General features: G+C 43.8%; 1 protein-coding gene across 3 annotated transcripts; it reads left to right on the top strand.

Moving 5' to 3' along the window:
- Window positions 1–606: 606 nt before the first annotated feature.
- On the top strand, window positions 607–59316 carry FAS (Fas cell surface death receptor). 3 transcript variants are annotated; one of them, XM_070752318.1, is made up of 10 exons: window positions 607–697; window positions 8766–8901; window positions 19855–19992; window positions 23853–23964; window positions 34355–34431; window positions 45040–45111; window positions 51697–51761; window positions 54528–54552; window positions 56485–56785; window positions 57015–59316. In XM_070752318.1, the coding sequence occupies exons 1-9, from the start codon at window positions 662–664 to the stop codon at window positions 56778–56780; spliced, it is 957 nt and encodes a 318-aa protein (XP_070608419.1). In that variant the 5' UTR covers window positions 607–661; the 3' UTR covers window positions 56781–56785; window positions 57015–59316. The 3 variants fall into 3 exon arrangements, 2 of the variants coding, with proteins under 2 accessions (XP_070608419.1, XP_070608420.1); XM_070752319.1 differs by lacking the exon at window positions 45040–45111; XR_011559165.1 differs by lacking the exons at window positions 23853–23964; window positions 45040–45111.
- The last annotated feature ends 84863 nt before the right edge of the window (window positions 59317–144179 follow it).

Genomic DNA, 144179 nt, shown 5'->3' on the forward strand with positions numbered 1-144179 from the left:
CTCACAGAAGGATAGCTCACCAGCAACTGAACTGCGCAGAACTCAAAGAATCACCAAGCCACCAATGAAATTACAGGACGATGTGTCATGGCTCAATGACTGACAGATATCGGCCACCTATGAGGGGAGGAGTGTTATGTCCTACTTGAGCTAACTGAAAGCTAAACGCTGAATGGTTTCGATGCGGCAAGTCAAAATACACTTGCCGCCAAAAACAAACAGCTGTCAAAAAGTTCCTGTGTTTTAAAAGGTATAAATAGGCGCAGCTTTCGCCGCAGCCTCAGTTGAAGCTTGCCTTCAGAGCTAAAGCACTACTGTTTATTCTACTCCAATAAAAGAGTTGCCATGGTCTCCAGACTCTGATTTAACAGTAACTTTGGACAGTCACTAAATAAACTATTGTAAGTGTGAGGACTAACTCTAATTATGTGTCTGGAAACCGCTCTCTTTGCTAGGCATACAGGTGAATTCCTCTGTTTGCATTGATACTACCGTTGGGCAGTAATCTGTTTCAGAATGGAATTTCCCTCCCATAGAAGCATTGAAAAAAAAAGAAGGGTGTGGCTTTGTTCGGTGGTTACATCAATAAAAACAGATTTCTTTCTGGTTAAGCAAGTTCCTTGTTTTGCTTTTACTTTAGCTTAAGAGCTAGCCTGAAAACATGTCCCAGTTGCTACTTTCCTCAATCATCTGCCACGTAAGTATTTAGCCATACATAGAATTTTCTACCCTAAAGATTTCACATAAGGGGTACTTTTTTGGTAGCAGAAATTCAGTTGTTGGTTTTGACTGTCTGTGGAGGTTCTCAGAGACAGATGTCTCGAAGGTGCTTTGCTTCCTTCTTTTTCAAAAGGCAATCGGACTGATTTTTTTCCCCTTGAAGGAGAAGAAGAAAATGTTTCATTTCTCATCCAAGAAGTTTCCTCAGTTCTGATCGTGGGAAGGATGGAAGGACAGGTACTGAAGATTGAGACTGGATGGTGGAGTGCTGGAAGAATAGGTTCTGACTAAATGGAGGACAGGGTTTAAAAAATCCTTCCATTCTAGTCACAACCCTCAGTATTTATACATAGGTCCCCTTTGCCGTTACAACCAATGAAGTTTCTCGAAGCAAACATTTACTTTTTCTTCTTCAAGGAACAAACAACATCAACAACAACAAAACTCAGTCCAGTTGCTTTTGAAAGGGGGGGGAAGCTTATTTGATATTTTCATCTATTGTCATGTAGCTAAAATTATTCTATCTGTTGCATTTACAAAAATTTATTGAAATTTACAAACTATCAGATATAGGCATTATTTCCTCAATGGCCAGCAAACTAAAATCATTTGACAATTTTTTATTGACTAGGAAGTTAAAAACTTCAGAATATTTCAGCTGCAATAATTTAAGAATTTAAGAAGTCATTCTACGTTCATTCTTACAAAAAATTACTCTGTGTTTGGAAAAAAAAATATCTTTCAGAAGCATGACAATACTGTAGGTTCCTGTTTAGAGCAGCTGCACACCCTGTCTCCATAGGATATTTTGAAGGTCTGTCTAATTACCTACCATGCTAATTTACTTTTTTTTTTAAAGTCTTTGGATAGGAAAGGTATTTTAAATAATGATCTGTTCTGATGATATGTCATTAAATTCAAGTTGCCAAGAAAGTACCTCTGCATCTTTTTCGGTTCAGTGATTCAGATTTTTCATCTTATTTTAGCTGTTTCTGCACAACCAATTCTAATTTCAAATGTGAAACTTTTGACCGATCTTTCATGTGAAAAAGTCCCTGCAGTTAAACAAAGTAGCACACCAAGGAAGCTCTTTTGTATGAACTAGTTTCTTTAATGGAAAATTTTATTTGAAGGAACAGAATTGCATTCCTATCTACCCAATTCCTCTCTGCTTTGAAGTAACGTAGCCCTATTCTAACAAATTACTTGGCATTCTGTGGGAGGGAAAATTCTTATACCTGAACAGGTCTCAGCTTAACTCTCCCTTACATGAGAAAATAAAAGAGGTCATGTTTAAGTGAACGAAAGAAAGGGGAATTTTGTGTTAGCCCTGTTGACTGAGGAATGCAGGGTTCAAAATGGTGTCCATTATGGTGCTAGGAATACAAAAAAGTAAGTGAGCTTCCAACACGCTGCTATGGCCATTGTCTCCATACTTTAATCCAATCCTCAGACATCCCAGAGGGATGAATTTCTACAGAATATGTTGTGTACACCCACCTATCTCCAATAGTGCTGGAATAAAATACCAGAAAGAATAAAAGAAAGATCAGAAAGAAGAATATATGGGAGAATTAAAGTATGTATTTCTAGATCATGTGGCAAGATACACAGGGTTTATGAATAAATATTATCTGATAATATCACACTACTAACCAGAGCATACAAAACTTCCACCAAACAGCCTCAGCTCATGTGTCTGCAACCTATACCGCATTTTGGACATAAATATATTTCCACTCTCCACTCGCAACAGAATACCCTACGCAACTAGACTTACAATTCTAGGTTTAGAAAGCTTAGAACTATGCCACCTTCGACATGACCTAAGCATAGCTCATAAAATCATCTGCTACAACATCCTTCCTGCCAATGACTACTTCAGCTTCAACCACAACAATGCACAAGCACATAACAGATAGAAACTCGAAGTAAACCGTTCCAAACTCGACTGTAGGAAATACTACTTTAACAGCGTTATATCTATGTTTACTACCAATATGTACTTGACAAAATAAAATAAAATAAATAAAATAAACCTATACTCGTTTGAACTGCCTACACTCCTGATTTCCTGACTTTGACACTTTCTGAGCACAACATGTATGGCAAACTGATGGCCAAGCCATCAATTGGCACTGATAAATGCTGAATGCCTCCCTTCCCCAATGCTTTATCACACAAGGCTCAGGTTCAGGAAAAAGAGATGGGCTCTCAAGATTAGATCAGAAATCAAGAGTTTCTCTGCCAATACACAAATTAGCATAGCTTTTATATATTTGTATGTACTTTAAAGGGGACACGGTGGCTCAGTGGCTAAGATGCTGAGCTTGTCGATCAGAAAGGTTTGCAGTTCAGCAGTTTGAATCCCTAGCACCACATAATGGAGTGAGCTCCTATTACTTGCCCCAACTTCTGCCAGCCTAGCAGTTCAAAAGCATGTAGAATTGCAAGGAGAAAAATGGGAGCCACTAACAGTGTTTTCTCATGTTGCTTTTGATCTTTCCCCCAACTAACTTCAGATTGTGTCCCCTTGTTCTTGTGTTCACTTTCCTATTAAAAACACTTCCCTCCTGGACCTTATTTAACCCTTTAACATATTTAAATGTTTCGATCATGTCCCCCCTTTCCCTTCTGTCCTCCAGACTATACATATTGAGTTCATTAAGTCTTTCTTGATACATTTTATGCTTAAGACCTTCCACCATTTTTGTAGCCCGTCTTTGGACCCGTTCAATTTTGTCAATATGCACTAACGGCATTTAGTCATCCCAGCCACATAACCATGGAATCGTCATCTGACAGCTCTGGTTATTCAGCTTAGATGAGCACCGCCCCATAAAGTCAGGAACGACTAGCACATCTGTGCGAGAGAAACCTTTATTTTTTAAAACTGGAAAGTGAAGTTAAGGAAAGTTAAGGAAAGGAAAATTACCTTTTGCCTGGAAAATGGTATTGAAGCTGAAGTAGACCCAGAGACAGGGTTTGAGCAATCGGTACTTTTATTCAGCTCAGAGAATAAGTGACAGCTCAGCAAGGTAAAGTGACGATTCAGCGAGTACCGACTGGCTCTGCAGGGAGAAGCCGCTTCTTTTATACTTTTGCGGTTCCCGCCAAAGCGAGAGCCGGCCGCGTCTGAGCCAATCAGGAGCGACTTCCTGCTTGGGCTCAGACAGCGCTGGAAAAGAGGAACAAACTATTTACAGCGTTACAAGGTAGCCATTTCAGGATACAACACCCCTCCCCTCATAGTTGGACCCATCCATCAAGAAAGCCACGTGACGAAGTCGTCCAATCGGTGAGGCCTTCGAGACTCTCGCGCTGACCTGCGCAGTCCATTTTCTCCTTCGCCACTGACTGTGGAGGATGGCTCGCCGCTGTTCTCCCGGTGCGGCGGACTAGGCCTGGCGGGCCCAACGAAGGCCTCGGAGGACGAGGATGGCTCGGCGTCGCTGGATGGTTCCCCCTGGCCCGATAAGTCTCTCTGCGTGTTTCTTAGTTCGGGCAATGTATAAAAGTCTGTTGAGGGGGGAGAGTCCGAGTCAGCGGGTTGTTGTAATTGGTTCTCAGTTCGTTTCCGAATGTGGTCTATGTGTCGTTTCCACAAACGACCATCCTCCAGTTTAACAATATAAGTCTTGGGTGCCTTTTGCTTAACAATAATTCCCTTCATCCAGTTTACATTTCCATCAAAGCATTTTACATATACATTTTGACCCAAATACATTTCTCTTTCTGGTTTTATGCCCATTTGGTTATTATTCAAACAGAACCTTGGGTTTAACCTGTCTAGTGGTGACCTCAACTTTCTCCCCATCAATAACTCTGCAGGGCTTACATGTGTGTGCGAGTTAGGGGTAATGTGCTGGGTTAATAAGAATTGGTCCAAGTTCTGTTGCACATCTCCAGGGCCTGACCTGTGCAATGCCTCTTTAGCCACCCTTACGTAACGTTCTGCCAACCCGTTAGCCCAGGGCGAGTAAGGCGAGATGAGGGCATGTCTGACCCCCAGGCCATCTAGGAATAATTCGAATTGCCTGGCTGTTAGTTGTGGTCCATTGTCAGACACCAATAGATCAGGGCAACCATGGGATGCAAACAGTCTGCTCAATACCTTGATAGTGGCACTTGTGGTTATGTTGTTCATTGCTATTATTTCCAACCATTTGGAGAAAGCATCAACCACTATTAGGAAATACTGAGACCCCACTGGGCCAGCAAAATCAATGTGGATCCTAGACCAAGGGCCAGCAGGCTGTTCCCACTCAGCCGGAGTTGTTTTGGGGGGATTGGGCCTAGACTCTTGGCACGGGTCACACTTTGAAACCCAACTTTCAATATCAGCATCAAGCCCTGGCCACCATAAATGCCCCCTTGCTAGGCTCTTCATCCTGACAATCCCAGGATGGCCCACGTGTAACATTCTGAGTACCTTTTCCCTTAGGCGTTTGGGGATGATCACTCTATCCCCCCACAGCAAACAACCTTTTACATATGACAATTCAAGCCTTTTGTTCTTAAAATCACACAATTCAGGTTTAACAATATCATTTTGCCATCCCTTTAGAACACAGTTCACTACTTGTTTCAGGATTTGGTCTTGCTGCGTGTGTGCAGCTACCTCTTTTGCTGTGGTTAGTGGGTTTTCCTCGAGTTCTATCATTAGCACGTCTGTGGTTGGAACAGGGTCTTCTACCAAGTCTGCTATGGGGCATCTGCTGAGGCCGTCTGCATGATTGATTTCCTTCCCCCCCTTGTGGGTGAGCTCATACTGATACCCAGAGAGGAAAAGGGCCCATCTGATTAGTCTTGGAGACATAAAAGGTGGAGTGGGCTTGTTGGGGGCTAGCAGGCCTAGTAGGGGTTTGTGGTCAGTGACTAGCTCAAAATTTCTTCCAAAAATGTAATTGTGAAACTTCTTTACCCCTGCCACTAATGCCAGAGCCTCCTTGTCTAACTGGCTATAATTTCTCTCTGTGCTGGTCATGGTTCTTGAAAAAAATGCTATTGGGGCCTCTGTCTGATTAGGTAGAACGTGAGCTAGGACTCCTCCTATGCCGTACGGCGAAGCGTCGCACGTGAGCCTAATGGGTAGTGAGGCACTATATTGGACTACTACACTTTTAGAAGTTAGTAAATTTTTTATTTGAGCAAAGGCTTCACGTTCAATTTTCCCCCATGTCCAGCGGGCTTCCTTCTGGAGTAAACGATGGAGAGGCTCTGCTACTGTTGCCTTCTGCTTTAAAAAAACGGAATAAAAATTAAGGAGGCCCAAAAATGCTTGCAACTCACTCTTATCTCGTGGCTCTGGGGCTTCTCTAATTGCTCTCAGCTTCTCAGTTGTGGGGTGGATACCTTCCTTATCTATTTTATATCCTAGGAATTCAATACTGTTAGTTCCCCAGACACATTTATCAGGCTTGATTCGTAACCCTTTGTCCTGTAGCCTCTTAAGTACTTCCCTTATTCTTTTGTTCACTTGTTCCTGGTTTTCCCCTGCAATTAAGATGTCATCAAAATATGGGATGGCCCCATTTACCCCTGACAATAGGCGTTCCATGATGCTCTGGAATATCCCTGGGGCTATGCTCACCCCAAACTGTAACCTCGTGCATTTGAAAGCCCCCCTGTGCGTTACAATTGTTTGAGCGTTTGCTGTTTGTTCATCGACCGGAAGTTGCTGGTAAGCCTGCGCCAGGTCGATCTTTGCGAACCTTTTCCCCTCCCCCAGGGAGTGTAAGAGTTGTTGCACAACCGGAATGGGGTAGGGGTGGTGTTGGAGTGCCTTATTCAGGGTTGATTTGTAATCAGCGCAAACTCTTAAGGAGCCATCTGGCTTCAGGGGTGTCACTATGGGAGTTTCCCATGGCCCCTGTTCCACAGGGACCAAGATACCTTGACTAATGAGTTTGTCCAGCTGTAAGTCTAGCTTGGGGAGAAGCGGGAGGGGAACCCTGCGAGGTTTCAGTCTAACTGGTGGGACCTTGGGGTCAATAGAGAAAGATATGGGGGTTCCCTTATACAATCCTAAGGTGGGGCTGAACACTTCAGGGAACTCTTTCACAAAGTTAGGCATAATATCACAGTTTACATTACACACACCCGAAATTTCAATCCCCAACGGTTCCATCCATGCTAGCCCTAGCAGGGAGTGTTTGGCCCCCGTCACAATAAGCATGGGAAGGGTACATTTGACATTCTTAAATACAATAGGTACATTTGCAGTTCCCAGGACCGAGATTACCCCCCCTTGGAAGTCTCTGATCACCAAAGAGGTTTGAATTAGGTCAGCCTCAGACACATTAGGCATATATAGCTTAAATTTTTCCCAGGGCATGATGGTATATCTCGAACCCGTATCTAGCTCCATTGAGCAAGGCTGGTTATTTAGCAACAACGAGATAACAATTTTAGCCCCCTTTTTGGTTGCCGTGTTATTCACGGAATATTGAGAGTTACCTCTATTGTAGTCTCGGTTAGCGGTGGGGTAATTCCTTTGACCCGAGTTGCGGAACGGTCTCCTTTCTCGCGATTGGGGGGGGTGGTTTTGGGGTCGCTGGTATTGTTGTGTGGCAAAAGTTTCTTCTGGTGCCGTTGCCCTGCATGCGATGGCGATGTGGCCTCTCCGGTTGCAACGGCGGCAAGTGGTGTCGCGGAACGGGCATCGATGGCGCTGGTGATTTCCCCGGCAGCCCGCGCAGGGGGCTGGATGAGTAGCTCTAGGGTGTCTCGGTTGGTCTTGCAGGAGGAGGCAGTCGTCCCCGTTGCTAGTTAGCTGGCCGCGGACGTCTGTTCCCATGGCGCTGGGAGACTCGGCGTCGATTTTGGCAATGGTTTCTCGCCTTCCGTGCTCTTTTAATTCTCTTGCCGCTGCGTCGGCTGCTTCCGCGGTTTGCGCTAATTTGATTACGGTTTGTAGAGTCGGCTCGTCTTCGGTGAGGAGTTTACTTCTCACTGTGTGGTTCTTCATGCCGAAAATCAAGGCGTCGGTGAGGCGAGCTTCCGGATCTTGAAACTTGCATTGAGCGAGTACCGTTCGAAGCCGCGTTGTGAATTGGCTTATCGACTCGGTTTCTCTCTGAGCCATCATGTGAAATTGATGCCGGTAAACCACGGCTGGTCTGGTTGGTTTAAAATGGCTCGCTAGTTTCTGTTGAAGGACGTCCCACGCTGTGGCTCTTGCTTGTTCTGGTTCGGTGAGAGTTTGGGCAAGTCTACGGATCTCTGCGCCGCAGTAGTTTAGAAAAATAGCCCGTCTGCGATCGGCTCCGGCGTCCTGCATTCCCGCCGCCTCGAGGAATATCTCGAAGGTGGCCATGTACTCGTCCCAAGTCATTTTCTCGGCATCGAAAAGTTCTGGAGCCTGGCCGATCTGGATTTTGTCCATGTTGCACGCGAAGTTCTTCCGTTCGTTCGTCGCCAGTGAAGTAGACCCAGAGACAGGGTTTGAGCAATCGGTACTTTTATTCAGCTCAGAGAATAAGTGACAGCTCAGCAAGGTAAAGTGACGATTCAGCGAGTACCGACTGGCTCTGCAGGGAGAAGCCGCTTCTTTTATACTTTTGCGGTTCCCGCCAAAGCGAGAGCCGGCCGCGTCTGAGCCAATCAGGAGCGACTTCCTGCTTGGGCTCAGACAGCGCTGGAAAAGAGGAACAAACTATTTACAGCGTTACAAGGTAGCCATTTCAGGATACAACAGAAGCATGTTTCTGTTCTTGGGATAGTTGTTATTCTGTATCATGTTCTTTTAACTTGTGAAAGTGCCCAGAGACATTTTAGAGTTGAGCAGCCCGGAAATTGAAATAAATAAATGAAATAATGCCACCAGAACCATTGTAGCCATCATCCTAATTTCTATCATTGTTCTTATCATCTGTTCATATCACTCATTTTTTTTCTGTTTCTTATTAACAATCTCTGCTAATGAATTCCAAAATAACTTTAGAGGTAATTTAACACAGAGTACAATTAGTTACACAGCACTAATCAATTCTAATAGCCTCTAAGATGAAAGGTACAATGCTTTGTTTTCTGCTCCGTTACAGATTCTTGATTTAACCGCTGCTAGATCCTTGCACAATAGTGGTTCTGTACATGTAGCACAGCAAGTGCGCACTTACCTGAACTGTTCCAGTGGGCAATATGAAGCCAATGGTGTCTGTTGTGACCTTTGTGAGCCTGGTAAGTATTATCATAGAGAAATTGGGAGGGGAAAGATTAATGTCACTATGGAAAAGTGAGATGAAATCTGGATTTTGTGATATGGTCTTCTTAGGATGGCTCAGAGGTGTTACTGTATGAGCAGAGTAATCCTTGTTTACCAAGGTTGTGCACACACAGAAACGTTTAGATTGAGATTAGTTGGGAATAACTACACAGCTACACACAGATATACTAACTTGAATTAAAGTTTACTTTGAGAAATAGCTTATTCAGATAAACAAGCTTAAAGTCATACAAATAGAAACACAGAAACGTAGAAGACTGACGGCAGAAAAAGACCTCATGATCCATCTAGTCTGCCCTTATACTATTTTCTGTATTTTATCTAAGGATGGATATATGTTTATCCAAGGCATGTTTAAATTCAGTTACTGTGGATTTACCAACCACGTCTGCTGGAAGTTTGTTCCAAGCATCTACTACTCTTTCAGTAAAATAATATTTTTTCATGTTGCTTTTGATCTTTCCCACAACTAACTTCAGATTGTGTCCCCTTGTTCTTGTGTTCACTTTCCTATTAAAAACACTTCCCTCCTGGACCTTATTTAACCCTTTAACATATTTAAATGTTTCGATCATGTCCCCCCTTTTCGATCATGTCCCCCCTTTTCCTTCTGTCCTCCAGACTATACAACCCAGCTTCGGGGGGGTGCTGGGAAGCCCCCCAGGCCGGCTGTCACCTTTTAAAACAGCCGCGCGGCTTCCCAGCAGTCGCCGAAAGCCGTTTTTTTGCGGGGTTTTTTTTGGTTGCACGGATTAATTGACTTTACATTGTTTCCTATGGGAAACAATGTTTCGTCTTACGAACCTTTCGTCTTACGAACCTCCTCCTTGCACCAATTAAGTTCGTATCATGAGGTATTACTGTAAAGTGAAAATAATGGCACACAGCAAGGCCGGGGGGGTGGCCCTTTTGTGGCAAAAATAAACAAATAAGAATCATTTTTTTCAGTTCATTTCTATTTTTCCTATGTTCAGGATTGTTCAATTTACTATATCAAAACTTTTGGGGGAAAACTCCTTAGAAATTTGTAGCCTAAAAAAATATAAATTTATATGAAATTCAGAAAAAATGGGGGGAGGGGCTTTTTGATAAAAATAAAAATATAAGCCTCAATTTTTTTCAGTTCACTTTTCATATCATTACGTTGATAAATGTTCAAACTAATTTCCCAGTGGAAAAAAGTTTTCAAAAAGACCAAATTCAAGTACCTAAAAAAATTATTTTTGGTTCGGTCGTATACGACCAGAAACAGACTCGACGTGATTATTTTTTTTTGCCCAGAAAAAAATTAGCTCCCACCCCAAAAATATTGTTTTGATGATCAGCAATGTTAAATTGAGTAAATGAATGCATAAGATATTAAAAATATCTTGGATTTGGAGCCTAAAAAAATATAAAGTGAAAATGTTTGCAAGCAGCCAAGGTGGGGGGGAGGGCCTATTTCTGATTTTAAAAAACCAATAAGAATCATTTCTTTCAGTTCATTTATATTTTTCTTATATTCAGAAATGTTCAAACTACCAATCCCACACCAACTTTAGTAAAATTGAACACATTTTGCAAGCTAAATTATCTATAAATTGAAAAGAAATTCATAAAAACAGTGGGGGTCTGCCTTTTATAATCAAAATAAAGCAATATACATAATTCTTTTCAGTTCAATTTTCATATCATTGTGTGCAGAAATGTTCAGACTACTTTCCAAGTGAAAAAAGGTTTCAAATTGACCAAACATAAGCACTTCAAATGAAGAGTTTTCGGTCCTGGTCAGGGTGACCCGGGAACAGAACAAGTGTGACTTTTTTTTCCAACAGCAAAGAAACCCCACACACCCTCCAAAAAAATTCTCATAGAGAGAACCCCTGAAATGATGAAAAGTGATGAAATTTTAAGTTTCAGATATGCAGGGAAAATTTTTTACATGGTCTCAAACTTTGATTTCGGGTCTCACAGACCCGAACAGAACAGCAGGGTTAAATCGGAAGCTGGAGGCCGAGGAAGGTTAACAGCTGTTTATTGGCAATCAGGAACAGTTGAAGTGACCAGCTCGCAGGTAGGAAGTGACTGCGAGCTACCGGCTAAAGCCGCACCTTATATACCTTGCTAGCGCGGGGAAAAAGCCGTGAGTTCCTCTTTTTAAAACTTTCGCGCCAAGGTTTCCCTTGGCCGCGTCTTAAGCCAATCAGTGGTCCCCTTTATTAAAAAGTACAAACATAACAGTCTCCATCATTTTAACTATAACTGATGTCAAGCTAACTGCCCTTCTTGTGGTTAGGCACAACACTGGCCATTCTCCAATCACCAGGAAAATCTCCAGTTAAAAGGGATTGGTTAAACAAATCAGTCAGGGGGGCAGCAATCACAGATCTGAGTTCTGGGGTGGATGCCATCTGGACCCATTGCCTTATTTGTCTTTAATCGTTCAAGTTCTTCTAAGACACCGGTCTTTGAAATCACTGGAGCTGAATCCCTACAGCTGGAAGCAATGCTTTATCCACGCATATTGTAAGCTGCCTTCTGAGAAAACTGAACAGAAGTAGCTATTCAAATGGTCAACGATCCCCTTATTCCCATCAATGTGTGTATTATTCCCAATACCAAGCTTTGTGATGCTGCAGTTTTTCTTCTTCCTATCATTAAGATATCTGAAGAAGGTTTAATCCCCCTTCTTTACAGATTTGGCAATTTCTTTCTCTTTTGAGGCTTTAGCAGCATATATTATCTGTTTTGCCTTCTTCTGTCTCATTTTATACATCTCCTGGCTTACCAAATTAACAAATTTTGTAAGAAGCTCTGGCCTTTCTGTCTCTTGTGTAACAGGAGAACAACTCAAAAAAAGAGCTGCCCAAAGAATTAAGGATAAAGCAGCACAAAATGATATAATAAATACAAACTCAAGTAGACAGCTATTTGAACAACTATACAGTATTAGGGAGATATTTATGCAAGCAAGATTCAAACAGCTTGATACAATAGTCAGATATTCCATTCTATGCCCAACAATGAATATCTCTATATTTGCGGAGCAGCAAAGGTAGAAGACCTAGCTCACATCCTATTTGATTGTTGCTTGTATGGGGGTGTGGGGGTGTGAGAGCAGGGCCGCCGATAGACGGGTAGACGTGTACTTTGGTTTATATACCAAACAAATGACTCAAAACAACATTCCTTTATGTGTGACCAAAATTTGAAAATAACCTTTAACACAGCATAGTATTTAAACAAAATGGTTCAGTTGAGATCTGCATACATAGGACTGATTGGGGTAGATTGCAAGGGTGACACCGAAATATAATTTTATCAACTTTTATCTATATCTTAAATTATTGTATTTATTCAATTTCATTTTAGACTGTATTTTATTCCAATTTCATTTTAAATTGTATTTTATCAAATTCCATTTTAAATTGTTTTTTGACAAATTTTAGTAATAATGTGTTTCTGGAACTTTACCGAAAAATCCGGTACACGCAATGTAAATATCTAGTGCTGTGAATAAAATGAAAAGATGGAAAGAGAAGCATGCTAGTGGCAGCATTTTCCCCCCTCTTCTGTTCTCCTGACAGGTTTTTGCCCATTTGCTGCAGCCAACTTGCCTATGGCCAGCTGGTCATGGGGCAACAAGAGTTAGATGGATATCAAAGAAATGGAGGAACAGAATCAGGTGTTAATGAATAGTGATCAGAGTTACTTCTGAGGTATCAGGGACATGCGTTTAGGAATGTGAGATTGCAGTAGATATCCACAAATGATGAGTAATGATCCAATCACAAACAGATTCATTAAAGTGTATAAAATAGTTTACTTTTAGATAACAGAATCTTGAAAATCTGAAAATCTCACCTTGCCCTTTCTTTAATAAATACTTTAATATCTGGAGAGAACTAGGGAAAGTCCCTTGTGAGATGTTTTCCACACACCCGTTTCTTCCATGGGCTGAGATATCTCTAATTTAAGCATTGACTTAATTGCAGCTGTTCCTCCCCATCTACAATACCTACAGGCCATTGTAATTTCTCAGTCTAATGGGAAGAGAGAATGACTGTGCCAAAGTCACCTAGATATTTTCTGAGCCTAAGGGAAATCTAGGTCTTTCCACACCTAGCTTTGCAACATAACTCCTATATCATAGTGATTCAGACTGACTACTGACCCAACTCCTTGGGTTATAAGACAGAAGGTGGGTAAAACATAGGACTTGCAAGACATTGTAACCATAACCTATCTTGATAAAGAATAAACCACTCAAAGTCATTATATCAGTGAGATAAGTGGCATAGAATGTTGTTGTTGTTGTTGTTGTCAGATGCTATCTTAATTACAATAGAAGTTTGGACCAAAATCAGTACAATCCCTGTCTGAGTTCAATCCACTCGATAATTACCAATAACTTACTAATATCATAACTCACAAATACTTCTCACTCACAAAAATAACAAACATAATCAAACTAAGTCATCACAACGCATATTCCTGCTAGTTTGCAGGTACTACCCCCCCCCCTCTTTTTTTTTCTTTTCTTTCTTTCTCTTTGTTTCTTTTCCTCTCTCTTTTCTTTTCTATCCCACTTCCAACTACCTTTCCTTTCCATGTCACCCCTGGACTACTAAATACTACAGTTATAAGATTATTCAAATAAAAATATTGAATACAAAATAATTACCTATAGACAAATATTTGGAATGTATATACAATATAAGCTACTGTATAAAAATATTGTTTACCCCCCCCCCTCCTACTTCTCTTTTTGTACTCCCATCCCCCCTTTCCCTTTTTTAAATAAACGAATAAAGTGTATATATATATATATATATATTTAAATAGCTCTTAGGTCCTTGCTTGGGATTTGAACTGTTAAGTTTTTACCAGTCCTAGGTTATGAATCAAATTGAACATGAAATCAGCAAGAACTTGATAACTTGAATCAAAAGACAAGGAAACTAATCTCACAAACCACAACGTCTTGATCAACTTGTCAAAATCATATGTTGGAAGCTTTGCCAGAAGTTTGGGTTCAAGTACAACAAAAATTATTGGGAACACCAAATTGACAAAGTTCTTGAAAATCCACCAGACTTGAAATACTGGAATTAGACAATTTACAATTATGGCACCTCCGATCTGATCTAAATATAGTTCATACCAAAATATCCTTCCTGTTAATGACTACTTCACCTTCAACCACAGCAATACACAAGCACATACAGTAAAGTATGTAATAGATTCAAACTAAATGTAAAGCGCAGAAAATATGACTTCAGCAACAGAGTGATCAATGCCTGGAATGCGCTACCTGACTCTGTGGTTTCTTCACGAACCCACCAAAACTTTAACCTTAGACTGTCTACAGTTGACCTCTCCCTGCTTCTAAGAGGTCTGTAAGGGGCGTGCATAAGTGCACCACTGTGTCTACCGTCCCTGTCCTACTGTCCTATTGTCCTCTTTTGTCATTATTTTTACATATGTTTATACAAACTACTACTATTCTATACAAGTTTGACAAATAAATAAAATAAATAAATAAAATGAACAGGTCAAAATTTGTGGGACTTTCAAATCAAAACCGAAAGACATCTGGCCTACAACATGCTTGACATAACTATTGGGCAGGGGAGAGGAGAGTCTTGTTCATTGATATTCGATACCAGTTGATGCACAAATTGAAGAGAAACCATCTACAAAAAATAATGAAATACCACAATCTGCAAATTGAAGTTGAGCAATTGTGAAGGCTGAAACCAATGGTTGTAGCAAAAGTAACAGGGGTCCTTGGAACAATACCCAAAGGGTTGCCTAGATTCTTGGAAATTTTGAACTTATCAGACCTAAATATTTCTGAGTTTCCAAAAAAAGAAAAAGAAAAAACCCTATATTCTCTGCCTATATTCTCAGATGTTACTTTAACAGTTCTTAAGTCCTACGTTAGGGTGAACTATTAAGTTTTTATCAGTTCGAGACTGTGAATTGAATTGATGATTAAATCTTAAATAATAACCAATAATAAAAACAACAACATCCATATTATGTTGCTTTTATGTTCTCTTTTGAACCCATTCGTGCCATTTTTGCCATGTTCTTTTTGATTCTATTAATTTATTTCCCTTAATTGAGTTCGTGAATTCGTCCATCTCTACACATGCATATATCTTATCTATAATTAAATCTTCCGTTGGTATCTGATCACTTTTCCAGAGTTGTGCTATCGCAATTCTCGTGGCGGTGTTAATATGTGTTGTGAGGAGCATTGTTTGTTTTGAATAATGTTTTCTCCAAACTCCTAAAAGCATAGCTTCCGGTGTGAGTTCTATTTCCTCTTTCGTAATCTCTGTGAGCCAAGTATGAATTATTGTCCAAATTTTTTGTATCAAGGGGCAGGACCACCACATATGGAAAAACGTACCTCTTTCCTTTTTACACTTCCAACACGAGTCTGATAATGTTGGGTGGATCTTTGCTAATCTCACCGGTGGGAGGTACCATCTGTAGAATAATTTGTAATAGTTTTCCTTATATGCTGCCGAAAGGGTTATTTTGGATATTGTGGTCCATGTTCTTTCCCAGTCGGCAATATGGATGGCGTGTTGCAGATATTTTTCCCACGCTATCATTGGTGTTTTGGTCGTATCTTTTATTCTTTCCTGTTCTAAAAGTATTTGGTATATTCTGCTTATTTGTTTGTTTTCATTTCCTATCAGAATCTTATCTAATGGGTTCATAGATTTTTGAATACCGGGTGTTTGATTGTCTTTTTTAAATCTGGATTCTATTTGGGCATATGTCCACCAATCCATTTTATGATTTAATCTTTCCAGTTCTTGTCTAGATTTGAGTTCCCCGTTTGGGTGTAATATGTCTCTGTACTGGATGGTTTTGGCTATGTCGATCAAATTTGGGTAGATGATGGCTTCCATAGTGGAAAGCCATCTTGGAATTTTGTCGTAGTGTTTATTTTTAATTTCGTACCAGGTTTTTAGTAGTGATTTACGGATCAAGTGCCTGTCAAATATAGTTTGTTTTTGCAATTTATCTTTCCATAAATGTGCATGCCAGCCTGTTTGTAAGTCATGACCTTCTAATACAAGTACAGTGATCCCTCGATTAGCACGGTCTCGATTAGTGCGAAACGCTACAACACGGTTTTTCAAAAAATATTAATTAAAAAATACTCCACGGTTTTTTGCTATACCACGGTTTTTCCCACCCGATGATGTCATACGTCATCACCAAGAGTCACTTCTCTGTCTCTTTCTCTTTCTTTCCTGTCATTCTCTGCTTCAATCATTTTCTCATTTCTCTTTTTTTCTCCCCTTTTTTCTATCATTTCTCTCTCTCTTTCTTCCTCTCCCACACTCTCTTCCTCCCTCTCTCATCTCTTTCTTTCCTTCTCTCTCTTTCCTTCTCTCTCCCCCCCTCCACTTGCCCATGAGAAGAAAAAAAGCAACCTCTGCCAGGCAGCTCCCCTTGTGCCCCCGCTTTGTGCCTGCCTCTTGTCCCTCTCTTTTGGGGATTTTTTTTTCTTTTCTGTCTGAGTGCGTCTGTGTGAGCGCGAGAGAGGGAGTGCGTGTATGTGTGTGTGTGTCTGTTGCGGCTTGGGCTGGTCGGCCTCGGAGGCAGGAGAAGGAGAAGAGGTAGCAAGCGGGGAACCCGGCGGGGTGGATGGCGGTGGCGGCGTGTGTGTGTGTGGTGGCCGCCTTCTGCTTGGGGTCGCCGCCGGCGTGCTCGAAGGACACGCCGCCGCCCGCCTTGGAGCCCTCGAAAGCCTCGTCGTCTTCTGTGCTCTGCTCGCCGCTGCTCTCCAAGCGGGGCGCAGCGGCTGGGAGTGCGCGCCTTTTCTCCCCTGCGTGGATCCTGGCTAGCCGTCGCGCCTCTCTTGAAGATGGGGAGCCTGGCGACGCGCTGTTTTCCCCCACCGAGGACAATCGGGGTAAACTCTTTTGGTTGGGAACCAACCGGCCCGGTGCTCTTTTGGCTCTCTTGGGGTTTCCCCTTTGCCTGGGCAGCAGGAAGACCCAGGGAAGGTTCCTTTGGCCGCCCAACAGCTGATCTGCTCCGCAGCGCGGCAGCAGCGAGGAGCCGAAGATGGGGTTTCCCCTTTGCCTGGGCAACGGGGAAACTCCATCTTCGGCTCCTTGCTGCTTCCGCGCTGCGGAGCAGATCAGCTGTTGGGCGGCCAAAGGAACCTTCCCTGTGTCTTCCCCGCTGCCCACACGCAAACTCCACCATCTGCGCATGTGCGGCCATGGAAAAAAAGGGCGCGCATGCGCAGATGGTGTTTTTACTTCCGCACCACTATAACACGGAAAATCGATTAGCACGGGAGGTCTTGGAACGTAACCCCTGCGCTAATCGAGGGATCACTGTATTCTCTTATTTTTTAAGTTAATCCACTCTTTTATCCAAATTAGGCTTGCCGCTTTGTAGTATAATTTTAGATCCGGGAGCCCCAGGCCTCCTCTAATTCTATTATCTTGGAGATACACATATTTTATTCTTGGCCTTTTGTTTTGCCAGATGAATTTGGAGATGATTTTATTGATTTCTTTAAAAAAAATTGGTTCCAAGTTAATCGGAGCTGTCTGAAAAAGATATAAAAATTTGGGAAGAATATCCATTTTTATTACAGATATTCTGCCTAACATTGATATTTGTAGGTCTTTCCATTTCTCTAAATTTTTTTTGGTATCTTGCAATAATTTGTCATAATTGTCTTTTTTAAGTGTAATTGTTTTGTTTGTTAATATTAATCCTAAGTACTTCATTTTTTTTGTAGTTTGGAGTTTAGTAGTTTCTTCTAATTTCCTAATTTGTCGTATACTCATGTTTTTTGTCATTAACATTGTTTTCTGTTTATTTATTTTTAGACCTGCAAATTCCCCAAAATTTTCAATTTTTTTGATTAGCTCTGGGCCAGAGCTGGTTGGTTCTTCTAAAAAGAACACCATGTCGTCCGCATATGCCTGTAATTTATATTCTTCTTTTTTAATTTTAATTCCTTGTATATTTTTATTATTTCTTATTTTATTTAGTAGTAGTTCCTGTGTCAGTATAAATAATAAGGGTGACATTGGGCAGCCTTGGCGGACTCCTTTTTCTATCAAAATTGGTTTTGTAGTGTCTCCATTTATTATTGCTCTGGCCTTTTGGGTGGTATATATATTTTTGATAATGTTTTCAAATCTGTTACCTAATTTTAATTCTCTAATTAACTCATTTAAGTATTGCCAATTAACATTATCAAATGCCTTCTGGGCATCCAGGAAGACAAGAGCTATTTGTTTTCCTGGATGGGCTTCACCATATTCTAAGACGTCTAAAACTGTCCTGGTGCAGTTGAAAATTTGTCTGGAGGGTAGAAAACCATTTTGGTCTGTGTTGATGATTTTATTTAATATTTCTTTTATTCTGTCTGCTAAGATTACCATAAAGATCTTATAATCCGCGTTGAGCAGAGAAATTGGTCTGTAGTTTTTTATTTTCTGTTTGTCTAACCCCTCCTTTGGTATCATCGTTATGTATGATTCTCTCCAGGATTCTGGAATTTTTGCTTGTTCCAATATTTCATTGTATGTCTCCAGTAATATGGGTTCAAATAGATCTTTATTTCCTTTATAGAATTCCCCCGGGAGTCCATCCGGCCCTGGGGTTTTATTGTTTTTTTGTTTTTTTAATGCTAATTGGATTTCTTGTAAAGTAATTTTTTCATTTAAAATTTGTTTATCGAGTTCTTCAATTTGTATGGTATTATTTTCTTGTATGTATTTAGTAATTTTTACCATTTCGATTGGTTCTTCTTTATATAGGTTGTTGTAATAATCTTGTATTATTTCCTTTTTCTGTTGTTCCATGTGTTGTATTGTCCCGTCTTTATCCTCTAATTGATAAATTAATTTTTCACTTCTCATTTTTTTGATTTTCTGTGCAAGCCATCTACCTGGTTTGTTAGCTGTTTCAAAGTATTTTTGTTTCGTTTGTTTTAAATTTCTAATAAATTCTTGCTGTTCTAATATATTTATTTTGGATTTAGCTTCCCTTAGTGATATTTGTGTCTGTTTGTTAGTTGGGTTTTGTTGAAGAGTTTTTTCCAGGTTGGCTATTTTATTTACGTAGTGATTATATTCTGCCTTCTCTTCTTTTTGTTTTTTAGCTGTATATGATATAGTAACTCCCCTAGTATATGCTTTCAGTGTGTCCCATAGTATTTGAGTTGAGGTGGGTTGTTTCTTATTTTCCTCTAGAAATAATTTTATTTCTTTGTTTAGCATTTCTGTATAATATGAAACAACAGTACAATTGAAACGACCTACAGTTACCGTGTATAATTAATGAACGTAATAGATTTTAGAATTTAAAAATATAAAATACAATGTATATAATGAAAGGAAACCGGTCAAAACTTACTGTCAGAATGTTAACTGAGAATATGTATAATCTGTAATTCAAAATAATATGTGATGGGAATGACATAAGAAAAATTAATAAAGAGATTTAAAAAAAAAAAAAAAAACATCCAGACATACCTATCCCAGATATTGGAAAGGACCCAAAAGGTAGACATCCCAGGTATTGGAAAGGACCCAATAGGTAGACAAAAATGCCAAACATTTGGCATTTGTCTGAACATTTGGCTGACTGTGTGATAGGTCATCATCCTCGTCACTTTGCTTATCTGATTTTCCTCATAGGGCTGAGACATGTATGCCGATAGCACCGAAGTCCTGTTGATGGACTAGTGGATGGAACAGTCCCATTAATAATAATATCATTGGTGGTTATATTTCACAGTAACTAATATATGAAATTTTGCATAGGATGCTTTCAATGTTTCAAATGTCTCCCCTGGTCTAAATATTCCATATTCCCAATCAGAAGGATTTTACTGGCCTTTTTTGAAACATTTTCTTTTACAGGTTATGTTGTCAAATCATTAGATTGCAGAAGCAATCCTAAAACCAATTGCAAACCTTGCACAGTGGGTAAAGACTATATGGATAAAGACAATTATAAAACCACATGCCTACGATGTAATTTCTGTGATGAACAACATGGTATGTATGATCAACAATATTTTATTTCAACATCAATGAATTTCCCACAGTTAATTTGATTACAGAAAGCCTAATTATGACCCTCACAAGCTGCAGATATCTGTGAACACCAACAAGGCTCCTGTGGAGCAAAATAAATTGTTCTGAATACAACTTAAAAACATGTAAGCATGTTTGCGTCCTGATGTTGGCTTCAAAAATTTTAGCAAGGGGTTCTTTGCTTGGTTGCTTGGTGGGCGTTGGACTAGTCAGCCTCCTTCACCATGGTGGAAGGGGGGCATTTTTGTCCTCTTTGGGCTCCAGAAGATTTCCTTGGGCCTCCGGAAGGGCGAAAATGGCCTCCCAGGCAGTAAAGGGCTGCAAAAAGTTTTACTACCACACTGTGGGCATGGCTTATTTTGTGGGTGTAGCTTGCCGGCCGTGTGACCAGGTGGGAGTGGCTTGACCGGGGTGGCTTAAAGGTCATGTGACTGGCTTAAAGGTGGCCAACTTGATGTCACTCACGTCAAGGGTTTGGGTTAGGGTTAGGATGCCTGGCCTCTCTTCACCTCAAAGAGATACAATTTTGCTATCTATATACTATTACTCAAATCCAAAATATACTATTTAATTCTATGTATATATGCTATATGTGTACATACATATTACACACAGACACATAAAAATATACATTATCTACTATATAAACTGTATGTGTATGTTCACACACACACAGGCATGCACAGCTCTTCTAAAATTATACACATACAACCTCATTTACTGCAATAGGAAAAACATACCCAGAGCCCAGAAAGGGGGAAAAAAAAATTGTACCTGATCGTACCCATAGGAGCCCATCACTGCTCTATGATTCCAGAGGCCCTCTGGAAGCTGGAAACAGGGCCGTTTCCATCCTTCCGATCTTTTGGTAGGCCCATTTTTTGCCCTCCTTCTGCACCTGCCTTGCACTTACCTGCATCCAAAACCAGCTGGGTGGGGACTCCTTTGATGGGTGGGTGGGTAGGGCTGGCCAGGAATGGGATTTTGGGGTTTTCTGAACAGAATCTTAGCTAGGGGTTCTCTTGAACCCCTGTGAACCCCCCAGCAGCCCACTCCTGAAAAGAAATGCAGTGGTACCTCGTCTTACGAACGTCTCTTCATACGAACTTTTTATGATACAAACCCAGGGTTTAAGATTTGTTTGCCTTGTTTAAGAACCATTTTCATCTTACGAACCCAAGCCCGGATGCGTGGGCTCTCTCACTGCACGTGTGCTATCTTAATGCATGTGCACTCTCTTACTGGCGCAGGGAATCCCTAGCCTTGTGACTGCCATCGCGGGGATATCCCATTTGCTTGCCGGAATTCCCCGCCTCCAGACTGAAGTGCCTGGGATTTTCCCTTTGCTTTCCAGTGGCTGGGCGAGATGCCCCTCTCCCTCCTCCTCCTCCTCCTCCTCCTCCTCCAGAGCCCACAGGGACAGTCATGCACTTTCTTTTGTCTCCCTGGCCAAAGAAGCGGCAGCCAGTCCTAATCCGGCCGCCGCTTAGCCTCCCTCTGCCTGATCCTGGTCAGCTCCGGTGAACCTGTGCAGCTTCCCCATTGTACACACAGAGAGTAGAAGGAGGGCAAGAGAGAGATTGAGAGGGGGGAAAAGAAATGGGGAGAAAGAGAGGAAGGGAAAGAGAGAGGGGGAATGCATGTGTATGTGTGTGTGTGTGAGAGAGAGAGTGAGAGACAGAGAGAGAGAGAGAGAGAGGCTGACTGCCTCTCCTTTGCAATGAGCCAAGCCAGCCCCTCCCCTCTCCTGCCACCCCACCACCAAATTTGTCCTGAGAGGCACCGCCGCCACCTTTTTCTCCAGGTTGGGGCAGCACCTCTCCTCAAGAGCCCCGAGATGGGGTTGCTGGGCACTGCCATCCCCTGGACGTGCCCGGCGGCTTTGCCTGAGGAGGAGAGAGCGGCTGAGGGACAGGCGAACGAGGGAAACATGAGTCTCTGAAGCTGCATGAGGCAGGGACTGGAGGCAGCTTCTGAGGAGAATCTTCCTCCCCCCAACCCGACGAGGGGGCAGGAAGAAAGAAAGGAATGAAAGGAGAGATTGGGGGCCACATCTTCCAAGAACTGATCAAAGCATCGGACGCCTTTTACCCATCCTTACGTAGGTATCTCCTCATCTCCCACTCACCCTCCATTCTCCCTCTGCTGCAGACTCACATGGGGAGGGAACGGAGGGGTCTCCTTGCCTGCCTTTCTGGTCACTGCAGGTGTGGAGAAGGAGGAAGGGGGAGATGGTGGAAGGCACTCTATTGTTCCAAGCTGGCTAAGTTTCCCATTTTGTTTGCACGGCGCAATCACCTTATCTGACAAAGGAGGCAAAGATGCAAAGATTTTGGGGGGGGGGGGCGCTCAGGTATCTAGGGAGGGGTCATATCGAGAGAACGGTGATGGTGGTGATGCTGGGAGGGTGGGAGAGAAATGTTTTTTCACACACACACACCGCCCAAACCTGCCTCGCCAAAAATGGGATCGCGAGGTGCAAGTGAAATGGGAAACTTAGCCAGCTTGGAACGATAGAGCGCCTTCCACCATCTCATCCTCCCTCCTTCTCCACACCTGCAGCGACCAAAAAGGCAGGCAGGGTGACCCCCCATCCCCTCCCCATGTGATGGTCCCAAGAGAGAGCGCAAGGTCAGCTGGTTCTTTGTCTCCCAGCTCCATGTTAATGTGTGGGGTTGGGTTGGGGACTGCATCTTCCAAGAACTGACCAAAGCATTGGACTCCTTTTCCCGGTGCTGACCTTGCGTTCTCTCTTGGGACCCATATCCTTAACCAGGAATCTCCTCATCTCCCATCCACCCAGGCCCCTCTTCAGCAGCTCCATCGTTATCTATTCGGGCTGCAGCCCGGGGGGGGGGGTGCACAGACATCGGTGCAAAGCAGTGGGGCGAGACAGGCAGAGCCCCATGTGCACACACCTTGCATACCCGGGGTGGGGGAGAAATGGGGGTGCAAGAGGCAGGCAGACACTTCCAATTAAGACAGTTCTCGAGCCTGCGCAGAGAGTGGGGAGTTAAAGCCAACTGTTTTGCGTGCCTCAAAGAGACTCCCCAGGAAGAAGTGGGTGCCAGGCTCAGAGTGAGGCTGAAGTGCCAGGATCCCCCTTTGCCTGCTGCCAGTTCGGGGCAGGCAGCTTCCCGCATGTGTTAATCACCCACGAGGCTCCCTCCGGGCAGTCTCCACTGTCTCCCCCCCGCCTCCTCCACCTGCCCCCGAACAAGGATCAGAATGCCGGTCGTAATAAGGCAAAAGGGGTGAGTTTTGGCATGGGTTTGCATGCATTATTCACTTTTACATTGATTTCTATGGGAAACATTGTTTCATCTTACAAACTTTTCTTCTTACAAACCTCATCATGGAACGAATTAAGTTGGTAAGACAAGGTATCACTGTATACAGTCTTGAGTCACTGGGGTTTGGTGCAGACTTGAGCTTTTTTTAAAAAAGGAACCTAACAGTCCTAGAATTGGACTTTTGTGGTTTTAAGCCTTGGTTTGATGCAGGAAGTTCAGAGTTAGAGGATATTTCATGAGATATTTTCATGAGATATTTTCCAACCACGGACTTGTTTTCAAGTGGAGATTGGTTTTATGAGTGATATGCATTTGAGAATAGATGTCAAACATTCTTAATTATTACTGAAATGTGCAATTTACATGGCCAATGGCAGTGCAAAGAATAACCTTTTGTCTTTCATTTGAAATTATCTCAAAAGGAACAGCGTTCTTTTACTCAAGAAGGTGCCTAATCTTCAATGCCTTGGCAGGCATTTAAAAACGAGATTAAAAAAATTAATAACAAAGTGTTCCCATTTATTTTAGGGATGGAAACTGAAAAACATTGTACCATCACCCAGAATGTAAAATGTAGATGTAGGATTGGTTTCTTTTGCGATTCGACTAAGCCCTGCCGCCATTGTGAAAAATGTGATCTGTAAGTACACCTACTATGAGTGACAAAACTAGATACTCATATATTTTGGTGCAGATGTGACAATTTATCTCTTTTCTCCAGAAATTTAACCTACCTGAAAGTTCACATCATATATTGCTTTATTGCAAACAAGAAGTCCAGGAAAGATTTATTATTGCAGAACTCAGAAATCAAGCTGATAAATCACAGGTGTCAAACTCACCACATCATGTTGCTATCACATGACGTATTGTGACATTTTCCCCTTTGTGGCGCTGGGGTGGGCGTTGCACATGATGCGCACGGGCCACCAGTTTAACCCTGTGACAGATAAACACACCACATCCACATAACACCCACATATATTCCATAAATGTGCGCCTACCCTAGAATTTAATTTCTAAGCCACTTCTTTCCCCCTTTTTGAGTCAATGGAAATTTGGGTATTCTCTATCAGGTTTTGATATTGGAAGCTGGGGTGGCCCAGTGGTTAGAGTGTAGCACTTCAGGCTACTTCAGCTAACTATTAGCTGTAGTTCAGCAGTTCAAATCTCACCACTGGCTCAATGTTGACTCAGCCTTCCATCCTTCCAAGGTGGATAAAATGAGGACCCAGATTTATTTATTTATTTATTTATTTATTTATTTATTTATTTATTTATTTATTTATTTATTTATTTATTTATTTATTTATTTGTCTGTCTCTGTCTGTCTGTCTATCTATCTATCTATCTATCTATCTATCTATCTATCTATCTATCTATCTATCTATCTATCTATTGGATTTGTATGCCGCCCCTCTCCGGAGACTCAGGGCGGCTAACAGCAACAATAAAACAGTGTGCAATAGTAATCTAATATTAAAAATGATTAAAAAACCCATTAATATAAACAACCAAACATACATACATAAATACATACCATGCGTAGAATTGTAAAGGCCTAGGGGGAAAGAGGATCTCAATTCCCCCATGCCTGATGGCAGAGGTGGGTTTTAAGTAGCTTACGGAAGGCAAGGAGGGTGGGGGCAATTCTAATCTCTGGGGGGAGTTGGTTCCAGAGGGCCGGGGCCGCCACAGAGAAGGCTCTTCCCCTGTGTCCCACCAAGCCGTCCCCGAGTCCACGGAGAGGGGCTGCATACAAATCTAAATAATAAAATAAATAATAATAAATAAAAGCAACATTGTTTAGTTGACGGGACCTGGAGAAGATCCACTCTGTGGGACCTAACTGGTCGCTGGGATTCGTGCAGCAGAAGGCGGTCCCTGAGATAATCTGGTCCGGTGCCATGAAGGGCTTTATAGGTCATAACCAACACTTTGAATTGTGACCGGAAACTGATCGGCAACCAATGCAGACTGCGGAGTGTTGGTGTAACATGAGCATATTTGGGAAAGCCCATAATTGCTCTCGCAGCTGCATTCTGCACGATCTGAAGTTTCTGAACATTTTTCAAAGGTAGCCCCATGTAGAGAGCGTTACAGTAGTCAAGCCTCGAGGTGACGAGGGCATGAGTGACTGTGAGCAGTGACTCCCGGTCCAAGTAGGGTCGCAACTGGTGCACGAGGCGAACCTGGGCGAACGCCCCCTTCGCCACAGCTGAAAGATGTTTCTCTAATGTGAGCTGTGGATCGAGGAGGACGCCCAAGTTGCGAACCTTCTCTGAGGGGGTCAGTGATTCTCCCCCAGGGTAATGGACGGACAGATGGAATTGTCCTTGGGAGGTAAGACCCACAGCCACTCCGTCTTGTCTGGGTTGAGCTTGAGTTTGTTGACACTCATCCAGGCCCCAACATCCTCCAGGAACCGGCACATCACTTCCACTGTTTCGTTGGCTGGACATGGGGTGGAGATGTATAACTGGGTATCATCGGCGTATTGATGATACCTCACCCCATGCCCTTGGATGATCTCACCCAGCGGTTTCATGTTTGGGGGCAAGAGGCTGATTCTGTAAACCGCTTAGAGAAGGCTGTAAAAGCACTATGAAGTGGCATATAAGTCTAAATGCTACTGCTATCTGCCTATAAGGCAAGGATAGTAAGGAACTTATTCAATCAGGAAAAGCTAAGCAGAAATGCCAGAGGAAATTTATAAGCAACTCTAGCTTCCAAAAGAGACAGAAATCTTCTTCAGCCCTTGCATTTCTCAGGCTGAAGGAGAAAGGGCTATAAAAGCTAAAAATATTTGGAAGGGAGGGGCAGGATATTCCTTGGCAGCACCAGCAGGCCAGGAAATGAAAAGGGGAAGGTGACCTCTAGGCCAGTGTTTTTCAACCAGTGTGCCGCGGCACACTAGTGTGCTGTGAGAAACAGTCAGGTGTGCTGCAAAGAAGGAAGCTCAGTTTCTGGTCTCACAACTATTTGCTCAGGGCACGAAGAGCAAAAAGTTGCAAGACCGGAAGCTGAGCTTCCGTCATAGCACCTTCTAAGTTTTCCAACAGCTGCAGTGCCCTGCCCGGCTGGAGCTTCCCTGGCGGCAGTGGCAGGTGAGCGTTGGGGCCCGGCGGGAGGGCGCCGGCTGTGGGAGGGTGCCGGCAGCATTGGCATCGGGCAGTAGCTACGGGATGGTGGCTGCAAGCAGTTGGCAACAACATACATCATGCCAGCAACAGTGGCACTGGGCAGTATCTGCGGGGTGGCAGCAGGGCGGTTGGCTGCGAGCAGGAGCTCCAGGATGGAGGCACCGTCAGTGGTGGCTGGATGTGTTGCTGGACACTGTACATGCTGGTGCTGCAGGGCTGGCACTGGCCCACTGGCTGGGCAAGGATGGAGGTGCCAGCCCCATGCCCATGCCCAGAGCAGTGCCAGCATGTACGGCATCCAGCAACACATCCAGTGACCACTGTCAGTGCCTCCACCCTGGAGCTCCCGCTCGCAGCCGACCGCCCTGCCGCTGTCCTGCGGATACTGCCCGATGCCGCTGTTGCCGGCGTGGTGTATGAGAGAGAAAGAGAGAGAGATATATATAGCAAGAGAGAGAGAAAGAGAGAGAGAAAGAGAGAGAGAAAGAGAGAGAGAGAGAGAAAGAAAGAGAGGGAGAAAGAATGAGAGAGAAAGCAAGAGTGAGAAAGAAAGAAAGAAAGAAAGAGAGAGAGGGGGGAGAGAAAGCAAGAGAGAGAGAGAGAAAGAGAAAAGGAGAGAAAGGGAGAGAGAGAGAGAGAGAGAAATGAGAGAAAAAAGGGGAGAAAAAAGAGAAATTAAAAAATTATTGAGGCAGAGAATGAAAGGAAAGAGAGAGAAACAAAAGAGAGAGAGAGAAGTGACTCTTGATTTAAAGCATATGATAAAAAGCACCCAAAAATAAGAGAGAGAAAAACCTCAGCCTCACCTGTTTTTGGAAAGAATAAGAGAGGAAAAAAACCCAGTCCTCACCTGTTTTTGGAAATGGTTCAAGAGTGTGTATACACTCTCTCACACACACACACAAGGGGGGAGGAGAGAGGAATGGAAAAAGAGAGGAGAGTGTCTTAGAGTGTCATTTTGTGTAATTTGGTTGTTGGTGAGCCCTAGGATTTTGTAAATGTAAAAAATGTGCCGCGACTCAAAAAAAATTGACTGCTCTAGACAACCCTCCATCTGTCTTCAATCAGTAGAAGTGAGAAACGGAAAGAGTAAGGAAACTCAAGCAGATGTCTCAAAGGTACTTTTTCAAAAGCCATTAGCTGTTTATTTTCTTCAGGAAGAGGAGGAGGAGAGGAGGAGGAGGAGGAGGAGGAGGAGAAGAAGTAAAAGTAGTAGTAGTAGTAGTAGTAGTAGTAGTAGTAGTAGTAGTAGTAGTAGTTGTAGTTGTTGTTGTTGTTTAGCTTCTCACCCAGGAAGCTTCAATGGTTCTAGCAAGTTGGCAGGGTGGAATCTTCCTGGAACTGCTGAAAGGACTATATTGTAGACAGGATAGATAGGTAATTGTCTGTTGAGAGAGGGCTGCTTCCAGTCCTTTCAGCAGTTTCCAGTAGCTTCCACCCCCACTTGCACACTGTTATATGTTTATTGAAGGCTTATTGAGGGCTTATTGAGCTCTCAGGGAGAGTGATAATGACCAGATGACTGCAAAGAAATATGATCCTTCCAACCCCACCCTATCCTGTCGGAATCAATCCTTCCATCACTCCCACAAGTTCTTCTTCCTCCTCAAGGGAAAAAAAAAACCAGTCCAGTTGACTTTTGTAAAAAAAAAAAAGCACCTTTGAGACAACTATGACCTGGATGACTGAGAATTTCTACAGAATGAAGCAGATACAATTGGAACTTTGACATCCACACCTTTAGCTATTATTCAAACTTAGAACAAAGCTGAAATATAAATACTTATATTTGTAGAACCGGGCCTCACACTAATGGCTATTGCAGTATTTCCATAGTCATAATGATCATGATTTGCATCTTTTTAGGATGGCATTCCACAAGCAAAGTCAGTGAAGAAGTCAGAAAAAAATTGGATGTCACAGTCACATGGGTTCCTCACTTAGCAGCTTGTATAGTCCTCATTTTAACAATGACAACCAGAACTGCCAAAACTACCGTTATAAAAAGTATGTAGATTTTCAACTTACATCAAAGTTGCTTAAGGATATAGTTTCCAGTCTCAATTAAAACTTGTTAAATGAGGAATACCTGTAGTGATTTTGAGGCCAGAGATAATATTATGGCATGTCCTTGAAAATAAGGGCTTAAATCTCAACTTTGACAGCTGAATGTTTTGAATGCAGCCCTGCACTGCCGTGACCTAAATTGCCTTATTGACTGTGTTGTGTGCTATTTTTCTGACTAAGAACTTCTTCTTCTTCTTCTTCTTCTTCTTCTTCTTCTTCTTCTTCTTCTTCTTCTTCTTCTTCTTCTTCTTCTTCTTCCTCTTCTTCCTCTTCTTCCTCTTCCTCCTCTTCCTCTTCTTCATCCTCCTTTTTCTCTTCCTCTCCTCCTCCTTCTCTTCCCCTCCTCCTCCTCCTCTTCCTTCTACAAGCATTTCTGATAAGATGAATTATTACGTTTTTCTTCAGCATCTTCTGAAGGATATTAGACTAGTGTACACGGTATAAAATAGACCATATAATGCTCCCAATAACACTGGGCATCTCTCTCTGTGTGTCTCTCTCCCCGCCTCTCTCCCTCTCTCTCCCTCCTCTCATAACTACTGCTTTACTGTCTCTAGATCTTAAATGTTAAACTCTTTCTAAATCCAGAAAGAACAGTAGGCTTTATAAGATGCAGTGAGTAATGCAATCTGTCATTAGCTCTGGAACAGAACATGCACACTAACTTAACAAACACCAGGTGGCGCATTATGGTTAAGAATTAATCTGGATTTTGTGTCATGTTCGGCTAGTCTGTGGTTTTGGATTATTGTATTGTTGTTTTTAAAAAAGATTATTTAGGTGGTTCTCACACAATTACGTCTATTTTTAAGTGCTCACATTCAGCGAGTCATGCCTACTTTGTAAACTTTTTGCTGAATTTCTTAACTTTTATAAATAAATACTACTTACCCTGTTTTCCCCAACATAAGACATCCTCTGATAATAAGCCCAATTGGGCTTTTGAGTGCATGGCAATTAAGGCCAAGCGCTTATTTCAGGATTTAAAAAAAATACAGGGTCTTATTTTCAGGGAAATACAGTGAATTTATATACCACCAAATCTCTTGACTCATATCATATATCCCAGAGGCCGGTCAAGTCCCAGAGTCAGCCTTCTCCAGGTCCCATCAGCCAGACAATGTCATCTGGTAAAGTCTAGGGGAAGAGCCTTCTCTGTGGCAGCTCTGGCCCTCTGGAATGAACTCCCCCCAGAGATCCATACTGCCCCCATTCTCCCTGTGTTCCATAAAGTTTTAAAGATCCACCTCTGTCAGCAGGCTTGAGACCATTGAAATTTTAATATCTTGCCCCGCCAAGTGAATGAATGTGTGATAGATGATGCATGGATCTGTTTGTTTAACTTTTAACTATGGGGATTTTTAAATTGTAATTTTATTCCAATTTCTAACATGTTTATATTAGTCGATGGAGAAGGGCGACATAGAAATTGAAGAAGGAAATCTTCTGTAGGAAGTGAGGGTGAACAATCCAAGTTAGTATCCTGAACAGTTTGAAAGTTTGGTACAGTTGTTGATTCTTGGCGCCTTCGTAGATGGTCGATGTGCCTTTTCCACACTCGGCCATCGTCCAAACGTACATAATAAGTCTTTGGCGCGGTTTGCTGCATTATAGTCCCTTTTATCCAATTAAGTCCACCATCAAAGTTTTTAGCAAATACAGTTTGACCCAAATACAAAGTTCTTTCAGGATTTACAACGTTATTTTTATTTTCACAATACAAGGGATGAAGCCTATCTATTGGGGACCTTAGTTTTCTCCCCATCAAGAGTTCAGCAGGCCTTTTTGAGTTTTAGCATTTGGGGTGATGTGCTGGGTTAATAAAAATTGGTCAAGGTGTTCTTGCACTTCCCCTGGTCCTGAGCTGCACAGGGCTTCTTTGGCCACATGCACGTATCTCTCAACCAATCGGTTAGCCCAAGGGGAATAAGGTGAGATGAGCGCATGCCTAATGCCTAATTGGTCTAAAAACAACTCCATTTGCCTGGCAGTTAATTGGGGACCATTATCTGACACTAATATATCAGGGCAGCCATGTGTGGCAAAAAGACGGCACAGGGCCTTAATGGTGGTGCTAGTGGTGATGCTGCTCATGGCAATGATTTCTACCCATTTAGAATAAGCATCCACAATTACTAGAAAGGATTGTGACCCAATTGGGCCTGCAAAATCTATATGAATCCTTGACCATGGTCCCTTTGGTTGTTCCCACTCCATTGGGGTGATTTTGGGAGGGTTTGGCCTAGACTCTTGGCAGGGATCACAAGTGGCTACCCATTTCTCAATTTTTGAATCAAGCCCTGGCCACCATAAATGTCCTCTGGCCAAACTCTTCATTCGCACAATACCTGGGTGTCCCCTATGCAATAATTCCAAAACCTTGTTTCTTAATTTAGAAGGAATAATGACCCTGTCTCCCCACAAGAGACACCCTTAAAGATAAGACAATTCTTGCTGTTTGTTTTTGAAGTCTTTCAAGCAATCATCATGGCTCTTGTTAGGCCATCCCCTTAATACATAGTTGACTACTTTTTGCAATACAGTGTATTCAGCTATTTCTTTAGCAGTAGTAATTGGGTTATCCTCTAATTCTAAGACTAAGACATCTGAAGCTGGGGCTGGCTCTTCTACTGCTAAGGTCATGGGGCACCTGCTTAGACCATCTGCGTGATTAATTTATTTCCCTCCCTTATGTTTGAGTTCATAGTTATAAGCCACTAAGAATATAGTCCACCTAATTAGACGGGGTGACATAAATGGAGGTGTGGGTTTATTTTCTGCTAAGAGTCCCAATAAGGGTTTATGATCTGTTACTAGTTCAAATTTGCACCCAAAAATATAACTATGGAATTTCTTAACCCCGGCTACTAGGGCTAAGGCCTCTTTATCTAATTGGCTATAATTTCGTTCTGTGCTAGAGAGAGTCCTTGAAAAATAAGCTATCGGGGCTTCTGTGCCATTTGGCAATACATGTGCCAAAACAGCTCCCACCCCATACGGCGAAGCATCGCATGTTAATCTCACCGGTAGCAAGGAGCTATATTGGACCACTACGCTGTTGGATGATAAAAGGTTCTTTATTTTGGTAAATGCTTCGTGTTCTGTTTCCCCCCAGGTCCAAGATGTTCCCTTCTGTAGTAATTTGTGGAGAGGCTCAGCTGCTGTAGCTTTCTGTTTTAAAAAAACAGAATAGAAATTAAGAAGGCCCAGAAATGCTTGTAATTCAGTTTTGTTCTGGGGCTCTGGAACTTCTCTTATTGCCCTTATCTTATCTGGGGTTGGGTGAATGCCTTCTCCATCAATTCGGTACCCTAGGAATTCCACACTGTGGGTACCCCACACACATTATCTGCTCTAATTCTAAGGCCCTTTTGCTGCAATCTTTTTAGAACTTCCCTTATTCTATGTTTTAGTTGAAGTTGATTTTCTCCTGATATTAATATATCGTCAAAATAGGGTATGGCCCCTTTAATTCCACATAGTAGCCTTTTCATTAAGCTTTGGAAGATTCCAGGGGCTACGCTCACTCCAAACTGCAACCTTGTACATTTAAATGCACCCCTGTGTGTTACTATGGTTTGCGCTAGGGCAGTTGGCTCATCTACAGGCAATTGCTGGTATGCCTGGGCTAAATCGATTTTTGCAAATATCTTCCCTTCCTCCAAGGAATGGAGCAATTGCTGGACAACAGGAATTGGGTAAGAGTGGTGATGCAGGCCCTTATTAAGAGTTGACTTATAGTCAGCGCAAACCCTCAATGAACCATCAGGTTTAATGGGGTAACTATGGGGGTTTCCCAAGAGGCATGGTCAACAGGGACCAGGATGCCCTGCACTATTAGTTTGTCCAGTTGCTGGTCTAGTTTAGGAAGCAGTGACAGGGGGACTCTACGTGGTTTAAGCCTCACAGGGGGAACTTTAGGGTCTAGGGAAAAGGAGATTGGTGGGCCTTTGTAGGAACCCAAGGTGAAGCTAAAGACGTCAGGAAACTCCTGTAGGAAGTTAGGGGATTTTAGCTCAGTTATATTGTGAATACCAGTAATCATAATACCCAGGGGAGCCATCCATTGTAAGCCCAAGAGGGAGTGTCTGGCTCCAGACACCACAAGCATAGGTAGCGTACATTTCACATTTTAAAAAGCTACAGGTACATTAATCTTTCCCATAACAGGAATAACTCCCCCCTGAAAATCCCTAATCACAAGAGCAGTTGATTCTAATTTAGCCTGTGTAAGAGCAGGCATGTATAACTTAAGTTTTTCCCAAGGCATTATGGTAAATCTAGACCCAGTGTCTAGTTCCATCTGGCAAGGTTTTTCATTAAGAACAGTGAAATTACAATTTTGTTCGAGTCCTTGGTTACAGTGCTATTAACCAAATGAGCAAGGTTACCTTGTACGTAGTCTCGGTTGGTGTTGGCATTGTTTCTGCGGGCAGGAAAATGAGGAGTGCAGCTGTCGCGCATCTGGCCAGGCTGACCCTGATGGCGAGGAGGTGGCTGGGCGGAGAAGGAGTCCTCGGGCAGGGGGGCTCTGCAGGCCTCTGCAATTTGTCCTCGGCGGTCGCATCTGCGGCAGATTGAATCTCGAAAAGGGCACTTCAGGTGCAGATGGTTCCCTCGGCAGCCGGGGCAGGGGAAGATGGGTCGCAGTTGTCTTTGTTGTCTTGAGGGGTCAGATTTCAGTAGGAAGCAGGTTTCGTCAGCATTGGCTGGTAGACCTTGCTCCTCTGATGAATCGGACTGGGTAGGCTGGTTTTCTATCTTTGAGATGACTTCCCGCTTGTCATTTTGTTTCAGCTCTTTAGCGGCAGCATCAGAGATCTCAGCAGTTTGAGCCATCTTAATCACCGTTTGTAGGGATGGCTCGTCTTCTGTGAGGAGTTTGTTTCGTACGGCTGCATTTTTCATGCCGAATATTAAGGCATCGATGAGCTGGGCTTCAGGGTTGTCAAACTTGCATTTTGACATGATGGTGCAAAGACGGGTCGCATATTGATTGATGGATTCGCTGTCGTGTTGACTCATCCATGAGAACTGGTGCCGGTATACGATGGCCGGTTTGGTGGGCTTGAAATGGGAGGTGAGCTTGGACTTCAAGGTGTCCCATGTCACGGAGTTTGCCGGCAGCGGGTCTGTCAGTGTCTGGGCTAGGTTGTAGATTTCGGAGCTGCAATAATTGAGGAAGATGGCTCTCTTTCTGTCGCTGTCAGCGTCCTTCATTCCCGCGGTTTCCAGGAAGATCTCGAATTTTGCTATGTAGCTGTCCCAGGTGGACTTTTCTGGGTCAAAGAAATCAGGAGCCCAGCCAACAGGCAGGTTGTCCATTGTGGAAGATCGTAGGTTCGACCGTCCGACGTCGCCAGTGAAAAGTCTGAGGCAGTCGGTTCCAAAGAAACTCTTTATTAGGTTCAGCTCTTTCGGAAAGTGACTTCAGCGAGGAACTTGACTGGCTTTAACACAGAGCCAGACGCTCCTTATATACTTTCCAACTTCCCGCCGAAACCCAACTGTCAATGTCTCGACCAATCAAAACGTTCAACACACATTTAACTTATTTAGATTGCTTCAATGCATATTTAACCGAAGGAAGGAAGGAAGGAAGGAAAGGAAAGGAAGGAAGGAAGGAAGATAGATAGATAGATAGATAGATAGATAGATAGATAGATAGATAGATAGATAGATAGATCAGCAATTGACAGGATATGCCAAATCCTAAGATTGATGCTGGAATACACCAAAAATTCAAGAAGGAGGAACTTGATAGGATGAAAAGCTTTCTCTGATTAGACCTCTTCATTATTATCCACTTTTTATCTGCAGGTGTGAAAATGGTATCATTGCAAAAGAGTGCACCCCAACGCAAAACACGGTGTGTGGGGAAAAAGATAACACAAAAGGTAACTCTTGATTTGATTAATAAATTGTTCTGTCGAGGTCTCTGGTAGAATCCTCCTGAAAATTCACAGATACACATTTCAGACACACACACACATGTTTGACAATTCAAACAATTGTTGTGAGCCGCCCCGAGTCTTCGGAGAGGGGCGGCATACAAATCCAAATAATAAATAAACAAATAAAATAAATTCAAAACAATGTTCTTTATACCGAAAATCCAAATAAACTAAGCTCTCTTTTTGTATAGCAAAGAGCACTCATCTCCAAACAAACTGGTAATTTGTACAAGTCCCTTATCAGTTCTGAGGCAATTCACAGTCCTTCTTCTTTCACAAAGTGAAACACACTTTGCTCTGGTTTAGTTTCAAAGCGGGGGAAAATCAGTACACAAAGGTTGAAGTCAGCAAGGCAGGCACGAAACACAATGATCAGATAATCCTCCACAATGGCCAAACCCACAGGCTGCTATTTATAGCAGCCTCACTAATTACCACAGCCCCACCCAACCACAGGTGGCCTCATTTTCTTTGATAATAATCTCTCAGTTGTTGTTGCCTATTCATCGCTCTCCGCATGCGTGGCTGTATCATTAACTCTTGTTCCAAATCCAAGGAGGAGCTAGATAATTGATCTCCTTCTGAGCTGTCTGCCACACTCTCCTCTCCCCCCCTGTCACTCATGTCTTCTTGGTCAGAGGAGCCTTCATCAGCAGATTCCACCGGGAGCAAAACAGGCCTGCATGATGTGGATCTCTCCCCCACATCCACAGTCCTTGGGGCAGGAGCTGGGCCAGAGCTAAGTACAACATAAACTATGTTTGATTAATGCTCCAGAAAGGAAAGAATATGAGGGGTAACTGAGGAGGTGTCCCAAAAAAAGCTGTTGTGGCGGAATAACTACACAATGGAAACCTCACTTCTGCATAACTTTGTGATCTTTGATTAATGATTGTAGCTTTCATCTTAAGTTTGTTTGATACCACTCCCTGTTGAAGCCCATGAGAAGAACTGGATTTGAATGTATGCTTCAGTTCATCAAGGCTCTAATAGCCAGTCTGTCCAAAACTCTTTCTATGCTCTTACTTCCTTTTGCTTCACCTACCACTTCATCTATCACCTTAGCAAGCAAAAGGGACCAGGAAAGTAGAGGACTCCAAAATCAGCCTGATTCTAAAACTGAATAATATGGTTTGATATAAACTTGTGCTGGATTAAATCTGGTGCTGGATAGACTTATGGAAGCTCTGAAAAAAGTAATGCCTTCAAATCAGGGGTGAAAGCCAAAATGGTCTGACAGGTTCTGGAGAACAGGTGGCAGAAATTTTGAGTAGTTCAGAGAACCAGAAAATACCAACTCTGGAGATTTTGCAATATCCTTCCCCTAGGAGTGGGGAGGGGATGGGGATTTTACAGTATCCTTCCCCTGCCATGCCCACTAAGCCACATTACACCTACCAAGCCATACCCACAGACAGGGCCGCCGATAGGGCGGTACTACTGTGAGTCGCGTCACGGGCCCGGCCAAATTGAACAATGAGGGGGACCCGGTTTTGCCCGCCGGCCTCCTGGCGCCTACAGTAATTTGTTCCCAGTGAGCAGCTCCTCGCACATGCGCAGTACCGGCCCTCTCTTGCCGGCTGCCTGCCTCACCAACGAAAAAGGCGGGCTTTTTTTACACAGAAGGCTGCTTAGGAAAGAAACAAAATTTAACACAAGCGCAAGTTGTAGGCTTCGCACGCGTGCGCCAGCATCCCCCAAAAGGCCCCCCGTGCACCCTTTTCCAAGGGCACGCACGAAGCCGCGGCTGCCCCCCGCCCCGTGCCTCTAGCCCCCTCGCACCCCTGTGGCTACTCACCGCTGCCCTCGCCCGCCCGCCCGCTCTGCCTCTCTTTCTTCTCTGTAGGCATTCTCACAGTGGGGGCCGCCGGCCGGCGAAGGCAATTTTCAATGTCGGGCGTGCTTGCCAGGATGCCCGGAACATTCAAAGTAAGAGCGAAGGTTTTTCTTACTTTGAATTTTCCGGGTTGGGCTGGCAGCAGGGGGATGGGGAGAGTGCGCGTCAGCCCACGCACCCAACATTGAAAATTACTTTCGCCAGCCTCCGGAGAACGAGAGAGAGTGAGAACGACGACAGAACAAGATAGAGAGAAAGTGAGTGAGAGAGAGAGAGAGAGAAATAGGGGGAGAGAAAGAGATAGCAAGAGAAAGAGAACGAGAGAGAGAAAGAGTGTGAGAGAGAAAGCAAGAGAGAGAGAAAAAGAAAACAAGAGAGGGAAAGTGAGAAAAAGAGAGAGAGAGAAAGAGGGGGAGAGATAGAGAAAGAGAGAGAAAGAAAAGAGAGAGATGAGAGAGGAAGGGAGAGTGAGAGAGAGGAAGAAAGCAAGATAGAGAAAGAGAGAGAGAAAGAAAGTAAGAGATGAGAGAGGAAGGAAGAGAGAGTCAGAGAGAGGAAGAAAGCAAGAGAGAGAAAGAGAGAGAAAGAAAGAAAGAGAGAGAGGGGAAGAAAGCAAGATAGAGAAAGAGAGATAGAAAGAGAGAGAGAGAAATGAGAGAGGAAGGAAGAGAGTGAGAGAGAGGAAGAAAGCAAGATAGAGAAAGAGAGAGAGAGAAGGAAAGAAAGAAAGAGATGAGAGAGGAAGGAAGAGAGTGAGAGAAAGATAAAGAAAGCAAGAGAGAGAAAGAGAAAGAAAGAAAGAGATGCGAGAGGAAGGAAGAGTGAAAGAGAGGAAGAAAGAGAGAGAGAGAGAGAAGAGTGGAAGGAAGAGAGAGAGAAATGATAGAAAAAAGGGGAGAAAAAAGAGAAATGAGAAAATGATTGAGGCAGAGAATGACAGAAAAGAGAGAGAAACAGAGAGAGAGAGAAGTGATTCTTGATTTAAAGCATATGGTAAAAGCACTTAAATAATAACAGAGAAAAAACCCCAGCCCTCACCTGTTTTTATTAATAGTTTTGCTGGTTGTTTTAGTTTTAATAGTAATGGATTTTGGTTTTTAAAAATTATTATTGACAAAATTGAACGGGTCCAAAGACGGGCGGTGGAAGGTCTTAAGCATAAAACGTATCAGGAAAGACTTCATGAACTCAATCTGTATAGTCTGGAGGACAGAAGGAAAAGGGGGGACATGATCGAAACATTTAAATATGTTGAAGGGTTAAATAAGGTCCAGGAGAGAAGTGTTTTTAATAGGAAAGTGAACACAAGGACAAGACACAATCTGAAGTTAGTTGGGGGAAAGATCAAAAGCAACCTGAGAAAACATTATTTCACTGAAAGAGTAGTAGATGCTTGGAACAAACTTCCAGCAGACGTGGTTGGTAAATCCACAGTAACTGAATTTAAACATGCCTGGGATAAACATGTATCCATCCTAAGATAAAATACAGGAAATAGTATAAGGGCAGACTAGATGGACCATGAGGTCTTTTTCTGCCGTCAGTCTTCTATGTTTCTATGTTTCTATTAATTTCTTTTAATAAAAAAGAAGGGATTTTTTTATTTATTTATTTATTTCTATGCCGCCCAGTCCCAAGTTTTTCCTTATTTCCAGATTGCATTTCTTCTTGGTGAGGTTCCGCCCGTTGCTTCTTGTACTACCTTCAGGTGGCATGGACAATAAATAGATGCCATCTGCTCTGTGGCAGCCTTTAAGGAGTGGGAAACTACTATTATATTCCCCCTCAGTTTTCTATTTATTGAGCTAAACAAACTCATTCTCTTAGCCCTTGTTCATAGGATTTAGCCTCTAGGCCAGGGGTGTCAAACTCAATTTCATTGAGGGCCACATCAGGGCTGTGTTTGACCTCAGAGGGCTGGGGGAGGGCTTGCCCAGGGTGTGTGGCCATGGTGGGCATGGCACGGGATTTGGGGGGCAGTAGTTTTAAAATGGCCGGGGGGGGGGGGAGACACTTAGGCTGTATGGGGCCCCAAAATTCCTGATGGTGGCCCTGCCCACAGAAACAGTAGTAAAAAAAAATGGATTTCACCACTGCTTCAAACACAGCTTCCCACTCAAGACCCTGGAAAGTCCTTAAAAGGCAGGATTAATCAATGGCTGTGCTGCCTCTTCTCTTTGGATGGAAGTCTGGGTCCTTTATCAGTCTTTGCCAGAAGGCATCAAAGCCACTCTTGAATATCAGTAAGTGTTGAATAACACTTTGCATAAACAAATATTTATTGCTTTTTATTCATCTTATGACCATTGAATGTTTAGAATGTTTATGGTTGTAATTGTATGATTTTAAAGTTTAGTTTTTTATAATGTTTTAAATTAACTATTTATATTAATTCATTTGTGAAACAATTTTAAATCTATCTTAAGAGTCAAATAACACTTTTCATGAGTTTCTCACCTCAAAAGGGTGAAAACCCATATTTGTGATATTCACTCATTTGGATTTCATCAAGTATCTGGATTTTGCAGATTCTTGGCCAATCTTCGGAAGTGTATCAAATTTGGTTCATCTTCTGAAGAGTTTGAATATGTTTAGAGAGCTTGAGTAACATTATAAATGTCTAGGAGGTGTCCTTGAAACCACCAAAAATTAGTTCAAATCAAGAGAAATCTTACCTATAGAGCAGGGGTCGGGAACCTATGGCTCGCGAGCCAGATATGGCTCTTTTGATGGCCGTATCTGGCTCGCAGACAGGACTCCTGCCTGTCTATGGGATAATGGGGGGGGGCGGGCCCGGCGCTTCTGCTGCTGAGCCCAGTCTTCTCCCGGTGGCTTTCGACTCCTCCCGCCGAGGAGCTGCAAGGCTGGCCTCGGCTCCCCTTCCCTAAACCCCCGCCAGCCCCCTCCTTCCCTTCCCACCCTGCCCACCTTCCCCGAGGCGTCCCTTGCCCATCATCCCCTGCCGGCCAATGGGGCAGCGGGACTGCTAGATGGGCAGCTCTTCCGGCGAGGGTAGTCCTCCGCCCGCACAGAAAGCATCCTCCCTCACACCTAGCGCCGGCTCCATTCTTCTCGCCTTTTTCCCGCCTTCCGTCTTTGGGGCACAGCAGGACAGCGCCGAAAACCGCGGCATCGAGCAGAAGCCGGGGGACAGCTGCGAGCGGGAGCCCCAGGAGGGAAGTACCGGCAGCGCCCCGCCCAGCTGAAGCTTCACTGGCGTCGGCAAGTGTCCTTTGTGGCCCGGTGGGGGGGGGGGGGAGCTGCAGCGGCCGTAGGCAGTCATAGGGAGATGGCGGCGGCGAGAGGGAGCTCCAGCTGGGCTGGGGGTTCGGGGGGGCCATGAACGCCGCCCGGAGCCAATGGCTTCTTTTGGGCTTACTTGAATTCCTGCTGCTGGTAAGCGCGCGCGGGTGGCCGGGTGGGAAGGGCGAGGCGCGAGGGGGAGGCAAGTGGAGAAGCGGCGAGAGAGAGAAGTGGACCAAAAGAAAGAAAAGGGAAAGAGAGGGAGGGAAAGAGAAATGGAGAGGAAGGAAGGAGGGAGGGAGGGGAGGGAGGGAGAGAAGGAAGGAAGAGAAAGGAGGGTAGAAAGAGAGGGAGAGAGAGAGGAGAGAGAAAGGAAGAGGAGAGATAGAAAGGAAGAGAGAGAAAGAAAGAGGGATAGAAAGAGAGAGAGAGAAAGAGAAAGATAAAAAGAGAAAGATAGAGGGAGGGAGAGAAAGAGATAGAAAGAGAAAGAGAGAGGTTGGGAGAAGAAAAAAGAGAGAAAGATATAAAGAGAAAGAGAGAGAAAGGGACATAAAAAGAGAAAAAGAGAGAGAAAGGGAGAGAAAAAGAGAAAAAGAAAGAAAAGTAGAGAGAGAAAGAGAGACAAAAAGAGAGGGAGAGAAAGAGAGAAAGAGAGAGAGAGAGATAGAAAAGCAGGGGGGGGCACACCTATTTTGCCAGCCCTCGGATGGGCCATAGGGATCCAGTGTATGTGGAGGGAGAGGTCCCCAGCTTCTGTTCTGCAGAGGGGAAGCCAAAGCCCCCGCATGGGTTATGCAGAGTGCCAGTGTTTGGGGCAAGGTGGGGGGTGGGGTCTTCCTTAACCCCCATTTCTTTGGTGGGGCTAAGAGGCCTGCCCAGCAGGGCTGATGTGTTGCGGAAGGTCTTGTCGAGGGAGACCAGTGGAGCCCCCCCCCCCCGCTCCCATCCCCAGGGAAGGGTTTTTTGGCATCACTGCCACTGGCTTTGGAATGAAGCCCCCGGCCTCTTCAGGGGGTGGAGGGAGGGGTCCATAGCACAGGGCTGGACAATGGCTGAAGACAGTTGACTGCAGCTTTCAGAATTCCTCAGCCAGGAATATGAAGAAGACAGTTTGAAAATTTAAAAGGGAAGGAAGGAAGGAAGGAAGGAAGGAAGGAAGGAAGGAAGGAAGGAAGGAAGGAAGGAAGGAAGGAAGGAAGAAGGGAGGGGGCCCCCAGACACTTAGGCTGTATGGGGCCCCAAAATTCCTGATGGCGGCCCTGCCCCAGAGGAGCCGCGTGGGTCTTCTCCTGGTGAGTCACCGCGGCAAGGATGCAGGCGAGGGAGAAAGGGGAATCCGGGACAGAGAGAAAGAAAGAGGGACAGAGAGAAAGAAAGAGAGGGACAGAGAGAAAGAAAGAGAGGGACAGAGAGAAAGAAAGAGAGGGACAGAGAGAAAGAAAGAGAGACAGAGAGAAAGAAAGAGAGGGACAATAGGTATGGGTAAGGGCACACCACCTGTAGTCACTGGATGGGGGGGGGCTACTGGGGTGTAGTAGGTATCCCTACAGCTGACATCTTACCCATATGGTGGGCCATGCTGGGGTATTGAAAGTGACAGCTGAACACGGCCGGCGTCAGCACCCGACTAACCCGTGACGAAAAGAAGACAGCTCTTCTAGAGGTCTACTAAAGTTCTATAGCACAAGGACCAAAAGAAACCTGGAGTTGGCCTTGCTTGCAGACAAATCCACAAATTAAAGAAATAATGACTCAGAGCCTTCTATTCACCCCCACAGTACTGCCCTTTATTGAAGAAGATGACTAAAAGAAAGAAGGATGAGGAGTATCGTACTTTTCAGCAGGAGTGGACAGACGAATTTGCCTTTGTGGAGAGAGCAGGTTCACCAGTTTGTCTTATATGCAATGATAAAATTGCATCCATGAAGCGGTCAAATATAAAGCGCCACTTTGACACACGCCATGCTTCATTTGCATCGAAATATCCTGCAGGGGACAGCAGGAAGAAAGCCTGTCAAGAGTTGCTGTGCAAAGTGCAAGCTAGTCAGCAGCAACTTCGAGTTTGGACCCAACAAGGTGACTTAAATTCGGCTAGCTTTGTTGGTGCTTTGGCAATTGTCAGAAACGGAAAACCATTCACAGATGGGGAGTATGCCAAAACATTTATGCTTGATGTTGCCAATGAACTTTTTGATGATTTTCCGGATAAAGCCAAGATTATCAAACGGATAAAAGACATGCCTCTGTCAGCAAGAACAGTTCATGACCGTGCCATCATGATGGCAAATCAGATTGAGGCATCCCAAGTGAAGGACATAAATACAGCTCTGTTCTTTTCTCTTGCTTTGGATGAATCAACTGACGTAAGCCATATATCTCAGTTCAGCATCATTGCAAGGTATGCTGTCGGTGACAAGTTACATGAGGAAAGTCTTGCTGTTTTGCCTCTGAAAGGGACAACAAGAGGGGATGATTTGTTCAAGTCATTCACTGAGTTCACTAAAGAAAAAAATCTACCAATGCATAAACTTATTTCAGTGTGTACTGATGGTGCTCCATGCATGGTAGGAAAAAACAAAGGATTTGTAGCGCTTCTTCGTGAACATGAAAAAAGACCTATCCTTGGTATTCACTGCATCCTACATCAGGAGGCACTTTGTGCTCAGATGTTTGGTGAGCAGCTTGGTGAGGTGATGTCACTTGTTATTCAGGTGGTCAACTTTATTGTTGCCCGTGCTTTAAATGATCGCCAGTTTAAAACACTCCTGGATGAAGTTGGGAATAATTATCCTGGTCTGCTTCTGCACAGCAACGTGCGCTGGCTGTCAAGAGGGAAGGTGCTCAGCCGTTTCGCAGCTTGTCTGAGTGAAATACGAACTTTTCTTGAAATGAAAAACGTTGACCATCCTGAGTTGTCCAACACTGAGTGGCTCCTGAAGTTCTTCTATCTTGTAGATATGACTGAACATCTGAACCAGCTCAATGTGAAAATGCAAGGCGTTGGTAATACAGTTTTATCGCTTCAACAAGCTGTGTTTGCATTTGAAAATAAGCTGGAACTGTTTATCGCAGACATTGAAACAGGTCGTTTAATACACTTTGAAAAACTGGGAGAGTTTAAAGATGCATGCACAGCAAATGACCCTGCACAACATCTTGATATTCAGCAGCTAGCAGGCTTTACATCCAATCTCCTGCAATCATTCAAAGCGCGCTTTGGAGAATTTCGTGAGCACACTCGTCTTTTTAAGTTCATCACTCATCCACATGAGTGTGCACTGGACAGCACTGACCTGAGTTATATCCCTGGTGTCTCCATCAGAGATTTTGAGCTACAAGCTGCTGACCTGAAGGCTTCAGACATGTGGGTGAATAAGTTTAAATCACTTAATGAAGATTTGGAAAAACTTGCACGACAGCAAGCAGAGTTGGCAAGCAAACACAAGTGGAGAGAAATGAAACAACTCCAACATGCAGACCAGCTGATTGTCAAAACTTGGAATGCACTTCCTGTCACATACCAAACACTGCAGCGTGTGGGTATTGCTGTACTGACAATGTTTGGCTCTACCTATGCATGCGAGCAGTCTTTCTCACATCTAAAGCACATCAAGACTAACATACGTTCACGTTTAACGGATGGAAGTCTCAACGCCTGCATGAAGCTAAACCTCACCACGTATGAACCAGATTACAAAGCCATCAGCAAATCCATTCAGTACCAGAAGTCACATTAATGGTAGGAAGTATTCTATTCATCGTTGGTTAGCAACAGCATTAAAACGTTATTATGTTATAAAAAAAAGAGTTCGGAGATTTGTTGTTCTTTAAAATTAAATACAAGTCAATGTGTGCACTTTATGTACAGTGAGACTATTTAATAAAGTTCAATTATTTATTACGCTGGGTGTGCCTGCTTGTATGTACCACTTTAAGTAGTAAATGCTTTAGTTCCCTATGGGTCTGAGCCTCTCTTTTTTGTTCATTTTCTGTAAGACCAACACTTTTAAAAGGGCCACTGACAGATACAATTGCTCCAGCGGTCACTTAGTACACAAAGGAGTGTTCCTCTCTGCTGCACTAAGCCACCGCTGGACCTAAACAATAATTCGCTGTAAAATAATAAAATAGATAATTGACATAACTTACAATGCATTGTGTGACATGTCCAACATTCCAGCTTCTTTCTTCTGCGAATGCCTCAAAGCTGGCATTCTCTCAACATCAGGTGGGAAGAATGCCAGCTTCCAGTCATGCGCAGGAAAAAGAAGAAGCCAGACTGCTGGACTGATGTCATGCATCGCAAGCTCACAATGTAAGTTATTTATTTAATTTTTTTACTGCTAATTACCATTGTTTCAGTCCAGTTGTGGCTTTATACAGCAGGGAGGAGCATTCCTTGCTGTACTAAGTGAACATTGGAGCGATTGATCTGTCAATGGCCCTTTAAACATATTGTACGGCTCTCGCGGAATTATATTTCAAAATATGTGGCGTTTACGGCTCTCTTAGCCAAAAAGGTTCCTGACCCCTGCTATAGAGCATCTACTATTATTATTATATGTCTATTCAGGACATAATTGGGATCAGCATGAAATTAGCAAACGGTAATGGTTTCAAACAATAGTATAAATGGGTAATTGCTTATACAGGTAGTCCTTGACTTACAACCTTGACAAGCGACTGTTCTGACTTACAGGAGCACTGAAAAAAGTGACTTATGACCAGTCCTCTCACTTACAACCACTCTCCCTGCCTTCTATAAAGCTCTGAAGATCCACCTCTGCCGGCAGGTTTGGGGCCATTAAAACTTTGATATCTTGCCCCGCCCAATCAATGCATGTAGGATGTATGACGTATGAATCTGTTTGTCTAATTTTTAACGGTAGGTTTTTTAGAATGTAATTTTATTTAGATTTCTAATATGTTGTAAGCCCTGAGTCTCAGGAGAAGGGTGGCATAGAAATAAATGAATGAATGAATGAATGAATGAATGAATGAATGAATGAATGAATGAATGAATACTGTGCTCACAGTCATGTGATCAAAATTTAGACCCTCGGCATCTGGCAGGCATTCCCAATGGTTGCATCCTCTTGGGTTCACATAATTACCGTTTGTGACTCTCCCAGATGGCTTCTGACAAGCAAAGTCAACAGAGAAAGCCAAATTTGCTTAACAAGAAGCATGACAACTTCAGTGCTTTTACTTAATGGTAGCAAAACATAAAACTGAGCACAACTCACTTGTGCTGAGCAACAGAAATTCTGGCCATAGTCAAGGCTACCTCTATTCTGTTTGGTTCTGTTTCAATCAAAGGAACATTTATACTTCTACCAGATGTGGTTTCTGTTTCCATTTTAGCACTGCATTTGTTGCTTTGTTTAACAGAATGTATTCAAAAAAAATGTGCAAATTGCCCCTTATGGATTGGAAAATGTGATGTTATTAAATATTCTTCTTCACAGACAAGTTGAAATGGCTTTGGTTAATTCTGCCTGTCGCAGTGAGTGCGGGAGTTATTTTATGGTGGCGTTATTGTAAGTTAATATCATTTTCCTTTAAAAACTGCAGTATAAACTTTGTTTTTTTAAAAAAGTCAAGTGTGCAGAGGAGCAGTTATCTCCCAAAGTTTTCATCCTACATTTACAATCCAGTATCCTCCTTCAACAATTTTGGAAGTCAAAGTTCCTCTTTGAGATAGAAAAAAATTCTCATCTTGGACAGCAAATTGAAGGGAATTGAAGAATATTGTCTGCTCACTTTATAGATTTAGATTAGATTTATTGGATTTATATGCCGCCCCTCTCCGAAAACTCGGGGCGGCTCACAACAATAATAAAAAACAGTACACAATAACAAATCCAATGCCCACCAATCTAATTACAATTTAAAATTAGTAATTTCATAAAACAATCCCAATATATATAAAAAACAGTCACACAGTCAATCAATCAACAAAACAGCATGGGCAAGGGGGGGTTGTTTTAGTTCCCCCATGCCTGACGGCAGAGGTGGGTCTTAAAGAGTTTACGAAAGGCAGAGAGGGTGGGGGCAATCCTAATCTCAGGGGGGAGCTGGTTCCAGAGGGTCAGGGCCCCCACAGAGAAGGCTCTTCCCCTGGGTCCCGCCAGACGACATTGTTTAGTCGACGGGACCCGAAGAAGGCCGACTCTGTGGGACCTAACCGGTCGCTGGGATTCGTGCGGCAGGAGGCGGTCCCGAAGACATAGTTCCCTCTAAGCTGAGCAGTGAGCAATGGCTCACTTAAAAATCATCATCAACTCAGAGTTTTTCAAACCTGCCCAGAAGCTGAGAGGGAAAGAGTGAGAGGGAAAGAGTGCCGCCCAGTCCCGAAGGGACTGCCGCTCAGACACTATACTTTTCCGCCCCCCCCCCCCCAAAAAAAATAGAGGGAACACTGCCCGAAGATATTCTGGTCCGGTGCCATGAAGGGCTTTATAGGTCATAACCAACACTTTGAATTGTGACTGGAAACTGATCGGCAACCAATGCAGACTGCGGAGTGTTGGAGTAATATGGGCATACTTAGAGAAGCCCATAATTGCTCTCGCAGCTGCATTCTGCACGATCTGAAGTTTCCGAACACTTTTCAAAGGTAGCCCCATGTAGAGAGTGTTACAGTAGTCGAGCCTCGAGGTGATAAGGGCATGAGTGATTGTGAGCAGTGACTCCCGGTCCAAATAGGGCCGCAGCTGGTGCACCAGGTGAACCTGGGCAAACGCCCCCCTCGCCACAGCTGAAAGGTGTTTCTCTAATGTGAGCTGTGGATCGAGGAGGATGCCCAAGTTGCGGACCCTCTCTGAGGGGGTCAATAATTCCCCCCCCCCCCCCGGGTGATGGACGGACAGATAGAATTGTCCTTGGGAGGCAAAACCCACAGCCACTCCGTCTTGTCTGGGTTGAGTTTGAGTTTGTTGACACCCATCCAGGCCCCAACAGCCTCCAGGCACCGGCACATCACTTCCACTGCTTCGTTGACTGGACATGGGGTGGAGATGTACAGCTGGGTATCATCGGCGTATTGATGATACCTCACTCCATGCCCTTGGATGATCTCACCCAGCGGTTTCATGTAGATATTAAATAGCAGGGGGGAGAGGACCGACCCCTGAGGCACCCCACAAGGGAGAAACCTCGGGGCTGACCTCTGACCCCCCACTAACACCGACTGCGACCGACCGGAGAGGTAGGAAGAGAACCACTGAAGAACAGTGCCTCCCACTCCCAACCCCTCCAGCTGGCGCAGAAGGATACCGTGGTCGATGGTATCGAAAGCCGCTGAGAGGTCAAGAAGCACCAGGACAGAGGACAGGCCCCTGTCCCGGGCCCGCCAGAGATCATCCATCAACTCGACCAAAGCAGTTTCCGTGCTGTAGCCGGCCTGAATCCAGACTGCTGAGGACCTAGATAATCGGCTTCCTCCAAGGACCACTGGAGTTGAAGTGCCACCACCTTCTCAACAACCTTCCCCATGAAGGGAAGGTTGGAGACTGGACGGTAGTTATTAAGCACGGCTGGGTCCAGGGAGGGCTTCTTGAGGAGGGGGCGCACAAGCGCCTCCTTATAAAGGGGCGGAAAGGACCCCCTCCCCAAGGAGGCGTTGACAATCTCCTGGACCCAGCTCTGTGTCATCCCTCGACTGGCCGAAACCAGCCAAGAGGGACACGGATCCAGTAAACAGGTGGTGGAACTCACAGCTCCAAAGGCCTTGTCCACTTCATCAGGCGTCACCAAGTCAAACTCCTCCCAGACAGATAGGCAAAGATGTTTAGCCCCAGTCACCTCGACTGACTCATTGTCAGTCGACTCTGTTTCACAATTGGAGTCGAGGTCCGCTCGGATCCGAGCAATTTTATCAGCGAAAAACGTGTTAAAATCCTCGGCACTACTCTGCAAGGGCTCCCCAACTCCCCTCTGATTAAGAAGGGAGCGGGTTACCCTAAACAGAGCGGCCGGGCGGGATTCCGCTGATGCAATCAAGGCAGCATGATATGCGCATCTTGCCGCCTTGAGCGCCACTTTGTAAGTCTTAATATGAGCTCTTACAAGTGTTCGATCGGATTCGGACTTACTCTTCGTCCATCGTTTCTCCAGACGTCTCTTCTGGCGCTTCAACACCCGGAGCTCCTCGTTGAACCATGGAGAGCTACGGGGTCTAGTGCCGCGGAGAGGTCGCAACGGCGCAATCAAGTCAAGAGCCTCCCCTGCAGCCTTGTTCCAGGCCTCAGCAAGAGACTCTGCCGAACTGTGGACGAGTGTATCTGGAATAACCCCAAGCGCCATCTGGAAACCTTCTGGATCCATCAGGCGTCTGGGGCGGAACCTCCTAATTGGTTCCGCCTCCCTGCGGGGAAGGATTGGAGCCAGGAAGTTAAGCTGCAGCAGGAAATGATCTGACGACGACAAAGGCAACACTTCTAAGCCCCTTAATCTCAGATCATTACTCAATTGCTCAGAGAGGAATATCATATCGGGTGCATGCCCACCCTCGTGAGTCGGACCCTGAACTACTTGAGTCAGGTCCATGGCTGTCATGGTGGCCATGAACTCCTGTGCCAGTCCAGAGGAACCGCCGAGCGACGGAAGATTGAAGTCCCCCAGGACGATAAGTCCGGGGAACTCCACCGCCAACGCGGCCACCTCCTCGAGTAGCACAGGCAGGGCTGTTGACACGTAGCTGGGAGGCAGGTACGTGAGTAACAAGCCCACCTGAACCCCTAAGTCCAACTTCACCAGGAGGGACTCGCAACCCGCAACCTCTGGAGCAATGAGCCTACGCAGGATGCGTTTCCTTATGAAATGCATCCAAAATGGGAAGATTTATCCTGGCAGCATTTGAACCATCTATCAGACCTGCCTGCACTTAATCCTCTAATTAGAAATGATCCTTGGCTCCATTTGTTGAAAAAGGTATAATTTTATTAGAAGTCAAGTATACTGTCAAAAAAATAAAGGGAACACTCAAATAACACATTGCAGATCTGAATGAATGAAATATTCTCATTGAATACTTTGTTCTGTACAAAGGTGAATGTGCACAACAGCATGTGAAATCGATTGTCAATCAGTGTTATTTCCTAGGTGGACAGTTTGATTTCACCGAAGTTTGATTTACTTGGAGTCATATTGTGTTGTTTAAGTGTTCCCTTTATTTTTTCAAGCAGTGTATATTGCAGTAATACCAGAATTGAGAATCGCATACCAAAATCTCTAAGTTCAACATTTCCCTCCCTTAACTGTCTCCCATTGCTGATACTCCTGTGACCAATCAGGTTCAAGCAAGAAGTTTTCAGAACAGTCACTTAAGTCAGTATGCAGCTGTCTTCTTCTCTCAGCCAGGTGACTTTGAAGCAGTGTCTCAAGGAGATACAGAAGGGGGTTTTTTATTTATTATTTGTCAAAACATATACGAGATAGCAGTTATTAGTATAAATATAAACATAAACAAAATAAATACAGATAAATGAGGACAGTAGGACAGGGATGGTAGCATGCTGGTGCACTTATGTACGCCCCTTACAAACCTCTTAGGAATGCAGTGAGGTCAACAGTAAACAGTCTAAGGTTAAAGTTTTTGGGTTTTAGGCAGTGATGGGCTACCGAAATTTTTACTACCACACTGTATGCATTTTGTTTCAACGTCTTTCAGTGTAAATTGGGTGCTCTGGGGTGGAGCTCCAAATTTTGCTACCGGAACTGCGTTCCTGACAGTTGCTGTAGGAGCCAATCACTGGGTTTAGGGAAGAAACCACAGAGTCAGGTAGTGCATTCCAAGTATTGATCACTCTTGCTGAAGTCGTACTATTTGCAGTCGAGTTTCAAGCAGTTTACATTGAGTTTGAATCTATTGTGTGCTCATGTATTGTTGTGGTTGAAGCTGAAGTATTCATTGACAGGAAGGACATTGTGGCAGATGATTTTATGAACTACATTTAGATCAGATTGAAGGCATCATAGCTCTAAGGTATCTAAGCCCAAAATTTCAAGTCTTGTGGAATAAGGTATTCTGTTGTGAAAAAAGGTAGAGGACTCTTCTTGTGAAATATTTCTGGACTCTCTCAATTGTATTAGTGTCCAATATGCAGCGCTGGTTCTAGTCAGGTGAGCTGTATTCTAGAATTGCTCTAGCAAATGTTTTATATGGTCTGGTTAGTAGTGTAATATTGCCAGAAAAGAAGCTATGCAAGATTAAATTAACAACTCTTAGTGCCTTTTTTGGCAATGTTATTACAATGGACTCTGGCACTTAGGTCATTCTTTGACGGAGTGAGGGTCGTCTGGAAAGGCCATGACCTCCAAGTTTGTATTTTGTGTTCTCATTCTTTTTACCACTGTGTAAGACAGAGCATTTGTTGGGTGAGATTAGAAGTTGCCACCAATTATCAGACCATTGTGATACATGGTATAGGTCTTTTTGAAGGGTAGAAGTGTTGTCAGTGGTGTTGAATAGTTTAACATAATCAGCAAAGAGAATGCAGTTGCTTATAATATGATCACAAAGATCGTTTATGTAAAGGATGAACAGTGTTGGTCCTAGAATATTGCCTTGAGGGATACCACTGTTGACAGGTGCAGGATATGATAGGGTACTCCCTATTTTAACTATTTGTTATCTGTTTGACAAGAACACAGTTATCCAATCATGAAGGGAACCAGAGATACCATAATATTTTAGTTTATGAAATAGTTTGTCATGTACTACTGAATCAAAGGCTTTACAAAAGTCTATGTAAATTGCATCTATTGATTTACCTTGATCGAGTTGTGTAGTCCGTATGTTTTTGCTGTGGTAGGAGTTGTAGGTTACAGGATATTTTTTTTTTCTGAAACCAAATTGTTTGTTGGAGAGTAAGTTGTTAGTTTCTAGGTGGAGCATAATGGATTGATTTATTATGATTGATTCCATGACTTTGCAGGTGATGCAACATAAAGAGTTTGGTCTGTAATTTTTAACGTTACTTAGATCTCCTTTTTTGAAGATCGATACTTTCTTCTGCTGATTTTTTTGAAGAAAGGTAGTTTTTCTTTCTCCCATCCATTCTCACCAGAGTTCATGGCAGACTGTCACTACCTGGTAGCAAAGTACACTAGCACGTATACTGTGGCAGCTGACACCATCTATTCAGTCTTCACTACATCTTAGTCTGTGTACAGCTTGGCATGCAGCTAAACCCACCTATCCTCCAATAAAACAGACCATGTGCATATATCTGAATAATTAATTGAAAGAACAGGATATGGTGAAACTGGAGAAAATAGGGATAAATACAATGAGAACCAAATACAAGAGAATTAGTATTGGGCTACTGCGGAACAAAACAAGTAATAAATGCAAGCAATCTAAATCTTACCAGCAATGCACTGTACATGGGATGTGGATTTGTCCTTAGATGACCACGTGCCACAGATTAAGATAGATTCTTCTTTGTGCTTCTGCTTTCTCCAAATGCTAAAGGTGCTGAGTTGGCTCCTCAGCATGCACTTGTTCTGAGAGTGTGAACTGATGGGTGGGGACAGCTTCAAACAATATACTTGGTATTTGTCTCTTTGGCCACTAGATGGGGCTAAAGGGCAACAACAACATATAAAGATTGTATGTTGGGGCATATTTGTCTTTCTGGCCACTAGATGGTGCTAGAGAGCAACAACAGTATATAAAGATCATATCAACATCAATATTTTCTTAAAGGCAAAAGTTGGGCCAGATAATTGTTGCTCCTATTCTACCAGCTCTCACGTTTGTATACCTTTATTGCCACAAGGCACACCAACCCGATGACATTAGACACAGACAACATTTCCAAAAATGGGTATTAACCACAAGCTCCTTGTCAAGCACTGGCAACTTACAATTTCCATGCCATACACACCATCTCACTTCTATGTTTGGGTGCCTCTCCCAATAATCTTTTAGAGCATCCTGCCATTTGGTGGCAAATTGAAGTAAATTAAAAGTAAGTTTAAGAACTCCAGTCATCACAAATTCCTGAAATTTTACATGAAATTACCGCCTTTCACACTTAGTGTAAGCACATTCCTAATATGCAATTTCTGGTTGTTTGAAGACTGTCTAGCAAATAATTCTTTGTGTTCCTTTGTAGATTCAAAGCACAGAACTGAAAGGAGGCAAAAGATTACAAATCAAAAGGGAACCTATGAATCATATGTGAGTCTCTTTTTTTTTTAAAGTAATCCAGAGAACGTAGAAGGGTGATAGAGAGTAACCTAAGGCATTGAACCAACAAGTACATACAAGCTTCTGTATAGCTCCTAATGATAGTAATGGTGTTTTTCCACTGCTAATGTTTCCTTGTGTTTCTTATCTGTAAATTACCCAGTGGTTTTGGGAGGGGGCTTCATTCAGGTGTCCTTTCTAATCCTTGAGGTAAGGTGTGAAACCCACTTGGTAGAGATGATCTTCTGTGTGGAGACATCTACTGGAGAGTCAAACAATAAAAATTGTGGCCATGACCATGTTCTCGAAGTCTGCTCCATAAAAATAATATGGGCCCCCACGGACACCCCAATACTCTTTTCTTTGTGACGAAAAGAATGGTTTCCGTCAGACATTGAGAAAATTTAGAACTACATATTGTACCCATCATTCTTGTATTTATTTATCTATCTTTTGGGGCACTGATTTTTTTAAAATGATCTTTATTTTTAAATGATCTTTATTTTATTCAATGATCTGACTTTTTAAGACCATTTTGTATTTTATTTCTCATTTACATATGTATTAGTACCCCTCATTCACTTACATGTAAGAGATTTGTGCATGCATAAAATAGAATGCCAGAAAACAAAACAGAGACGTTAACTTCAGACATTTTGTCTCTGCTGGGACAGTTCTGATTTAAAATTATTCCTGACTATAAACCGGTACTTGTTTCAATAAACTGTTCTAGTCCACTGTTCCTTGTAGGCTGCGCGCGTGAGCGTGCGCGCACCCCAAAATACCGCCCTGCGCGCCCTTTTCCATGGGCGCGCAGTCTCCATCTCCCTGCCAGCCCGCGGGGGGTGGGGGCGGGGAGGCACCGGCAGTAGAAGGCGCTGCCCCCGCCCGCCCGATCCGCTCCCTCTCCTCCCCTTCCGCCGAAAGAAACGCGCGGAAGCTGCCTACTTGAGCCTCGCGTTGCTCCACCCAGCTTCATCCTGCATATCACTCTCCGTTGTGTTTTCGGGGGGAGCGGCGGGAAAGCTGGGTTTGCTTTCCGTGAAAGCAGCGCGCCTTTTAAACACGCTGCTTTCCTGCACCTCTTTCCTGGGGGGGAGTGGCCTCCTCCCCCCCCCCCCCGCATCCAGGAAAGAGTTGCAAGAAAGCAGCGTGTTTAAAAGGCGCGCTGCTTTCACGGAAAGCAAACCCGGCTTTCCTGGCCAGCACAGGGCTTTCCTGCCACTCTCCCCCGAAAACACAACGGAGGTCCAGGATGACAAGCGAAGCGGGGTGGAGCAACGCGAGGCTCAAGTTGGTGGCAGAAGACCTTTGTTGTGTTTTCGGCTGGGGGGGGGCAGGAGGACCTTCCTGGCTTTCCCGGGCAGCTGGCTTGAACTTTGTGCTGGTCAGCAAAGCCAGAGACGTGGAGAGAAAGGAAAGAGAGGGAGGGAAACAGGAGAGGAAAGAAGGAGGGAGGGAAGGGAGAGAAAAGTGAACGAGAGGGAGAGACAAAGGGAGGAAGGAAGGAAGAGATAAATATAAAGGGAGAGAGGGAGAAAGAGAGGGAGGGGAAGAGGGGAAGGAAGGAAAAGAGAGAAAGAGAAAAAAGTGGAAGGAAGAGAGAAGGAAAGAAAGGGAGAAAGAGAGAGAGAGAAAAGATAGGAAAGAAGAGAGAGTGAGAGAGGGAAAGAAAAAGAAAGAGTGAGAGAGGAGAGAGGAAGGAAGAGTGAGAGAGAGTGAGAGAGAGGAAGAAAGCAAGAGAGAGAGAGGAGTGGAAGGAAGAGAGAGGGAGAGAGAAATGATAGAAAAAAAGGGGGGAAGAGAAATGAGAAAATGATTGAGGCAGAGAATGACAGGAAAGAGAGAGAAATAGAGAGAGAAGTGACTCTTGATTTAAAGCATATGGTAAAAGCACTTAAATAATAACAGAGGAAAAAAAACCCAGCCCTCACCTGTTTTTATTAATAGTTATGTTTTTGGATTTGCTGGTTGTTTTAGTTTTAATAGTAATAGAGTTTTGTTTTATTATTAATTTCTTTTAATAAAAAAGTAGGGATTTTATTTATTTATTTATTTATTTGTTTGTTTGTTTGTTTGTTTATTTGTTTGTTTGTTTGTACTTCTATGCCGCCCAGTCCCAAGGGGACTGCCGCTCAGACACTATACTTTTCCGCCCACCCCGAAAAAAAATTAGAGGGAACATTGTTCTGTAGAGATTCTTGTTGTTTATTTACTTTCCTCACCACAAATTGAAAATTAATTTGATTAAAAGGGGGATAAGTTAATGGTTGAGCATTATGGTCCAGGTCAATAAATACATGTGTAGAAACCCAATAAAATGGATGGGATTCTTATAATTGTTAAATGTTTTCAATTTCCTGTGAATTCACAGCCACCCCTTGTTTGATAATGTTTGATTACATCAGGACCCATTCCCTTTATTTTGCTGAAGAGTTCTTTAGATACGATATGAAACTTTACAGTTTGGGAACAAAATAGTATATTTTCCATATTACTAATAAAAAGTGGCATTTGCTTTACAGAATTTGCACTAAGAGTATTGGAAGTCAATTCTTTGTACTTCTTTCTTTCCTATTTTCCTTTATTTTTTTCCTTTTCTTTGATTTCTTCTTTCTTCTTCCTGACTTTCTATTACTTTGTGTTAGCTTTAATTTTCTGGTTTAAAAGTTTTAATAAAAATTAAACATTGAAAAAAAGAGGAAGCAAAGCATGGTGGTATGGGTATTATTCATTTTTTTAATTGTTTCCTTTTAGGAAGATAAGAAAATCGAATATCCAGGTACATAAAAAATTAAAACACAACCATTGCACTTTATGCTTGTATGTGCTTGCTTTTATACTTGGGCTGTATTGGATCATAGTAATAGCTCAGTTAATGGTATGTCATTCTCCCACTAATATTTGTTCTGCACTAGATGGCCTTTCATTAATCCAGAATGTAGTAATGAGGTTGTTCATCCTTCTTGCCTTGTCTAAAGATCTAGTAACGCTTTGCTGGATTTCATGAATCTCTTGATTTTTGCAACGCAAGTATGGTATTCTAGCTTGATAGAGGCAAATTACTCCACTATTGAATTGGTTTCCTTCTAAGTTTCTTTCTAAGTCCAATTCATACAAGGCTTGTAATGATCTTCTAATTTGTGACTTGAGATCAAATGCTCTCAAAGAAGACGTTCTAGAGAAGTGACTAGGAATTTCCAGAACAGATCTGCACAGAAACTCCTTTTCAATGTAACTTTCTTTATGCTTGTAACCTTGAATAATTTTATTTATACATATACATATAGGAATACTGTATCTAAGCCTTTGCTATAAATAGTCTGTTATTCAGTTGCTTCTGATTCCTCATTACTGATAAACATTATTTCAAGAATATTTCTGTCAGGAACTGCTACGAATTCTTGTAAGCTCATGCTTTGGCCATCAATGATAATATCTAGCTACTGTCTTTGGTTTCCTATTTTGTAAACTGCTATTGGATCTTCTCTAATTGTCTTTGCATTAGTTTTTTGCATCAAAATATTTAAACTTTTGTTTCATAGATTTATTAACCATTTCCTCCAGTATTAGCTTTAGTTGTTATTACTGTTGTTTGTCTTTTCTCATGGTCTACTTCACTGATGGCAAACCTATGACACGGGTGCCACAGGTGGCATGCAGAGCCCTATCTGCTGGCACACGAGCTGTTGCCCTAGCTCAGCTCCAATGTGCATGTGTGTGCTGGTCAGCTGATTTTTGGTTCACACAAAGGCTCTGGGAAGGCATTTTTGGCTTCCAGAGAGCCTCTGAAGGGGATGGGGGAGAGTGTTTTTACCCTATACCAGCTCCAGGGAAGCTTTTGGAGCCTGGGGAGGGCAAATCATGAGCCTACTGGACCTAACAGAAGTTGAGAAACAGGCCATTTACAACTTCCAGGGGGCCTTTGGGGGTGGGGAAGCTGTTTTCACCCTCCGCAGGCATTGAACTATGAATGTGGGCAGCCACGCATACACCATAGCATGCGCCCACGCTCTTTCAGCACCCGAGGGAAAAAAGGTTCGCCATCACTGGTCTAGTTTCAACAGCCACTACGTTACATCTATGAAAATCATGGCCTTAACAATACGTTCCTTTTCCTCTGCCCAAAAAGTGTTTGTTATAACAAACACTTTTGGGGCAGAGGAAAAGGAACGTATTGTTAAGGCCATGATTATTAAATTATTAAAAGTAATAATTAATATTAAAATCTCCACTGTATTTATACTCTGTGTACATTCTCTCTCTTTATGTTTATGTCTGTGTATGTGTGAGTGAGTGAGTGAGTGAGTGAGTGAGTGAGTGAGTGAGTGAGTGAGTAAAGGAGGGAGTGTACTAAATGTTAATAGAAAGAAAAATAAACTAATGGAGCAAATTTAACAAAAATGTAAATACCACAAGTAGTAAAAGAGAAAAAAAGATTTCTAACTTTTTGTATGTCTGCTAATTTGCAATATTTGTAGAAATTTAGAAACCCTCAGAAGCTAAACTGTAAGTGAATATATTGGCTATACTGCATTCTATGATTGGGAAGCTCATTATGTGTACACTGGTTCTTAGGGTGATGTTTTCACTTTTTCATTTTGATGTCTATGGATCACTCTTAAAATTGATTGTAGAAAATCTTGTTTACCCATTTATACATCATTATAACAATTGCATGCATTTTTCTTATTTTTCTTATTTTCCTTTGCAGATATTAACTTGAAGCCTTACATTCCTGCAATTATAAGTGTTATGGAAGTGAGACAAGTTAGAAGGCTTGTTCGGAAATTGGGTCTTTCTACAGTTCAGATCGATGGGATAGTCTATGAGAATTCGAACGATTCTTCTGAACAAAAAATAAAATTACTGGAATGTTGGCATGAAACACATGGGATAAAAGGTTCTTGTCAGACTTTAATCACCAGTCTGAGAGAACTTAAATTTGATGATGCAGCTGATAATATTGATCAAATAATTGAGGGAAAATGCAACCATCCAGAAGATTAAAAGAGGTAATCTTTAAAATGCTCATTAAAATGCAAGGCTCTTCATATAAAAATCACAATTGTTTTTAGTTTTTAAAACTTATTAAAATTTATATGCCATCCATTTCATAAGCTATTGCTGTTCTTATGTAGTAGGGCTGATTCAATAGATAATTCTTTTGGGAATGGATCTTACCTTCCCGTTTTTTCCCCCAGCCGTCTATCTAAAAAGAACAACTTTTGTTTTGTTTTCCAGATTTCACTATGCAATCAGATTGGAGTGTCTATGTTGACATGGCATACTTTGGCATGCGTAATATCAGTTACAGGCCTGGTTGGTATAGCAATGCTCTTGATAACTTCTGGATAAAACTTGATAAAAATCCTTCAATGATTACACTACGCTACCTCAGGAGTTCTTTGTCGATTGCAGTATCACTGCTTTACACGAACATAAGACATTATACAATTCATGAAGGACTCCTTCCAAGTGAAGTATGGCATGCAGTGTGTGGTCAAACAAAACAACCACCACAATTTTTTTTGTTGGTAATCATGTTTCAGCAGGTGGCAGCATCTGATTACAGAACCATGTCTGGGCTCAGAATCTATGTACAAAGATAGAAGATCAACCTCATTACTACATTCTGGATTAATGAAAGACCATCCAGTACAGAACAAATATTAGTGGTAGAATGACATACCAATAACTGAGCCATTACAGGGGTCTCCAACCTTGGCAACTTTAAGCCTGGCAGACTTCAACTCCCAGAATTTTCCAGCCATCTTTGAAGTCCACCAGGCTTAAAGCTACAACGGTTGGAGACCATGGTTCTCAATCTTTTGCCCCTTTAAATAACTTTTGTGGTCATGGACCATGGCCAGCTGCATGCGTATCGTGATAATAATAATAATAATTTATTGGATTTGTATGCTGCCCCTCTCCGTAGACTCGGGGCGGCTAACAACAATGATAAAAACAACATGTAACAATCCAATAATAAAACAACTAAAAACCCTTATTATAAAACCAAACATACAAACATACCATGCATAACTTGTAATGACCTAGGGGAAAGAAATATCTCAACTCCCCTATGCCTGGCGGTATAAGTGAGTCTTGAGTAGTTTACGAAAGACAGGGAGGGTGGGGGCAGTTCTAATCTCCGGGGGGAGTTGGTTCCAGAGGGCCGTGGCTGCCACAGAGAAGGCTCTTCCCCTGGGGCCCGCCAAATGACATTGTTTAGTTGACAGGACCCAGAGAAGGCCAACTCTGTGGGACCTTATCGGTCACTGGGATTCGTGCGGTAGCAGGCGATTCCGGAAGTAATCTGGTCCAATGCCATGTAGGGCTTTAAAGGTCATGACCAACACTTTGAATTGTGACCAGAAACTGATCAGCAGCCAATGCAAGCCACGGAGTGTTGAAGAAACATGGGCGAATCTTGGAAGCCCCACGATGCTCTCGCGGCTGCATTCTGCATCATGATGTTTTGCGTGTGAGAGTTTTTGTTACACTTGTGTGCGTGCACACGTCCCAAGCACAATTTTGCTTCTGCGCATGCGCAGAGGGACGGTTTTCCTTCTGCACATGCTCAGAGAGCCAAAAATCATGGAAACTTATTTTTAATGCACAGGGACCAGCAAAGACAGACAGGAATCATCGTGCCAGAATTGTGCAATCGGCGGGTCGCTACTGGAGCAGCTCACTGGACTGCACCGGTAGGAACCCACCGGTGCCATGAACCCCCAAAACTTAATATTCCTTATATTTTAGGTTAATATTTCTCTTTCACAAAATAAAAATGCCCTTGTTTACTCTCCCCTGCTTGTATTTCCCTTGTGCAGTGAACTACATGTCAGACTCATAGACCTGAAATAGATTCAGACCTGTGTGTTGTAATTTCTACCTGGAATTTCCCTAATGATTAAATGCTCTTAAAATACCCCCCACACACACACCAAAAAAATAAAGCTTTTATGTATGATTCACACCATCTGATACCACAGGGGCCATTTCAAGGTGGAAGAAATAGGTTTTCTATACTTAATAAACATTCACAAAGGGGAAAGTGTAAGAGTCACATAGAAATTGTCATGTACTAGTGATTCCTTATAAAACTGGAGTGAAGCTTCCAATGTGGCACTACAAAACTCAGTCTTCAATAGTCTTTTCCCCTATTGACCAAGGGTGGGGAATTATGGCCCCTTTATGACTTATTGTCCAGCTCCCAGAATTCAATGCTGGCTCAGGAATTCCGGGAGTTGAAGTCCACAAGTCATAAAGGGGCCATAGTTCCCCACCTCTGGTCCAGCCAAACAGGTGGAGGAAATGTTTACCAATCTTCAAGTAACAAAATACTAGGTGGGAGCCTTAAAAGTCAGGAAAAAAAATTCAAAGCAATTTTGATATGTTACAAATTGGAATGAAATACTGCTGAGACAAAAGTTATTTGTTAAGAAATAGAATTCAAATGTGCTGGTATAAAGTGGAATATATCTGACTTGGGGATTGTACTTGTGATAAAATCTTAGAATATATACTAAATTGCAGACCAGAGATCAATGTTCCCTCTAAATTTTTCAGTGTGGCCCGAAAAGTATAGTGCCTGAGTGGCAGTCCCTTTGGGACTGGGCGGCATAGAAGTCAAATAAATAAATAAATGCATGAATGAATGAATGAATGAATGAATGAATGAATGAATGAATAAATAAAATTTCATGCCTGAGCGCCTGATTTTTTTCCACAGATACCACCCAAGACAACTTATTGCGTAATTATTTGGGGCTCGGTGCTGGAGCAGAATAAGGTCCCTTCCCACTATGTTATTCTGTTATTTTATATTTCAATTAATATCATTATCCTCTTATAAATCCAGATAGGCCGTCATGCCTACTCCTTCTTCTTATACATTCTTCTTAAAAGAAACAAAAAACCCTTATACAACTTTTTCCTAATTAATAGGGAAAAAATTCTTCTTTTTTATTTAAAAAGAAATTAATAATAAAACAAAACAAAAATCTATTACTATTAAAACTAAAACAATCAGCAAAACCAAAAACAACTATTAATAAATCCATGCTTTAAAATCTTCATTTCTGAAATATTTATCATAGTATTATAGTAATCTAATAATACTATGAAAATCTATCTGAATACCAATGCATCAATTAATATATTTCCATATTTACTTTTCTATAATTTCATTCAATATTTCCAAGCTCAATTAATTTTCAGGCACTTAGCATTTACTATTATTAACGTTCATCAATCTTCTACATTTCCAAGTATATTTTAAATTCATAATGCAAAATCATAAAATCATACAGTACATATCATATCTTATTTATCCTATGTATCTTCCATTAATTTTACCTATGTAATTCTAAATAGTTCTAAAATTCTAATCCAATTTTACGAATTAATACATCCTAATATTAAACTATACCTAAATATATCTTTTACCAATATTCCATAGCCAATCCATATTTAATAATCAATAATCCCTCCTCAAATTTTTATCACTGTCTCATTTCTGGGTACCTCTCCTGGCTGTCTCTCCCTCTTTTCTCTCTCATTTATTTCTCATTTCTCCCTCTTCCTCCCTTTTTCTCTCATTCCTTCCCCCTCTCACTTTTCCTCTCTTTTTCCATCCCCGTCTCCTCCCCCCCCTTGTGTGTGTGTGTGTGTGTGTGTGTGTGTTTATACACACTCTTGAACCATTTCCAAAAACAGGTGAGGGCTGGGGGGTTTTCTTTCTTATTCTTTGGGTGCTTTTTATCATATGCTTTAAATCAATGGTCACTTCTCTCTCTCTTTTGTTTCTCTCTCTTTCCTCTCATTCTCTGCCTCAATCATTTTCTCTTTTCTCTTTTTTTCTCCTCTTTTTGCTTTCATTTCTCTCTCTCTCTCTCTTGCTTTCTTTCTCTCTCTTTCTCTCTCTTTCTCTCTCTTTCTCTCTCTCTCTTTCTCTCTCCCCCTCTTTCTCTCTCTCTTTCTCACTCTTTCTCTCTCTCTCTTTTTCTCACTTGGAAAAGGCCGTGCCATCCTTGGAATTTGCGTGCACCACAGTACGGTGTGCAGGTTAGAGGGAACATTGCCAGAAATCTTCAAACTTGGCAACTTTAAGACTTGTGGACTTCAATTCCCAGAATTCTCCAGGCAGCTAAGTCCACAAGTCTTAAAGTTTCCAAGTTTGAAGACCTCTGTCTCAGACTGATGTGGCTGGGGGAGGGGGTAATGCAATTCTGGACCATATCAACAGTAGTAAAGGTTCCAAATCTCAGGCTATAATTTCACTTTATTCTGTGTCAGTCAATGTTTATTTTGTGTCTTGCATTCATTTTTACCATGCTTTAAGAAGATTTCAAAGAAAAAATGAAACACGTTTAGAGAAAGGTCGTAAGAAGGAATGATTAGCAAAATGAAAGTCCTCTCATGAATTTCAGAGTTCTGCTCTGTTGGTTATAATAAAACTTGCTTGACTGTGAAGCCAGACTTGAGAATTGTTAAGACTTGAAAAATAAAAATGAAGAAACAGAGTTCGAACACATAAAAAATAATTACCCAGAACAAGGTTGAGGACTTCCTTTTTAAATGACCTAGTGCAGATAGTACTAGACAAAGAATGTAATAAAAAGATAAAGGTTCCCCTCACGCATATGTGCTAGTTGTTCTCGATTCTAGGGGTCAGTGCTCATCTCCATTTCAAAGGCAAAGAACCTGTGCTGACAGAAGATGTCTGCGCGGTCATTTGGATGGGCGCATGGAGCACTGTTATCTTCCCACCAAAGGTGGTACTTATTTTTACACTGCTAGGTTGGCAGAAGCTGGGAGAAGTAATGGGAGTTCACTCCATTATATGGTGTTAAGGATTCGAACCGCCAAACTGCTGACCTTTCTGGTCCACAACCTCAGCATCTTAGCTACTGAGCCACTGTGTCCCATCATCAGAATGTAATAAAGGTAAAATGTCACAGTGATCAGTCCTTATTTCCACAAGGAAGCATTTCTTAGAATAAAACAAAACATGCCCTGACACGTCATTTCTAAATAAGAAATATAGAAAGTCTTCAATGGAGAAAATGATTCACTAAGAAAAAAAATAAACCTGGAACTACTGTATGTTGCAACACACCAGCAATTCAACATTCCTTTAGGAGACCAAAAATGTTCTTGATGACAATGCAAAAATGAAAGAGCATTGAGAATTCCCCACCCCACCTCGCCTCACCCAGAGTCGAACTCAGACTCCACCCAGAGGGTTACAGATGCTGAAAAAAGGAAATGTCCATGAAGATTCTTCATCATCCATGCAGATTTACCTGGAAGTTGAGTCATGTCAACTGGACTACCAATACTTTCCTTTTTGCATTGAAATGTTTCGCTGTTTATCCAAGCAGCTTCTTCAGCCTGAGCCAGTATCAGGTTGCTACTGGTACAGATAAGCAATCATGGGATCCTCCCCCCACATGGGGGATGCCCTCTGGCCAATTGAAATGGCCCAGGAATGGCACAACGGACAGATTCCCACCAAAAATCGCCGATTTTTTTGCTTCTGACCATGTGTGGAAGCAAAAATCCCGATAAAAATAGCCGAACTCTCACGAGATTTGTTTGCTGCACATGTACAGAAGCTAAATCTAAAGTGGGGCATGGACATGTTGGGAGAGCATGTGCCCGCACCGGCCACTGAGGACCATCTGGGTAGTGTGGTATGTGACTGCCCAATACTGCAGATAAAGATGGCATACCAGTAGCAAAAATTGAACTGCACATGCAACTTCACTTTTGTTGTGGGTGTGCTCATGAGTCACAGTGCGCATACGCATGAAGCAAAAACTTGCAAGGGGGTGAGTGATTTCGGCAATTTTTTGCTTCTGTGCATGTGAGATTTTGCTTCTTGCACATGCACAGAAGCAAAAAAAAACCTGGGACACGCATGTGCGCCCTCAGCAGAACCAAAGCTGCTGGTAGTGATGGAATCGGGAATCCGCCCCTGGCCTGAGCAAGTCGGTCATAGAGACACGATACATGTCCTTCAGAATGGTTTCACCTCCTAAATGTTTCCTCCTAGGCGGGTTATCATGTCTGGTGAACTTGTGAACTGATCTTGATCTTACTGAAGCAAGAACAGCATAAAAAATGGGGGAGAGTTTGTGTCTGAGACCTTCACTTCTGTCGTTGAAAGGGCATAAATGGATGGTGTCTTTGCTGCTCTCTCAAACCACCTATCTTCTCTGCCCAAAATGTGCACATTATTGTCTTCTAAAAGGTGTCCTTTTTCTTTTAAATGGAGGTTCTGATGCTCTGGTGCAATTTCTCCTATGCAGGGTCATCACTGCAAGTAAAGGTGGCTGGGTTTCTCCAGTGTTGCTGCAACCACATTGCTCTTCCTCCCTCCCTCCCTCCCTCCCTCCCTTCCCTCCCTCCCTCCACCCATCCATCCATCCATCCTTACATTTTTGTATTTATTTGTTATTTATTTGTTATTATGAACAATAACACTTTTTTGTATCTGTCTGGGTTTTTGGAATTCACCCAAAGGCAAAGAAGAGGAGGTAACTGAGTTACTTTGTCTTTTTAAATCTGTCTTAATTATTATTGTTTGTGGATTTTGTTGTTTTTTAACTGAAAACTGCCCAAAACTGCTTAATAGTGAGATGGGTCATGTATAAATGTGATAAATGTGATAAATGTGATAGAAAAGGGCCTACCCCCCCCCTGCTGTGTGCAATTATTTCACTTTATATATAGATTAGCCTGTCAAATCAGAATTTTTGGACTATCCTGGGCATTGCCATACTAACTTGAACATTTCTGAACATAATGAAATGAAAAATGAAATTGATGTTCTGCTCCAAAGATTATATACTTGTGCTCCTCTGGGTCATATTTGACCCGGACTAGAAAAACGTTGCTTTTAACTACTGGAAGTAGGGTTTTTTTAAATACTTTTTTTGCTAGTATACTAATTTGAACATTCCTGATCACAAACAAATGAAAAATGAAATGAAAAAAAAAAAGGATTTTGCAGGCTAATCTATCTATAAATTGAAGAAATTGCACACAGCTGGGGGAGGGGGGTGGGCTTTTCTGAGCAAAATAAACAAATAAGTATTAATGTTTTCATTTTATTTTATATAATCTTTGGAACAGAACATCAACTTTTTCATTTCATTTTTCATTTCATTATGTTCAGAAATGTTCAAATTAGCAGGCAAAGGTCAAAGCTATTCAAAAAATTGAAAATTGGAAGCCTAATCTATAAATAAAGTGAAATAATTGCACAAAGCCGGGGGGGGGGGGGGAGAGACCCTTTTCAGAGCCAAGAAAATGCACCATTTTTTAAAATTTCATTTTTCATTTTATTATGGTCAGAAATGTATGCCAATTAGTATGCCAATGCCAGAGATGGTCAAAAAAGTCTGATTTTGCAGCTTAATCTAGATAAAAATGAACAAAATTGCACAAAAATTGGGAGGGCGTTCTTTTATGAGCAAAGTAAACAAATAAGCATTATTTTGTTCACTTCAATTTTCATTTCATTGTGTTCAGAAATGTTCAAATTAGTATACTAGTGAAAAAAGTATTCAAAAAGACCATTCCAGTAGCTAGAACCAACCTTTTTATACTCTGGGTCTAAAAGGACCCGGAGGGTAAAAATGTAACTTTTTTTGTCCAGCAAAAACTAAACACCTGCCCCCCGCCCGGACAAAAAACCCACCACCCTTAGAAAGAACCCCTTAAATGAAACAAAGTCATGGAATTTCAAGTTTCAGATATGCAGGGAAATTTTTTTACAAGGTCTCAAAATTTGTTTCTGGTCTAAAAAGACCGGAGGGGAACAGCAGGGTTAAATAGGGAGGCAATCTGGCAGGGAACTAATCAGATTTTTCCTACTTTACTTCCCTGTCAGATTGGAATGAAAACTTCGCAACTTCTTTAGAACAAAACAGTCATTGTTTGGGGTAGTTGGGTTTCTGTGAGTTTATTATTATAATGACAGACATTTTAATGATCTGTGCTTTTTGTTGCTCTAGACCAGTGTTTTTCAACCGGTGTGCCGCGGCACACTGGTGTGCCGCGAGACATCATCAGGTGTGCCGCGAAGCTCAGGTTCTGAGACCGGAAGCTGAGCTTTATTCTTCGCGCCCAGCTGGAGCTTCCCAGTGGAGGCGGCAACAAGTGTCCTTTCGGGCCCGGCGGGAAGGCAATGGCAGCAGGAACGGGAGGCTGCCGGCTGCAGCAGCCCCGGGCAGATGCTGGGCGATGGCAGCAGCGAGCAAGAGCTCCAGAGTGGAGCCACCGGCAGCACCCCGCCCAGCTGGAGCTTTCCTGGCGGGGGTAGCAACAATTGTCCTTTGGGGCCCGGCGGGAGGGCAATGGCAGCGGAAACAGGAGGCTGCCGGCTGCAGCGGCCCCGGGCCCCATTCCCTGTAGGCTGGGCACGCCTGCGCCAGCGCACCCCAAAATTTCCCCCTGCGCACCCTTTTCCAGGGGCGCGCAGGGAGCCGCAGCCACCCACCCGCCTGCCCGATTTCCCTCCGCGCGGCTGGGGATGCGGATCCACCCCCCTCGCCAGCCCGATCTCCCTCCACCCGGCTGGGGAGGTGGATTCGCCACCCCCACCAGCCTGATTTCCCTCCAGTGGCTGGGGACGCAGATCTACTGCCCTCGCCAGCCTGATCTCCCTCCGTGTGTGGGGGGGGCGACGAACCGACGACCGGGGGCTGTCCGTCCGTGTTGGGTGGTACAGGGCAGGCACAGGCAGCCCCAGAGGAGAACAAGAGAGGAAGAGAAAGGAAAGGGAGAGAAAGGGAGGGAGAGAAAAGTGAATGAAGGAGGGAGAGAAAGAAAGAGTAAGAGGTAGAAAGGATAGAGAAAAAGGAAGAGAAAGGGAGGGGGAGAAAGGAAAGAGGGAGGAAGGAAGGGGGGAGAGAAAGAAGATATGAAGGAGGGAGAAAAAGAAAGAGATAGAAAGGAAAGAGGGAGAGAAAGGAATGAGACAGAAAGGGAGGGAGAGAAAGGGAATGAAAGAGGGAGAAGGAGTGAGAGATAGAAAGGATAGACAGAAAGGGAGAAAAAGGAAAGAGATAAAGGGAGGGAGAGGAAGGAAAGAGATGAGAGAGGAAGGAGGAGACAGAAAGAGAGAAAGGAAGGAAGAGAGAGAAAGAGGGAGGGAGAGAGAAATAGAGCGAAAGAGAGGAAGAGAGATTTTTTTGTCCAAACTTTTTTAGCCCCCCCCCCCCTCAATGTTCCCCAGGATTTTGAAAATATGAAAAATGTGCCGCGGCTCCAAAAAGGTTGGGAAACACTGCTCTAGACAGTCGGAAGTCTGTAAGGATTTGGTAGCATACCAGTTCAATGAATAAAACACTGCCATCTTGTAAGTACCTGGTTATCATTTTCCAAAAATGGTCAGGGGGTGACAAATTCACAGAGGGGATAAAAAGCTGCAGCTTGAAAACTGGCTGAGTTTCATTGGGCCACCAGATCAAAATATATATATCTCTTTCTCCCACCCCACAGGATTCTAACTGGGGGGGGGAGGAAGAAAAGCAATTTTTGTTCATCACCTTGTATAATTTATAAAAATACTGTAAAAGGGGAAATAAATAAAAATACAGAGAGACAGACAGATAGATTCCGGCAGATAGATGATAGATAGATAGATAGATAGATAGATAGATAGATAGATAGATAGATAGATAGATAGATAGATAGATAGGAAGGAAGGAAGGAAGGAAGGAAGGAAGGAAGGAAGGAAGGAAGGAAGGAAGGAAGACAGATGATAGAGGTAGGTAGGTGGGTGTGGTGGGGGAGAGAGACAGTTTTGAGGGCAGCAATACTGTGAAAGGGTTTAAAGAAATTCATGCTGGCACCAGCAGCTGTTGATAGAGCTCTTAACAATTATAGAGAGGAACAATTGGCTTGCAATTCCCAGAATTCTGAGAATTAACTGCAAATTCTGAGACTTAAATTTGGAGAATCCCAGACTGGAAAAGGCTGGTATTAAATCTCACAAGCCATTTGGGCTTCATTCACAAGGTCCTGAGAAACAGATTTCAAATTCCAATGCATACTAAATGTTGGAACTCTTAGGATAGGTGGGCAATGAAGTCCAGACCTCTGGTTCCAAATCATTTTTGCAGTCAATTCAACTGACCAGCACATTACTTTTTGTGGTGGTGATCCTCTGCTGTTTCTATCAAAAGTGCACGCAGGTGAGAGCTCTCTTCTAATAGATGCCAATTCAAGCAGGTGATGACAGCAATGAAACTTAACTGGCTGCAGTTATGACAATACCGTTCCCACGCACATACATAATGTGCCAAGTGAGATTTCTTTTATTACTATTTTTTAATCTGGGTATAGAAGAAAGATGACAGGAATTTTGCAGAGCAAGTGGCTACAGGAACATTGGAACGTCTATTTGGAAAATGGTTTGCATACAACCTCCAGATTTCTGTTTTTGTATTTCACAAAATAAGAAGTATATTTGTGTTTCAGTTGTAGGAAGCCAGTTTCAGTCAATTTCAGCTAGACATCAACTCTCTAAAAAATTAAAACAGGAGTTGTGTTCCATGTTCATAAGAGGTCTGCAGCAGGGATGAAATTCAATTTTTTTCCCTACCGGTTCTGTGAGTGTTTCTTGATGGGCATGGTAGGGGAAGAATACTGCAAAACCAGCAGCAATCAGAGCCAGCCTTCTCTGGGTCCCATCAACTAGACAATGTCACTTAGTGGGGCCTAGGGGAAGAGCCTTCTCTGTGGGGGCTCCGGCCCTCTGGAATCAGCTCTCCCCATAGATTTGCACTGCCTTCATCATCCTTGCCTTCCGCAAGAGTTTCAAGACTCATTTATGCTGCCAGACTTGGGGCCATTAGACCCTAGCCCCCATGGCTGATGAGTGTACTATATGTTTGTTGTGTAAATAGCAATGATTGATTTTTATTGTTATTGGAGTTTTTAGATTAACTAGTTTTAAATTAATTGGATTAGAATGTTCACATCGTTTCTTTTATATGTTGTAAGCTGCCCCGAGTCCTCAGAGAGAGGCAGCATATAAATCCAGCATATAAATAATAACATCTCCATTCCCACCCCATTCTGGGGCCAGCCACAGGTGGTATTTGCCAGTTTTCTGAATACTCAAAATTTCCGCTACCAATTCTCCAGAACCTACCAGGACCTACAGAATTTCACCCCTGATCTGCAGGTTGGAAAAGCTGTGGTAGATACTCTTTGAATAAAACAAGAATGGAGATCAAACAATGAGATCCTTTATCCTGTTCTATTGAGTGCCCAAGAGACATCTGTGCCTTGTATAAAGAGGTTTCGAAGTATGGTTTATTAGTCATTAAAAAAACCAGCATTGATCTGGACGCTCCTATTTCAAGTTTCAATCTCTCACAATTGGAACCTTATTTATTCATTCGTTCATTCATTCATTCATTCATTCATTCATTCATTCATTTATTTATTGTTAGAGTTGAAAGGGACCATGCAGGTCATCAAGTCCAACCCCCTGCCTGAGCAGGAATCCTAAAGCACCCCAGCCAAATGGCAGTCCAATCTCCTCTTGAAAGTGTCCAGAGTTGGGGAGTTCACAACCTCCACAGGCAGGTTGTTCCACTGGTTGATCGCTCTGACCATCAGGAAGTTCTTCCTTACTTCTAGGTTGAATCTCTCCTTGGTCAGCTTCCAGCCGTTGTTCCTCGTCCGGCCCTCTGGTGCTCTGGAGAATAGAGTGGCCCCCTCCTCTCTGTGGCAACCCCTCATATACCTATATACAGCTATCATATCCCCTCTGGCCCTCCTTTTCTCTAGGCTATCCATGCCCAGTTCCTGCAATCTCTCTTCGTAAGTCTTGGTTTCAAGTCCCCTAATCATTTTTGTTGCTCTTTTCTGCACCTTCTCCAGAGTTTCAATGTCTCTTTTGAAGTATGGTGACCAGAACTGGATGCAGTACTCCAGATGTGGTCTGACCAGGGCGTAGTAGAGTGGTATTAATACTTCCCTGGTCTTGGAGTGTATCCCCATGTTGATGCAGCTTAGGATAGTGTTGGCTTTTTTGGCTGCTGCTGCACATTGCTGGCTCATGTTTAGTTGATTATCCACCAAGACTCCAAGATCTCTTTCGCAGTCACTACTGCTAAGCGGGGTTTCTCCCAGGCTGTATGTGTGTCTAGTTTTTTTTTTTACCAAGGTGAAGGACTTTGCTCTTGTCGACATTGAACATCATGTTGTTATTGTGGGCCCATAGTGTTCATGTCTAGATCTTTCTGTATTTTGAGCCTGTCCTCTAGGGTGTTGGCTACCCCTGCCAGCTTGGTGTCATCTGCGAATTTGATTAGTTCCCCTTCTACTCCCTCGTCCAGGTCATTGATGAAAATATTGAAGAGTAAAGGTCCCAGGACAGAACCCTGTGGTACCCCACTGCCTACCTTCTTCCAAGTGGATTTGGAACCGTTGAGGACAACTCGTTGCGTGCGGTTGGACAGCCAACTGTTTATCCATCTGCATGTGTTGTAACCTACCCCATTTTTTTCTAATTTGTGGATTAGGAGGTTGTGGTCAACTTTATCAAAAGCTTTGCTGAAGTCCAAGTATATGAGGTCTACTGCATTGTGTTGGTCCACTGATTTGGTTATGGTGTTGAAAAATGATATGAGGTTGGTTTGGCATGATTTGTTTCTGACAAACCCGTGTTGGCTGTTGGATATAATGTTGTTTGTTTCTAGGTAGTGGCAAAGTTGTTTTTTAATTATTTTCTCCAGTATTTTTCCAGGTATAGAAGTCAGTCTGATTGGTCTGTAGTTGCCTGGGTCAGTCTTTTTACCTTTTTTGTGGATGAGGACTACGTCAGCTCGTTTCCAGTCTTCTGGAAGGTCTCCAGTGGTCCAGGATTTTTGGTAGATGAGGAAAAGTGGTTCTTCAATGGTGTCTGCCAGTTCTTTTAGGTGCACTTCTTTTCTTTTATACCAACCCATATGATTTCTAGGGGGTTATCTTCTTTGGATTGGTATAGCTCTGTGGCAGTATAGTGGCCTTTTATGTATAGTGCAACTCCACCTCCTTTCTTATTTGACCTGTTTTTCTTGAAGAGGTTGTAACCCTTTATCTGCGTGTTCCAGTCATGTGTTTCGTCCCACCAGGTTTCTGTAATACCAATTAGATCGTATTGGCCCTCGTGCATAAGTAATTCCAGTTCGTCCTTCCTTTTGAAATCTGTATAATTTGGAATAATTAAGCCCTTGTGTTGTTCAAAATCTGGATTTTTTAAAAAAAGTTTGTCAGTACTATGTACTGCACCGGTTGGGTTTGTCAATATATGAACTAACCAGCAATGTATGTTACTTTAAGGGCTAGGCTGCAATAATGTTACTTTAAGAGCTAGGCTGCAATTGTCCATAAAAGGGAGACAGATGTGTTGCTCTCAGTTGCATTGTATTGGGTTGTATTGTATTGTATTGCATTGCATTGCATTGCATTGCATTGTTGGTTGTTAGTGGCTATTGCGGTTAGTATTGATAATGTTTGCTATATTGCTGTGTGCTAAGTTATGCTATGTGCTAAAGTATTGATGTGCACTAAGACATATCTGTGTGCTAATAATGCTGTGTGTTAATAAGATGACATATTGCTGTGTTCTAAATGGTATGTGTACTTGCTGTGGGCTAATATTGCTGTGTGCTAATAATATAACATATATTGCTGTGTGCTAAATGGTCTACAGGTATGTACTTGCTGTGTGCTTTATATGGTCCATGTTGAATATGTATTAAGTTAATGTAAATAGTTGGAATTTGAATTGTTGATTGTGATTGGTTAAGAATTTGACCGGGAATTTTAAGAAAGTGACAGTTGCATTTAAGCAGGAAAGTGAGAGTATAAAAGAGGCAAGCTGACATTGTTTCATTCAGTGATTGCAAGAGCTGAAGTCACAAGTTCAATTGTATCTGTGCTGCCTAGAATAAAGCAACTTTAAAGAAGCTGAAAATCTCAGTATTCTTCAGTCCATGTATTATATTATGGTATTGTATGAAATTGTGTGTAATATCAATGGATAGCTGCTGTATGTTTAGAACTGTATATGAGTGCTTGGTGTATGTAGCTAACTGTTTACTGGTTAATTTATTGTTTACAATGTAAATTATATTTATACTCTTATACTCTGGCCCACCCACTGTCTGTGACCGGCCCATGGAGGTCGGTCCAACCTGTGCATGCAGACAAAAACCAAAAGCCGCGTGGCATTTCCAAAAGCCATGCGGCATTCCCAAAAGCCGCACGGTGGAGTCAGACAAGCCTCGCCACCTGCGCACAGAAGCAAAAAGTGAAAAAGCAGCAGTCACGTCGTGCCTGTTGCTCAGCTGACGGCGCTGCCTACACCGGAGCTCTCACCTCGCCCTCTCCACCTTTCCCGTAAGTTGACTTAACCTTCTTTGGAAATTCGCGGCAGAGCCTCTCCCACCCCCAGTGGGGGGAAATCAGATTGGGGAGCAGGTACCCATTTCAGGTACCTTAGTTCAAAAATTGTTGTCCTGTGATGCACAGTTTCAGCCAGTTACCGCTCATGACAAGGAGTATTCTAGTCAGTGATGGGCTACCAAACTTTTTACTACCACACCGTGGGCGTGACTTATGCATTTTGTTTCAACATCTTTCAGTGCAAATTGGGTGCTCTGGGGTGGAGCTCCAAATTCTGCTACCGGTACTGCATTCCTGATTGTACTCATAGGACCCCATCACTGATTCTAGTACTATATAAGTAGGTAAAATAGATGCTACTGAATCTTTTTTTCCCCATTCACAGAAATAACCACCAGATGGCAGGCAATCTACTGCAAATGAGGACATCCTGAGTCAGAGCTAATTTCTCAGCCAGTAGCTAAGAAGATGGCAACATTGCCACATGATTTCAAATTTCAAAGACCACCAAGGTCCCTTCCAGTTCTGTTAGGATTCCATATAATATCAAATGCCAATTTCCCATAATTAGAAGGCTGTAGGTGGCTAAAGATTTATCCCTGACATGTAATATTTACAATATGAGAGAAATTATTTAAAATGATGTCATTTATTGTGGAAACTTTGATGTGGAGACTGACGATATTAAAACTGCCTTAAGTCAACTTACATAAGTTTGCAGAATTGTTGCTGGCAAGCGACTCAAAAGCTATTGCTGCCTCAGACAGAACGCTGCAATTTTAATTAATTGAGTGGCTTGATCAGATCAAAATATTTTTATTCATCAACCTGTTTCCCCAATTAAGTGAACAGCAGATTTAAAAGAAAGGTATTCTAATCAAAGGAACAATGAGAGCTGTGTTGCCTTGATAGGGATTTCCTGCCTTTTGCACAGGAAGGATTGTCTGTGGCAATACAAAAGGTTTTTCAAATGCTTATTTATAAATGTCCTGGCTACCAGGCATCCTTCTGCCACAGGGAGGCAAGCAGTAGTGGGTTCCACTTACCTTTGCTACCAGTTCAGGAACAGGAGTACATGCGCAAAGCATTTTTGATGATGTCCTGGTGGGTGGATGGAACCACTGTTGGGAAGCAGCCAATGCTTCCAGGTGTGCAGCTTTGGTAGGAAAATCCTGGAAGTGTGCGCAGCTGCACACTCCTGACATGCCCCCACGTAAGATTTGGCTTCTGTGCCTGCGCAGCAAGCCAAATCTCAGGCTAGGATGGGCGCAAGAGTGAGATTTCAACTATGTTCGCTGATTGTTTGCTTTTGCGCATGCATGGAAGCAAGAATATAGGCGAAAATAGCCAAAATCTTGTTGTGTGCATCCTCATGTGAGATTTGGCTTGCTGCTCATGCACAGAAGTAAAATCTTGTGCCGACAGGCAGGTGTGCAACTGATGGGCACATGCGCAACCAATGAGCACACATGCACCAGTGACAGCCTCCAAGGGAGCTCCTGTGGCAGGTAAGAAAAGAAGCCCTTCAGTGGGTGGAGCCTCCCGCCACTGCTGCTACTAATTCACTGAACTGGTGCGAACTGGTAGCAACCCACCACTACAGGCAGAGAAATAATGGAAGATTAAATGAAACTTTGGGAAGGTGTTAAATTGCACAATTTGAACATATGTATCTTTCCATTCTTCCCTTCTCCCCTCCATTAGAGGAGACCAAGAAATGTCCAGCTAATATGTGGGGTGGGAGGCTCTTTCACACTCCAAGTTAGTGACCGTAAGCAAATCAAGCTAAGCCAGAGATGGGTTCCTCCCGGTTCACACTGGTTCTATAGAACCGGTAGCAAACCGCTGGTGACGTCACAATGATGTCACAGAACTGAATATTGCTTAGTTATATATAAAACAGAATAAGGAAAGGAAGAGAGAGCAAGGTATCTCTGTAATTTTTTAAAATGTGTATGTATTTGTACTTGTTTTTGTATGCTTGAACCTATATTTCCTAATAATTTTTTTAAAAATAGAACCGGTAGCAAACCACTGGTGACGTCACAATGATATCACAGAACCGGTTCTGTCAGTGCCAGTCCATGGACGCCACCATCTTTTTCTTTGGAATTTTTTAGTTTTATTTTGGGGGAGGGATTTTTTGCTGATTTTTTGTTTCTTCTATGCTTGCGTAGAACCAGAGTTCCTGGCACTGCGCATGTGCCACTGTTATGGTTTTGGCTTTTTGAGGGGTGGGGGGTTGGTGGATTTTTGGCACTGTGCATGTGCGAATGCATAGCACATCCATGTGGCACAGAATGCAAATGCAGCTATGCGACAAGGGAGGAAGCAAACCAGCAGTGAGGCAAGTTAGAACCTCTGAGCTAAGCTGTGATGATTCCTCATTCTTATTATCAGCATTGGTTTGAGATTCATTGCAAAGAGTCGGACATGACTTAGTGACTGAGCTACAAATCAACAACCATAGTTTGTCATGAAAATAAAGTTAAATCTGAGGTTAGTTGGGGGAAAGATCAGAAGCAACATGAGAAAATATTAATTTACTGAAAGAGTAGTAGATGCTTGGAATAAACGTCCAGCAGACATGGTTGGTAAATCCACAGTAATTGAATTTAAACATGCCTGGGATAAACATATATCCATCCTAAGATAAAATACAGGAAATAGTATAAGGGCAGACTAGATGGACCATGAGGTCTTTTTCTGCCATCAATCTTCTATGTTTCTATGTTTCTAAATGAGAAGGAGAGGAGGAGGAGAATTTCATAATGAGGATTATAGTCTCTTATTTTCCTTATTGTTTTTTTTAAAATCCCATTACAGTAAGGTAAGAGGCCAGCTGAATAGACTCAGTGTGCTCAGTGTGTTATCTGCATCCCTGCAATGCATTTGCAGTAATTTTTCATGACAGTTTGGTATATCACCCACAAACTATTGTTGTTGTTTTGTTGATCAGTCACTAAGTCATATCTGACTATTCACAACTCTATGGCGCATTGCACGCCAGCCCCCCTGTTCCTTCACTGTCTCCGATTGTTTGCTCAAATTCATCTTCATTATGTTGATGTCATTAACAAACTGTCTCATTCCCTGCCACCAAACAGAACTGCAGAAAAAACAGTTGCTGCCAATCTACCTTCCACCGAGGACCTATATACTGCACGAGTCAAAAATTACTGACCCTTCGCATTCTGGACATAAACTGTTTCAACTCCTACCCTCAAAACGTCACTACAGAGCACTGCACACCAAGACAACTAGACGCAAGAACAGTTTTTTCCCCAAACGCCATCACTCTGCTAAACAAATAATCCCCTCAACACTGTCAGATTATTTACTAAGTCTGCACTACTATTGCTACTAGATTTTTCTCATCATTGCTATCACCCGTTTCCTCCCACTTAAGACTGTATGACTGTAACTTGTTGCTTGTACCTTTAAGATTTTTATTATTTATTTATTTTTATTTATTAATAGAGTTGAAAGGGACCGTTAGGTCATCGAGTCCAACCCCCTGCCTGAGCAGGAAACCCTACAGCACCCCAGCCAAATGGAAGTCCAATCTCCTCTTGAAGGTGTCCAGAGTTGGGGAGTTCACCACCTCCCCTGGCAGGCAGTTCCATTGGTTGATCGCTCTGACCGTCAGGAAGTTCTTCCTTATTTCCAGGTTGAATCTCTCCTTGGTCAGCTTCCAACCATTGTTCCTTGTCCGGCCCTCTGGTGCCCTGGGGAATAAAGAGACCCCCTCCTCACCGTGGCAACCCCTCAAGTATCTGTAAACTGCTATCATGTCCCCTCTAGACCTTCTTTTTTCTAGGCTGTCCATGCCCAGTTCTATCAATCTCTCTTCGTAAGTCTTGGTTTCGAGTCCCCTAATCATTTTGATTGCTCTTTTTTGCACCTTCTCCAGAGTTTCGATGTCTTTTTTGTAGTGAGGTGACCAGAATTGGATGCAGTACTCCAGGTGGGGTCTGACCAGGGCATAGTAGAATGGTATTAGTACTTCCCTGGTCTTGGAGCGTATTCCTCTGTTGATGCAGCTTAGGATTGAGTTGGCTTTTTTGGCTGCTGCTGCACATTGCTGACTCATGTTTAGTTGATTGTCCACCAAGACTCCAAGATCTCTTTCGCAGTCACTACTGCTGAGTGGGGTATCTCCCAGGCTGTATGTATGTCTAGGGTTCTTTTTGCCGAGGTGGAGGACTCTGCATTTGTCGGTGTTGAACCTCATTTTGTTGGTATGGGCCCACTGTGATAGTCTGTCTAGGTCTTCTTGTACTCTGAGCCTGTCCTCAAGGGTGTTGGCTACCCCCGCCAGCTTGGTGTCATCTGCAAATTTTATTAGTTCCCCTTTTATTCCCTCGTCCAGGTCGTTGATGAAGATGTTAAAGAGTGCAGGACCCAGGACAGAGCCCTATGGTACTCCACTGTCTACTTTTTTCCATGTGGATTTGGTGCCGTTGAGAACAACTCATTGGGTGCGGTTGGTCAGCCAACTGTTTATCCATCTACATGTGTAGTAATCTACTCCATTTTTTTCTAGTTTGTGGATTAGGAGATTGTGGTCGACTTTATCGAAAGCCTTACTGAAGTCCAAGTATATGAGGTCCACTGAGTTGCGTTGGTCAACTGACTTGGTTATGGTGTTGAAAAATGATATGAGATTGGTTTGGCATGATTTGTTTCTGATGAATCCGTGCTGGCTATTGGATATGATCTTGTTTGTTTCTAGGAAGTGGGTAAGTTGTTTTTTGATTATTTTCTCCAGTATTTTTCCAGGTATAGAGGTCAGACTGATTGGTCTGTAGTTACCTGGGTAGGTCTTTTTGCCTTTTTTGTGGATGGGGACAACGTCAGCTCGCTTCCAGTCTTCCGGTAGGTCTCCAGTGATCCAGGATATTTGGTAGATGAGGAGGAGTGGTTCCGCTATGGTGTCTGCCAATTCTTTTAGGACTTTGGGGTGAAGTCCGTCTGGCCCTGGTGATTTGTATTCATTGAGTTCCCTCAGGTAGTCCCTCACTGTGCTTTTGTCTATGTTGAGTTCGGTTCTGGGGCAGTTTGTTGCAGTTAAATTGCAGATTGGTTGGAGGGAGGTTCCCTTTTGTGTGAAGACTGTTGCAAAGTAGGCGTTGAGTAGCTGTGCTTGGTTATTGCTGTCTGTGATTTCTCTACCCTCTTCGTTTTTTAGTGTGACGATTGTTTCTTTGATTTTCTTCTTATTGTTGATGTGTTGGAAGAATCTTTTTTTGTTGTCTTTGACTTCCGCTGCAAGGTGTTGTTCATATTGTGCCTTTGCTGTTTTTATTTTTTGTTTGCAGGAACTGGCTGTTTGCTGATATTCCGCTTTGGTTATGAGTCCTTCTTTCCATTGTTTGTACTTAGCTTTTTTTCCTTTTATGTCATCTGCAAGGGCTTTGTTTGGCCATGCAGGTTTAGTTTTGGTTTTCCTGTTTTTCCTTTTCATGGGGATTGCATTGTTTTGGGCATCTATGATGCTGTTTTTTAGGATCACCCAGGCTTCCTGAGTGGTTTTTCCTTCTAAGAGTTCGTTCCAGGGGCATTGTTCAAGGTTCGCTCTGAGCTTGTTAAAGTCCGCTTTTCTGAAGTCTGGGACTGTAGTGGTGTTGGGTATAGTAGCTAGTGATTGCACTATGTTGAATTTGAGGATGACATGGTCGCTCTCTCCCAGTTTCCCTTCTTCTTCTGTTCCCTCTATTGTTTCTTCCCTGTTTGTTAGTATTAGGTCTAATATAGCATGCCCTCTGGTTCCTGTTTCAACTTTTTGGGTTAGAAAGTTGTCAGCCAGACTGGAAAGAAATTTGGCAGACTTTCCGCTTGGTGCTGAGTTAGTTTTCCAGTTGATGTCTGGGTAGTTGAAGTCCCCCATTATTGTCGTGCTGTGTTTGTTGCATATGTCTGTTAGTTGGCATGTGAAGAGGTCGTCCGTTGTGTCTGTTTGATTGGGTGGTCTGTAGTATACTCCAATTGTGGTGTTGCTCTTTTTTTCTTTTATGTTGACCCATATGATTTCTAGGGGGTTATCATCTTTGGTTGGATGTAGTTCTGTGGCAGTGTAGTGGTCTTTGATGTATAGTGCAACACCTTCTCCTTTCTTGTTTGACTTGTTCTTCTTGAAGAGGTTGTAACCTATTATCTGTGTGTTCCAGGCGTGTGTTTCGTCCCACCAGGTTTCTGTGATTCCAATTAGATCATATTGGCCCTCGTGTATTAATAATTCCAGTTCGTCCTGTTTGTTTCCCAAGCTTTGTGCGTTCGTGTACAGGCATTTTAGATGTTTGTGTTTGTTTGCAGGTAGAAATTTTTTAATCTCAGGTTTGTTTGTAGGCTTGTCCCGTTCCCATTCCTTGTTTTGTTCAGTGTTTTGTCGTATAGTTTGGTCACCCTCCCCTCTCAGAGCTAGTTTAAAGCCCTCCTGATGAGTTGGGCTAGTCGGTGGCCTAGGAGGTTCTTCCCCGCTCTAGTGAGGTGTAGCCCGTCGCTTGCTAGAAGCCCTTCTTGGAGATAGTGCAGGCCATGGTCGAGGAAGCCGAAGTTCTTATGGCGACACCATCCTTTAAGCCAGTGATTTATCTGCGGGATTTTGCGTTCTCTGGCGGGGTGTCATCCTCTAGTGGGGAGGATGGAGGAAAAAACAACCTGAGCACCTATTTTTCTGATTGTGTTGCCCAAGTGATCATAGTCTTTCATAATTTGGTTCATGTCTTTCCCTGTGTCGTTGATTCCCGCATGAATCACCAATAGTGGGTAGTAGTCCGTGGGTTTGAGTATTTTGGTGAGGTTTTCAGTTATGTCAGAGATTTTAGCTTAATATTGATTGTTTCTTCATTGCTTATTTGACCCTTATGACAATCATTAAGTGTTGTACCACATGATTCTTGACAAATCTGTATTTTCTTTTATGTACTCTGAGAGCACATGCACCAAGATAAATTCCTTGTGTGTTCAATCGCACTTGGCCAATAAAATAATTGTATTCTATTCTATTCAAGCTTTTCCAAAACTAGCCCAAATCAGTCTCCATCCCCTACAAATGCAATCTGCAAACCAATGGTGGGTTGTAAAATATTTTGCACTGGTTCGCATGCGCAGAAACATCCCGGGCGGGGGTGGGGCAGAGCCACCGGTGCTGATGCTACTGGTTCTAAGAACTGATCCAAACCAGGAGCAACCCACCACTGCCACAACTCCCCCAAAATTTATCTTCAGTAATCTCCAAAACTAGCACAACTGGACGAGAAAACTTCCCAAATGACAACAGGAATGCTCTTTTTAAAAAAGAAAAAGAAAACAAATATTCAATGTTGGAATAGGACAAATATAATCTTCTGCAGTCTGTTGGCCTTTGCAGTGTTTTCTGGATTTCTTTAAAAAACAAAACCAATTTACAAAAAGGTGGTGCTTTGGAGGCATTTGTGGGATTGAGGGATGGTAGGGGGTAGCCACAAACAGAGACCAAGAGGTGCCAGTGGTTCTCCTTAATCTAAGGGTAAATTGTTCTCCTGGCCACAGATGGTTAAAAGCAGCTGTGTATCATTTACGTTTCTCAATTTAACTGCTGTTTGAGGGGACATAACAACTTTGAAGGCTCTGAGGCAGGATTGGCTTCAGGCTTCGTAAATAATACTTTCATTGCCACAGACATATTTCTACTAAAACTCAAAAGTCCAACTTTTCTCCAAACTGGCATATTGTTCCTACAGTCTACGTGACATAAAACACTATACTCAAATTGTGTCACTGCTGCATTAGTAGCTTTCTCACCATACCTGGAGGAGGCGTTAGTACTATTATTGCTGCATTATGCCTTTACATTTTGTTTAAGTATAAAAGTGTGTGGCCCTTACAAATTTTAAAGGACAGATATTGTAGGCTGGGTTGGAAGTGGGGGATTAAATATCTTATCAGTTTAGAGTCATTGCATTGCCACAAGAGACCCAAGTACAGTCTCTTGTGAATACTATTGACCCTTATCAAGCACCAGTTTAGCTTTGACCATTTTTTGACCGGATTCTTGCATATAGGTTTTATGTGCTTTGAACTCAATGTATATTTCTAGTTATTTGTGCCTGAGAAGTATTTACAGTTGATGACATATGACAGTGTTGGTGAACCTTTTTGGCACTGAGTGCTGAAATGGGAGTGTATGCCAGTCAATTACACAGAACTGGTAGAAAAATTTTGAATTTTTTTCTATTTTTCCCTTCTGGGCTCTGGGTATGTTTTTCCTATCACAGTAAATGAGGTTGAATGTCTATAATTTTAGAAGAGCTGTGTGTGCATGCATGTGTGTACATATACATACAGTTTATATAGTAGATAATGTATATTTTTATATGCATGTATGTAATATTTATGTATACATATGGCATATATACATAGAATTAAATAATATATTTTGGATCCTCAGAAATAGTAAATAGATAGGGAAATTGTATCTCTGAGGTGAGGAGAGGCCAGGCACCCTAACCCAAACCCTTGACATGAGTAATGTCAAGTTGCCCACCTTTAAGCCAATCACATGACCTTTAAGCCACATGATTATCAAGCCACTCCCACCTGGCCACATGGCTGGCAAGCCACACCCACAAAATGAACAATACCCACAGTGTAGTAGTAAAATTTTTGCAGCCCTTCACTGGCGTGAACATGGGGGAAATAATAACTAAGCCATATGGACTTGGACTGGGGTTGCTGGTCAGGGGTCTGGGCCAGCATTTTGATGATCCTTTCCCCCAGAAACCTGGACAATTACTAAGTGGACGATTATATCAAACCATTTACCTAGACTTTGGCACCTTCTCTTTCTGACTATTTAAGAACTGCTGACTGACTCTTTTTTCTATATTTTCTATATTTTTCTATATTTTTTATATTTTTAATATATTCTATTCTTAACTATTTTTATATTTTTCTACATTTTATCCGTTTTAATATTTAACTAATTAATTAATTAATTGGGAACTGTATTTTATATATTTATAGTGTTTTAAACTGCTATCAATTTAATCTATTTTTATTATTGGGGGGTTTCTAAATTTAAATGGATGACTGGGATAGAGCTATTTGTGTGCATGAGTTGAACGGCTGGTATGATTGGAATGGCTGGTGTGGGTGGGGTTACGGTATGGATGAGATGAATGGTAATAGTATAAATGGCAGATTTGGCCCACCTGATGCTCGAGAAGCGGGAGGGGATGGGGCACCGATCTCTGGGGTGGCAGAGGGTCGGAATATTCCATTGTTGCTGGGGAGAGGCAGATATGGCGGTGGCCACAGGGTTAGCCGTTCCAGGGGAACGAGGGATCGTTGCTTAATAACGATCCCTTGTTCTGGCTCCGTGAGCCCAATCTTGGGTACTGGTGATGAGTGTAACTCTGGCCCTGGGCTCAGGTTGCTGCTGCTTAATGCCAGGTCGGTGGTCAATAAAGCTCTCCTCATCCGGGATCTGATCCTGGATGAGGAGGCCGACCTGGCATGTATTACTGAAACCTGGCTGGGCCCAGAGGGAGGTGTTCCTCTCTATGAAATTTGCCCAGCCGGGTTTCAGATATGGCATCAACCTCGACCCCAGGGAAGGGGGGGAGGAGTGGCTATTATAGCCAGGGAGAGCCTTTGCCTATATAGACTCATTGCTACGGAAATTGCGGGTTGCGAGTCACTCTTGATGAAGTTGGACTTAGGGGTTCAGGTGGGCTTATTTCTCACGTACCTGCCTCACAGCTGCGTGTCAAAAGCCCTGCCTGTGCTACTCGAGGAGGTAGCCGGGTTGGCGGTGGAGTTCCCCGGACTTATTGTCCTGGGGGACTTCAACCTGCCGTCACGTGGCGAAACCTCTGGGTTGGCACAGGAGTTCATGGCCACCATGACAGCCATGGACCTGACTCAAGTAGTACAGGGTCCGACTCACGAGGGAGGGCACGCACCTGACATGGTATTCCTTTACGAGCAACTGAGTAATGGTCTGAGACTAAGGGGCTTAGATGCATTGCCTTTGTCATGGTCAGACCATTTTCTACTACGGCTTGACTTCCTGGCTCCAATCCTTCCCCGCAGGGAGGCGGAACCAATTAAGATGTTCCGCCCCAGACGCCTGATGGACCCAGAGGGCTTTCAGACGGCGCTTGGGGTTATACCAGAGGCACTTGTCCACAGTTCGGCAGAGTCTCTTGCGGAAGCCTGGAACAAGGCCGCAGCGGAGGCTCTTGACCGGATTGCGCCTTTGCGACCTCTCCGAGGCGCTAGACCCCGTAGAGCTCCATGGTTCAACGAGGAGCTCCGGGAGTTGAAACGCCAGAAAAGACGTCTAGAGAAGCGATGGAGGAAGAGTAGGTCTGAATCCGATCGAACACTTGTAAGAGCTTTTATTAAGACTTACAAAGTGGCGCTCAAGGCGGCAAGATGCGCTTACCATGCCACCTTGATTGCATCAGCGGAATCCCGCCCGGCCGCTCTGTTCAGGGTGACCCACTCCCTTCTTAATCAGGGGGGAGTTGGGGAGCCCTTGCAGAGCAGTGCCGAGGATTTGAACACGTTTTTCGCTGATAAAATCCCTCGGAGCCGGGCCGATCTCGACTCCAGTTGGGAAACAGAGTCGACTGACAATGAGTCAGTCGAGGTGACTGGGGCACGTACTTGTCCACCTGTCTGGGAAGAGTTTGATCTGGTGACACCTGATGAAGTGGACAAGACCATTGGATCTGTGAGTTCCGCCACCTGTTTACTGGATCCGTGTCCCTCCTGGTTGGTCTCGGCCAGCAGGGAGGTGACACGGAGCTGGGTCCAGGAGATTACCAATGCTTCCTTGGGGAGGGGAGTTTTTCCAACTCTCTATAAAGAAGCGCTCGTGTGCCCCCTCCTCAAGAAGCCTTCTCTGGACCCAGCCGTACCTAATAACTATCGCCCAGTTTCCAACCTTCCCTTTATGGGGAAGGTTGTTGAGAAGGTGGTGGCGCTCCAGCTCCAACGGTCCTTGGAAGAAGCTGATTATCTAGGTCCCGAGCAGTCGGGTTTCAGACCCAGTTACAGCACGGAAACTGCTTTGGTCGCGTTGATGGATGATCTCTGGCGGGCCGGGGACAGGGGTTTATCCTCTGTCCTGGTGCTCCTTGACCTCTCAGCGGCTTTTGATACCATCGACCATGGTATCCTTCTGCACCGGCTGGAGGGGCTGGGAGTGGGGGGCACTGTTCTTCAATGGTTCTCCTCCTACCTCTCCAGCCGGTCGCAGTCGGTGTTAGCGGGGGGTCAGAGGTTGACTCCGAGGTCTCTCCCTTGTGGGGTGCCTCAGGGGTCGGTCCTCTCCCCCCTGCTATTTAATATCTACATGAAACCGCTGGGCGAGATCATCCGAGGGCATGGGGTGAGGTATCATCAGTACGCTGATGATACCCAGCTTTACATCTCCACCCCATGTCCAGTCAACGAAGCAGCGGAAGTGATGTGCCGGTGTCTGGAGGCTGTTGGGGCCTGGATGGGTGTCAACAGACTCAAGCTCAACCCGGATAAGACGGAGTGGCTGTGGGTTCTGCCTCCCAAGGACAATTCCATCTGTCCATCCATTACCCTGGGGGAGGGAACTATTGACCCCCTCGGAGAGGGTCCGCAACTTGGGCATCCTCCTCGATCCACAGCTCACATTAGAGAACCATCTTTCAGCTGTGGCGAGGGGGGCGTTTGCCCAGGTCCGCCTGGTGCACCAGTTGCGGCCCTATCTGGACCAGGACTCATTGCTCACAGTCACTCATGCCCTCATCACCTCGAGGTTCGACTACTGTAACACTCTCTACATGGGGCTACCTTTGAAAAGTGTTCGGAAACTTCAGATCGTGCAGAATGCAGCTGCGAGAGCAGTCATGGGCTTACCTAGGTATGCCCATGTTTCGCCATCACTCCGCAGTCTGCATTGATTGCCGATCAATTTCCGGTCACAATTCAAAGTGTTGGTTATGACCTTTAAAGCCCTTCATGGCATTGGACCAGAATATCTCCGAGATCGCCTCCTGCCGCACGAATCCCAGCTACCGATTAGGTCCCACAGAGTGGGCCTTCTCCGGGTCCCGTCAACTAAACAATGTCGGTTGGCGGGCCCCAGGGGAAGAGCCTTCTCTGTGGTGGCCCCGACTCTCTGGAATCAACTCCCCCTGGAGATTAGAACTGCCCCTACCCTCCCTGCCTTCCGTAAAGCTCTTAAAACCCACCTTTGCCATCAGGCATGGGGGAACTGAAACATCTCCCCCCGGGCATGTACAATTTATGTATGGTATGTTTGTGTGTGTGTCTGTTAGTATATTGGGGTTCTTTTAAACTTTTTCTTTTTAAATATTTAAACTATTTGGATTTGTTATGATTGTTGATGCCATGTTGTGAGCCGCCCCGAGTTCGCGGAGAGGGGCGGCATACAAATCTGAATAATAATAAATAAATAAAATAAATGCATGCTGAAAACAAGAAGAGCCACCTCCTGGTACACATGTGAGTGCCGGGAAGATCATCTGGCCATCTGGTTTTCCAGTTTCTGTTGCGCATGCACGCATGAAGACCATCTGGTCAGTGTGCATGTATACACCAGAAACCAGAAGATCATCTTCCCGGCACGCGCTTGTGCGTCGGGCAGCTGTTCTTCCAGTTTCTGGTACTACTGCATGTGTGAAGACCAGTTGGCCAGCACACCAGAACCCGGAAGAGCAACAGGTGATGGATCATGTGCCCAGAGAGATGGATCTGTGTGCCACTTCCAACAAGTCTGCCATAGGTTTGCCAACATGGACATATAGGGTTCACATATTTGAGGAGGATTATGCATTGCTTTAAGCCATAATACTTAGGCTTTTGTAAAGATTTTCCAGGTAACTAAATAAAATCCAGTATACAAGATTGTAGAATATTTAATAAAAGAAGGAAAGACAAAGCCCCAGTACTTGGAGTTGAATTACCTTATAGTTACCTGGAATTGGCTGATTACACAATTTGGTTGTAACATATCTAGCTCTACTGAATGACATAATCATTTTACTTGGCATGGACCAATATTTAATTGGTCTTTTCACTAGTTGCTTTCAGTATATAGATTGAGTCCTGTTCTTGCATCAAATACTTACCATATTTTTCGGAATATAAGACGCACCGGAATATAAGATGCACCTTAGTTTTGGGGAAGGAAAATAGGGGAAAGAATCTGCTTACCAGGTATTCATATGGTTAATGTCCTTAGTCTAATCAGCTTCAGCACATTATTTTATCCCCTGGTTAAGGGTTTAAACAAAATTATTCTGAGAGAGTAACAATGAAAGAGCTTGGGTACATTCATAGCACCTGGTTAGGGCTGGAAAGAAATATCTGGAGAAAGTAAAGCAGTGAACCCCCCCCCCCCGCAAAGACAAGGTTTGGAATACATTCTTGGCAGAGAGTAACAATGAAAGAGCTTGCAAGCCGGTAAAAGCTGGGAACATCATTAACACCTGGTTAGAGCTGGAAAGAAACTTACTCAGAGCAAGTTAGAGTAATGGAAAAAAACCTGCAAAGACTTAGGGCTTGGAAAACATTTTTTGCAGAGAGAAACAATGAAAGAGCCTGCAAGGTAAGAGCTGAGACGATCATTAGCAGCAAGTTAGGGCTAAAAAAAACCCCTACATTCAGAGTAGGCACACCCAAATTATCAGCCTCTTTTAGAGAGGAAAAAGGTATGTCCTATACACTGAAAAATGTGGTAATTAAATGTATATACATCTTAACCCCCAGTAAGTCTCGACATCTTAAGGGGCCTGGGTGACATTTAGTGTCAGATAAGACCTCAGATATCTCCTTTCTATAACACAGTCCTTTCAGCAACTCCAAGAAGATTCCACACACATTTGCACTCTGATTCAGGTGAACCCTGAGGCCACAGATAAACCCCCAAGTGGATGTGTTATTTGAGTGTTCCCTTTATTTTTTTTTGAGCATTGTACTAAGAATTGTAAAGCTAAGAATTGCTTCAATGTCTCTTAGTCAAGAGCTGGGGATGAAATGAAAGCAACAGCTAGATATGATAGGGAAAAATGATAGATACATTTGTGTTGGATTTAAGTGCAAGGAATTCAATTGAATTTGCAGTTCCTCGTTTGTGATCATATCACAAATACCTTAAGGCAGGGGTGCCAAAAAGCAAAACAATGTACCGAGGCCTACATATATATAAAATTATTTTTTCCAGCATCAGAAAAATGTTTTTCAATTGTGTGCCCCTTACTTCCTCTAACCACCCCAAAACCAATCCCCAACACAAGACCAATCTCAAATGTAAACTATTAAATGCTAGAAGTTTAGTCAACAAGATGTCTGAATTCCTCCTTCTACTTGACACCTCCAACTTTGATATAATTTTTATATGCGAAACACGGCTAAATGGTTCCTACCCAGACTCCATTATCATGTCAAAAAACTACCATGTTTTCTGCTCAGACCGTGAATCCCGCAGAGGAGGCAGAGTAGCTATATTCTACAAAAAATTACTGAACCTAAAAACCTTGTACAGGATTTATCGGTACCTAAAACTATTGTCTGTGATTTATCCCTAAATACCACAATTCGCTTCTTACTCTGCTACAGAGCCCCAGACTATGACATTGAACATGCTAACAAATTATCCACATTACTAACGTGGGCAACCAACTGCCCATACCCCATTATCTTCCTCGGAGACCTCAACCTACCACACATTAACTTGTCCTTAAATGAATGCAGCACAGAACCCATCCATTCTACTATATATAATACCGTCACCTATCTGGGACTCGACCAACTAGTAACTAACAATACCAGACTTGATAACTGTCTGGATCTCATCTTCTGCAACAGCAAAAGTGCAACATATGGCTTACAAATAACAGAACCATTTTCCAATAGCGACCTCAGCATGATAAACCTCAGTCTCAACCTAAGCCACACTATGATCCACCAAAATAATACAACACCAAAATTCAATTTCAAAAAAGTGAACTACGAACTCATTGAAGCCCACCTCTCAACATTAAACTGGAAAACTCTATTCTCTGAATGCTACAATACTGATGACTTCTACAACATATTCCTACTCGAAATGAAAATTATCATCAGACTTCATGTACCTCTAACATGTACCATAAACAAAAAAAAATAACCTCCCCATCTCAATAAGAAAATTACAAACAAGAAAAAAATCTTTCTGGAGGAAAAACAAAAAAGGACAAGTTTCCAACTTCAAAAGCCGATATAAAAGCATTTGCAATCAAATAAAAGCAGAAAGCCTTAACTACTACAGCAAACAAGAGGAAAACCTCCTACGCACCAAATTTAATAGAGCTTTCTACAACTTTGTCAATAATAAATTCAAAAACTCTAGACCTATCCCACCTCTCAAAGGACCCAACAACAAAGAATACCACGATGATTCATCCAAAGCCAACCTCCTCAACTCTTTCTTTGGCTCTGTCTTTGTTAACAGCAATGGCTCATCCCCCAATTTCATCAATCACACCTCAAACTCTCTCAACGACCTAACCGAATTAGACTTCACTGAAGACCAAGTTGAAAAACCATTAGGTGACCTAAAACCTTCTCTATCAGTTGGACCAGATGGTCTATGTGCTTACTTCCTAAAAAAGCTCTCTTCTGCCATAGCTGAACCAAACATAATTTTCAAAAAATCCTTCTGAACCAGCACACTTCCCAAGCTATGGTCAAAAGCAATGGTCATCCCCATCTTCAAAAAAGGAGACCCCTCTCTTGTCGATAACTACAGACCAATTTCACTATTCTGCATCCCATGCAAAGTCATGGAATCAATTATAAACAAACCAATTACTCTCCATCTAGAAACTAATAATTTGCTTTCTAACAAACAATTTGGTTTCAGAAAAGAACTATCCTGCAACCTGCAGCTCCTCCTCTGCAAAAATATATGGACAACTCATCTAGATCAGTGATTTTCAACCTTTTTTGAGCCGCGGCACATTTTTTACATTTACAAAATCCTGGGGCACACCACCAACCAAAATGACACAAATCTAATAAATAAATAAATAAATAAATAAATAAATAAATAAATAAATAAATAAATAAATAAATAAATACATACATACATACATACATACATACATACATACATACATACACACATACATACACACATACATACATACATAAATAACCCCCTCATATATACAATCCCATGTAACATCCCCTTATAAATACAGTCAATCATCAATCATCCCTCCTGAAATTTATACCACTGTCTCATTTATGGGTACTTCTCCTGTCTTTCCCCCTTTTCTCTCTCATGTTTCTCATTTCTCTCTCTTCCTCCCTTTTTCCCTCATTCCTTCTCCCTCTCACTTCTCCTCTTTTTCCATCCCTGTCTCTCTCCCCCCCTTATGTGTGTGTGTGTATACACACTCCAACCATTTCCAAAACCAGTTGAGGGCTGGGGTTTTTTTCTCTTTTATCCTTTTCAAAAACAGGTGTGGGCTGGGGTTTTTTTCTTATTATTTGGATGCTTTTTACCATATGCTTCAAGAATCACCTCTCTCTCTCTTTTGTTTCACTCTCCTCTCATTCTCTGCCTCAATCATTTTCTCATTTCTCCTTTTTTCTCCCCTTTTTGTTCTCATTTCTCTCACTCTCCTTTCCTCTCCCTATCTGTCTTGCTTTCTCTCTCTCTTGCTATCTTTTTCTCTCTCTTGTTCTCTTATTTTCTCTCTCTCTCTCTTGTTCTTTCTCTCTCTCATGCTTTCTCTCTCTTGTTCTTTCTCTCTCTGTTGCTCTCTCTCTTATTTTCTCTCTCTCTCTCTTTCCTTTCTCTCATTCCCTCTTTCTCTCTATCCTTTCTATCTCTCACTCTTTCCTTCTCCCCCTCTCTTTCTCTCTCTTTCCATTCCCTCTTTCTCTCTATCCTTTCTATCTCTCACTCTTTCCTTCTCCCCCTCTCTTTCTCTCTCTTTCCTTTCTCTCATTCCCTTTCTCTCTATCCTTTCTATCTCTCACTTTTTCTTTCTCTCCCTCCCTTTCTCTCTCTTTCCTTTCTCTCATTCCATCTTTGTCTCCTGGGGCTGACTGCGCCTGCCCTGCACCCCCCACTGCGGAGGGAAAGCATTTGGCATCGGCACCGCCAACCCCCCCCACTCCACAAGCAGCAAAAGCCTCTGCGACTGAGCCGGAAGGCAAACGGCGCACCCCGCCGCTTAGGCTTTTGCTGCTCCTGGGGGGGGGAGGATTTTCTCCTCCCCGCCCCCCCCCCCCGGCAGCCAAACGTCGCTGGTGCAGGAAAGCAGCGTGTTAAAAGGCGCGCTGCTTTCACGGAAAACAAACCCGGCTTTCCTGGCAATGGAGGATGACAAGCAGGACGAAGCGGGGTGGAGCAACGCGAGGCTCAAGCAGGCAGCTTCCGCGCATTTCTTTCAGCGGAAGAGGAGGAGAGGGAGCGGATCGGGCGGGCGGGGGCAGTGCCTTCTACTGCCGGCGCCTCCCCGCCCCCGCCCCCCCCAGGCAGGCAGAGGAATGGGGACTGCGCGCCCATGGAAAAGGGCACGCAGGGGGGGTATTTTGGGGTGCGCGGGTAGCGGCGGCGGCGGCGGGCAATAGCCGGGGGGCGGCTTCTGCAAGTGGGAGCTCCAGGGCTGAAGCCTCAGCCCTGGAGCTCCCACTTGCAGGAGCCACCTCGCGGCACACCTGGCCATGTCTCGCGGCACACTAGTGTGCCGGGGCACACCGGTTGAAAAACACTGATCTAGATCAAGGGAAATACATAAATGCAATTTATATCAACTTCTGCAAAGCCTTTGATTCAGTGGCCCCCTGGATTACAGCATTCCTGTCAAACAGACAACAAGTGGTCAAAATAAAAAGCACCATATCCACCCCCGTCCCAGTTAAAAGCGGTGTTCCCAAGGTAGTGTACTGGGACCAACACTCTTCATTCTCTACATCAATGACCTTTGTGATTACATCACAAGCAACTGTGTCCTCTTTGCCGATGATATAAAACTCTTCAACACCACCGATAACACAACTACTCTCCAAAAAGACCTGAACTCTGTTTCTGAGTGGTCTAACAAATGGCAACTCCAAATCTCAACTAGCAAATGCTCTGTCCTACCCATTGGGAAGAAGAATCTGAACTCCAAATATGAACTGAATAATCAAATTATCACAGATAATCCCCACTTGGTGAAAGACCTCGGTATGCTAATAACAAAAGATTTAAGTGCCAAAGCCCACTGCAACAACATAGCCAAGAAGGCTTCAAGAGTTGTAAACCTAAACCTACGTAGCTTCTGCTCTGGCAATCTCACACTATTTACCAGAGCTTACAAAACTTTTGCCAGACCCATCCTTGAATACAGTTCATCTGTTTGGGACCCATATAACATCTCAGACATTAACACCCTTGAAAATGTCCAAAGATACTTCACCAGAAGAGCCCTTCACTCCTCCACTCGAAATAGAATACCCTACGAGACTAGACTTTCAATCATGGGCCTAGAAAGCCTAGAACTAAGATGCCTTAAACAAGATCTAAGTATTGCCCACAAGAACATATGCTGCAATGTCCTGCCTGTCGGCGACTACTTCAGCTTCAACCACAACAACACAAGAGCACACAACAGATATAAACTTAATATTAAGCACTCTAAACTTGACTGTAAAAAATATGACTTCAGTAACCGTGTTGTCGAAGCGTGGAACTCATTACCAGACTCCATAGTGTCATCCCCAAACCCCCAACATTTTACCCTTAGATTATCTACGGTTGACCTATCCAGATTCCTAAGAGGTCAGTAAGGGGTGAGTACAAGTGCACTAGAGTGCCTTCCGTCCCCTCTCCTATATCTCCTATACCTTTCTTCTATTCCTATATCTCTTCTTCTATTCTTTCATTGATATGTTCTATTACTATATCTTCTTTTCTATTCTTTCTTAGATATATTTTACTATGAGTATCTCCTCTATAATCTTCATCATGTATTTTTCTATGTGTGTGTATATATATATACACCAGGGTGATTCGACACAAAAATATGTAACCCTTCCCTGGTGCAGAGCTGAAGGGATTGGATACTGTAGCCTAGAGGATAATTCTCTGCCTTACAAGGCAAAGGTTGCAGGTTCAAGTCCCATTGGGGGTATGGGTAGCTGATGAGGCCAAAATGAGGCCTAGTCTCCCTTAATTTTCAAATTCAGCAATATATGACGGTCTTGGTATATTCGGGTTTCTTCCCATGTAGGATTTGGAAATTTCTGGCGACGTTTCGACGAGGTCTCACTCAATCTTCAGGCTGGTGTTTCTGTCCTTGTTCTAAGGCGAACACTGCGAGACCTGAGCTGCCTTCCTTCTATAAATACTGGTGGCTGGGTGTGGTTTGATGGCTCAGCAATTGCCTGCTGTGTAGAAACTTCCTGGTGAGTCAGTGGGGTAACATCTGGGGTCGTTGATGTAGCTGAGGTATGCTGATTAGTTAATGGTTGTAGATTAGGCGTGATATCCTGAGTAGTTGGAACTTGCAGGTTACTTGATTGTTTTACAATGTGTGTTCTGAGTCTGGTTTCTATGGCTGGGATACGTTTGAGGGCTGGTTTCCAGATGTCTGGTAAGCGAGGTATCATCCCGCTTGTTCATAATATCCGACATTATATATATATGTGTGTGTGTGTGTGTGTGTGTGTGTGTGTGTGTGTGTGTGTAGATTGTTCTGAGTTCAGGTTTTGCCCCGTGTAATATTTTGAGTGTTTATGTGACGTTTCGGTGAAATATATTTACAGCAGCACGAAGCTTATAACTTCAGCCTGATGATGGTGAATGTGATTTCACCGAAACGTCGCATAGACACTCAAAATATTACACGGGGCAAAAGCCGAACTCAGAACAATCTACATACATATACATATACCCGTGAAAATCTACGAAATCTATATGTGTGTGTGTAGATTGTTCTGAGTTCGGGTTTTGCCCTGTGTAATATTTTGCATGTTTATGCGACGTTTCGGTGAAATCACATTCACCATCATCAGGCTGAAGTTTCCAAGCTTCGTGCTGTTGTAAAATGGAATGTATATAGTAGGAAGAAATGACAGTTGCAAACATTCCATTTTACAACAGCACGAAGCTTGGAAACTTCAGCCTGATGATGGTGAATGTGATTTCACCGAAACGTCGCATAAACATGCAAAATATTACACAGGGCAAAACCTGAACTCAGAACAATCTACATACATATACCCGTGAAAATTTACGAAAACAAATATATATATATCAATCACATGTTTTTTTGCTGAATTTGAAAATTAAGGGAGACTAGGATAGATCTATTTCGGCCTTATTTTAGCCTCATCAGCTAGCCATACCCATTGGGACTTGAACCTGCAACCTTTGCCTTGATCAATATATATATATATACCCACTCATTGTGTATTGGACAAAATAAATAAATAAAAAAACAAAGTTGTTCTAGCTAGTTAGAAGGCCTTCTGGGTATAATTGATTAAAATCTTGTCAATTTCAGGCAGCAGCACAAGCCGCCCAGAGGATACCCATCAACTAATTGAAGTCACAAGGCAGATCTTTTTTACTTGAAGTTAGCACATATGAGCAAAACACTATGCATAAAGTTGCTCAGATGCCTTGTTAGACACTCAACGAGCCTGAAAATATCTGACTTTAAAACTATGCCTGCTGGAGGGAAGGCATGAGAACAAAAAGCAGGACATATTCTCCTTTTGCCAGACATCTGCCAACCCTATTCCGAGAATACTTAACTGGGTTGATTCTAAAACAATAGCCGTGTTAGAAGTGATAAATATTCGCTCCATTCCCCAAGGCTTCTGAAATTCCAAATTCATCAGGCTATTCAGGAAGTTTTATCTTAGGAAAATATCTTTTTTTTCCCTTGCAAAATACTCTGATTTCTGGAAAACCTAAATATAGACTAGGATTCCTGTAGGCTTTTAAAGTAGAAAGAGGAAGGAAGGAAAGACAGCTATAATAGATTATTATTTCAAAAACTCTGTCCTGTTTTCCTTGAGTAGGTTGGCGAGAGGAATATTAACATCCAAGCAGGAAAAAAAATCATAAATTCTGTCTCAACCTTAAATTAATCCAGGGTATATTATACGGCACAATAATGATACTAATTGTATTTTACTGAGCGACTTTACACAAAATGTGCTAAGTTCAAATCTTCAGCTCTTCTAATGTCTAGATAGGTGACTGTGCCTCTAATGTTCCCGTTAGTTTGGTATGACACAAAAATATGAGCACAAATCAGCCTGTCTCACCACAGTCTCCAGGCTAATGGTATGTAGTGCAGCACACTTCCTCTGTGTTCACGCAGACAATTTTTTGAGAATCTAACATTTCCTTGTGGCTTAAAATATCACATTAAAAAGAACTAATCTACATATAACCACATGATCGTCAGATGACTTTCTGTGTAGTATGAGAGATTAATTAAAGAGAATCTTTGTGCATTAGTCAAGTGAATAAGAAACCTATACAGTATTTGGCTTTCATAATAGATTGGCACCACTCCATTGGTGATTGTTCTACAGAACTCCTGAAGTGGCTATCAAAGCAATATTTTTCCCATGTGGCTATTTCAGGAGACTCATTTTGACTTTCTAACTTATCTAACTTGATAATACTATCAAGAGAAGCCTAAATAAATATGCAGCTCTACTATGATAAATAAAATAGTGCAAATGATGTACAATGGGCTTAAGTGAGGAGATAGAGCAGCTTAGGAAAAATAACCCAAGTACATTTTGTTTAGTGATTGTTCGAAGTTACAACGACACTGAAAAAAGAGACTTATGACCATTGTAACATCCTCATGATCGTATGATCAAAAATTTGGTTGCTTGGCAACTGGTTCATATTTATGATGGCTGTAGTGGTCCTGGGTCATGTGATTCCCTTTTGCGACCTTCTGACAAGCAAAGGGAAGCCATATTCACTTCATAACTCTGTTACTAATTTTAAAACTGTAGTAATTCACTTAATGGTGGAAAGAGAGGTCATAAAATGAGGCAAAACTGACTTAATTACAAAAATGTTGGGCTCAGTTTTGGTCGTTAAGTCGATATTGTACAATATTTAAGCCTTCCTGCTTTATACTTCAATCACTCGGTCCATTATATTTGTCATCTAAAAATGTTATATTCTTTCATTCGCAGAAACAAGGAGAGACCTGACACCTGCTCTAAGTCCCAACATATATTCTCTTTGCGTAACGGACAGGAAACAAGGAAAATGTAGAATGCACATAAAAGATTATCACTGAGAGGCAGACAAACTTCAAGTAGTTAACAAAGGACTTAAATCAGATGCAGCTAGAGTCAGGATGGACAGAAGGGAAGTGTATAACGTCATATTGAAACAAGATGCAAACACTAGAAAGAATAAATAAGCATTTGAACTCCGATGATTGGATTCTAGGAAAGCTTTTATCTTAGCTGAAATAAAGAGACCACACAAGTACAGCTGAAGACCACACAAGTACAGCTGAAGTCAACATTGCTCCTTCTATGAAAATCAACGTCATAGAATGAATACAATTCATCATATACTTTATTCCATCCTTTCCCAAAATATCTGCACTTCACACATAGTCACTCCTTCTCGCACCATCAACACCAAAACCATAATTTGTTCAAAAAGAGATGGTTTGATATGGTGGTTAAGGTGCTGATGGCATTGATGATTAAACAGTTGGAGAAAACCCGAACTCAGAACAATCTACATATATATATATATGTTTTTCTTATGTCGGATCACCCTGGTACCTTTCCTAGCTGAAAACATTTTAACATATATATATATATATATATATATATATATATATATATATATATATATATATATACACACATATATATATATATACACACACACACACACACACACACACATGGAACTTTGTTTTCATTTATTTATTTATTTATTTATTTACTTACTTACTTACTTACTTACTTACTTACTTACTTGCTTACTTACTTACTTACTTACTTATTTGATTGATTGATTGATTGATTGATTGATTGGGTTTATATGGCGCCCCTCTCTGAGGACTCCGAGGACATTATATGTGATGACGGCAAAAAGACTCTTATACTTGTCAATTTAAAGATTCAAAATTTTCTCACAATGGAGGAATGGATAGGGAAGACGTTGGAACTTGCTGACTTGGTCAAATTGACGGCTTTAAGTAGAGCTAGCACATTGTCTACATTTAATTATTTAAATTGTGGTGGTGCAGTGGTTAGAATGCAGTACTGACTGCAGTTCAGTTCCCAAGGTTGAATCACCCTTTCATCCTTCCAAGGTCTCTAAAAAGACGACCCAGATTTTTGGGGGCAATGTGATGACTCTGTAAACCAGAGTCATCACATTGTAAGTGCTATTGCAGGGTAAGTCTGCTCAGTGTAAGGAGTTTAATCCTCACCAACTCAAGGTTGACTCAGTGAATTGCTAATGATGAATTCAAACCCCTTATTGACTTTATTGGGGGAGATTTGATATATAGATTTGATTATTAGAATAAAAATAATAAATTATAGAGAAAATGTAAAGAATGTTATAATCATGGGGTAGGATGTCATTTTATATTTGTACTCATAACTGCAATAAAAAGAAAACCAAGTTAATGTTTTATCATTCCTTTTTTCTTTTCTTTGACTTCTGCAGTTTTGTCTTTGTTCATTTATTTCTTTTCCTCTTTTTCATTCCAAGTATTTCACTTTCTAAGTATTCTTGTTAGTTTTTATTCTGTATTTTAAATCTAAATAAACAAAATAGGAAGCTGAATAAGGAACTCTCAAGACTTGTTTTTTTATTGTTTCTAAAGAAGGAAATTTCTTATAAATTCATAGGTCAGCATCATACAGCAGCAAAGCTAGAATCATGGCTTTAAATTAGTTTAATTGCCATTGAAGCATTATTGTTAATCAAATTCATCTTATTTAAGAATTTAAATTTAATAATTGAAAGGGAAGCCATTTGGATGGTTGCTAAAAGCAACCTTGTTGAATAGACCAGCAGGTAGAAGATTGAAAATAGACTTCCAAGATTATTTTCCAGTTGAGAAACTAATTTTTGAACTTTTAGGAATGAAACAGAACATGGTTCAGGGGGAAGATCATCAAATGGATAGGTAGGAAATTTACCAGCTTCAGATGACTTGAAGTTTTGGGCTTGGATAGCTTACAGCTACATCGCTTCCATTATGATCTAAACATAGTGGATAAGATCATCTATCACAATGTCCTACCTTCAGCTTCAGCTTCAATCGCCACAATGCATAAGCCACAATAGATACAAACTAAATGTAAACCACTCTAATCTTGATTGCAGAAAATATGACTTCAGCAACAGAGTGGTCAATGCCTGGAACCCAACTATATGGTTTCCTCCCCAAACCCCAAAAACTTTAACCTTAGACTGTCTACTGTCGACCTCTCCACATTCCTAAGAGGTCTGTAAGGGGTGCATAAGCGCACAATTGTGCCTACTGTCCTAATTGTCCTAATTTACCTGTACCTAATTGTCCTAATTTACCTGCACCTACCTGTACCAACTCCCAGAATTCCTCAGTAAGCAAGGTGCCAAGGTTGGAGATCCCTGTTCAAGAGGATAGATTTATTGGATTTATATGCCGCCCCTTTCCGTAGATAACCATGCTTTGTTTTTCTTCAAGTTTCTTATAAACATTTTTCAAGAAGTTAAAGATTTCAAATGAGGGAGAGACATTATAACATAATAAAACAGACTTTGAGGGGTCTCCTAGTCTAACCTCCTGCACAAGTAGGATACCATCTTGTCACTAATGTACACAAGCAGTTGATCCCCTCCATATTCCATTTCCTCTGTCATTTCTCAACTGTTTTCAGCACCTTACCTCTGATGGGGAAAACAGAAGGAGTTTCACTGAACTAAATAAGGCAAAGTGACAGAAACATAGATGAAAGATAGTGGGAGAAAAAAGTAATACATTTAAAAGACACCCCCCACTTTCTCAATCAGAAAACAAGACAGAGTATATATATTGTAATGGGTCTAAGTGTGAAAGAATAACTTCAATTCAAAATCTATTGGCCTTTCTAGACAATGGTCTGGATTCACAATTGGTCAAAGTTGTGCCATTAAATCAGTGCCATCTGTTAGATTCAGTCCTGCTGGACAATGGAACAAATCTGTTTCAGGGTCTTCCCTAAACACAGTCAAGTCTGTGTCCACCCTTGAATTTAAAGAGAATGCCTGGCCGGTGCTTCACTCCCCGGCCCGGATTTGCTGCAGGGCCAGGGAGACACAGCCCTCCGGCGTAGCCACCATCTTGGGGGTCGAGATCTCGCGAGATTTCGTGAGATCTCGGCCATTTCCAGAAGCATCGGCCATAGCCGATGATGTCGTCGGGGGCGGAGCCTGCCAGCCCTATAAAAAGGGCTGTGCAGGCTTGGGGCCTCCTTTTCGCCCCGACGACGACAGAGCGAACACCCACCCGCCCTCCCTATCTTTCAGTGTGCCACTGTGGGTCGCCCTTAGGGGGCCGAATAGGAATTTTTGGTGGTCTCAGTATTTTGTGCAACTGTTTTTTCACCTATTCCACAGTGTGGTGACGGATATGCGGTTAGGGGGGGGGATTCGCCCCCTGTTTAGGCTAATTGGCTTACCTCTGGTCATTTGGGTAGGCAGGTTAGGGGCGGAAAACTGGGTGGTGTTTAGCAACTGCGTGTTCTCCGTTGGGCATCTTTGGGGATGATTGACAGGTTTTCTCCAAAGGCTCATGGTGCTAACGGCCTGAGCAATTGGGGGGAACCTGTCTTTGGGTCCTGCCCATTTCTTTCCCCTTGTAGGGGTTAGACGGCGAGACCTCCCACATGCAGGTGCATGGCAGAGATCCAGGTGAGGGCGGGGCCCTTCACCTGGATCAGCATGGAGCTACGCCCATTAGTTGCCCTGGAAGTTTTTCTGACGTCATTTTCCACCCTGGAAGCAATTGTTTGACCCTGCGGGTCCTTGTTAGGGTTATAGTTAAATTTATGCTAATTTAATGAATAAATTATGCAAATTTAATTAATAAAAATGACCCATTTTAAATCCAGATCTTTGTGTCCGTGTCATTACTCCACCTCTGCTGCAAAACAGGAAACTATTAAACACCTCAGCAGTGGCTGAAGCACTTAATGGAGCTTCTGTAAAAAGAGGCAATCCACATCCAAAGAGCTATGGACTCCATGCAAAAGGGAAAAAAAGACAAATGGGCAGCTTTAGTGATTGCCTTGGTAGCTTCCTAGAGACCTTTGGGTGGCATGGGTCTAGGTCACAAAGGGGGAGGAGCAGGTGAACTTTAAGAGGAGGTTAAGGGAGGGAGGGAATCTCCTTGGGAATTCTAATGGCTTTATGACTTCATCCCTGAAGGCTTTAGTGTCAGTTACTGTCCATTACTAGTTATCAGAGTGCATATGCCTTCCTAGAGTTAAGTTGCTCTTCGGTGGAGCTTATAGACCCCTGGGGAAACTTCCCTCCTTTTATTTATTTATTTAGTTTGTCAAACATAAAGTAACAGGTATAAATATAAACATGAATATGAATACAGTAAATACAGGGTATGAATAAATTGGGACAGTAGGACAGGGATGGTAGGCACGCTGGTGCTCTTATGCATGCCCCTTTACAGACCTCTTAGGAATGTGTTGAGGTCTATGGTAGACAGTTAAAGGTTGAAGCTATGGAGGTTTGATGAAATAACAACAGGTAGAGCATTCCATGCACAGACCACTCTATTGCTGAAGTCGGATTTTCTGCAATCGAGTTTGGAGCGGTTTACCTTGAGTTTGTATCTGTGGTGTGCTTGTGTAACTGTAGCTGTAACTTGTGTAACTGTAGCTGAAGTAGTCATTGGCAGGTAGGGTGTTGTAGCAAATAACTTTGTGTACTACACTTAGGTCAAACCGTAGGCAGCGTGGTTGTAGGTTGTCCAAGCCTAAAATTTCAAGCCTGGTGGCATAAGGTATTACGTTGTGAGCAGAGGAATGAAGTATTCTTTTCGTGAGGGTGAGAGTTTGGGTGAGTTTAGGGTGGGGATGAGGGCAAGAAGGTGAGGAGGAGAATGAAGATGAGGGTGAAAGCTGAGGGACAGGCTGAGAGGGAGGGAGAGGTTAAGTCAGAGAAGGGATCAGGGGAAGGGGGACAAGGAGTGGAAGGGAAGGGGGAGATAAGAAAAGGTAAAAAGGGGAGGGGCAGGGGAGAGGGAAGGAAGATGGGGAAGGGGAGGATGAGGGGGATAAAGATATTTTAATGCCTCTCTGGAAAAGATTTAGGCTTTCCAGAAATTGGCTGATTCAGGCTTAAATTTACCTCCCCCATTTCACAGGCTATAGCATCTTCATATTTTATTTATTTTATTTATTATTAGAGTTGAAAGGGACCTTACAGGTCATCAAGTTCAACCCCATGCCTGAGCAGGAAATCCTACAGCACCCCAGCCAAATGGCAGTCCAATCTCCTCTTGAAAATGTCCAAAGTTGGGGAGTCCACAACCTCTGCTGGCAGACCGTTCCACTGGTTGATCGCTCTCACTGTCAGGAAATTCTTTCTTATCTCCAGGTTGAATCTTTCCTTGGTCAGTTTCCAACCGTTGTTCCTCGTCCGGCCCTCTGGTGCCCTGGAAAACAGTGTGTCCCCCTCCTCTCCATGGCAACCCCTTAAGTACCTGTATACAGCTATCATGTCCCCCCTAGCCCTTCTTTTTACTAGACTATGCCCAGTTCCAGCAACCTTTCCTCGTATGACCTGGTCTCTAGTCCCCTTATCATTTTAGTTGCTCTTTTCTGCACCCCCTCTAGAGTCTCTATATCTTTTTTGAAGTGTGGTGACCAGAACTGGATGTAATACTCCAGGTGCGGTCTGACCAGGGCCTTATAGAGTGGTATTATTACCTCTCTGGTCTTCGAGTGTATCCCCCTGTTCATGCAGCTTAGGATTGTGTTGGCTATTTTAGCTGCTGCTGCACATTGCTGGCCCATGTTTAGCTGGTTATCCACTAAGACTCCAAGATCCCTTTCACAGTCACTCATGGTGAGTGTGGTTTCGCCTAATTTGTATGCATGTTTTGGGTTTTTTTTGCCTAGGTGCAGGATTTTACTCTTCTCTACATTGAACTTCATTTTGTTCATTTCGGCCCACTGTACAAGTCTGTCTAGATCTTTCTGAATTCTGTGTCTATCCTCTGGGGTGTTGGCCACTCCTGCCAGCTTGGTGTCATCTGCGAATTTAATTAATTCCCCCTCTATTCCCTCGTGTAGGTCGTTGATAAATATGTTGAAAAGTACTGGGCCTAGGACTGATCCCTGTGGTACCCCGCTGCCTACCTCTTTCCATGTGGATTTAATCCCGTTGAGGGCTACTCATTGGGTGCAATTGATCAGCCAGTTTTCAATCCATCTTCTTGTGTTACTGTCGATTCCACTCTTCTTTACTTTGGAGAGTAGAAGGTTGTGGTCCACCTTGTCGAATGCTTTGCTAAAGTCTAAGTATATTATGTCCACTGCATTTCTCTGGTCAATTGATTTGGTCACAGTGTCGAAAAATGAAATGAGGTTGCTTTGGCATGATTTGTTTCTGACGAATCCATGTTGGCTGGTGGTTATTACATTGTTCGATTCAAGGTGGTGGCAGATCTGTTTCTTGATTATCTTTTCCAATATTTTCCCGGGAATAGATGTTAGGCTGATCGGTTTATAGTTTCCTGGGTCTGTTTTTTTGCCTTTTTTGTAAATAGGGACCACATCGGCTTGTTTCCAATCGTCTGGTAGGTTTCCTGTGGTCCAGGATTTTTGAAAGATGTGGTACAGAGGTTCAGTGATGACATCAGCTAGCTCCTTTAGGACTCTGGGGTGCAGGCCATCTGGTCCTGGTGATTTGTAGTCATTCAGTTCCAGTAGGTGGTCTCTTACTGTATTTCTATTAAAGTGGTGTTTTGTTCCAATTTTGATTTCTGCAGCTGTGATACAAGCTCGTTGTTTTGTGGTTTCTTTGTGCATGAAAACAGATGCAAAAAAGGTGTTGAGCAATTCTGCTTTCTCTTTATTGTCCGTTACTTCTGTGCCATCTCCTCTTTCTAGCGAACCGACTGCTTCCTTGATATTTTTTTCTGGGGGGGATGTTTATGTGTTGGAAGAAGCTTTTTTTATTGTCTTGGACCTTTGTTGCTAGGCTTAGTTCATACTGGGCTTTTGCTGTCCTGATTTTTTCTTTGCAGATTATGGCTGTTTGTTGGTATTCTGCCTTGGTTATGTGCCCTTCTTTCCATTTTTTGTATTTGTCTTTTTTTTTTCATTCAGTTTGTTTGTTAGGTCCTTGTGTAGCCAAGCTGGTTTCCTTTTGTATTTTGGGTGTTTCTTTTTCATTGGGATAGCATTGTTTTGGGCTCTTGTGATTGTGGTTTTTAAGATTTCCCAAGCTTCTTGTGTGGTTTTGCCTTTTAGGACTGTTGTCCAAGGGATCACTCTCAAGTTTTCTCTAAGTTTATTGAAGTCTGCTTTTTTAAAATCTGGGATTTTGGTGTTGTTGGGTCTAGTTGATTGTGTTGATATTATATTGAATTTGAGAATGTTGTGGTCACTATCACCCAGCACTCCATCTGTTTCGACCCCAGCAATCACTTCTTCTCTGTTTGTGAGAATTAGGTCCAGTGTGGCTGCCCCTCTACTTTTTGGACTATGAAGTTGTCTGCTAGGCATGTCAGAAATTTGTTTGATTTTTCGCTTGGTGCAGAGTTATTTTTGCAATTTATGTCTGGGTAGTTAAAGTCTCCCATTATTACTGTGTTGTTTTTCTTGCATATGTGTGTCAGTTGGCTTGAATGAGAATGGCTGATCCCCAAACCATGGTTAACAAAACATACTTGCTGTGCCCCACATACCAGGTCTTCATTGTGGCTTCTGGCAAGCTCCCTCTCAGCCTCACCATGAAAACCAGCAGAAGGTGAGCTCAAACCCCAAAACAAGGAGGGTTTGACCCAGCAAAAGAAGCACCTCCCAGTAAGTCCTGCTGCCTTGAGAGAAGCCCCTCACTCTGTTTGCTCCGCCCTCCTTGCCCCTCCATCCAGCCATGTATATTATAGATACACTTATTCCTATAAGCAACAATTGGCCATGATACACTTCATCAAACACCAACAGGAGGCATTTAGACCAGGGCTTGTGTAGCTTGAATAAGAGTGATGACTAGGCTGTGTTTTTGAGCCAGGCTAATGAATCTCTAATACAATGAATTTATTTCAAGGGCAAGGTTGTTTAAACATTTAGATGGTCTCAAATCAAGTCAAGGGGCAACAAAAATTGAGATGAGATCATAACCAGTTTATTTGTCCATAAAGGTCTAAAGGTCCTGTCCATAGAGAGTTAATCATAGGGTAGCAAGGAGCAACTTTTACTTTTTTAAAAGTGACTTCCTTAACTGGAATTAACATAATTGTCCCTAGTTGGTGAATTTGCTGGCATGTGCAGCTGTATTGAATTCTTTGAAGAAATGATGTTACTATATTGTACTAAATGTTGATTATTCACAAACAATAGGTCAAAAACACACATTAAAATCTGTGACTCTTGGCTTAAGTCTTAGAAAATGATAATGAGACCATGAATCATAACTTACAATATAATTCTAGAGAAAGAAAGCCAGGAAATTGGAAACATCATGTCTTCTACTCTTTTGTCTGTGGAAAAAAAACAAAAGAAGTTAGGAGTGTTGGAGGGGAGCGGGAGACACAGGAGAAGGGGGAGAGGGAGGAAAGGAAGGAGATGGAGGAAGAGGAGGGAGAGGAGAGGAGAAGGAAAGAGGGGGGAAAGGAGGGAAAGGAAAAGTAGGAGAAGTTGTACTGGTAGTGGAAGGAGGAGGAAGGAGGAGGAAGGAGGAGGAAGGAGGAGGAAGGAGGAGGAGGCATTTCATCCACATTTTGCAAGAGCTGCGTTCATTGCTAATAGGCTCCTAAGAACACACCTTCCATCCAAGGTTATTGTATGCAAAACAGAAGAGATTAGAGCATTACAGAATCCAGTTAAGCTCCTGAAGAAAACTTGAAGGTGTTTTTTCAAAAGGTAATTGGACTTCATTTTTCTTTGAAGACGTTTCGCTTCTCATCCAAGAAGCTTCTTCAGTTCTGACTGAACTGGACCACTGCCAAGGTTTCAAGGACTTGCATGGGTGCAATGAGTAGCGAATGTGTAATTGTTGTCCGTACTGCAATTGCATCAACCTGTCACTTTTGTTTCTATTCTTTTTATGTGTCAGTGAATTTTAATGTTCTGGATAGGGAGAAGTTCTATAGAACAGGAAGTCGGATCAACCAATCAGCACACAGGATGCACACCTCCCTAGAAGGCACCATTGAGATTTGTGAAGTGTGCACATTGTCTTATCTGCAGTTACTTGCAGCTTCCACTTACCTAGCCACTCCTGTGATGACAGCTATGGGCAGTTGTGAGCAACACTAAATCAGCCTTAATATCATCATGACTTAGATGAAGGAATAGAAGGAGAACTCATCAAATTTGCAGATGATACTAAGCTAGAAGGAATAGCCAACACCTCCAAAGACCAGCACAGGATCCAAAATAATCTTGATAGCCTTGAACAATGGACTCTATCCAACAAAACAAAATTTTTATTTGGAGAAAATCAAGATATTACACCTGGGCAAGAAAAGCCAATGGTACAAATACAGATTGTTTGTTTGTTTGTTTGTTTGTTTGCTTGCCTGCCTGCCTGCCTGCCTGCCTGCCTGCCTGCCTGCCTGCCTGCCTGCCTGCCTGCCTGCCTGCCTGCCTGCCTGCTTGCTTGCTTGCTTGCTTGCTTGCTTGCTTGCTTGCTTGCTTGCTTGCTTGGTTGTTTGGTTGGTTGTTTGGTTGCTTGGTTGTTTGGTTGCTTGGTTGTTTGTCAAGGTTGACAGATATAAGTATAAACATGATTATGAATACAGGAAATGCATACAAGTAAATGGGGACAGTAGAACAGGGATGGTAGGCACGTTGGTGCGCTTATACACATCTTTTTCAGACCTCTTAGCAATGGGGTGAGGCCAACAGTAGATAGGTTCTAATGGACGATCATTTAAATATAAGTCAACAGGGTGCAGTGTTAGCCAAAATACCTAATACAATCCTTGGTTCAGGGTGGGTTCTAACTTACCTCGCCATTGGTTTGCTTCCTCATGTGCCATGTGGGCATGCCAGGCAGGTGTGCCATGCGAGCGTATTTGCATGCACAATGCCAAAGAATAGGAATCACCTTTTGCAACTTTCTGACCAGTAAAGTCAATGGGCAAGTCAGACTCACTTAGCAACCAGGTTAGTTACTTAACTGCAGTGATTCTCTTAACAAGGGTGGCAAGAAAGTTTGCAATACGGTGCAAAATTCACTTAACAATTGCCTTAGCAAGACAAATTTTGGGCTCAACTGTGGCCGTAAATCAAGGACTACCTGTAAGGATGACACTTAGACTGAAATCTTTGATTTCAGTCTGTCATATATGTTGATTGAACACCAACCCTTACCAAATTAGGGTGTGAGTGGTCTCAAAGGGGATTTTTCAGAAGCCAACTGAGCTATTTCTCCCCCTCCCCTTTCTTTTCCCTCAGGGAAGGAGACGACATGTCACTTCTCCTTCAAGAAGCTTCATCAGTTCTGGATGGATGGTAGAGAAAGGGAGGGAAATAGAAGAATTAGTTCGGATAGAAAGTTGGAGATAGTAGTACAGGGGTGTCAAACTCGCAGCATCACATCATCACATGATGTATCGTGACTCCCCCCCTTGACTAAACTGGGGGTGAGGGTGGCCAGCATGTGACACATCCAGCCTGCATGCCACAAGTTTGACCTTGCTGTGGTAGAAGAATTGTTTTTCTTTACAGTCATCTGGTCATTAGCACTCTCTCTGAGAGGTCTGAGTCCACTTGGGGGTTTATCTGTGCCCTCAGGGATCACCTGAATCTGAGTGCAAATGGGTGTGGAATCTTCTTGACGTTGCTGAAAGGACTGTGTTATAGACAGGAGATACCTGAGGTCTTATCTGACACTAAATGTCACCCAGGGCCCATAAGATGTCCAGATCTGCTGTAGTCTTTCATTATTTCTCTCTGTGAAGAATGTTTTCCAAGCCCTAAGTCTTTGCAGGGTTTTTTTTTCATTACTCTAACTTGCTCTGAGTAAGTTTCTTTCCAGCCCTCACCAGCTGCTAACAATGTTCCCAGCTCTTACTGGCTTGCAAGCTCTTTCATTGTTACTTTCTGCAAAGAATGTTTTCCAAACTTTGTCTTTGATTTTTTTTTTCATTCTCTATTTGCTCCAAATGTTTCTTTCCAGCCCTGACCAGATGCTAACGATGTTCCCAGCTTTTACCGGCTTGCAAGCTTTTTCATTGTTATTCTCTGCCGAGAATGTATTCTAAATCCTGTCTTTATAGGGGTTTTTTTTCTTTCTTTTTTTTTTTTAAAAATTCTTTATTGAGTTTTCACATATAGTTCAAATCACACATTATTCTGTTTTACAGATTATAAACCATCTCTATTAAAATTATTATAATAGATTTTTACCTGTTACATTCCATTATATACATTATATTTCATACTTTTATATTCTAATATTTGTTATATTCAATAACTGGTAAATAAAACTTTTTACAAGGTAGCTGTAGATTGTTTCCATTGTACTGTTGCTTCTTATTATATTGTTTCTATATTCTCTTTTGAACCCATTCATGCCATTTTTGCCATGTTCGTTTTGATTCCCTTGATTGAGTTAGTGAGTTCGTCCATCTCCACGCATGTATATATCTTATCTATAATTAATTCTTCCGTTGGGGTCTGGTCATTTTTCCAGAGTTGTGCTATTGCAATTCTCATTGCGGTGTTTATGTGTGTTGTAAGAAGCATTGTTTGTTTTGAGTATTGTTTTTTCCAAACTCCTAATAGCATAGCTTCCGGAGTGAATTCGATTTCCTCTTTCGTAATCTCTGAAAGCCAGGTATGAGTTGTTTTCCAGTTTTTTTTTTCATTGCTTTACTTGCTCCAGATATTTCTTTCCAGCCCTAACCAGGTGCTATGAATGTACCCAAGTTTTTCACTGTTATTCTCTGCGAAAAATGTTTTCCAAGCCCTAAGTCTTTGCAGGGTCCCCCCCCCCCATTGGTCTAACTTGCTCCAAATGTTTCTTTCCAGCCCTAACCAGATGCTAATGATGTTCCCAGCTCTTACCGGTTTGCAAGCTCTTTCATTGTTACTCTCTGCAAAGAAGAATGTTTTCCAAGCCTTAAGTCTTTGCAGGGTTTTTCCCATTGCTCTACTTGCTCAGACTGTGTGTTTCCAGATGCTAATGATGTTCCCAGCTCTTACTGACTTGCAAGCTCTTTCACTGTTACTCTCTCAGAATAAATTTTTTTAAAGCCCTTAACTGGGGGATAAAATAATGTGCTGAAGCTGACTAGACTAAGGACATTAACCAGATGAATACCTGGTAAGCAGATTCTTTCCCCTATTTTCCTCCCCCAAAACTAAGGTGCATCTTATACTCCAAAAATACAGTACATTATTTGTATTATGATGCTTTTCTCTTGAATTTATCCAAGAAGGCATACTACAGAATTAAGCATGTATACAGTATATTCTTACTACTTTCTTTCTCTAGTCTAGTTCATTAGGCTTGTGTTAACATTTTAACTATAAACAAACTGACATTATTCCTTTTTACCAAGCGCTAAATAGTACTCAGAAAATAACTTTGTTTTTCCTCTTTCTCAAGAAAGTGCCTTCCAAATTTCCCTTCTCAGATGATTTATAATGAGCAGTTTGCCTCTATTTGTCACATTTTCCCAATAACACAGTACACTGCAGTCATAAATCAATGATGGCCTGAGAACCCTCTTGGGCAATGGATCTTGAAGTTTTCTTTTGCTGGGGAAGTTACTTGGAATACAGACATTATACATAGAAAACACATCAGGAAATATATCTAAATCATACATAAACACTTGGTAATACACTTTTTTTATCTACTCTTTTTGAAAACAGTTCTGATCTGGGAAGTTTAAAGTAAATCCAATTGGGATAGGAAAATACAGCACAGAAAATACAGTAGTATATATACCAGGTGAAAACTGGCTTTAAAATAATAGAAAGCAATTAGATATAGCAGCAGCTGTGCATAATGCTGGAAAAAAGTATTGAGTAGTGTACTTGAAGACTTCATTCTAGACCTATATAGATAGATGACAAGTGGATGGATTGATGATAAATGATAGAGAGGGAGGGGTGAGGGGAGAGGGAGAGAGAGGGGGGAGAGGAATGATGGACGGACAGACAGACAGATAACAGACCAATGATAATAGATAAATGAGATGATAGATAGATAGATAGATAGATAGATAGATAGATAGATAGATGATAGATAGATAGATAGATAGATAGATAGATAGATAGATAGATAGATAGATAGATAGATAGATAGATAGATAGATAGGCAGGCAGGCAGGCAGGCAGGCAGGCAGGCAGGCAGGGTGGGTGGGTAGGTAGATGGTAGATGATGAGAGAGAGATAATGGTGGTTTGGTAAGAAAGATACACATTATCTTTGTGCAGATGGCACAAATATGATGACTGTTTTCACTAGGTGGAATAAGTCAATATGAAAGTGGATTACTGAAGATCTAAGCAGTATGGAGTGGCAATATTCTGTATTTGCTGCATAGGGTTAGGGTTTAGGCAACCCTATATATAAATTATGTTGTTCTTAATATCTCTTAACCTTTTAAAAATTTAAATTAATAATTTCCCCCTCTTTATTTCATGCATTTTTGACACTAACCAGACAAAATCTTCACACAATCCAATCTTCCTCCTTCCTTCCTTCCTTCCTTCCTTCCTTCCTTCCTTCCTTCCTTCCTTCCTTCCTTCCTTCCTTCCTTCCTTCTGTTGTGGTTAGCTCTGGCCCAGCTCCTGCCCCAAGGACTGTGGATGTGGGGGAGACATCCACATGCTGCAGGCCTGTTTTGCCCCCAGTGGAATCTGCTGATGAAGGCTCCTCTGACCAAGAAGACATGAGTGACAGGGAGGAGGAGGAGAGTGTGGCAGACAGCTCAGAAGGAGATCAATTATCTAGCTCCTCCTTGGATTCAGAACAAGAGTTAATGATACAGCCACGCATGCGGAGAGCAATGCATAGGCAACAACAACTGAGAGATTATTATCAAAGAAAATGAGGCCACCTGTGGTTGGGTGGGGCTGTGGTAATTAGTGAGGCTGCTATAAATAGCAGCCTGTGGGTTTGGCCATTGTGGAGGATTATCTGATCATTGTGTTTCGTGACTGCTTTACTGACTTTGACTTTTTGTGTGCTGATTTTTCCCTGCTTTGAAACTAAACCAGAGCAAAGTGTGTTTCACTTTGTGAAAGAAGAAGGACTGTGAATTACCTGTACAAGTCCCTCATAGAACTGATGAGGGACTTGTACAAATTACCAGTTTGTTTGGAGAGGAGTGCTCTTTGCTATACCAAAAGAGGGCTTAGTTTAAGTGAATTTTCATTATAAAGAACATTGTTTTGAATTTTCAAACGTGTGTGTGTCTGAAATTTGTACCTATGAATTTTTGGGAGGAGTCTACCCGAGAGTCCGACAGAACACCTTCCTTCCTTCCTTCCTTCCTTCCTTCCTTCCTTCCTTCCTTCCTTCCTACCTACCTACCTACCTACCTACCTACCTACCTACGGTACCTACCTACCTACCAATCATTCTGTGTTTGAGGGTGGGTGGGTGGATGGATGGATGGGTAGGAGGCTGTGTGGAGAGGGAAGTCTCCCAAAGGGTGAGGAAGGAGATGACATTTATGTCAGGCTTTTTCCCCCCCATTTTACTTCCACCAACATCTTCATTGTTTAAGAACAATAAATGCAGAGAAAATAGGACAATTGAAGACTATCATACAATGTGCATCAGTAATCCTCCACACATACAGTACATACACTCTATATAACAATGGGCTTCAGAAATAATTCCTGAAGATGGAGTGAATTTCCCTGATTTTTTTAAAAAAATTGTGATTAATTAAACTTGATGCCCCTTATAAGCCTCTTTGAAAGATTTAGTAAATGGTGAGAAAAATGTTTTCTTTTCTTAAGGCGAGTCTTCTCTTTAAGATTACTTTGATTTTATTGGAAAGAAATAGACCCCTTGGTTGCTTAATTGCAGGTATCTATAGCACATAAGAGAACCGCTTTGTTGCAGTGAGTATGGGTTCAGGCTAGAAAACTGGAGACTGTGAGTTCTACTCCCAACTTAGTTCCAAATCCAGCAGGGTGATCTTGGGTCAATTGCTCTCTTTCAGTCCTACGAAAGAGGCAGGGATAAACCACTTCTGAAAAATCTTTCCAAGAAAACTAGTCCAGTCAGATTCTAGAAATCAAGATTGCTCATAAGTAAACACATACACGCACGCACACACAAACACACACTTATGTAAGTAATTGCAAAATAACATGAAACATTGCTCCAATTTCCTTTAAATCCTTTGTATGTCAGATCTCCTGGAAGATTTATTATAGAGGCATGAAGTGCCTTTCATTTTTCTACATGCTATTCATACTCATGTTAAAAGTTCTACAATTATGAACTTTTTAATTTTTAATTTTTTTCTTAGACCAATGTTTCTCAGCCTTGATAACTTTAAGATGTGTGGATTGAAAAACACTGTATTATACAATTATTGCTTTCATTAAAGCATACAGACTGGAATTATTTTCTCCATCCAGTTCTCTTAGGAGTATAGTTTTTGAGGAAATGCAGCAGGAACATATAGTCAACTTTGATTGTACTTTGAACTAAAAATATTACTTTGGAAAATTTAGTTCTTGTATCATTATTTTATCTGATGAAATGGCTTTTATATATAAAGAGTCCTTGGAGAAGGGCGGCATACAAGTCTAATAATAATAATAATAATATTCTAATAGTCTAATAATAATCTAATCATCATCACAATAATCTGGTGTAATTTTCCACAATCTTATGTCTTTCAGATCCAAGTGGACTGTATTCACATGTACAGTATTTTCCCCACATTTAAAAAAATCTTTTTAAATATTGTTAGCTTACCAGGATCATGTTTTGCGAAAAGTGGCCATATAAATCTCATCGACATCAGCCATTCGATTGTGTCAGCTATTTCTGCTTATCATTGGCTGCGAACAGTTTGGCGGATTGAATCTCAGTAGGCTCAAGGTTGACTCAACCTTCCATCCTTCCAAGGTCGGTAAAAATGAGGACCCAGATTGTTGGGGACAATATGCTTTCTCTCTTAGACAGCTTAGAGAGGGCTGTAAAGCACTGTGAATTGGTATATACAGTACTACCTCTAGATACGAGCTGCTCTACATACGAGTATTTCCAGATACGAACTAGGAGGGGAGAGACATTTCTGTTCTACTCCCGAGCTCATAAGAGCCGAGGCCAAGTCTCGCTCCGGGCTGTGCCCCCTCCGAGCGCTCACCGCCCCCGCCCAGGAAACCGGAGCATCCTTCCCCTCCACGCACTTCACTCTGCCTGCTTCCTGGCTCAAGCAGGCGGCGGCAGACCGCCTTTGGGTTTTCTGCTGGTGGGGGAGGGAGTTAGGAAGGTCCTCCTTGCCTGGTTACCTTGTGTGCGCCACAGAACGGGACAAGCCGGCGATGCGTGCCCCGCCTCCCCCACTCTGGCTGTGGGCCGTCCGCGCCGCTGCTCCGCTCGGTCGGTGGCCCCGGAGAGGCAGGAGCCGGGCGCTGGCCTGCTTTTTGTCCCCCACCACCGCTGCCGCCTGCGAGCGCTCTGCCAGGCGGCTCCCCCTGCTCTGCGCCTTTTTTGTCTCTGGGTTTGTGGAGGGAGGGAGGGAGGGAAGCAGAGCGAGGCGGCAGGCGAGGCGACCGCCTCTCCACTCGCCAAGCGCCGCGGGGAAGGAGGGAGAGAGAAGCAGGCAGGCAGCAGCCGCTTTCCTGCTTCCCTTCCTTCCTTCCCAACCGGCCTCTCGAGGGCGGCGGCGGCGGGTTCCCGACCTCAGAGCTAGCAAACTCGGGGCGGCAGTTGCAGAGCCATGCAAGATGGCTGCGGGAACAAAGCACCGCACCCCCCTGATGGCATCCGGCGGCTTCCGAAGCGAGGTAATACTGTACATCTAAACGCTATAATGCTATGATCATCCCAGCGCCATTCTTTGTAGTATCCAGCCGAGAGGTACTAACATGGCCCTTTCTCCTTTTTTTGCTGATCAATCCAAGCATTATTGACTTTTCTAGCGAGTTAGCTCACCTGACATGAAATATAACAGCCTCTGTTTGATGATCTTGGCTTCAAAAACAGTTGTTCCTGAACGCCATAACTGCTGTGATTCCCTCAACACTGCCAACTATTTCCTAAGTCTGCACTACTATTAACCTTCTCATCATCTTTCCCATCATCCATCTCTTTCATCTAATGACTATAACTTTGTTGCTTGTATCCTTATGATTTACATTGACTGTTTCCTAATATGATTGGATTGCTTATTTGTACCCAAACTATCAAACTATCGTTATGATTCTTGATGCACCAAGACAAATTCCTTGTGTGTCCAATCACGCTTGTCCAATAAAGAATTCTATTCTATTCTGTTTTGTTCTGTTCGACATATTTGATGATGTTCGGTCTAGGACATTTTTTTGTTATTTTTGAAGTCTGTGGGATGCGTAATAGTCACTTCCAGCATCACAGTTCAAAGGTGTCCACCCTTCTCCTATTTGCCTTTTTCAGAATCCATGTTTCACAGCCACAAGTAGCAGTTGCAAAAATTATTGTGTTAATGTATTTGTTTGTTTGTTTATTTGTTTGTTTATTTATTTATCATTCATTCATTCATTCATTCATTCATTCATTCATTTATTTATTTATATTGCATTTATATGCCGCTCACTCCAAATGGTTTCTGAGCGGCTAACAATAAGTATACATACAATATAAGTTAAAAAAACCAATTAAAAACATCACTAAAATCACATGTATTATAAAACCATACTTGCAATGATCAGTCTTAATTCTTAATTCTTAATCTGCATTTGGTCGTGAGACTAATGCCTTTACGCTTCCAGGTATTGTTGTTGTTGTTGTTATCTCTTTTACTCATTAAACATGAAACTTAGTCAACTGAATATTTTAAAAAGTGTCACAAATGCCACTGACTGATGCTAATGGTTGATACGAATGGCTGCCAGTATCCTAGGTGAAATCATCATCATCATCATCATCATTATTCCAGACTTTGAAGTTCTTTCAAGTGCTATACACCTTCTGATCTTAGGGCTGCAGTCACCACTTTGGTCAATTTTAGAACCCAGGAAGTTGAATTCTTTTGTTGTTTCAATGGTCTCATTGTCAATCTGCACCCTGACCCATGTGTACTCTGCAATTATTATCTTTATTTTCTTGATGTTAAAACGCAGTCCAAATTTTTCACATTTAATTTTGACTCTCAAGACTAACCACCAAGATCCTCCTTGCTTTCCCCGAGGAATGTCATATCATCTGGATATCAGAGGTTGTTCATAAGCCCATCACTAGCAGAAAGCCAATTTGGCATATTTTTATGTTTTGAGTTTCAAAACGAGAGGTTAAGTTAATTCTGCTAACTGTTAGCATTCCAGGCACAGATTCTAAATTATTTCCAAACATTGCTGCTGTCAACTCCACTGTCAGGCCAAAGCCATTATTTGAGTTGGAGACTTTGGCCTGCCACGTAATAGGATGTAGATTGTATTAGTGCTGTGGGAATTTAGGAGGGGCGTTTGCATGCAGGGGTAGAGTACTAACCATACCAATTTCTTTCCAGATACTCAAGGTCATCCTTCGTTCAGCACCTGTCCAGACATTGATGGGAGGATCGGACACTTTGGCAGTGTCCATGTGATGTGGGCCATGTGATGAACTTGTAAGTGTTTGAACGGGATGAACTTGAAACTGGGTGGAGAAACCCATGGGACTTCAGATTCGGGTTTCTCCAAGGTGTGCTACCATGGCTCTGTTAATAAATCGGAACTTTGAGGAAGGCCATGCCTCGGACTCTGATTTAATTCTTGGATGCTATTTGGAACCTTGACACCCACCATGTGGAGCTGCTGTTCAGGCAGAGAGAACTTTACACTGCTGGGGGGAACCTCCTGACTGTTGCCAGCCTCACGAATGTCCCGCAAGGACTGGAGATGGCGACTGGAGTCGCCCCGCAAGGACTGGAGAATAGATCACCGATTGTGTTTACAATGCCCAGCTGGCTAGCGGAGTCACCGTGTGCATGTTCGAAGAACCGAGCAGCTGTGTGATTATGGCTTGAAGCAAGAAATGCTGGGGTGTGGGGTGAGTTGTGGGGTGGTTGCACTACATGTGAGAGCATCAGGTAATTGCAACTGACAATATTCTCATTCATGTAAGTTGGTGAGTGCCAGGAATTGGAAATTAAAAGGTTTCAAGTGCAGATGTTTGTGTTCGAGCTTTTTCTTCCAACAACTTCCTGGGACCTGACAGCTGTTTATTTTTATCATGAAGGGCAAAATCAAATATCTTATGTTAAGGCTGTCTTGAAACCAGCAGGAAAAAATAGTTTGTCATTTCCATCTGAAATGGCTTCAACTAGCTTCTTTGCAAAAAAAAACAACCACAGGAAAGTGGAAAAAAAAGCATGAGAAGACAAAAAGAACAGGAAGTTACAAGTTCCTGGTTGATATCAATGACATAATTGTTTATTTTATTTATTTATTTATTTATTTATTTATTCATTTGTCCAATACACAAATACATAGGAAGAAAAATAGACATGTAGTAATATATATAAGGGTAAAGTGAACTTAGAGGAGAGGATATATGAAAGAAAGAAAATATATATGATAAGTGAGAGAAAGGAAAGACAATTGGACAGGGGACGAAAGGCACACCAGTGCACTTATGTACGCCCCTTACTGGCCTCTTAGGAACCTGGAGAGGTCAATCATGGAGAGTCTAAGGGAGAAATGTTGGGGGTTAGGGGTTGACACAATTGAGTCCGGCAATGAGTTCCATGCTTCGATAACTTGATTGTTGAAATCATATTTTTTACAGTCAAGTTTGGAGCGGTTCACATTAAGTTTGAATCTGTTGTGTGCTCTTGTGTTGTTGCGGTTGAAGCTGAAGTAGTCATTGACCGGTACGACGTTGCAGCATATGATCTTGTGGGCAATGCTCAAATCGTATTTTAGGCGCCGTAGTTCTATGCTTTCTAGGCCCAGGATTGTTAGTCTATTTTCGTAGGATATTCTGTTTCGAGTGGAGGAGTGAAGGGCTCTTCTGGTGAAATATCTTTGGACATTTTCAAAGGTGTTGATATCTGAGATGTGGTATGGGTTCCAGACAGATGAGCAGTAGTCTAGGATGAGTCTGGCAAAAGTTTTGTAGGCTCTTGTGAGTAGTGTGAGATTGCCTGAGCAGAAGCTGCGTAGGATCAGGTTAACAACTCTAGAAGCTTTTTTGGCGATATTGTTGCAGTGGGCTTTAGCACTTAGGTCATTCAATATTAGTATTCCAAGGTCTTTTACTGAGTGTGGGTTGGCAGTGAGAGATTATTTATTCAGTTCGTATGTGCGGTTTGGATTATTTTTGCCGATGTGGAGGGTAGAGCATTTGTTGGTTGATATTTGAAGTTGCCAGGTGTTAGACCAGTCTGAAACAAAGTCCAGGTCTTTTTGGAGAGTGAGTGTGTTGTCAGTGGTGTTGAAAAGTTTCACATAGTCAGCAAAAAGAACACAGTTGCTTTCAATATGGTCACATTTAATTTTTTCCTTAAAATGGGAAACATGTCATTTTTGCAACATTACTTAAGCCAACTATTATGCCAGGATGAAAAAAGCTTGTATTTATATGCATGTACAGTGAACCCTCGATCCCCTCGATCATCGCGAGGGTTCCGTTCCAGGACCCCAAGCGATGATCGATTTTTAGCGAAGTAGCGGTGCGGAAGTAAAAACATCATCTGCACATGCGCAGATGGTGTTTTTACTTCCACCGCCCTTCGCCCGCCCACACCGTTGCTCGCGCCTGGGGTTTCCCCGCGCGCGCGCCGCCCGCCCACGCCATTGCTGGGGCCGCTTCCCAGCTGGGAAGCGAAGCTGGGGTCCCTGCGCGCGCGCCCGCCCACGCTACGAGCGGCATTTCACCTTCCCTCCCAGGCAAAAAGATGCCGGCATTCTGGGCTGATGGGGTCAGACTTCCCAGGCGGAAGGCGTGCCCCTCTCCCCGCATCTTTTTGCCTGGGAGGGAAAGTGAAATGCCGGCGGCTCTAGCAGCTGCTACGAGCGGCATTTCACTTTCCCTCCCAGGCAAAAAGATGCCGGGGAGAGGGGCACGCCTTCCGCCTGGGAAGTCCGGCCCCATCAGCCCATAATGCCGGCATCTTTTTGCCTGGGAGGGAAAGTGAAATGCTGCTTGTAGCAGCTGCTAGAGCCGCCGGCATTTCACTTTCACTTCCACCCCCTAGCCAAACGGCTTTTTTCGTGTTTAGCGCTCGAACGCCGTGCCTTTCCTTCAGCTCTAAAGAAGTGGCAACTGCCCTGCCTCCCCCCAGCCGGTTAACTTGAAGCGCTCGGTTAACCGGCTGGGGGAGGCAGGGCAGTTGCCGCTTCTTTAGAGCTGAAGGAAAGGCAGGCGACTGCCTTTCCCTTGGTCGATTCCCGGAGACCGCTTTGGAACATCGCTTTGGGAGAGGGGGCAACTGCTCCCGGTTAAGAAGCAAGAATCCACCCCCTAGCCAAATGGCTTTTTTCCTGTTTAGCACGGCGTTCGAGCGCTAAACACGAAAAAAGCCGTTTGGCTAGGGGGTGGATTCTTGCTTCTTAACTGGGAGCAGTTGCCCCCTCTCCCAAAGCGATGTTCCAAAGCGGTCTCCGGGAAGCGACCGAGGGAAAGGCAGTTGTCTGCTTTTCCTTCAGCTGGAAAGAGGAGGCAAATGCCCTGCCTTCCCCCAGCCGGTTAATCGAGCGCTTCAAGTTAACCGGCTGGGGGAGTAGCCCCCGCCCGGCTCCCTTCAGCCCCCCGGGGTCAAGCGGGCGGGGGGTGGCCGGGACCTCGCCTGTCTCCGCCGCCCGCCTCCCCCGCCCGCCTCTGCTGCAGCCACCGCCGGCCTCCCCGACTGGCACAAAAGGGCCCCGCCCGCCCCGCCCCAAAGTTTACCTTGCGGCGGGATTCAAAGTGCTGGGGTGGGGGGTGTCACTTCGCCGCTCGTGTCCTGGCTAAACCGGGCGGCAGGAGACAGGCTTTGAGTTTTTAGCTGCGGGGAGAGAAGTAGGACTTTCCTAACTCCCTCCCCCCGCAGCCAAAACTCAAAGCCTGTCTCTTTTTTTTCTTGCGGCGAGCCCAAGCCGTTCCCCTCTCGACCGCAGCCGAGCTTCCCTCGGCCCCCTTTGGCCCCGTCGCCTCCTCCCCGCCTGCCTTTCCTCGCCAAGCGCACGAAAAAAAAGAGAGAAGGCTTCTACCAGAAGCCGGGGACGGCGGGCAGGGGCATGAAGGATCTCTTGCGGGGGGAAAGCCGCTAGCCAGCTTTCGGAGCTCCTCCGCCATCACCCGCTTCTGGTAGAAGCCTTCTCTCTTTTTTTTCGTGCGCCGCAAGAAAAAAAAGAGACAGGCTTTTAGTTTTGGCTGCGGGGGGAGGGAATCCCGCCGCAAGGTAAGCTTCGGGGCGGGGCGGGCGGGGCCCTTTTGTGCCAGTCGGGGAGGCGGGTGGCGGCTGCAGCAGAGGCGGGCGGGGGAGGCCGGCCCGCCGGAGGGGCGATGCGGGCGGCGGAGACAGGCGAGGTCCCGGCCGCCCCCCGCCCACTTGGCCCCAGACCGGTGCAGCAGGAAAGGGACGGAGAAGGCTCACTGGCAGCCCTTGCCCATCGCCGTGCCTTCGCTTCCCCCCCTCCCCCGCTGGATCCGGCAGCGTGCTGAGGGGAATTGCCGCGGACTGGAGGCAGTGAGGCAGACCGGCTCCGAGGCGAGCGGCCGGAGCTGCGCCCTCCTTCGCCCGCCAGGTGAGGCGAAGGCGAGGGGCGCGCGGCTGCAGCGAGGAGCCGAAGATCCGGGCGGGGAAGACCCAGGGAAGGTTCCTTCGTCCGCCTAGCAGCTGATCTGCTCGGCAGCGCAGCACCAGCGAGGAGCCGAAGATCTTCGGCTCCTCGCTGCTGCTGCGCTGCCGAGCAGATCAGCTGCTAGGCGGCCGCTCGAGAGCAAGAGGGGGAGAGATAGAGAAAGAGAGAGAAGGAAAGAAAGAGATGAGAGAGGGAGGAAGAGAGTGTGAGAGAGGAAGAAGCAACATAGAGAAAGAGGGGGAAGACCCAGGGAAGCCTCTGCCCGGCGGGGAAACTCCACCATCTACGCATGCGTGGAAGGGCACGCATGCGCAGATAGTGGAGTTTACTTCCGGGTTGAAAACTAGCGAAATAGCCCTTTCGCGATCCTTGAGGACGCGAAACTCGAGGGTTCACTGTATATATATAGGATGCAGAAAACATGAGTAAATGAATATATAGGATTTTTTAAAAAATATTTTATTTATTTATTTATTTTATTTATTCAATTTTTATGCCGCCCTTCTCCTTAGACTCAGGGCGGCTTACAACATGTTAGCAATAGCACTTTTTAACAGAGCCAGCATATTGCCCCCACAATCTGGGTCCTCAAATTGGCAGGTATATAATTGCTGATTATAGCAATTGTTCCTGTTTTATGGCATGATATTTTTGAGTTCTGAGTCTCATTCTGAGCAAACTACAAAGAAGTTGAAATGAGTTCAGAGGACTGGATATGTAAATATTGGGAAAATGAATATGCTTAACCTTGACAAGAGAAGACAAGGAGGAATTTCCCCAAAATTATTTGTGTTGACCAGTGAAATTCATCAGCGCATTGTTTTGCCTCTTCTTCTTTCGGACACCACATAAAGAGAATAGAAAAGATCCTGTTATTATTTTGTGGCCTTGTTTCTATCTAGTATATCTATCACCCTTTGATACCAAATCCTTGGAAATTCTGAAGAGTTATCCAAGTGAACTAATAGCCCATAGTTGTAGGCTGATAAGACAGAGTTGAAGTGGCCAGATGACAAACTTTTAGAGATTTTAATGCATCCTACTCTACATAGAGATACCTTCACTTTTTTGAAACAGGAACATGGAGTTTGTGATGTAATCTTGTTACTTGAGTGGAAGATTTATCAACTTATCTTCTCCCACTGCAATTGCCTGCCAACTGCATACCATAATTTACCACAGTGACTCATTATTTAGGCTTAGTCGTTTCCTGCAGTGAAGACCAGTTCTGCAGAAATATATTATCTAGAACATTTTTCCATAGCAATATGGGTAAGCCCCTTGGTTGCTGCACATGATGGTAGAAACTTGCACATCAACAAGGATCCATTTCTTCAGAATTGTGGGAAGTTATGCTGAAAGATTCCAACCTTTACTTCTTTGGAAATTCACCGTACTTTTAGAATAACAAGGCTGAATGTAATTTGCTGCTTTGGTTCTTTTTCTGAGTGACTCAGCCTGTGGGATAATTGAGGACTGCCAGACTTGGGGACCACCAGGGGTGGGCTACTGCCAGGATGGGGGAGAACGCAGTGGGGTAGCAAAATTGGAGCTCCACCGCAGAGCACCCAATTTGCACTGAAAGATGTTGAAAGAAAATGCAGGGCGTCCTGCATAAACCACAGTGTGGTCGTAAAAATTTTGATAGCCCGTCACTGGGGATCACTATCTTGCATTGTGTAGTCCAGCACCAGTAGGCTCCCTGTTGTTGTTCACCAGAGATCTTCAAACCAAAATGAGACAAGTGTTGTTGGCTGAGGATGCTCTAAATCTGGATTTCCACCATCAAGCAGGAGGACCATAGGTCTTAACGAACCATAGAAAACCTATAGCTATATTATTTTAATAAAATATTATGGATCACTATTTAGTGGACCTATGTGAGATGGCCATGCTTTACATCAGGGATGAATTTTGTGGAGGAACAATACAGGTAGAAAACAGGTCTTCCAGTCCAACCCCATTGAGCAAGGGTTAGATTAAAAGACCTCCAATATCTCTTCCAATTCTGTTAATCTCTATTCTGTAGGTCTCCTTATTGAGGATAGACTATGCACTTTATAGTAATATGATTCTTTGGATCATAGCAGTTTTTAGTTCCATTATTGGTATAATGGAATATTGGTAATAGGTTTCTGAGTATGGTGACTTGCCAGACTAGCAGGGGTGGGCTACTGCCTGGATGAGGGGGAACACAGTGGGGTAGCGAAAATGAAGCTCCACCCCAGAGTCCCCAATTTGCACTGCAAGATGTTGAAAGAAAATGCAGGGTGTCCTGTATAAGCCACACCCACAGTATGTTAGTAAAAATTTTGGTGTCCCTTCACTGCAGACTAGATATTGGTCAAGACAAAATGAAGAAACATGACCTTCATTTTAGAACTAAAGAGAGGTTTGTTTTAGGAAGCACCTTCAAAGGTTTATTTTGCATGAATCTTCATTGACACGAAGCACACCTACAACCTTTGTAGAGCCAAGCATTTCAACAGTTCTTGGGCTTAGTTTAGAAATATAGAGATTGACTTATTTACATTTTTATAGAGTTCTGTTCGATTCGGCAAATAGCTTATCTAGACCAGGGTCCCACATTTAAGAAGCTCAGACGTGCCAGTGACTCACCCGCCCCCCGGCCCGGATTTGCTGCAGGGCCAGGGAGACACGGTCCTTGGCGCAGCCGCCATTTTGAATGCCGGGATCTCGCGAGATTTTGCGAGATCCCGGCCATTTTGGGATCATCGGCCGAGGCTGATGACGTCGTCGGGGGGAGCAGAGCCTGCCAGCCCTATAAAAGGGGCTGTGCAGGCTTTGGGCCTCCTTTTCGCCCCGACGACGAGCAGCGAACACCCGGCTGGGGTTCGTTCTTCACCTCTCGGCCATCTTGAGAGACAGCCTCGTGGCATCGGCCATTTTGGAGGCTGCACCATGGGCTGAGGCCTGGTTTGGAGTCGCAGAGGGGGGCAAGAGGATCTGGGATCCCCCTTTAATTCTTTGGGGGTATCTTCATGGGCGGTTGCCTTCCCCTGCTGGGGAATACATTTTCCCATTTCGGCCTTATTGGGCCTGGTTTGGGGTGTGTGTGTGGCCTTGCAGGCCTGGTTGGGGCCTTCAGCCTTTAGGTCTAGGGGCCCAGGGGTGAGCTTTCTCCTCCAGGGGGCCGTTTCACCTTACAAGGCAGGATCAGCAATCCCCATTTGAGCAATTCCCATTAAAGGGATTTTGATTTAATTTTACTTTGCTACTTGATTTCCATCTTGATGGCTCCTAAAAGGCAGAAGCTTCTACCTCCACCTGTGGAGACGGGGGCACGTCCTAGGAGGGCCATGAGACCTTCAGTTAGGGCCCGGTTGGCACAAGAAGACGCCCAAGCTGTGGTCAGGAGGGGGGGGGTAGGATGAGAGATCCCCCTGTAGCTGAGTCTAATATGTCTGCTCATTCTTGGTCCAGGATAATTGAGAGGTTGGATGTCTTGGATGCACACTGGAGGTCGGTGTACGGGCCTGGGGGCACCATCCCATCAGATCCAGCAGCCCTGGGCAGGCCACCAGGTGAGCCAGCGGCCCAGACCGGCCAGATGACAGCAACGCCTAGCCCAGCAGGAGCTGGGTCTTCGTGGATGACTTTTACCCCTTTGGGGGCAGGTGAGACTGCACTGCACCCAACACTCACACCACCCCTGCCTCTGACCGGGCAGGCCCTTGTGCCACCGGGTTTTGGGAGTGGGGTCAACACTCCTCTCGGGCTGCCTCTATGCTTAAATACATTGACCTTATCGTACGTGCTCATTTTGAGTACAAGGGCACGGTTTGGCGCCAATACAATGAAGCTTTTAGGATGCGCGTGACCTTCGATCGCACACTTCCATGGGACGTGGTCGCCCCGGACTTGTGGTTCAATGCAACTCACCTTTCTCGGGCCAGGGGTGGCGACCGCACAGATAGCGGTCACTACATGGAAGACGAGCTGGCAGCAATACCGGCGGCCCGGAGAAGTGGGGAGGCGCAATGAAGGCTGCCCCTCCGTGTCATGAGTTTGCAGCCAAGGGGGCATGTTTTTGTCCCTTATGCAGGTTCAGACACACGTGCGGGAATTGTGGGGGCTCCCACGCCACCAGCGCTTGCACTAGGCCCAAAGGGAGTAAAGATAAGAAGGATGGGGCGGGGCTGGCTAAGCGGCCCCTGCCCTCTGGGGGAAAAGGGTCCCAGCCCAATTAAGCTGGGGGCGCTGGAAGAATTGCTGAGGGAGTATCACCCTCATGGGAGAGCGGCTGCTCTCTTACAGGGTTTTACTGAAGGTTTCAGGATCCCATATGTTGAGCCTAGGAAGGCCTTCATGTCTGACACCCTTAGATCGGTTGTGGGCCATGAAGACATTGTTAGGGCTAAAATTCAGAAGGAGGTGGCCAAGGGCAGGGTACTGGGACGTTTCCCGTGCCCGCCCTTGCCCGCTCTTCGGGTCTCCCCCTTGGGGGTGGTTCCCAAGAAGGCCAGTGGTGAATTTAGGTTGATTCACCACTTGTCCTTCCGGAAGGGAGAATCAGTGAATGACTTCATTCCTGATGAGCTTTTCTCAGTCCGCTATGCGTCCTTTGATGCGGTGGTGGCCATGGTTAGGAAATGTGGGGTGGGAGCCCTTATGGGTAAATGCGACATTAAGTCTGCATTCCGGCTCCTCCCCATACACCCAGATGACTTTGAGCTCCTGGGCTTTCACTTCGAAGCTGGCTTTTACGTAGACAGAGCATTGCCCATGGGCTGCTCCATATCTTGCTCCCTGTTCGAGAGCTTTAGCACCTTCTTGGAGTGGGCGCTCAGGAGGCGATATGGTCTGGGTTCGGTCATTCATTACCTCGATGACTTCCTGTTGGTGGGGCCCGCACATTCAGAGCAGTGTTCTGCCCTGATGTCAGCCTTTGAAGCCCTTTGTGCTCATCTAGGGGTCCCTTTGGCCCCTGAGAAGACTGAGGGTCCCGCCACCAGGATTACTTTTCTGGGTATTGAATTGGACTCAGAGGAGCAGTCTTGTAGATTGCCCGGGGACAAGCTGCTCAAGATTCAGAGCAAGCTTGACATAGTGTTAGATAGCCGGAAGGTGACCCTTCACCAGCTTCAAGAACTTGCCGGGCTTCTTAATTTTGCCTGCCGGGTGGTGGCTCCCAGAAGGGCCTTTTCCCAGCAGGTATACACTGCGATGAAGGGGCTTTGATTGCCCCATCATCGGACCTGCTTGCGCGCTGGGGTCAAGGATGACCTACCCGTATGGTGGGTCTTTTTGGTCCACTTCAATGGTCGTTCCTTTTGGAGGCACGAGCTTCTTTTGGAAGCTGATCTGCAATTATGTTCGGACGCCACGGGGACCTGTGGGTTTGGGGTTATTTTAGGCAACCACTGGTGCCATTCCATGTGGCCTCCGGAATGGAGGGCCTCTCCCTTGGTCAAGGACTTGACCTTTTTGGAGCTCTTCCCACTGATAGTAGCTTTAGAGCTGTGGGGAGAGCAATTTAGAGACAAAACGGTGCACTTCTGGTGTGACAAGTTGGCAGTGGTCCACGTTGTGAATGCCCTGTCCTCTAAGAGCGACAGTGTCATGCGGCTTGTCCGCCATTTTGTGCACAGGTCTTTGTCTCTAAATACCCTGTTTCTGGCCCGGCATGTTCCCGGGCTAGATAACGGGATCGCTGATGCCTTGTCCCGTGGTCAGTTGTCCAGGTTTCGGACACTGGCTCTGTGGGCTCGCGCTTCACCGGAAGTCTTCCCTGGCCATCTGTGAAACTTGGGCGGGCTCACGAACAGTGAATGACGGAAGCAAGCAGGGCCATGGCCCTCTCGGTGGCACCCGGCACCTTGAGGGCATATCAAAACTCAGGTAAGGAGTTTTGGGACTTTAGACAAGCCAGGGGTTACCCTCATATTTGGCCCTTCCCAGTAGATCACCTCATGAAGTTCTGCGTGCTGCTTAGGCAGCGCGGCTTCTCAGTTAGAACTATCAGGTCCAGGCTGGCAGGCCTGGCCTTTCTGTCTGAGGCCAGTGGCTTTCCGGACTCTTCTTGCGACTTCCGCATTCGGAAGATGCTGGAGGGTTGGGTTAGGGAGCGGCCTGCGCCCCCATCGGACAGTAGACAGGCATTAACTGTACAGCAGCTGTCCCTTATTAATCTTGCTTGGAACAGCCTGTGTGCCTCTCTGTACGAGGCCCGCCTTTTTCAAGCGGCAGCCAGTGTGATGTTTTTTGGGGCCCTTTGAGTCAGCAAGGCTTTAGCCTCATCTCAGGGCGACAGGTCTCTCCGTGCCTTTCAGTTCTCGGACATGTACTTCAGCGACATGGGTGTTTCCCTCTTGGTGAGACAGTCTAAAACTGACTAATTAGGTAGGGGTGTCAGGATAGAGTTGACGGCAGCCACCGATCAGTCTGTGTGCCCGGTGGCAGCTCTTTCTAATTTCTGCAGTCTTAGGGGTGCGGGGCCAGGGTACCTTTTTAAACATCAGGACGGTACCCCGCTTACCCGCTACCAATTTTGGGCTTTGGTGACTAGGGCTCTAGTCAAGATTGGCATTGACCGCGCTAGATATGGAACGCATTCATTCCATATCGGCGCTGCTACTAGAGCAGCAGTGTCTGGTTTCCCGGGTCATAGGATCCGGGACATTGGTTGCTGGCGGTCAGCGGCCTATTTGGGTTATGTACGGCCAGCTGAGGTAGTACGACAGGATTTCACATTAGGTAACCTTTCTCTGCCCTCTTCTAGACAGTCCCACCAGGGCGAGACCGACGGCGTTGCTGTGTGGCCACAGTATGGTCTTTTGGGCTGGCCGCTCCACAGCAAGAACCACTGTGGGGACCCAGCTGTGTTTGGGCCGGTGGGTCAACATCGTCTGCATGGGGAAAAGAGGCCTGCGGTGGGAGGGGCTTCTCCCACTGCTCCTGGGAGGGCGGCACAGGGTGGCCCTGTGTGTGCTTGGGGGTCTGTGTGTGCTTGGGGGTCTGGCATTGATTCGTCAGACCCGCGAAGACGTGCGTATTCTTCACATGGCTCGGCCAACCACGCAAGTGGTTTGGTCTGAGATCCTCCCGATGATCGCCTGGAGGGACGCCATTTCCCTTAGGGCCATTCACAAGGTTAGGAGAAAAGTGAATAAGGCTATGAGTAGGCTGGTTAGAGAGTTGGGTGGGGTAGTGGTTTCCCATCCCAATATCACCATAGATCAGCCGTGGCTTTACCGCGCTGACGGCGTTCACCTGTCAGACCAGGGGAACACCATCTACTTACAGGACCTGCAGAGGTCACTGCGCGAGCTGGTGCAGTTAGAGGGGGGAGTCGGGGGGCCAAGATAGAGATCTGACCTCCACTCCATGGCAGGTTGGGGGCGGAAAACTGGGTGGTGTTTAGCAACTGCGTGTTCTCCGTTGGGCATCTTTGGGGATGATTGACAGGTTCTCTCCAAAGGTCATGGTGCCTTTAGCTTGATCTGACCCCTGACGATGACGTCGTCAGGGGGGCGGAGCCTGCCAGCCCTATAAAAGGGGCTGTGCAGACTTTGGGCCTCCTTTTCGCCCCAACGACGACGAGCAGCAAACACCCACCCACCCTCCCTATCTTCCAGTGTGCCACTGTGGGTCGCCCTTAGGGGGCCGAATAGGAATTTTTGGCGGTCTCGGTATTTTCTGCGACCGTTTTCTTTTTGCCTATTCCACACTATGGTGATGGATAGGTGGTTAGGCGGTGCTTCGCCCCCTGTTTAGGCTAATTGGCTTACCTTTGGTCATTTGGTGGTCTTTAGCAACTGCGTGTTCTCCATTGGGCATCTTTGGGGATGATTGACAGGTTCTCTCCAAAGGTCATGGTGCCTTTAGCTCGATCTGACCAATTGGCGGGAACCCGTCTTTGGGTCCCGCCCATCTCTATCCTCTTGTAGGGGTTAGACGGCGAGGCCTCCCACAAGCAGGTGCATGGCTGGGATCCAGGTGAGGGCGGGGCCCTTCACCTGGATCAGCATGGAGCTATGCCCATAAGTTGCCCCGGAGGTTTTTCTGATGTCATTTTCCGCTCCGGAAGTAATTGTTTGGCCCTGCGGGTCCTTTGTTAGGGTTCAGTTAAATTTATGCTAATTTAATGAATAAATTATGCAAATTTAATTAATAAAAATGACCCATTTTAAATCCAGCTCTCTGTGTCCATGTCGTTACTCTGCCTCTGCTGCAAATGGTGTTCCTTGCAATTAGCACTTAACATATGCTACTTGTGATTGAGGCAGGGGTTCCACTTACTGGCTGCTACTGGTATGCCCTCCGGGGTCGTCATGGGGGTGTGCATGTCCAGTGTGTGTGTGTGCAGCCATCGGCACGAGATTTGGCTTCTGCGCATGGACAGCAAGATTTTGCTGATTTTTGGTGATTTATTTGCTTCTGCGCATGCGCAGAAGAAAAAAACCCTGAAAATTGGTGAAATCACACACGAGAGCACCCTCGCTTGAGATTTCACTTGCGCAGAAGCCAAATCTCACACATGCACATGCATGCATGCATCGAGGGCGCACGGAGATGTGTATGCATCTCAATTTCCGCCACCGGAACCCCAATCCCAGCCCTACCGGCTGCAACTAATTATTGTTGTGATTCCAAGGATAGTAAATAGATCCTAATCTTCCATGACATTTTCTCTTCTCTCTTTTAAACTGTTTAGACAGTGGCCATCTGGTCACTTCTACAATCATTATAAAGAGCATCAGGAAGATCTTCATTTACAGTTTTCAATCTGCTCACATTTGATTTTCCCAGAAGACACAAGTTCTAATATTCTCCGGTTATACTTTTCCACATCATTTATGACTCTGTATATTTTCTAATCATGTTTTCCACTATCTGTCTTCATGCTAAATTAAACAAAAGTTTAATTGGTAGGCTGCCCTCTTTCATAGATTTTCTACAGAGATTTTGTTTATTGGTGATCTTTATATTTTTAAACTTTTTTATTTGTAGTTCCTTTTCACATAATTCCAAACATGGAGTTTGGCTATTGTTAGTTGTTGTTTTTACCAAAGTCACATCCTAAATTATTTTTATTGAACAATTTAGCCTGATTCCAAGATTTCTTTTCTGATCAGTCAACATGGCAGCTCAGTCCAATTTCTTCTAATATACTGAATATGCAAAGTTTGAAAGGTTTTTTCTTTTTTACAATTTTTGGTATCAATTATATCATCTTCCATTTAGGTTTTATACTGATTCTAGCAGTTTGGATACTCCTAGTCTGGAGATGATCTTATGAAAGGTTTCACAATTGCCTCTTGGCTTTTATTAGTTTTTAAATATCGTTTATTTTAACTATAGTTAAAAAGACATGGTATGAAAACACTCAATTTGCCTCAATGTTTTTAGGGATGGTTCAGATACAAATTGAATTTGATGTAATTGATGCATATAGTTTAATGCAAAAAAAATCTGAAAGTTACAGAGCAGATTTTGAAAAGCAATTACATTGGGATGACAGCATGGTAGAATTATGCGATGTTGGTGAACTGGCAAAAAAACCATGATGTTTGTGTTGTATCCTGAAATGGCTACCTTGTAACGCTGTAAATAGTTTGTTCCTCTTTTCCAGCGCTGTCTGAGCCCAAGCAGGAAGTCGCTCCTGATTGGCTCAGACGCGGCCGGCTCTCACTTTGGCGGGAACCGCAAAAGTATAAAAGAAGCGGCTTCTCCCTGCAGAGCCAGTCGGTACTCGCTGAATCGTCACTTTACCTTGCTGAGCTGTCACTTATTCTCTGAGCTGAATAAAAGTACCGATTGCTCAAACCCTGTCTCTGGGTCTACTTCACTGGCGACGAACGAACGGAAGAACTTCGCGTGCAACATGGACAAAATCCAGATCGGCCAGGCTCCAGAACTTTTCGATGCCGAGAAAATGACTTGGGACGAGTACATGGCCACCTTCGAGATATTCCTCGAGGCGGCGGGAATGCAGGACGCCGGAGCCGATCGCAGACGGGCTATTTTTCTAAACTACTGCGGCGCAGAGATCCGTAGACTTGCCCAAACTCTCACCGAACCAGAACAAGCAAGAGCCACAGCGTGGGACGTCCTTCAACAGAAACTAGCGAGCCATTTTAAACCAACCAGACCAGCCGTGGTTTACCGGCATCAATTTCACATGATGGCTCAGAGAGAAACCGAGTCGATAAGCCAATTCACAACGCGGCTTCGAACGGTACTCGCTCAATGCAAGTTTCAAGATCCGGAAGCTCGCCTCACCGACGCCTTGATTTTCGGCATGAAGAACCACACAGTGAGAAGTAAACTCCTCACCGAAGACGAGCCGACTCTACAAACCGTAATCAAATTAGCGCAAACCGCGGAAGCAGCCGACGCAGCGGCAAGAGAATTAAAAGAGCACGGAAGGCGAGAAACCATTGCCAAAATCGACGCCGAGTCTCCCAGCGCCATGGGAACAGACGTCCGCGGCCAGCTAACTAGCAACGGGGACGACTGCCTCCTCCTGCAAGACCAACCGAGACACCCTAGAGCTACTCATCCAGCCCCCTGCGCGGGCTGCCGGGGAAATCACCAGCGCCATCGATGCCCGTTCCGCGACACCACTTGCCGCCGTTGCAACCGGAGAGGCCACATCGCCATCGCATGCAGGGCAACGGCACCAGAAGAAACTTTTGCCACACAACAATACCAGCGACCCCAAAACCACCCCCCCCAATCGCGAGAAAGGAGACCGTTCCGCAACTCGGGTCAAAGGAATTACCCCACCGCTAACCGAGACTACAATAGAGGTAACTCTCAATATTCCGTGAATAACACGGCAACCAAAAAGGGGGCTAAAATTGTTATCTCGTTGTTGCTAAATAACCAGCCTTGCTCAATGGAGCTAGATACGGGTTCGAGATATACCATCATGCCCTGGGAAAAATTTAAGCTATATATGCCTAATGTGTCTGAGGCTGACCTAATTCAAACCTCTTTGGTGATCAGAGACTTCCAAGGGGGGGTAATCTCGGTCCTGGGAACTGCAAATGTACCTATTGTATTTAAGAATGTCAAATGTACCCTTCCCATGCTTATTGTGACGGGGGCCAAACACTCCCTGCTAGGGCTAGCATGGATGGAACCGTTGGGGATTGAAATTTCGGGTGTGTGTAATGTAAACTGTGATATTATGCCTAACTTTGTGAAAGAGTTCCCTGAAGTGTTCAGCCCCACCTTAGGATTGTATAAGGGAACCCCCATATCTTTCTCTATTGACCCCAAGGTCCCACCAGTTAGACTGAAACCTCGCAGGGTTCCCCTCCCACTTCTCCCCAAGCTAGACTTACAGCTGGACAAACTCATTAGTCAAGGTATCTTGGTCCCTGTGGAACAGGGGCCATGGGAAACTCCCATAGTGACACCCCTGAAGCCAGATGGCTCCTTAAGAGTTTGCGCTGATTACAAATCAACCCTGAATAAGGCACTCCAACACCACCCCTACCCCATTCCGGTTGTGCAACAACTCTTACACTCCCTGGGGGAGGGGAAAAGGTTCGCAAAGATCGACCTGGCGCAGGCTTACCAGCAACTTCCGGTCGATGAACAAACAGCAAACGCTCAAACAATTGTAACGCACAGGGGGGCTTTCAAATGCACGAGGTTACAGTTTGGGGTGAGCATAGCCCCAGGGATATTCCAGAGCATCATGGAACGCCTATTGTCAGGGGTAAATGGGGCCATCCCATATTTTGATGACATCTTAATTGCAGGGGAAAACCAGGAACAAGTGAACAAAAGAATAAGGGAAGTACTTAAGAGGCTACAGGACAAAGGGTTACGAATCAAGCCTGATAAATGTGTCTGGGGAACTAACAGTATTGAATTCCTAGGATATAAAATAGATAAGGAAGGTATCCACCCCACAACTGAGAAGCTGAGAGCAATTAGAGAAGCCCCAGAGCCACGAGATAAGAGTGAGTTGCAAGCATTTTTGGGCCTCCTTAATTTTTATTCCGTTTTTTTAAAGCAGAAGGCAACAGTAGCAGAGCCTCTCCATCGTTTACTCCAGAAGGAAGCCCGCTGGACATGGGGGAAAATTGAACGTGAAGCCTTTGCTCAAATAAAAAATTTACTAACTTCTAAAAGTGTAGTAGTCCAATATAGTGCCTCACTACCCATTAGACTCACGTGCGACGCTTCGCCGTACGGCATAGGAGGAGTCCTAGCTCACGTTCTACCTAATCAGACAGAGGCCCCAATAGCATTTTTTTCAAGAACCATGACCAGCACGGAGAGAAATTATAGCCAGTTAGACAAGGAGGCTCTGGCATTAGTGGCAGGGGTAAAGAAGTTTCACAATTACATTTTTGGAAGAAATTTTGAGCTAGTCACTGACCACAAACCCCTACTAGGCCTGCTAGCCCCCAACAAGCCCACTCCACCTTTTATGTCTCCAAGACTAATCAGATGGGCCCTTTTCCTCTCTGGGTATCAGTATGAGCTCACCCACAAGGGGGGGAAGGAAATCAATCATGCAGACGGCCTCAGCAGATGCCCCATAGCAGACTTGGTAGAAGACCCTGTTCCAACCACAGACGTGCTAATGATAGAACTCGAGGAAAACCCACTAACCACAGCAAAAGAGGTAGCTGCACACACGCAGCAAGACCAAATCCTGAAACAAGTAGTGAACTGTGTTCTAAAGGGATGGCAAAATGATATTGTTAAACCTGAATTGTGTGATTTTAAGAACAAAAGGCTTGAATTGTCATATGTAAAAGGTTGTTTGCTGTGGGGGGATAGAGTGATCATCCCCAAACGCCTAAGGGAAAAGGTACTCAGAATGTTACACGTGGGCCATCCTGGGATTGTCAGGATGAAGAGCCTAGCAAGGGGGCATTTATGGTGGCCAGGGCTTGATGCTGATATTGAAAGTTGGGTTTCAAAGTGTGACCCGTGCCAAGAGTCTAGGCCCAATCCCCCCAAAACAACTCCGGCTGAGTGGGAACAGCCTGCTGGCCCTTGGTCTAGGATCCACATTGATTTTGCTGGCCCAGTGGGGTCTCAGTATTTCCTAATAGTGGTTGATGCTTTCTCCAAATGGTTGGAAATAATAGCAATGAACAACATAACCACAAGTGCCACTATCAAGGTATTGAGCAGACTGTTTGCATCCCATGGTTGCCCTGATCTATTGGTGTCTGACAATGGACCACAACTAACAGCCAGGCAATTCGAATTATTCCTAGATGGCCTGGGGGTCAGACATGCCCTCATCTCGCCTTACTCGCCCTGGGCTAACGGGTTGGCAGAACGTTACGTAAGGGTGGCTAAAGAGGCATTGCACAGGTCAGGCCCTGGAGATGTGCAACAGAACTTGGACCAATTCTTATTAACCCAGCACATTACCCCTAACTCGCACACACATGTAAGCCCTGCAGAGTTATTGATGGGGAGAAAGTTGAGGTCACCACTAGACAGGTTAAACCCAAGGTTCTGTTTGAATAATAACCAAATGTGCATAAAACCAGAAAGAGAAATGTATTTGGGTCAAAATGTATATGTAAAATGCTTTGATGGAAATGTAAACTGGATGAAGGGAATTATTGTTAAGCAAAATGCACCCAAGACTTATATTGTTAAACTGGAGGATGGTCGTTTGTGGAAACGACACATAGACCACATTCGGAAACGAACTGAAAACCAATTACAACAACCCGCTGACTCGGACTCTCCCCCCTCAACAGACTTTTATACATTGCCCGAACTAAGAAACACGCAGAGAGACTTATCGGGCCAGGGGGAACCATCCAGCGACGCCGAGCCATCCTCGTCCTCCGAGGCCTTCGTTGGGCCCGCCAGGCCTAGTCCGCCGCACCGGGAGAACAGCGGCGAGCCATCCTCCACAGTCAGTGGCGAAGGAGAAAATGGACTGCGCAGGTCAGCGCGAGAGTCTCGAAGGCCTCACCGATTGGACGACTTTGTCACGTGGCTTTCTTGATGGATGGGTCCAACTATGAGGGGAGGGGTGTTGTATCCTGAAATGGCTACCTTGTAACGCTGTAAATAGTTTGTTCCTCTTTTCCAGCGCTGTCTGAGCCCAAGCAGGAAGTCGCTCCTGATTGGCTCAGACGCGGCCGGCTCTCGCTTTGGCGGGAACCGCAAAAGTATAAAAGAAGCGGCTTCTCCCTGCAGAGCCAGTCGGTACTCGCTGAATCGTCACTTTACCTTGCTGAGCTGTCACTTATTCTCTGAGCTGAATAAAAGTACCGATTGCTCAAACCCTGTCTCTGGGTCTACTTCAGTTTGAATTAAATAAATCTTTGAAAAGGAGAATCAGACATGTCCATTTTTCTAATGCAAGCTCCACACCTCCACCCCACCCCAAAACAGAACAATAAATCTATGAGGTAGTCCAGAACCAGAATTAACTCTGTAGAAAAGCTATAATTGTACTTTGTTTGAGTTAGGCTAAATCAGGGATTGGCAACCCACGTCCCCAGAGCTGCATGCGGCTCTTTGGGCTCCTTGCTGTCACTCCCTGTCCCATCATTGGCTGGCCTTGCCCTCCCCTCCCTCAACTGGCCTGAGAAGGTAAGGATGACGGAGGAAATGGAGAAGCGGCTGGAGCTAATTCTCCAGCACTGGTTGAGGAACATTGGCATTACCGGCAGAGGCTTCCCTTTGGGTGATCCTCCTTCCCCTCTCATGACTCCCTGGCTAGTTCTGGCGGGCCAGGAGGATACCAAAGCAAGCACCAAACTGCATCAAACATGCATGCGGAGACCGAGTGGCTGCTTGCTTAAGAAGGGTCTTTGGATGTGGCTTCTCTACTGCCTGAAGGAACTGGCTATTGGCTTGCTATGTGCTGTCCCATCCTCCTCGCAGCTCTTTAGCTGAATGGGGTGGGCAAAAGATCCAGCCTAAAGTGGCAGGAAGCAATGGCTGCCTTCACTCTAGTGACCCACCTCCCCCTCCAAGTGTGAGAGTGGGGGGACACGGCAAGGCAATGACTGATCCGGTAGGGAAGTGCAGCCCTTCAATGAGGGTAACCCCAAGGTGACGTGGCATCTCACAATGCATCAGACTCACTCTATCCCAAATAATGTCGAGCCTACATCTGGCATGCCTGTTTTTGAGATGGAATTTACCAGTGGTGGGTTGTAAAATATTTTGCCACTGGTTCATGTACGCGCCCGCGACACTTCTGCACATGCTTAGAAGCATCCCAGGTGGATGGTCGGAGCCTCTCCCTACCAATGCTACCAGTTCTAAGAACCGGTCTGAACTGGGAGCAACCCACCACTGGAATCCACAGACATTAGTTTTTGATTTTAGTTCAGTCTCATTATAGTATTTCAACATACTGCATTCTTAAGAGGCAGATTAAGCTTGCTTCCAACTTTTTGAAGTTAGTTCTCTGCACGGTAAATGCTAAATCATCAGGAAAGAAAAAAGACTGTATCGAGATCAACAGGTTGACCAATTCTAATACATTGAGGGCAAAATGAATTAGCCATGTAAGGTTTTATTCAAAAATTGTGTCACAATTATTGGAAACTCGCTATCCTTGGAAATTTATCCAAGTCTACGTCTGATTAGTTCCAGTAAGAACATGAGAACACAATGAAAGATCTTTAATTTGATATGGTTTTTGAAAAACAAACTTTTTAAAACGTTCTATTACGTCTAAACTTTATTTTTACCAACATTCTGAAGTCTGCAGTGGGAATTGGGGTCCCTGAACACTTTAACAATGAAAAACATCTGTATAAAATGGAAACATGGAAATACTTTAAAGTGAAGTATGTTTATCCAGATATGCACATCACACTTTAATATAAATTGATCACACAAAAGGGGGGGGGGGGAAATCTCATACAATTGCAGGTCATTCTGTTTCCTTAGGAAGTGTGTCATTACAATTGTATGAGTTACTGAAAAGGACAATGTTTCCATATTGCTCAACCCCATATTTAAACTGAAATGGGACAGGAGATGAATAGTTTGACAATATTTTTAAAGGCAAGTTTTAGACTGATAACCATTTCCAGTGTAAATAGGACACAGTTATGAAACATGATGGGATAAAATTGATATTTATGTAAGTACGTATATATGTTTGACAAAAATCATTTAGAAATGTGTATACATGTACAGTTTATATAGTAGATCAGTAATCATGATCAGCAAATTTATTCCTATTTTAAGAATAAACTTTAGAATAATAACTTACTTAGTCTAGATCAGCGTTTCCCAACCGGTGTACCGCGGCACACTAATGTGCTGCGAGACACGGGCAGGTGTGCCGCGAAGCTCCTAGGGAAGCTCCAGCTGGGCGGAGCGCTGCCGGTGCCGCGGACCTGGAGCTCCCACTCGCAGCTGTTCCCCGGCTCCTGCTTCCGGCACAAACCTGCTGGACCCCAAAGAAGGAAGGCAGGAAAAAGGAGAGCTTAATTCTTCCGCGTAAGGAGCTGGTTTTGGAGTTTGGGGTGGGGCGCAATGAAAGTGCGGAGGCCGGCTCCGCGGCTGCCCCCACCCCCAGTGCCTCCGCTCCCCTTGCACCCCTGGCTTCTCGCCGCTGATGCCTGCCCGCCCGCCCGATCTGCCCCTTTCTACAACTCCTCCCGCAGTGGTGGCTGCAACGGTGGCGAGCGCTCAGAGAAAACCTTCTCACAGCGGAGGTCGGAGAAGGTTCTTTGGAACGTCGGGGGTGCATGCGCGCGCGCGCGCGCCCTATCCCCCAGCCAGCCTACCCGGAAAAAGCTTTGCCGGCCTCCGCAGAGAAGAAAGGAAGAGAGAGAACAAGAGAGAGAGAGAAAGGAAGAGAGAGAAAGAGATAGCAAGAGAGACAGAATGAGAGAGAGAGAAAAGAGAAAGAAAGAAAGAGACAGCAAGAGGGGGAAGGAGGAAGAGAGAAAGAGAGCAAAAGAGAGAGGAAGGAAGAAAGAAAGAGATAGCAAGAGAGACAGAATGAGAGAGAGAGAGAAAGAAAGAAAGAGACAGCAAGAGGGGGGAAGGAGGGAGAGAGAAAGAGAGCAAAGAGAGAGGAAGGAAGGAAGAGAGAAAGAAAGAGAGAGAGAAAGAGACAGCAAGAGAGACAGAATGAGAGAGAGAGGGAAAGAGAAAGAAAGAAAGAAATAAAGAGACAGCAAGAGGGGGGAAGGAGGGAGAGAGAAAGAGCAAAAGAGAGAGGAAGGAAGGGAGAAACAAAGGGATGGAGAGAGAGAGAAAGAGGAAGGGAGAGAAAGAGGGAGGGAGAGAGAAATAGAGCGAAGGGGAGGAAGAGAGATTTTTTTGTCCAAACTTTTTTGCCCCCCCCCCCCGCTCAATGTTCCCCAAGATTTTAAAAATGTGAATAATGTGCCGCGGCTCAAAAAAGGTTGGGAAACACTGGTCTAGATGACAGAAGTAGCAGAGGTGACAAAAATAAGTTGTTTGATTAGAGAAAGACTAATATGGATATTTTTCAATGACTAGAAACCCTTTATAGAATTTTTGTTCGAAGAAAGGATTTTATGGGTTTGAACATTGGAAAAGGTAGCTTATAGAGAATTATGTATAATGTATAAAAACTGATGGATGGATGGAAGGAAGGAAGGAAGAAAAAACATGAAGAGTGGAAGGGAGGGAGGGAGGAAGGAAGGAAAAAAGAAGGAAGGAGGGGAAGAAAAAGAGAGAGAGGGAGGAAGGGACGGAGGGAGGAACGAACGAATGAACTGCAGTGGAGATCTGAGTGTTTGAAAATAAAGAGCAGGAAAGAAAAAACGATTAACTGCAACTAAATCAGAACTCATGATTTTGGGTAACTAGAGTAGAAGACAGTACAACAAAATATTCTAAAACTGTCCTCTGCTATTGCAATAATCTCAATATTTGGCTATGATTCAAAGCCATATTCAGTCATAAGAGTTCCTGGGTCACTTGGATCACTATTTTTAGGCATATGTACATATGTGGGTGCCTGGAGGTGCAGATTGTGTGTGTGTGTGTTTGTACACACAAACATGTGTACGAGTCTACGGAGAAGGGCGGCATACAAATCTAATTAATAATAATAATAATAATAATAATAATAATAATAATAATGCACACACACACACACACACACACAAACCATATACATATACATATTTATATGGTCCCTTGCCCTTATGCTTCCTATTCCTGTGGCAAGGACATACATTCTATTGGTTGCTGTCAGACTCCCATGGGGCTATGCAGGGATCATAGCTAATGCAATGAAGGGGCTTGTTGTGCAACTGTTATTGTGGCAGAAGGCTTTGTCCTGGTTTGAATCTTGAGTGAGGGCTAATCCCATCACTCTGAGGCAACGGTCTTTTGTCTTATAGATAGGCTGGCCCCAGGGCCGCCATCAGGAATTTTGGGGCCCCATACAGCCTAAGTGTCTGCCCCCCCCCTGCCATTTTAAAACTGCCCCCCAAATCCCATGCCATGCCCACCATGGCCACACACCCAAGGTCAAACACAGCCCTGATGTGGCCCTCAATGAAATTGAGTTTGACACCCCTGGCCTAGAGGCTAAATCCTATGAACAAGGGCTAAGAGAACGAGTATGTTTAGCTCAACAAATAGAAAACTGAGGGGGAATATAATAGTAGTTTCCCAATCCTTAAAGGGCTGCCACAGAGCAGATGGCATCTATTTATTCTCCATGCCACCTGAAGGTAGTACAAGAAGCAATGGGTGGAACCTCACCAAGAGGAAATGCAATCTGGAAATAAGGAAAAACTTGGGACTGGGCGGCATATAAATGAATGAATGAATGAATGAATGAATGAATGAATGAATGAATGAATCCCTTCTTTTTTATTAAAAGAAATTAATAATTTAAAAAACCAAAATCCATTACTATTAAAACAAACAACCAGCAAAACTATTAATAAAAACAGGTGAGGGCTGGGTTTTTTTCTGTTATTATTTAAGTGCTTTTACCATATGCTTTAAATCAAGAGTCACTTCTCTCTCTGTTTCGCTCTCTTTCCTGTCATTCTCTGCCTCAATCATTTTCTCATTTCTCTTTTTTCTCCCATTTTTTCTATCATTTCTCTCTCTCTCTTCCTTCCACTCTTCTCTCTTTCTCTTTCTTCCTCTCTCTCACTCTCTTCCTTCCTCTCTCATCTCTCTCTCTCTCTCTCTTTCTTTCTCTCTCTCTCTTTCTTTCTTCCTCTCTCTCAGTCTCTTCCTTCCTCTCTCATCTCTCTCTCTCTCTCTCTTTCTCTATCTCTCCCCCTCTTTCTCTCTCCCCCCTCTTTCTCTCTCTCTTTTTCTCACTTTCCCTCTCTTGTTTTTTTTTCTTTCTCTTTCTCTCTTGCTTTCTCTCTCACACTCTTTCTCTCTTGTTTTCTTTCTCTCACTATTTCTCTCTGTTGTTCTCTCTCTCTTGCTATCTCTTTCTCTCCCCCCTCTTTCTCTCTCTCTCTCTCTCTCTCACTTTCTTTCTATCTTGCTCTGTTGCTCTCTCTCTCTCTCATTCTCCGGAGGCTGGTGAAAGTGATTTTCAATGTCAGGCCCGCGTGCTCTCCCCATCTCCCTGCCAGCCTGCCCAGAACATTCAAAGTAAGAAAAACCTTCACCAGTCCCCGCTGTGAGAATGCCTGCCCTGCCTCTCCTGCAACCCTCTCACTGAGAGCCCGGGACGAAAGTGCTCGCGATGAAGGGACTGCGAGCGAGAGGAGCCACGGCCCAAGGTGGGAAGCAGAGGAGAAAGAGAGGCAGATCGGGTGGGCGGGGGGCAGCAGCGAGTAGCCAGGGGTGTGAGGGGGCTAGAGGTGCGGGGGCGGCCACGGCTCCATGCGCGCCCTTGAAAAAGGGTGCATGGGGGAGCATTTTGGTGTGCGCTGGCGCAAGCGTGCACAGCCTACAGGGAGCGGTGCTGGACACAATGACTGCTGCCGGCGCCAGGGGGCCGGCACATGGTGGCGGGCCAAAACCGCCCCCCCCATTTTTCAATTTGGCCGGGCCCCTGATGCCAGTAGCAGTAATACTGGCCTATTGGCGACCCTGGCTGGCCCAGTCTTGCTGTGGCAAATAAGAAAGGTGGGGTTTTTCCAATATCATGTTTCTCCTTTAGGGAAATATAATATTCTGCCTGTTTTAAATATTTTCTAAAACATTTCATTCTTCTAAGAGGGGTGGGTGCTAACTTCCTACAATTGAGAAGTGGAAAAATGTCTATTTACCAACTTGCAGCAAACAAATCTTATCCATGGCTCTCAAAAAAGAGCCCTTCATACTATAATGCAGTACTGCAAAAAAAATTACTACCACACTGTGGCCGTGGCTTATCTTGTGGGTGTGGCTTGCCAGCCATGTGATCAGGTGGGAGTGGTTTGAAGATCATGTGATGGGGTGGCTTAAAGGTCATGTGACTGGCTTAAAGATGGCCAACTTGACGTCACTCGCCTCAAGGGTTTGGGTTAGGGTTAGGGTGCCTGGCCTTTCCTCACCTCTACTATATAAACTGTATGTGTATGTACACATGCACACACACACAGAGAGAGAGAGAGAGAGAGAGAGAGACCTCTTCTAAAATTTTACATATTCTACTTCATCTACTCCAATAGGAAAAATATACCCAGAGCCCCGAAGGTTAAAAAAACAATCAAATTTTTTCTCTACCGGTCCTGCATACTTGACAGTACCCGTAGGAGCCCATCACTGGCAGTGATGGTGAACCTATGGCACGCATGCCACAGGTGACACACAGAACTATATCTGAGGGCATGTGAGGTGTTGCCCTATGTCAGCTCCAGCGTGCATGCATGCACTGGCCATGCATGGGGGGGCAGCACAGGGGTTGTGCTCATGTGCTGGGAAGGGCATCGTATTATGGGTGTGGGCATCCACGCACACATTGTGCACGTGCACAGTCTTTTGGCACCCGAGCCAAAAAAGGTTCACCATCAGGTGAGCCGAGGTGGCACAGTGGGTAGAGTGCAGTACTGCAGGCAATTAAAGCTGACTGCTAGATCTGCAGGTCAGCGGTTCAAATCTCATCACCGACTCAAGGTTGACTCAGCTTTCCATCCTTCCGAGGTGGGTAAAATGAGGACCTGGATTGTGGGGGCAATATGCTGGCTCTGTTTAAAAGTGCTATTGCTAACATGTTGTAAGCTACCCTGAGTCTAAGGAGAAGGGTGGCATAAAAAATTAAATAAATAAATAAATAAATAAATAAACAAACAAACAAAAAATAAATAAATAAATAAATAAATAATTGAATGAATGAATGAATGAATGAATACATACATACATACATACATACATACATAAACAAACAAACAAACAAATGAATAAATATCACTGCTATAAAGGGTTGATTTGGACTGATAATCATATATGCATATATAACCCCAAATATAGACAGATAAACAGATAGATATACAATATTATACATTGCAGACTTATACAGTATGTCTGCCATGCATATGTATATAATATATAATATATCTGCAATATATTAAATGTATATAATATATAATATACCTGCAATGATTAATATTAAACATTGTATTATACATTGGAGATATACCGTATTATACATTGCAGGAGCTGCAGACTATAAAGCCACTATACTATGGGAATCAGTTCCGTTATCCAGCTGTTATTTTCATCTGGCTTAATTCACAATTATTTGGAGAGCTAGACAGTATTTTTTTTCAATCACTCTCTTCAGATTGTATTTCTTTTATTTATGTTTGATTCAGTTGCTTCATTTAATACTTGAAAAGTAAGGCTTGCAAAAGGGAAGAGATGGAATAGTAAAAGGTAAGTAAGACCTAAGAAGCTAAAATAAAAGGCATTTGCTACTTCTTTTCAAATCTCGGTGACATAGAATTGCCTGTATTTGTCTGGAAATGGTTTATTGCTGTTAAAGATCTCTGAAGAGTTGTAAACCTGCTGTTTTATCTCAGGGTACACTTAATAAAGTGTAATCTACCTACAACTATTCTTAACAATCTCACATTGCCATTGCCTTGGACGGGAAAAGAACACTCGGACACCAAGCTGGGTAAAATGGGTCACTTTATTAAATATTAACAGAAAGACCTGCAGGGGTCACTAAATGGGGCGGAGTTTCCTGAACACAACATACTTGGGCAACTTAAATGGGCGTTACTCCAAGCCTGGTCAGGGTGAGGCGTGTCCCGCCTACTCCCGACCCGAAAGCCACGCCCAGCATGTGGGAGGGCTCACCTTGCATGACCCGGAACCGGAAATGACGTAGGTGAGCCCCAAGGGCACTCCCTTCGCACCTCTCCGTCCGTGGAGGAAGCGTGAGTTGTGCAATGGGGGTGCCAATCATCTTACAAAAGATGCCCAAAGGAGAACACACAGTTGCTACTGATACCCTTTCCGCCCCGTTTCTGCCATATAGTGACCAAGAATATAAACATCCAATTGCTGAATCAGAACCTATTTACATACAGATGCACCCCGTAACCACAAATCCTTACCCTCGTCCAGGATGGAGTAGGCGAAAAACAATCTGTAGCAAATGCCCTAAGACTGCAAAAATTCCTACTCGGCCCCAAACCAGGCGACCTATAAAAACATCCTGGATTGAGCGGAGGGTGGGTGGGTGTCCGTTTTGCGGCGAGCTCGTCGGCAAGGGAAGCCAGGGGAGGGCAAGCAAGCCCTGATAAAGGGCACATGCCCCGCCCCTCGGCTTTCCCAGAATGCCCGAGCGGCCGCTGATTGCTCAGGGGCGTTCCCACGCTATCGCGGGGAACGCCCCCCAGCTGATGAGGGAGCCGAGTTGGTTCCCGCCATCGGCAATTTTCGTCCAGGCGATATTTCGCCTGGCCTTTCATTTGCCTTGGACGGGAAAAGAACACTCGGACACCAAGCTGGGTAAAATGGGTCACTTTATTAAATATTAACAGAAAGACCTGCAGGGGTCACTAAATGGGGCGGAGTTTCCTGAACACAACATACTTGGGCAACTTAAATGGGCGTTACTCCAAGCCTGGTCAGGGTGAGGCGTGTCCCGCCTACTCCCGACCCGAAAGCCACGCCCAGCATGTGGGAGGGCTCACCTTGCATGACCCGGAACCGGAAATGACGTAGGTGAGCCCCAAGGGCACTCCCTTCGCACCTCTCCGTCCGTGGAGGAAGCGTGAGTTGTGCAATGGGGGTGCCAATCATCTTACAAAAGATGCCCAAAGGAGAACACACAGTTGCTACTGATACCCTTTCCGCCCCGTTTCTGCCACAGCAGGGGGTCAGATCTCTATCTTGGCCCCCTGCTCCCCCCCTAAGCCTGCCCCAGCTCACGCAGGCACCACTGCAGGTCTGTGTAAAAATTGCCACTCCTGACATCTTCCTAAATTGACCCAGTGAAAGCTAGGGGGGGGGGTTTAAAAACACATGCCCGTGTGTCAGATCACTTTGCCTCCCCCTGCCATGTTAACCCATAACCTGGTCCCGTCAACAGCTGTTGGTGTGACGGCAACTCCGCGTCCCCTCCATGTGGGGGTATCAGAACCATACACCAGAACCACACACCACGGCCGTAGGCCCCGTACGACCGGTGGTTCACCATGACATGACATCACTATGCCAAGTCCTTCACCGACACCAGGTCGTTGCCACCCGTGTGCAAGACCAACAATCCGTTCCATATGCTCTGCAAGCCCCGGGGGACTGCCACGACTTGACGCCACTGGGCCAAGTCCTTCACCACCACCAGGTCGTTGCCACCCGTGTGCAACACCAGCAATCTGTTCCATATGCTCTGCAAGCCCCGGGGGACTGCCATGACTTGACGCCACTGAGCCAAGTCCTTCACCACCACCAGGTCGTTGCCACCCGTGTGCAACACCAACAATCTGTTCCATATGCTCTGCCAACCCCGGGGGACTGCCATGACTTGACGCCACTGAGCCAAGTCCTTCACCATCACCAGGTCGTTGCCACCTGTGTGCAACACCAACAATCTGGGTCCGGCCCATCACTGCTCCCGACTTTTCACAACGGAAGAGACCCGTCTCAAACGAAGACCTCCGAGCTCAAGCCTTTCCGCTGAAGCCCCAGCAACTCAGCAACCTCCACATTCCTGAAGATAATGTTGCAGCTCAATGTTCAGCCACCAAGCCACGCTGTGGCTGCAGTTCACTACTGTGGGCAACGGAAGGGCAGCTCCTTCGCACTTCGCACGTAACAAAGTGGAGCAGGGCCAGGACCTAGAGAAACGATAAGGATACAAAGACAGTGTTAGCCACCCGATCCCAAGAGTGCTTGTACTCAGGTGCTCTGAATCTACTTTATGAAAGCCACTGACTTCCATCTGCCACCGGATTCATTACTTTGCTGAGAACTTGTTGAAACCTGCATTCAGTATTGTTGAGGGAATACCACCCGATATCTTGCCGATCCTCCTGTAACGGCCCCTAACTGTTATTTTAAAAGGCACCCTTCCCTGGCTTCATCGCTTTACTTGCACTGAGTCCGTCATACCTCGGCATCTATCCTTGTTTGATATACCAGGCCAGTGATCAATCCACCATCTGCGTTATTGGTCAGCCACCATGTGTAACCAATGCGGCTGCCGCAGCCGCTATTTAACATCAGTTTGCTGGCCCAGGGAACCTTGCATGATCCACTACTATGAGATCATGACAGCACCTTGCAGACCTACCATGTCCCAAAGGCCATTTTTATGGCTGTCGTGTGAAACAGCCTCGCCTCGTTGGGTGAGGATCTGGGTCTCATCCAATGCCCGTTGCCCCTGAAACTGGGCAATGTATAGCAGCTTACTAATTTCTCCCCAATCTGAGTCCTTTCCTTGGACCATCTCTTGGTCATTCCCCCTATCCTCAAATAGTTTGACGCCGAGGTCTTTTGTTAGGAGAGCTAAGCCCACCTGTTGCCCCTACATGATGGCATGTAACCATGTGGTCCAACCTTCATTCCTTTGCTTGAGCGATGGCGCCGTCCCCCAATTCTGGGTACCCTGCGCCCCAGCCTATGCCATGTGGCTGCCAACCGCCTGCCCATGCACACATACTCCCTGTTAACAGACTGGGCCTCCTGTTGCTGGCTCGCTTCACTCCACTGATGGGCCAGCTGTACACCATAGTCGCAGTCCCATGTTCCTGTATTCCTCTCAGGAAATCATAATACTCTTCCTCCAGCATTAAAATGCCAGGGGGATTAGCCAATATGTTCCGTGGCCTTGCTTGCTAACCCAGGGAGTAAAATAATTGCAAGAAATTTATGAAGATAAGCAAAGGCCCATGCCAATGCTTTCTTTACCGTTAGCGCATGGATTAGCTTTACCAACATGACTTAATCAATATAACCATAATATTAATGGTACCATCCTGGCACCACGACTTCAATATTGTTTATGATAATAACATTTTCTGAATTATTCATTAAAAACAATTAATATAATGCTTAATAATTATATTAAGCTTAAAATCAACTCAAACGTGAGTTTGATTCAGATGACCTCAATGCTTAGCGTTCTTGCAAGCCCCCCATTCTGGTAAGTGACTATACCATTTCTTATGAAAAAACTAAAGGGGCTGAGATAAGCCGACTAATTTATTTATTTATTTAATTTTTTTTTGCCGCCCTTCTCCTTAGACTCATGGCGGCTTACAACATGTTAGCAATAGCACTTTTAAACAGAGCCAGGCTATTGCCCCCTCAATCCAGTTCCTCATTGTCTTACTCATGAGAGGATTAGCCAGAATTTGGGAGATTTCCAACCTTCAGCATGGTAATGACATGGGGATCTGCAGGCTGTAGTTATGGTATTAATAGTATCTTTCAGTTTTGCTTGTCCAGAAAGGGGGGGGCTTGCTACCAACTACACCCGTACTGTTGTAGCCTCCAGTACAATAACTTCACATTTGGAAATGTGGCAAAATTCAGAATATTAGTAGCACCATTCAGGGAGACATAATGACTTCCATGCGCAACTGCTCCAGGATCTGGCACATCATGATAATAATAATAATAATAATAATAATAATAATAATAATAATAACAATAATAAATACCCAGGAGCAAGCACATAAGAAAACCCCCCTGTTACCAAGTACTCCTTTAGTGCAGTACATCACTAGTTAAGTATGGCCATAAAATTAACAAAGATAATTCCTCAGGGCATATTTGACCAGGAGGATTGCCATTAAGCCAACTTGAAAGTGAAGAGGAAAACATACCAAAGTAAACCTCTGGCCTGATAACATGTATATATTCTCAACAAAAGCTTTAATAAACAAATTTTTCTATGTAAGGTGTAGAACATGTTTCACCTGCCATAACAGTTTATATTAACACTGTCACCCTTCTTAAAGCGTGAGAGCAATTATTTATTTATTTATTTTAAATTGAGGGTAAGGGAGCAGCATGAGGCTATGTTTACTTACCGCCCAATAACCTAATTGCTATTTTCAATGTGATAAAGCTGCCAAACAGCTTCTTAGGTCCCCATTCCACCGTGCTCCAAAGAAAGGCCAAGATATATTTCTGCACAGTGCTCTCGGTAGGAGATCCTTACATAGGAAGAAACAAACCCTTTTATATTCAGCAGCGCTGTTCCAAATGGAGTGCAGGGATATATGTTTGATAAAAGTGTAATAAAGATTAACAGTCTCCCAAGTAGCAGAAAGCCTTCGTCATTTGTTGTACTGTTTCTGCTAAACCCGCTTCTGAGCAGAAGCCAAGGTTTTAACTGCAAAGTTGCTGTCAGAAGCCAGCTAAGTCCCCTGAAGCTATGATGAACAAAAGGGGCAAAGGTCTATAGTAAAGCTACCGTCTTTTGATCACTAAAAGCCATTTTTCACTGACAAGGCAGTCTTTCCATAGACCCAGTTGCTCAAAACCCCTAACCTGGTTTCATGGCTACTATCCCTGATTGATATTGTCCCTCTTTGTGAGAAAAAATGCCATAAGAGGGCACCATTATCCACTGGGTATGAAAGAACTGTTAACAAATGGTAGTGAGACCGGGTTGCTGAAAAGCATTTCCGAATATGAAAGTTTTACTCCCCCTACCATTTCTATGTCCACCACATTATGGCTCAATTATAAATCTTGTTCTAACCAGTGCTCAAAACCTAGTGGCTTGTTTGGCCTAAAGGGGGCCTTATTTGTCGCTAAAAATTGCCTTAAAGGAATGCTCACAGTGCCCTGTGGAATTGGTGGGGCGCGCAGAGGGGGGGGATTTGCCCACCAGCCCCGCTGTCATATCACAACCCATGTGTTGTGCCCCCCAGTAAATTAGTTTAATTGCAAATTAATTCATTTTAAGCGCACTCAATTCAAATATATTAACTTAATAAATTAAATCATTTTGATAATTCATTAAGCACAATCCATTCCCATATACTGACTTAATAACCTAAATCCTATATCTATATCTATCTATCTATCTATCTATCTATCTATCTATCTATCTATCTATATATATATATTGATCACTTTATGTTCAACTAATTCAAGTATAATCATTTCAATAACTTAACTCTTTTTAATTCATTCCACTTAGGATCAATTCAAGTATACTAGCTTAAATTAAATTAGATCATTTTGATTCATTCCTTTTATGCTCAATCAAAATCTACTGACTTAAATCGATTAAATTTTAATAATTTGATTCAAGCTCAATCAATTTCACTATACTGACTTAATAAATTAAATTGTTTTTACAAATCAGTTTATGCTAAACCACTTCAAGTGTACCAGTTTAAATAAATTAAATTGTCTGAAACGTTCAGTTTATGCTCAATCACTCAAGTATACTGACTTAAATAAATTAAATCATTTGATTCATTCCTTCTATGCTCAATCAATTCAAGTTTACCTGCTTAAA

This window comes from Erythrolamprus reginae, chromosome 5, assembly GCF_031021105.1.
Source record: "Erythrolamprus reginae isolate rEryReg1 chromosome 5, rEryReg1.hap1, whole genome shotgun sequence".
NCBI lineage: Eukaryota > Metazoa > Chordata > Lepidosauria > Squamata > Dipsadidae > Erythrolamprus > Erythrolamprus reginae.

Bases quoted from the DNA above. Each gene is read 5' to 3' on its own strand.
- FAS (XM_070752318.1), top strand. From the start codon at position 662: ATGTCCCAGTTGCTACTTTCCTCAATCATCTGCCAC. The intron at 8,902-19,854 runs GTAAGTATTATC...TTTCTTTTACAG, and splicing joins TTGTGACCTTTGTGAGCCTG to GTTATGTTGTCAAATCATTA. The intron at 51,762-54,527 runs GTGAGTCTCTTT...GTTTCCTTTTAG, and splicing joins AGGGAACCTATGAATCATAT to GAAGATAAGAAAATCGAATA.